The following is a 125,563-nucleotide window of genomic DNA, read 5'->3' on the forward strand; positions in this document are numbered from 1 at the left end:
ATCTTCTGCTGTACTCCATTAATATTACTTCTCTACTTTGAAGGTGTTCACAGGTTCACACAGCAGAATGACATCCACAACATCTGGAGCGCCCCCTGGTGGGAAGTTAAGGCGGCGCTTGACTTTTGAGTTTTCTGTGAGCATTTTAAACGTTGATATCACAGATAATCGTCTCAGTTTAACGATGAACTGAAGCCTCGATCGCAGAGAATATTCCATTAATTGTGCCGCTCTCATCGTGCATTAAAACAAAGGAATCATCCAACATGTTCCAAGAGTCTACAGGTGTTCCCAAAAACTGAGGCTCTACTGCTAAATTCATTCAACTATTCATATTTTATCCTCTCCTCTCTCCTCTCCTCTCTCCTCCTCTCTCCTCTCCTCTCCTCTCTCCTCTCTCCTCTCCTCTCTCCTCCTCTCTCCTCTCCTCTCTCCTCTCCTCTCCTCCTCTCTTCCTCTCTCCTCTCCTCTCCTCTCCTCTCTCCTCCTCTCTCCTCTCTCCTCTCCTCTCCTCTCTCCTCTCTCCTCTCTCCTCTCCTCTCCTCTCTCCTCTCTCCTCTCTCCTCTCCTCTCTCCTCTCTCCTCTCCTCTCTCCTCTCCTCTCCTCTCTCCTCTCTCCTCTCTCCTCTCCTCTCTCCTCTCCTCTCCTCTCTCCTCTCTCCTCTCCTCTCTCCTCCTCTCTCCTCTCCTCTCCTCTCTCCTCTCTCCTCTCCTCTCCTCTCTCCTCTCTCCTCTCCTCTCCTCTCTCCTCCTCTCTCCTCTCTCCTCTCCTCTCTCCTCTCCTCTCCTCTCTCCTCTCCTCTCCTCTCTCCTCTCTCCTCTCCTCTCTCCTCCTCTCTCCTCTCCTCTCCTCTCTCCTCTCTCCTCTCCTCTCCTCTCTCCTCTCTCCTCTCTCCTCTCCTCTCCTCTCTCCTCCTCTCTCCTCTCTCCTCTCCTCTCCTCTCCTCCTCCTTGTTGCACATATTTAGTTAAATATCATAAATGTGTCTTTCAGAGCGTGAAAACTTGAAAGGAAAGTTGTGATCATCACAAACTAACGAAGGAAAGTTTCAGTTCATTAGTTTCAAAGTAAAAGCTGCTAAAGGAACAGAGGATGATGATGATGATGAAGAGCGCGTCCACAGAGAACGTCGTGGTGAAGTGAACCCGTTCTCCATCGAGGATGCTGCAACTTGTTTTTGATTCACTGAGTAAATGATGTCAAACATGAGTCTCTGAGGACATATTAATAACCCTCATGATAAAACAACAAGTGGTTGCTTTGACCTTCACTGATTGCTTTGACCTTTACTGATGAGACGCTCTGCAGCTCCTCTGAGGATTCATGATGTCACGAGGTCCCTCACGGCGCTACAGCAACTTCACTCACTTTTAGTTTGACAGACAAATAGTTCCAGGAAGGATAAAACTAAATGTTTTATTAGAGTCATTAGAATCTTCTTAACACCACAGTCATCTTCATCCTCTTCATCTTCATCAGGTCTGGATGTTAAAGGACTCGATGTCAGCTGATCTACAAGTAAACATCACAGAGCAGAAACCAAACATTGAAGCAAATCCAACGAGCTTTAGTTTGTGTTCAAATGTTACCATACTGTTACATATATATACATATATATATATATATATATATATATATATATATATATATATATATATATATATATATATATATACACTACCGTTCAAAGGTTTGGGGTCACCCAGACAACTTCGTGTAAATTTTCAGTTTCTTCACAATGTCTCTCATGGAATAGCTTCATTTCTAAGAACAAGAACAGACGGCGAGTTTCACATGAAAGTTCTCTTTTTCTGGCCATGTTGAGTAGAATCCAACCCACACATGTGATGCTCCAGATACTCTGATGTAGATATTTCATTAAAAACCAGACGTTTCCACCTAGAACAGTCATGAACACATGGACATATGAACACATGGACATATGAACACATGGACATATGAACACATGGACATATGAACACATGAACACATGAACATATGAACACATGGACATATGAACACATGGACATATGAACACATGAACACATGGACATATGAACACATGAACACATGAACATATGAACACATGGACATATGAACACATGAACACATGGACATATGAACACATGGACATATGAACACATGGACATATGAACACATGGACATATGAACATATGAACACATGGACATATGAACACATGGACATATGAACACATGGACATATGAACACATGGACATATGAACACATGGACATATGAACACATGAACACATGAACATATGAACACATGGACATATGAACACATGGACATATGAACACATGAACACATGGACATATGAACACATGAACACATGAACATATGAACACATGGACATATGAACACATGGACATATGAACACATGGACATATGAACACATGGACATATGAACATATGAACACATGGACATATGAACACATGGACATATGAACACATGGACATATGAACACATGGACATATGAACACATGAACACATGAACACATGAACACATGGACATATGAACACATGAACATATGAACACATGGACATATGAACACATGAACACATGAACATATGAACATATGAACACATGGACATATGAACACATGAACATATGAACACATGGACATATGAACACATGGACATATGAACACATGAACACATGAACATATGAACATATGAACACATGGACATATGAACACATGAACACATGAACATATGAACATATGAACATATGAACACATGGACATATGAACACATGAACACATGCACACATGAACACATGAACATATGAACATATGAACATATGAACACATGGACATATGAACACATGAACATATGAACACATGGACATATGAACACATGGACATATGAACACATGAACACATGAACATATGAACATATGAACATATGAACATATGAACACATGAACACATGCACACATGAACACATGAACATATGAACATATGAACATATGAACACATGGACATATGAACACATGAACATATGAACATATGAACACATGGACATATGAACACATGGACATATGAACACATGAACACATGCACACATGAACACATGAACACATAAACTAAACACAAGAACACAAACATAAACACGAACACATGCACACATGCACACATGAACATATGAACACATGAACACATGAACATATGAACACATGAACACATGCACACATGAACACATGAACACAAACTAAACACAAGAACACAAACATAAACACGAACACATGAACACATGAATGCACACAAACACATGAACACAAACACATGAACACATAAACACTCACATAAACACATGAACACATGAACACAAACACACACACATGAATACATGAACATGAACACATAAACACACACATGAACACATGAACACATGAACAAACACAAAAAACAAAAACATAAACACACAAACATAAACACATGAACACATGAACACACAAACAATAATGTATACATTTATATTTGAACCATTTCTGTTGTGAAATGTTATTTATATTGATACAGAATAAGTCGTTGTATCTGTGAACATAATATCAGATATTAATACGCCGTCAGCCTTTACTTTACTCCAGAGAACATGATTGTGACCCAATAACAAGAGTTCTTCTTTCTAAACGTACGGAATACATTTGATTGGTTTTCCCACATATGATCTCATTGATCACATATGATCACATTGATCACATTGATCTCATTGATCACATTGATCACATTGATCACATTGATCTCATTGATCTCATTGATCACATTGATCTCATTGATTGCATTGATTGCATTGATCACATATGATCACATTGATCACATTGATCACATTGATCTCATTGATCTCATTGATCACATTGATCTCATTGATCACATTGATCACATTGATCACATTGATCACATTGATCACATTGATCTCATTGATCACATATGATCACATTGATCTCATTGATCGCATTGATCACATTGATCTCATTGATCACATTGATCACATTGATCTCATTGATCACATTGATCTCATTGATCGCATTGATCGCATTGATCGCATTGATCACATATGATCACATTGATCACATTGATCTCATTGATCGCATTGATCGCATTGATCGCATTGATCGCATTGATCTCATTGATCGCATTGATCGCATTGATCGCATTGATCTCATTGATCGCCTTGATCGCATTGATCGCATTGATCGCATTGATCGCATTGATCTCATTGATCGCATTGATCGCATTGATCGCATTGACCGCATTGATCTCATTGATCGCATTGATCGCATTGATCTCATTGATCTCATTGATCTTATTGATCGCATTGATCTCATTGATCTCATTGATCGCATTGATCGCATTGATCGCATTGATCGCATTGATCTCATTGATCTCATTGATCGCATTGATCGCATTGATCGCATTGACCGCATTGATCTCATTGATCGCATTGATCTCATTGATCTCATTGATCTCATTGATCGCATTGATCGCATTGACCGCATTGATCTCATTGATCGCATTGATCGCCTTGATCGCATTGATCGCATTGATCGCATTGATCGCATTGATCTCATTGATCTCATTGATCTCATTGATCGCATTGATCGCATTGATCGCATTGATCTCATTGATCTCATTGATCGCATTGATCGCATTGATCTCATTGATCGCATTGATCGCATTGATCGCATTGATCGCATTGATCTCATTGATCTCATTGATCTCATTGATCGCATTGATCGCATTGATCTCATTGATCTCATTGATCTCATTGATCGCATTGATCGCATTGATCTCATTGATCTCATTGATCTCATTGATCGCATTGACCGCATTGATCAGGATTAAATATTCACGCTGGTGGAGGAAACGACTTTGTTAGAAAAGCAACCGGCTCGTGGTCTTGAGCGATACTTTTGGCGTCTGGTTTATATTATGGCCGACAACACACTGAGGATCAATAAACGATATAAATGATGTAATACATTTTGTTATAATAACTATTCTGATAAATGATCGAATATTCATCACATCTCTCTCTTTGCTGCTATAATAGAGTTTCTGTTTGTCCCTGAGGTTTAAATATAACACACACACACACAGACCGACAGACAGACAGTCAGACATACAGACAGACAGGGAGACAGGGAGACAGACAGACAGACAGGGAGACAGACAGGGAGACAGGGAGACAGACAGACAGACAGACAGACAGGGAGACAGACAGGGAGACAGACAAGCTATAGAATCATGATGTGTTTCTCGTCCACGATGTCAAACATGAGATCTCATTTCAGCCAAAAGGCCCAGAAGGTTCCGTCCATCACGGATCTGTTGAGGCTGACCAGACGGAGGTTCTAGGTGGCTCCACATCCATCCACGCCACACAGTACCTCCATCCACAGCCTGACCATGGACCGCTATCATTTACTAGATCCACCATTTGGGCCATCTTGCTCTTAGACGGCTTTATAGACGGCTAAGTGTTGAAGCAGTCAAACGTGGACAGAACCGTCTGTAAAGAACCCAAACAAAGGATAACGGTGACAGGAAAGAAGGAGCTTGCTAATATAATAATAATAATAATAATAATAATGGCTTTATTTATTAATAAACAAAATAAATCTATAAATATAAAATAAATACAAATAATAGTAATAATAACAGCAGCAATAATGCTAGTAATGATTGTAGATATTGGTAAAAAATAATAACGGCGTAAGAGACACGACTTTTAGGAAGTACTTGAGAAGGCATCTGTGGTGCTGAGTCAGCATACTTTAACCTTCTCCACAAAAAAACAGGAAAGTTTGCAGAAGTCAAGGCTTGACTTTCTTTAGTAACATGCAGACAGTGTGAAGTTCAATCAAACAGCTGGTTACACATTTGTGTAATTCCAAACTCGTATATTTACATATCTGAGGGCCCAGCTCACAGATGTCTATCCCAAATTACAGTCACCTACAGGATACCAGTGCAAAGTGCATTTGATGGGGTCATTGAGAACCTGTGTACACTTTCTGCAATGTGGCATCTAAAGGTCAAATAAATAAGAACATGTTTGAACACCTTTAAGCAGTTGAACCACTCAAGTTGTCCATTGTGGTAAATTGTATACACATAGTAAATGTACTAATTGTCTGACACATCTATTCGTCACACACGCAAACAGTGAGGGTGTGTTTCAGGTCAGAAGTCTGCACACACACACACACACACACACACACACACACACACACACACACACACACACACTCAATGAACCTGCTGTATAAATAACTTTCTCTTCCTGAAGCAGAACCTGATTCATCTCCAGATCAGAATCCACCATCTGAGGTCAGTGCTGTTTCCTTTGGTTCACTCGACATCTTCTAATGTCAATTCAAATGAAAAAACTAATCGGAATATATATATATATATATATTAATTTGCAGTTGTTTAACATGATATATGTCATGTCTTTATGTTTTATAATTTGCAGTTGTTTAATATGATATATTTGATGTCTTAACATTGAACAGGTCACTGGGATGCGGACATGAATCTCACAGCAGAGAGCAACGTGACCGGAGCTCTGAGCTACAGGGACTCGTTCGTTATGGCTGTTGGCAAGAATGTGATCGTCGTTGTCTTCGGCATCACCATCAACTACATCAATGCTACGATGGTCCACACGTTCAACAGGCATCATGTGAGTAAAATGTAATTGCCACTACAGAAAAAAGTAATTTCGTTCAGCAGGTAAAGAATGTCAGTGTGAAGCAGTGATGTTCAGCCTGTGACAGCTCATCAGGGCAGCGTGGAGGTGTGAAGTCGTGCTCCTCACGTCGCTGCCCTCTCCCACACCTAGACGTAGATATTCTCATCTTTATGAAAATAAATATCTTAAATATTGTGTTTTTCACGTAGTACCCAAAGTTATTTGCTTTAAGTGTTCTTGAAGTTATTGGTACGATCGAATTATGAAAACACATTTCTACACGGCCTAGGTATGTAACCGTGGTTACCATGGGTCTCCACATGTCCTTTTATGGAAAGCTCCGAGACATGCCTTTAATAAAACATGTGTCAAATATTCCTTCTCTGTGGTGTTGTTATCAGATTTGAACCTGGACAAGTGAAGGCTTCATGCTGAGGTCCCGTTGTGTTTTACAGCTAATGAGTCTCAGCTGTTCTCATCTACAGGAAGTAAAAACCTTCTACTTCAGTGTGTTCAGACTTCTGTTACTCAGTTTGCAGCAGCAGCTCTGCAGTGAGGTGCAGCATGCGCTGTGATTGGTCAGTGGGCTTAACTTGCCAGCAGGGTTTAGTTGGAGGATTAAGAGTTCAAATTAAAAGAAATTATAACATTTTGAGGGTTTTGCTTGGTGTAGTTCCGTGGCTCAGGAACACTGGTGTAAAGTGTGTGAGGTTTGAACAGCTCCCCACTCTTTCCTTTTCATTCTATTTCTTTTATGTCTGCTCTTCTCACAATCAGCTGGTTTAAAAAAGCTATTTAACGGTGTTCTTATTCTGGTTAGTATAACTATTGTTGCATCAACACTTGATTTTCTCGCTCCTGTAACCTTTTCCTCATATCTACTGGTTTTAGTTGCATGTCTACTTCTACAGACTTGAATATCAAAGGCACATTCAGTGGACAGGTAGCTGTGTTACAGCAACACTGAGTCATTATTCAACTTGTTCTATAACAGAGAGACATAGAAAGGTGTTTAGTGGTTGGTTCCTCTTCCAGTGACTGTATAACAGTAATATGACATGATAGTAATACAGCCTTTTCTTTTTCTATTCACATAAACTTTAACTTCACTTTGACAATATGTGAACATCGTGTTCTAACACGATTGATTTAAGCATCACTATCACAGCGATTCAAGATGAATGTGAATGACACATGTGGACTAGTACGAAACCAACACTGATGACAGAACAGATGCTGAAGTTATTAGAAATATTGGGGAAGGTGTCCGGTCGAAATCTGTAATTTACTGCAATCTAACCCCCGATTCTGCTGCTGGATTCAGATCTTCAGGACGAACCCTCGCTTCATCCTCTTCATCCACCTGTTGCTGAACGACATGATCCAGCTGACCACCAGCATTTCCCTCTTCGTCTTCACCTACACCTTCCACACCATCTACGTCTACTTCTGCTGCCTCCTCATCTTGCCGGCAGTCTTCACCACTCAGAACACCCCTCTGAACTTAGCCTTCATGGCAGCAGAGTGCTACGTCGCTGTCTGCATTCCTCTCCGCTATAACTCCATATGCACGGTCAGAAGAACATATATCATCATCGGGATGATCTGGACACTGAGTTCTCTGTCTGTCCTGCCGGATGTCTTCATCCTTTTGGCCACTGAACCTCTGCAGTTCTTAAACTCACGAGTGTTCTGCAGCAGGGACACTGTGTTCAGGAGCACCTACAGTCTAAAGAAGAGGGATGCGTCCCACATCTTGTTTCTGGTGGTGGTTTGGCTCCCTCTCTTCTACACTTACTTCAGAATTTTCTTTGTGGCCAAAGCTGCTAAAGCAGATGCTAAAAAGGCTCAAAACACCATCATGCTTCATGGCTTTCAGGTGCTTTTGTGTATGATGGTTTATGTGCAGCCGATGTTAGCTGAGGTGCTCACATACTTTTTCCCAGGAAGTTTAGCAGCTATAAGCTTTGCTTTCTTTATCATAAACCAAATGCTCCCTCGCTTTGTGAATCCTATTGTCTACGGGTTGCGAGACAAGACTTTCAGGAAGTACATCAGAAGGTATCTGTGTCGAGTGAACTGCCATCCAAATGATGTTTCTCCTCATGTGGTTGGTAAGTGAAGGTCAGACCTTTGTGGTATCCAGATTACTTAAAATACTGGAGTTCTTGGACCCGAGCGAGCCCCATTTGGGGTTAACGAGATTTTTAATCGAAGAGAGCGTTGTAGAAATTAAAGTTCATAAAGAAATTAAAAAAAGAAATTACATTTTTTTTTTTATCGAAAAAGGTCTCCTTAATGTAATCACGTTAACCATTTTACACACTGCAAACACCATTATAAACTATTCTACTAACTAACTAAGAAGATTCGCCACAATATCATGCATTTTACGCCACAGCCGGCAAGACAACAACTCAGAGAATGCTTCGTGAATCTCGGGCATAGCATCTTACCCGGCAAATCACACCGCTAACAACATTAGCATTCCACACAGAGTTCAACGGTAGCTTCCAAATTACTCTCCGTCAAAGCGTTCAGGAGTTACAGCCAACAAGCCACAGAAAGCACAACTCCCACACTGCGAAAATATTATAACTGTATCATACCTTGAGACGGTTTTGAGGGCCAAAACGGTGAAATCCGCAATTATTCCTTATTAGTAATGTGTTCGTCTGCTCAGTAGGTACGTCTGGAACTTAAAATGGAGTTTCTCCGTTCATCTGAGCCAAAATGGTGGTCAGAATGCCGGCGGCGAATCATACAGGGGGCTTGGGGCTTGGGGGCTGACCGCTGCACGGTTTTGGAGTTTTATTGGCTGAAAATTCTGTCAATCACTTCATGAAACACACGAGTGTGTTCGTTTTGAGCACCTGGATCTAATGAGATGTCACATGACAAGATCCGCCCAGCAGAGCCTGAGCAAGGGCTCCAGACAAACAGACAGACATCCAGGAGAGATATGACACGTCAAAATGGGTCAAAATGGGTCAGAATTATGCCAAACAGCTCTGTTATGATAGATTGTACAATATGAGTGACAAATAAAGTGAAATATAGTGAAATATATAATTATAAAGTATATAAAAGTAAAATGGAACAGCTACAAATTCTGGTTCGAAAATGAGAATTTGGCATGTTTTTTTTTAGATAAACACCTATATTTGGGGTTTGCTTCACTTTATTTACACAAAATCTTTTTGTGAGGCACCTGCACCCTTTGTGCTATGAATTGGGAATGTTTTTAGGCTAGCCAGGCCTCATTTAATAAATTACAGTGCTTTTTCTTCAGACGAACTTGGGAATTTTCCTTGTTTGCTGTGTTTGCTGTGTTCAGCTACTATTAACCGGTAACATATACACAATATTTACTCATCTCATCAAATCTCACAATCCCTAGTGTTATTCAAGCATCAACATTTTTAAAATAGACCTTGTAGTTACAGAATTGTAGTCTCTTTTGTATGGGTTACAATTTTCGAGAAAAGGCCTAAAAAAAGGCTTAGGGTCCAAAAGGACAAGTTTCTTCCTTTTTAGGTAAATTTGTGTTTTGTGATATTAACGAATGAACCACTATTTGTTCTGGATATCCCAGATACTTCAGAAACGCAAACAACCTTGTGATTACATCATTCAAACGCATTTAAAGCTAGCAAGCTGCATGTCGGCTGAATAAATCTGGTTAACTACGAACCCAAAATAAATATACGTTGCTGTGATTTAATTGCAATAAACTGATCAAAAGGATATCTTAGAAACTACACGATGTCTGAATCCATTCCTCTGTCGGGTCCGTCCACACGACGACACACAAACCACTTTCAAAATGCTTGTTTTCTGAACGGAGCTCGGCTCCATCAGGACCGGACGATGCTAACGGTGGAGCGGCTCCATCAGGACCGGACGATGCTAACGGTGGAGCTGCTCCATCAGGACCGGACGATGCTAACGGTGGAGCTGCTCCATCAGGACCGGACGATGCTAACGGTGGAGCTGCTCCATCAGGACCGGACGATGCTAACGGTGGAGCTGCTCCATCAGGACCGGACGATGCTAATGGTGGAGCGGCTCCATCAGTATTCTATCTGAATACGGCAGTGATGCTGTGGTTTGTTTGTGATTGTTCTGGCACCATCAACTACATCAGTGGTTCCCTGATTCACACCTTCAGAAAGCACTAAGGCAAACCCCTTTATTGTAGTATTCTTATCATAATCAGTCTTATCATAACCTTGCATATGTTATAATAAACAATATTCATACTTCGCCCCGGTGCCACAGAGATCAGGTTCAGACGCCGTTGAGGCTCCATACACGCAGGAAGCAGCGCTGAATATAAATCTTTATTAGTGCCACAGTATAAATGTGTTAAATAGTAACTGCTTGGTGAGCAGGAGGAGCTCACGGACTACGTGCCAGGAGAGCAAAAACTAACGATTAAACCAAAGCAAAAGAAATAAAACTCCCAAAGCAGCGACAAGATCACAATTTACCCCGTGAGGCCCACCTCATACTACTCATGTTATATACATATATCTGTGTGTATACATTATATATATATGAATATACTGCATATTTCTCATGTGTCACTCTTTCAAAGAGTAAAGTCCCGACACTGAATAAACGATCTGAAAACGATATATTTGAGACTAAAAGAAAACCTTTTTTAATATTTCAAGTTTAATATACAGAAGTAGGAAGTACTCAGGTAATAGTAGTAATACTACAGTAAAATACTCAAGTCAAAGTCACGCATAACAGTTTTTATTAGCATCAAAATATACTGAAAGTACCTGAAATAAAGGTCACAATGATCTGTGTTCTATTATATTGTTGGATTGTAAACATTGAAGCGTTCATGTGTTCATCATGAACGTGTTGGAGTTACTCTGAAAGTAATAACCTGTAATAATAAATCATGATTCATATAAACAAGCGTATAAAGTAGAAAGTTGAATGTAAAACGACTTTAGTAAATGTACTTTGTTACATTCCACTATTGTTAACATGAAGACATTTAACAACCGAATACTAATACACACTTTTAAAATTCATGTTCAAAGATAGAAACGTGTACGTAGAATATAAACGAGGTGCCAGAGCGCATCAGAAAGCATAAACATAGAGCTGCTGCTGAAAACAGCAGCTGGATGAAGTCATTGAGGTTCCAGCAGCTCCATGACGCTGCTGCATAAGAGATGAAGCCGCTTCACACGCATCTCTTCATCACTTCATCACTTCATCACTTCATCTCTTCATCTCTTCATCTCTTCATCACTTCATCACTGCTGAAGGTGGAATCTAGAGCTCACTATCAGAGGTAGGAACGTCTCTGATGCTCTCATTCTGTGTTAGCGTCGTCTTCACTCTGTGTGTTTCGAACAGTGCTTCATCTTCACCTCTATGGAATTATTATTATTATTATTATTATTATTATTATTATTATTATTATGCTCAACTTCTACTTTTCTACTCACAGTCTAATAACGAGAAGGTAAAACGTGTTTCAGTTCATCTCAAAACAGAAGAAACAGGAATCATTCTTTTTAAACGATCATTCAACATAAACATTTCATTCATGATTTATACATTCTTCTTTTGAAGTTGTGAAAAAAATGCATTTTAATGAAGCAAATAAGATTTTCATTTTCACATAAAAGGAGCTGTTCTATGTGGGGGAAGTGGGACAGTCTCATTCTGAAATGAGCCATCTATTATATATATATATATATGTATATATGTATATATATATGTATATATAAGTATATATATATATATATATACATATATATATATATGTATATATATATATCCCTTTCTTTATCCCTTTCTTTAATGTGACTGCTGGTATTAAAGTAAAATATGCTCCAGATGTTGTGAAACCTTTCATGCAGTCCAGCCGTGAGGTTTGTGGTTTTCCTGCAGAGAGGACGAGGACGAGCGGAGCGTCTGTAGATCTAATGACTCTCTTCAGTTGTTCACCAGGTATTGCTGCTGTGGTTGGAAATGTGTTTGATGAGATGAACACAATCTGAAATATGTTTGAAATGTTCATGAGAGGTTTGCAGGATCCTCAGATCAGCTCGATGAATTCATCGTCTTCTGGCTTTAACGCGTCGACTGCGACTCATCGAGACTCCTTCAGCTCAGTCGTAGCTAAAAATGTGATCGTCGTGACTCTCGGCCTCGTCATCAACTACATCAACGGCTCCTTGATCCACACCTTCAGGAAGCACCAGGTCAGATGTGTGTTACACTGTTAATATGTCATTCTGTTGTATTATATCATATGTATATTATCTCTATATAGTAATACGGACAGATGCTGATTATCACATTATAAATGAGTCTGATTCCTCCTGAATGATTTCATGATGACTGGACTTCTTATTTTATTGTTATATTTCTCTTATTGTTTATTCTGATTAATCATCTGTATTTATATATCAATAAAGGCTTATCTTATACGTTATTATCAATACTATTCATGTTTGAGTGTCTGATGTATGAAGACGTTGAGCTGTTTGAACTGATTCTTCTTCAGGTGTTCTATGTGAATCCTCGTTACATCCTCTTCATCCACCTGGTGGTGAACGACATGATCCAGCTGACGACGTCCATCAGCCTGTTTGTCTTCAGTTACATCTTCTACAGAATCAATGTTTCCTTGTGTTTGCTCATTATTGTCTTTACCGTCTTCACCAACATCAACACTCCGTTGAATCTGGCCGTCATGGCGGTGGAGTGTTACGTCGCCGTGTGTCTGCCGCTGCGCCACGCTGAGCTCTGCACCATCAGGAGGACTCACCTTCTCATTGCTTTGATTTGGGCCGTGAGTGCAGTTTCAACGCTGCCGGATGTCTTTATTTTACTGGCTACAGAGCCTGTGGAGTTATTTTATTCCACTATCTTTTGTCATAATGATAATCTGTTCCGTCACCCGATCCACCTGAAGAAGAAGGAGGCTTCGCACACAGTCTACCTGGTTGTTGTTTGGCTCACGCTGCTCTACGCTTACATCAAGATCATCTTAGCTGCTAAAACAGCTAAAGCATCCAAATCAGCTAAAGGAGACACGAAGAAAGCCAGGAACACCATCCTGCTGCACGGCTTCCAGCTGCTGCTGTGTATGCTCACCTACGTAGCCCATCTGATCAGGAAGGCTCTGGCCTACAGCTTCCCTGAACACACTCTGAATATAGTCTTTGCCTCGTACATCATCGTCCAGATGCTCCCCAGGCTGGTCAGTCCTATTGTGTACGGGCTGCGAGACAATACGTTCAGACAGCATCTAAAGAAGTATCTGCTGTGTACAAAGAGACCGAGCATCAAACCATGGAGCTCCCTGAACATCATGCTGCTGTACTAGACCATGAGTATATATAAGAGTTATCTGTCAGTCATAACCTTTTTATTTGTGGATAAATGTTATTAATGATACATTATTAAAAGGGTTTCAGAATGATTTGTTCAGACGAAGGCTGTGATGTGTGTGACTCTTCTGACGTTTTGTCTTTAAGGTCAAAATGACGTGAAATTGTAAAGTTTGAAGCATAAAAACCTTCACAATGCAGCTATTACGTTTCATCGCGTTCTTTCTGTATGTGTGTGTGGACTCATTGAAATGATTGGGGTTGACTTAATGTGTGTGTGGTTGCTATACGACTACACGGTGGGTTCATCTTCTCTCTGTGAGCTCGTCTTTGTATTCAGAGACAATATCTTGATTTTTGTTTCATCATTATTTTGTATGTGTCTCATTCTGCACATTAGATTTTTACTCTAAAATGAAACAACGTTGTTACATCTGAGTCCTCTGACTGACGAGTGAAACAGGTTTCAGGTCTTTTATTGAACAAATGTCACGTCGCCTACTTTAAAGCGTTGCTCCAAAACAAAGTCGTTTTTGGAGCCAAGGAGGAACGATTCAAAGTCAACGCTGAGTTTTCATCAACTTCAATGTTAAAAATCATGAACCAAGCCAGATATCTAGCTGCTCCAGTCCAGACCACGTCAGTCCAGTCCTCATTAAGACCACGTCAGTCCAGTTCTCAGGTCTTTATGTACATTGAAATAATGTACATAAAGATACATCATCCATAGAACGCTTTTGGACCCTCATCTTGCTGTGAGCTACAGAGCCACTTTCAACTAGATCAGAGGTCTTCAACAGGGAGCGAGCCCTCGGGGGTCTAAACATGAATGTAGGGCTGCAACTAACGATTATTTTAATAATCGATTAATCTTTCGATTATTTGTTCGATTAATCGATGAATCGGATACAAAAAACAAAAAAGCATTGATTTCCAACCCTTTTATCACAAACAGAGCCTCAGTGCACATTCACAGAGCAACACATCTTCACAAAGTGCACAAACAGGTTGAACATCCCTGAGCTGTTAAAGTCATTATTTAAAAAAATAAGTGGACTAATATCAGGAGTGGGGTTCAGCGGGTTTACCCACGCCTCTCAGTGAAGGGCAGACACGCGCTGATCCATCAGTGAACGGCTTTCAGGCCGATAAGCCCCGCCCCCTCTCCGGCACGATGCACGCGATGCACGCGGATGAACACAAATACCGGAGATACCGGCCGCGTTCATCGCGTTTGGTGTTCACACACAAACGCGGTGAAGAGGTCCCTGGCGATCGCGACCAAACGCGAGGTCCCCGACGGCGGCGGCGCGAATGACGCGAAAATAATACAAATCGCGTAAATCAACTTCCGGTGTTGTCATGGCAACGTTTAAACGCCGGTCAGCGTCAGCTACAGAACCGGAGTCCTGTTCCGTTATTCACTCAAACATCTCCGCCACTTATTGAGAGGCGTAATAATCACCGACACAACGAATCGATAATGAAATTCGTTGCCAACTCTTTTAATAATCAATTTTATCGATTTTATCGATTCGTTGTTGCAGCTCTACATGAATGTGTCCATTATTGTAATAGTTCAGTATTGTTTGCATGATAACAGGTGTGTGTGTGTGGCAGTGGCACTAATAGAACATCACTCACTTTCATTTCCACATTTATGTTTAAAATAAAAACGTCTGTTTGAACAGCTCGTATGATTATCATGCAATTGACAGAATGTTGATGATGTCACTGGTGTCAGTGATGAGGTGTGTTTATTAATGTCAGTGGCACCGCCCCCCCACTCACTGTACCTCCACATGTTTAAACAACATGAACACATCAACCTGTGTGTTACTTGAATAGCTCAGTATTGAATGAAGAGGTGTGTGTATACATGGCACATGTTCAATATAAAACACAATCTTATACAACATACAGAGTCGGGGGTCCCTGCTCCATCTGATAGATGATTAAAATAACTGGATGGAGGATCAGTTCAGGACTGAACTCCTGTTACTGAAGGACGACTCTTTGCAATGTGCTGGATTAAGTCTGTTATCTGATCCTGGATGAATAAATGTTTAATCAAATAAAGATTCCTCGTAAATATGATTTTTTTTAAATGTATTTCTTCCTTTATATAGTTAAGTCTAATTTATTGTTTACATTCTATTGTATTTGAAATGTTTTGAACATCTGTTCATTGTGCAACCCTCTATTGTAAAATTGCGTAACAGCAAGGTCTCTTGTCATTTCCTGTTGAGGTTACAGGTTGGTCTGATATATAATATAAATTATGTTTATCATATCCATCAGTTAAAGTCCTCCACATTCCAGTTCAGTCTTCTTTGTTTCGTGTTTTCAGTCATCATTGAAATCTGATCTCTTTGTTATCGGAGCTCTGACTGAATACAGGAAGTATTAGCACAGCAGCATCAGACGCAAAGTCAGAAAATGAAAAAACAGCAAATGATCAACTTTAAAATGCAAAAAAAAGGAATAAAGATGCTTGTAAACTAATAGATGCCTCCTGCTGACGAGCGATCTCCTAAACTTGTGAAAACCTGAAGAGGTGAAATCTAGCGTTCATGTTCACTCATGTGCAGATAAGCCCTGCTTGTATTACTGCTGTTACTGCTGTTACTGCTGTTATTCCTGTTACTGCTGTTATTCCTGTTACTGCTGTTATTCCTGTTACTGCTGTTACTCCTGTTACTCCTGTTACTGCTGTTATTCCTGTTACTGCTGTTACTGCTGTTATTCCTGTTACTGCTGTTATTCCTGTTACTGCTGTTACTGCTGTTATTCCTGTTACTGCTGTTACTCCTGTTACTCCTGTTACTGCTGTTATTCCTGTTACTGCTGTTATTCCTGTTACTGCTATTCCTGTTACTGCTGTTACTGCTGTTACTGCTGTTACTCCTGTTACTGCTGTTATTCCTGTTACTGCTCTTACTGCTGTTACTCCTGTTACTGCTGTTACTCCTGTTACTGCTGTTACTGCTGTTACTCCTGTTACTGCTGTTACTGCTGTTACTTCTGTTACTGCTGTTACTGCTGTTACTCCTGTTACTGCTGTTACTGCTGTTACTCCTGTTACTGCTGTTACTGCTGTTACTCCTGTTACTGCTGTTACTGCTGTTACTCCTGTTACTGCTGTTACTCCTGTTACTGCTGTTACTGCTGTTACTTATGTTACTGCTGTTACTGCTGTTACTCCTGTTACTCCTGTTACTCCTGTTACTCCTGTTACTGCCGTCCTCCCTCAGTGTCTGTGAAACATGAACGCTGTGTGTTGAACAACTGACACAGACGGAATCCATCTGCTGGACTTTTCCACCTGATAAGAGACACTTTTGTTTGGGATTTTCATTCTGCTCGTTCACACTTGATCAGCGGACAGTGAAAGGTTTTTAGGATAAAAAAATCTTGTAAAAAAATCTTGAAACAAAGAAAGAAAATTAGCTTATTTTACAAATTGTGGAACTATTTGTGTAAGAGGCCACACATGCAACACTCTCTCTCTCTCTGTCACTCACTCTCACACACACACACACACACACACACACACACACACACACACACACACACACACACACACACACACACACACTATGGACCAGTATGATCCCACATGTTCCATCAACGTATATAAACTGCTTGCATCAGCTCAACTGGTTCTGTGCGACGTCCTGCTGGGTGAGTCGAGTCCAGCTCTCTGCTTTTACATGTCACTGATTCTGTTTGGACTGTAGATGATTCTATTATTGTTGTGCATATGATTATGTCTTAGTAGCTGTAAATACTATTATACATCGTATATTTGTTCTGTGATTTAGAAGTTTATTTTCCAGGGATGGAAATCAGCAGCAGATGATCACCAAATGCTCATATAATCAGCAAGTGGTTGCTATTTGCTTCACTCACCAGCCAAAAAAACAAATGGCTGGTCAAATGTTCACTAGACATTTGCATGTGGGGAAAAAAGTGAATTTTGCACCCTGTGTATGTGTGCTGTGTGTGTGGTGTGTGTGTGTGTGTGTGGTGTGTGTATGAGATATGTGTATTTTCCTAAAGAGTATTATTTATATTATGAAATGTCCACCTGGTATTTTCTGAAATATTCAGTCGTATGAGGGATATTTGGCCAGCTGTGGTGGCTCCTCAACGGGGTTTTTGCTCAACTTTCCCCTCAGACAGAGAAGCCCTGCATGGGTCCGTGTGAACCTTCTGCTCTGAAGGTTTCAGAATAAGTAGAATGGTTTGGAACGGAGCCAGAAGGAACTCCACAGAGAGGCAGGAAATTGTGTTTTGAAAAGAAACTAAGGTTTAGAGGAGAAATACTTCAGTGCGTCAAAAACGAACTATGAAACATACAAACAAAACAAACAAATATGAACTAGAACATGTTGGTGCTTGTTTCAGACAGAAAGGATTTTGCTGATTTCAGAGATGAATTTTTCATCCGTCAACGACACGTCAGCAGTAACCGGGAACCAGCGGGACCACTTCACCAGAGCGGTGACCAACAATGTGATCATCACGGCTCTCTGCATCGCCATCAACTCCATCAACAGCACTCTGGTCCACACCTTCAGGAAGCACCAGGTCTCACGTTCACCGTCGTTTTTACACATTTAGGTCCTGATCCTCTATGTGAACCACTCTCAGTGTAGTCCTGATCCTCTATATGAACCCGTCTCAGTGTAGTCCTGATCCTCTATGTGAACCACTCTCAGTGTAGTCCTGATCCTCTATATGAACCAGTCTCAGTGTAGTCCTGATCCTCTATGTGAACCACTCTCAGTGTAGTCCTGATCCTCTATGTGAACCAGTCTCAGTGTAGTCCTGATCCTCTATGTGAACCACTCTCAGGGTAGTCCTGATCCTCTATGTGAACCAGTCTCAGTGTAGTCCTGATCCTCTATATGAACCAGTCTCAGTGTAGTCCTGATCCTCTATATGAACCAGTCTCAGTGTAGTCCTGATCCTCTATGTGAACCAGTCTCAGTGTAGTCCTGATCCTCTATGCGAACCAGTCTCAGTGTAGTCCTGATCCTCCATGTGAACCACTCAGTGTAGTCCTGATCCTCTATGTGAACCAGACTCAGTGTAGTCCTGATCCTCTATGTCAGGGGTGGCCAACCAGTCAGAGACCAAGAGCCACATTTTTACACACACACACACACACACACACACACACACACACACACACACACACACACACACACACACACACACACACACACACACACACACACACACGTCATTTTCAACAATGAACATTGTGTGCACTGTCTCACACAGACAAACTCTCAGTTCAACCAAGTCCACAAACAAAAATATAATAATTTACAATAGTGTTTTTCTTTTACTATGCATGTTACTTAGTGGGACTTCTGGCATTCCTTGCCTTGAACAATCCTCTTCAAATCTGGCTTGTATTCCGTTGTTGCCACTCGAAGCAATTCTTTCACATGGGTGTCAGTCAGAACAGATCGATGCTTTGATTTCACGTGTTTCAGGGTAGAAAACAGACTCGCAGACGTATGTTGACCCAAACATTGACAGTATCTTAAGCGCAGCCCGTTTGACATTGGGGTATTTTTTCATTGGCACACTTTTCCAGAACTCAATGGTCCCGTCCCTTAAAGCAGGTTTGAGTTGGTCCTCCTCACAAAGATCGATCATCTCTAACTCAGCCGCAGCCTCATCTGTGACTAGCGGGGCTTTCAAACAGTCCGTCTCGGCGTTAAATGGGTCGACGAGGAACGTAATCTGTGGCCGCACATGCGCGTTTGACGAAAATACCGTATTTAACTCAAGCGAAACGAAAATTAAAAAAACACAAATACAAACTTCGATATGAACGTAAGAGCCGCATGAAACCGGGCAAAGAGCCGCATGCGGCTCGGGAGCCGCGGGTTGGCCACCCCTGCTCTATGTGAACCACTCTCAGTGTAGTCCTGATCCTCTATGTGAACCACTCTCAGTGTAGTCCTGATCCTCTATGTGAACCACTCTCAGTGTAGTCCTGATCCTCTATATGAACCAGACTCAGTTTAGTCCTGATCCTCTATGTGAACCAGTCTCAGTTTAGTCCTGATCCTCTACATGAACCACTCTCAGTGTAGTCCTGATCCTCTATGTGAACCAGTCTCAGTTTAGTCCTGATCCTCTATGTGAACCAGTCTCAGTTTAGTCCTGATCCTCTACGTGAACCACTCTCAGTGTAGTCCTGATCCTTTATGTGAACCAGTCTCAGTGTAGTCCTGATCCTCTATGTGAACCAGTCTCAGTGTAGTCCTGATCCTCTATGTGAACGATATTATTGTCATTTTAAGACCCTTTTTTTATGCTGCTGCTATTATAAGAATATAAGTTCACCCTGTAAAGGAGTAATGAACCTAATTCTTAAGAATATTCAGACATTGGAATATTCTAAATAAATAAAAAATGTATTAATTTAAACCACACAACCAAAAGTATGAATAAATCGTACGTCTATAAATGGAAGAACACGGCGCTGCTGTTTAGTCCGGTGACAAACTCATGTAAACACAAACAGACAAAATCACGGTTTAGGTTACACCATATATTATTCAGTCAGTTGATATCGTGATTATCGGGCTTAATAGAGACACAAGGTCTTACTAATTATCAGTTATTAACATTTATTATCACTTATTATCACTTATTAACACTTATTAACACGTATTAACACGTGTTAACACTTATAATCACTTATTAACACTTAATAACACGTATTAACACGTGTTAACACTTATTATCACTTATTAACACTTATTAACACGTATTAACACGTGTTAACACTTATTATCACTTATTAACACTTATTAACACGTATTAACACGTATTAACACTTGTTCATCGGGTTTGAGTCCCAGCTTCTAGTGTTCATATGCTTCCTATTTGTATGCATCATTCAGACATATTACTCTGAGACGCAGCTTTCATTTGTTGCTCATTGATTTTTGATAAATTTACTCAAAATCATTCATAAGTCATTGAACTATTTTGTGAGTCATTGCCGACGACATCGTCTGCTTTCTATGTCTCGTAGTGCAAAGAAAAGAAAATGAAAATAGCTGCATATGAGTTTGATAAATCAGTGATTCTCCTCCATCTTCCTCCAGATGTTCAACACGAACCCTCGTTACATCCTGTTCATCCACCTGGTGATCAACGACATGATGCAGCTCATCCTGTCCACTCTGCTCCACATCCTCAGCTACGCCCTCCACACCATCAACGTCTCCTTATGCCTCCTCCTGCTCCTCCTCGCCATCCTCTCCACCCTCAACACCCCTCTGAACCTGGCCGGCATGGCGGTCGAGTGCCATGTGGCCATCTGCCTGCCGCTGCGTCACGGACGCATCTGCACGGTGAGGAACACCTGGATCCTGATCGGCCTCATCTGGGCGGCGAGCGCGTTCTCCATCCTGCCGGACCTCTTCATCCTCTTGGCCACAGAGCCGCTGCACTTCTTCCACTCTAAAGTTTTCTGTTCCAGAGACTTTGTGTTCCGGAGCTCGTACAGCCTGAAGAAGAGGGACGCCTCGCACATCGTCTGTCTGGTCCTTGTGTGGCTCACGCTCCTCTACGCTTACTTCAGGATCCTGTTTGCAGCCAAGGGAGCGACGGCAGACAATAAAAAAGCCAGAAACACCATCGTGCTGCACGGCTTTCAGCTGCTGCTGTGCATGCTGGCGTACGTGAGGCCCATGTTCGAACAAGGTCTGCACTACCTGTTTCCCGGTCGGTTCCCGGATGTACGCTTCGCCTGCTACATCTTCGTCCAGATCCTGCCCCGGTTCCTCAGTCCCATCGTCTACGGACTGAGAGACCAGACCTTCAGGAGACACATGAGAAGCTTCCTGCTGTGTAGAGTGAGGATGAGCGACCAGAAAACGTCCTGGTGGAAGTGAAGCGAGTCGTCTCAAACAAACGACTCTACTTTGTAACGTGGTCGTTGGTGTTTCACATGATTGTGTTTTACTTCTGTTTGATGTCGAAGTAGTTCAAATAGATAATACATTGAATTTACAAATACATACTAAAGCTCAAATGATAAGGGTGAGAATAGAGTAAAACATTTAACTTCAGATTATTACTGACATTAATCTGAACATTGGATGAAGCCAGGTTGAACATTCTTGTTTCATTTTTTGGACATATTAGAGTGATAATCAGAACATGATGATGTCTCTTTGTTTCACTCCATAAATCAGAAAATACTGTCAATGATCAGAAAACGTCTGTTTCCTCCATGTTTCTATTAATAAATGTATAAATGAGTGTGTGAGTGATGTGTGAACCTTCAGCACATAGAGAGGAGTGAACGTGTGAAGGTTGGTGTCCTTTAAAGAGATGTTTGAAGAAAGTTTGATCTCAACTCATCATCATCATCATCATCATCATCATCGTGGTTTTATTTTCTCTTCTCTGACAAATGATGTTACTGCCGTTACTCCTGTTACTGCTGTTACTGCTGTTACTCCTGTTACTCCTGTTACTGCTGTTCCTCCTGTTACTGCTGTCCCTGCTGTTACTCCTGTTACTCCTGTTACTGCTGTTACTCCTGTTACTCCTGTTACTGCTGTTACTCCTGTTACTGCTGTTACTCCTGTTACTGCTGTCCCTGCTGTTACTCCTGTTACTGCTGTCCCTGCTGTTACTCCTGTTACTCCTGTTACTGCTGTTCCTCCTGTTACTGCTGTCCCTGCTGTTACTCCTGTTACTCCTGTTACTGCTGTTACTCCTGTTACTCCTGTTACTGCTGTTACTCCTGTTACTGCTGTTACTCCTGTTACTGCTGTCCCTGCTGTTACTCCTGTTACTGCTGTTACTCCTGTTACTCCTGTTACTGCTGTTACTCCTGTTACTCCTGTTACTGCTGTTACTGCTGTTACTCCTGTTACTGCTGTTACTCCTGTTACTCCTGTTACTGCTGTTACTCCTGTTACTCCTGTTACTGCTGTTACTCCTGTTACTGCTGTTACTCCTGTTACTGCTGTTACTGCTGTTACTACTGTTACTCCTGTTACTGCTGTTACTCCTGTTACTGCTGTTACTGCTGTTACTACTGTTACTCCTGTTACTGCTGTTACTCCTGTTACTGCTGTTACTCCTGTTACTGCTGTTACTCCGGTTACTCCTGTTACTGCTGTCCCTGCTGTTACTGCTGTTACTGCTGTTACTCCTGTTACTCCTGTTACTGCTGTTACTCCTGTTACTGCTGTTACTCCTGTTACTGCTGTTACTCCTGTTACTCCTGTTACTGCTGTTACTGCTGTCCCTGCTGTTACTGCTGTTACTCCTGTTACTCCTGTTACTGCTGTTACTGCTGTTACTGCTGTTACTCCTGTCCCTGCTGTTACTCCTGTTACTGCTGTTACTCCTGTTACTGCTGTTACTGCTGTTACTCCTGTTACTCCTGTTACTGCTGTTACTCCTGTTACTGCTGTTACTCCTGTTACTGCTGTTACTCCTGTTACTGCTGTTACTCCTGTTACTCCTGATACTCCTGTTACTGCTGTTACTCCTGTTACTGCTGTTACTCCTGTTACTGCTGTTACTGCTGTTACTCCTGTTACTCCTGTTACTGCTGTTACTGCTGTTACTCCTGTTACTGCTGTTACTGCTGTTACTCCTGTTACTGCTGTTACTCCTGTTACTCCTGTTACTGCTGTTACTGCTGTTACTCCTGTTACTCCTGTTACTCCTGTTACTGCTGTTACTCCTGTTACTCCTGTTACTGCCGTCCTCCCTCAGCGTCTGTGAAACATGAACGCTGTGTGTTGAAAAACTGACACAGACGGAATCCATCTGCTGGACTTTTCCACCTGATAAGAGACACTTTTGTTTGGGATTTTCATTCTGCTCGTTCACACTTGATCAGCGGACAGTGAAAGGTTTTTAGGATAAAAAAATCTTGAAACAAAGAAAGAAAATTAGCTTATTTTACAAATTGTGGAACTATTTGTGTAAGAGGCCACACATGCAACACTCTCTCTCTCTCTGTCACTCACTCTCACACTCACACACACACACACACACACACACACACACTATGGACCAGTATGATCCCACATGTTCCATCAACGTATATAAACTGCTTGCATCAGCTCAACCGGTTCTGTGCGACGTCCTGCTGGGTGAGTCGAGTCCAGCTCTCTGCTTTTACATGTCACTGATTCTGTTTGCTGTAGATGATTCTATTATTGTTGTGCATATGATTATGTCTTAGTAGCTGTAAATACTATTATACATCGTATATTTGTTCTGTGATTTAGAAGTTTATTTTCCAGGGATGGAAATCAGCAGCAGATGATCACCAAATGCTCATATAATCAGCAAGTGGTTGCTATTTGCTTCACTCACCAGCCAAAAAAACAAATGGCTGGTCAAATGTTCACTAGACATTTGCATGTGGGGAAAAAAGTGAATTTTGCACCCTGTGTATGTGTGCTGTGTGTGTGGTGTGTGTGTGTGTGTGTGGTGTGTGTATGAGATATGTGTATTTTCCTAAAGAGTATTATTTATATTATGAAATGTCCACCTGGTATTTTCTGAAATATTCAGTCGTATGAGGGATATTTGGCCAGCTGTGGTGGCTCCTCAACGGGGTTTTTGCTCAACTTTCCCCTCAGACAGAGAAGCCCTGCATGGGTCCGTGTGAACCTTCTGCTCTGAAGGTTTCAGAATAAGTAGAATGGTTTGGAACGGAGCCAGAAGGAACTCCACAGAGAGGCAGGAAATTGTGTTTTGAAAAGAAACTAAGGTTTAGAGGAGAAATACTTCAGTGCGTCAAAAACGAACTATGAAACATACAAACAAAACAAACAAATATGAACTAGAACATGTTGGTGCTTGTTTCAGACAGAAAGGATTTTGCTGATTTCAGAGATGAATTTTTCATCCGTCAACGACACGTCAGCAGTAACCGGGAACCAGCGGGACCACTTCACCAGAGCGGTGACCAACAATGTGATCATCACGGCTCTCTGCATCGCCATCAACTCCATCAACAGCACTCTGGTCCACACCTTCAGGAAGCACCAGGTCTCACGTTCACCGTCGTTTTTACACATTTAGGTCCTGATCCTCTATGTGAACCAGTCTCAGTGTAGTCCTGATCCTCTATGTGAACCACTCTCAGTGTAGTCCTGATCCTCTATGTGAACCAGTCTCAGTGTAGTCCTGATCCTCTATGTGAACCAGTCTCAGTGTAGTCCTGATCCTCTATATGAACCAGTCTCAGTGTAGTCCTGATCCTCTATGTGAACCAGTCTCAGTGTAGTCCTGATCCTCTATATGAACCAGTCTCAGTGTAGTCCTGATCCTCTATATGAACCAGTCTCAGTGTAGTCCTGATCCTCCATGTGAACCACTCAGTGTAGTCCTGATCCTCTATGTGAACCAGACTCAGTGTAGTCCTGATCCTCTATGTGAACCACTCTCAGTGTAGTCCTGATCCTCTATGTGAACCACTCTCAGTGTAGTCCTGATCCTCTATATGAACCAGACTCAGTGTAGTCCTGATCCTCTATGTGAACCAGTCTCAGTTTAGTCCTGATCCTCTACGTGAACCACTCTGTGTAGTCCTGATCCTCTATGTGAACCAGTCTCAGTTTAGTCCTGATCCTCTACGTGAACCACTCTGTGCAGTCCTGATCCTCTATGTGAACCAGTCTCAGTTTAGTCCTGATCCTCTACGTGAACCACTCTCAGTGTAGTCCTGATCCTCTATGTGAACCAGTCTCAGTGTAGTCCTGATCCTCTATGTGAACGATATTATTGTCATTTTAAGACCCTTTTTTTATGCTGCTGCTATTATAAGAATATAAGTTCACCCTGTAAAGGAGTAATGAACCTAATTCTTAAGAATATTCAGACATTGGAATATTCTAAATAAATAGAAAATGTATTAATTTAAACCACACAACCAAAAGTATGAATAAATCGTACGTCTATAAATGGAAGAACACGGCGCTGCTGTTTAGTCCGGTGACAAACTCATGTAAACACAAACAGACAAAATCACGGTTTAGGTTACACCATATATTATTCAGTCAGTTGATATCGTGATTATCGGGCTTAATAGAGACACAAGGTCTTACTTATTATCAGTTATTAACATTTATTATCACTTATTATCACTTATTAACACTTATTAACACTTATTATCACTTATTAACACGTATTAACACGTATTAACACTTATTATCACTTATTAACACTTATTAACACTTATTAACACTTACTAACACTTATTAACACTTATTAACACGTATTAACATGTGTTAACACTTATTAACACTTATTAACATGTATTAACACGTATTAACACTTGTTCATCGGGTTTGAGTCCCAGCTTCTAGTGTTCATATGCTTCCTATTTGTATGCATCATTCAGACATATTACTCTGAGACGCAGCTTTCATTTGTTGCTCATTGATTTTTGATAAATTTACTCAAAATCATTCATAAGTCATTGAACTATTTTGTGAGTCATTGCCGACGACATCGTCTGCTTTCTATGTCTCGTAGTGCAAAGAAAAGAAAATGAAAATAGCTGCATATGAGTTTGATAAATCAGTGATTCTCCTCCATCTTCCTCCAGATGTTCAACACGAACCCTCGTTACATCCTGTTCATCCACCTGGTGATCAACGACATGATGCAGCTCATCCTGTCCACTCTGCTCCACATCCTCAGCTACGCCCTCCACACCATCAACGTCTCCTTATGCCTCCTCCTGCTCCTCCTCGCCATCCTCTCCACCCTCAACACCCCTCTGAACCTGGCCGGCATGGCGGTCGAGTGCTACGTCGCCATCTGCCTGCCGCTGCGTCACGGACGCATCTGCACGGTGAGGAACACCTGGATCCTGATCGGCCTCATCTGGGCGGCGAGCGCGTTCTCCATCCTGCCGGACCTCTTCATCCTCTTGGCCACAGAGCCGCTGCACTTCTTCCACTCTAAAGTTTTCTGTTCCAGAGACTTTGTGTTCCGGAGCTCGTACAGCCTGAAGAAGAGGGACGCCTCGCACATCGTCTGTCTGGTCCTTGTGTGGCTCACGCTCCTCTACGCTTACTTCAGGATCCTGTTTGCAGCCAAGGGAGCGACGGCAGACAATAAAAAAGCCAGAAACACCATCGTGCTGCACGGCTTTCAGCTGCTGCTGTGCATGCTGGCGTACGTGAGGCCCATGTTCGAACAAGGTCTGCACTACCTGTTTCCCGGTCGGTTCCTGGACGTACACTTCGCCTGCTACATCTTCGTCCAGATCCTGCCCCGGTTCCTCAGTCCCATCGTCTACGGACTGAGAGACCAGACCTTCAGGAGACACATGAGAAGCTTCCTGCTGTGTAGAGTGAGGATGAGCGACCAGAAAACGTCCTGGTGGAAGTGAAGCGAGTCGTCTCAAACAAACGACTCTACTTTGTAACGTGGTCGTTGGTGTTTCACATGATTGTGTTTTACTTCTGTTTGATGTCGAAGTAGTTCAAATAGATAATACATTGAATTTACAAATACATACTAAAGCTCAAATGATAAGGGTGAGAATAGAGTAAAACATTTAACTTCAGTTTATTACTGACATTAATCTGAACATTGGATGAAGCCAGGTTGAACATTCTTGTTTCATTTTTTGGACATATTAGAGTGATAATCAGAACATGATGATGTCTCTTTGTTTCACTCCATAAATCAGAAAATACTGTCAATGATCATAAAACGTCTGTTTCCTCCATGTTTCTATTAATAAATGTATAAATGAGTGTGTGAGTGATGTGTGAACCTTCAGCACATAGAGAGGAGTGAACGTGTGAAGGTTGGTGTCCTTTAAAGAGATGTTTGAAGAAAGTTTGATCTCAACTCATCATCATCATCATCATCATCATCATCATCGTGGTTTTATTTTCTCTTCTCTGACAAATGATGAAATCAAAGAAGTGGGTGTGTTTCATTGTTTACGGAGACGGTGTGTGTGTCATTGTTTATAGAGATGTGTGTGTGTCCTCTGTGTCTCACCTGGACTCAGGCAGGTGAGGACGTCTTGTTGGCAGTTATATATTTACAATTGAAATATATTGAAATGTTTAAAATGTAACTGAAACATTGTGTTTGAGCAGATGTTTGGAGGAATAAACTAAACTAATGTTATAATATAATAAATAATGTTATAATATAATAAATGTTATAAATATAATAAATAATGTTATAATATAATAAGATAATGTTATAATATAATAAATAATGTTATAAATATAATAAATAATGTTATAATATAATAATGTTTTAATATTATAAATAATGTTATAATATTATAAATAATGTTATAATATAATAAATAATGTTATAAATATAATAAATAATGTTATAATATAATAAATAATGTTATAATATAATAAATAATGTTATAAATATAATAAATAATGTTATAATATAATAAATAATGTTATAATATTATAAATAATGTTATAAATATAATAAATAATGTTATAATATACTGCACGTGTCACTTTTCTGCTGCCGGTTTCTCGTTGTGATCGTTTGTGATTAATTTACTTTTTCTTTCCTGAAACACAAACATTAAAGTTTTAGATCAAGCTTTGCTAAAGTTGAGTTGTATAATAAATATAAAGATAAATAATGCTGTTTGATGCACCAGTTGTGTTCAAATGAATGAATAGTTCACATTGTTTGAGCTTTAAGGTGAAAAGAGATGAAATGTTAAAGTATACTTCATTTAAGTAGGAAATTGAAACGTTGTGGTTTATAACATCTGAGCAAAGTATTAAGAAAATGTTTTGATGTATTTTTAAGCACAGGAATCAGAATCAGGACGTTTTATCAGACAAAGGACTTGTTTCAAAAAGAATATTTCTAAAAGACAACTTTAGTGTCAGATCCTCAAAGCACCGTCAGGTCTCTGCTGCAGGGATCGGTTTGTAGGTTTGCGCACACACACACACACACACACACACACACACACACACACACACACACACACACACACACACACACACACGGGATGTGTCTTTGTGCGCGACAATAAACACGATGCAAAGCAAAAGACAGGTTGAAGGAGCCAGAAGCTGCCGCGGTGACTCTTAACTCGTCTTACGTGCTGTTGATGCGCGTGACATCGGGAACATCATCCACAGACGAGCTTTGTTGATTGAGAGTCTGCGTGGAACAAGATAAAACCAGTCCATTTATTGCCGCCGACATTAAACGCACCATTTACAGACCGTTACCGTAAAGCGGACAAAACCCGACAAACACCGACAAACACGGTGAATTCAGGACCTGTAGACCTGAGCCAGGACCACCCAACGTATCCACAGAGAAATACAGTATTTACACCACCACATGTGGCTCTAACAGATTAAACAATAGAACATATTAAAGTGACAGTAGAATAAACAGAGAAACAGATGAAGTTCTGAACGTGTCGTAGAACTGGACCAATGCTCTAATGAAATGAGAACATCGTGTTGTTTCTACTAATGTATTTCTTTGGTTTGTAAAGTGTCTCAATTACTCAAAATATAAGGTGACTATATATACATATATATGCTGTCAAAGCCATTTCTGTTTATTTAACATTTAAAAGCATATTTTAAGTTCACAGTAAAAAACAAAGTATTAACAGATAAATACTTGTTCTCATTTGAATGGTAATTGAGATTATTATTATTATTATTATGCAAGGGTTACAGTTGAGCTGTTAAATGTGGTCAAAGTGGTGATTATGCATCATAAAAGTACTGTTTTAATACTTTGGACTGATGTAAATGCAGTACTGTGTCTCTCTCTCAGGTCTGAGTGAAGGATGAGTTCATCAGCGGGCCCTGAAGGCAACATGACGCAGCAGGTTTTACAATCTTTACATCAGAGCAAATATAAACGAATTCTGGACTTCTTCTGTTGTTTTGCTAATTTAGTTTCTAGGTCACTATTTCAGTGTAAATGTGCAATTATTAAAAAAAAGCTAGTTTCTAAAACAAGTTTGTCACCATGATTTTATTAATAACTGTGTTTTTAATTTAATAAAAAAGAAACCTTGAAAACATTAACAAATACTTGTTAATGTCCCACATGTGAGCGAGAGGAGGAGGCGTGTTAGTGGACATCACGGTTACCACATGTTAATATGATCAGCGTGTGATGTCATTAAGTGAGCGTGTGATGTCATTAAGTGAATGGTTTCTCTTTGGATCAGTTCACACTCGTCAGAGACACTTTCAGCACTGCGTTCGTCAAGAACCTGATCGTGGTTCTGGTCTGGATCATCCTCAGTTACATCAACGGCAGCATGGTGGTCACCTTCTTCAGACACCAGGTACACACACACACACACACACACACACACACACACACACACACACACACACACACACACACACACACACACACACACACACACACACACACACACACACACACACACACACACACACTTGCTTTCATATAAACATTTATTATTAAACATGTAATAATTCCCTCCAGGACTCCACACGTCCTCTAACTGCATCTCCTTCTTCTCCTTCTTCTCCCTCCAGATGTTTTATGAAGACCCTCGCTACATCCTCTTCATCCACATGGTGATCAATGACGCCGTCCAGCTGACCGTCAGCGTCACGCTCTTCGTCCTCAGCTACATCTTCTACAGGATCAACGTGTCGTTGTGCTGCTTCTTCATCCTGGTGGCGGTCTTCACCACCAGGAACACCCCGGTCAGCTTGGCCAGCATGGCCATCGAGCGCTACGTCGCCATCTGCTGGCCTCTCCGATACCACCAGCTCTGCACCGTGAGGAGGACCTATGTGGTGATCGGGTTGGTCTGGTTGGTATGCGTGGCTCCGGGCATCACCGATCTGTTTGTGACGCTGGCGAAGGAGTCCCTGAGCTTCTTCCACGAGTCGGTGTTCTGCTTGAGGCCGAACGTGTTCAAAGACCTGATCCTGGCCCGCCAACGTCTCGCCTTTGACATCATCTACTTCTCCTGCGTGTTCCTCACGCTGGTCTTCACCTACTTGCAGATCCTGTTCGCGGCCCGGGCCCTCTCCACGGAGAAGGTGTCGGCCCAGAGGGCCAGGAACACCATCCTGATCCACGGGGCCCAGCTGGCCATGTGCATGCTCTCCTACGTCTCTCCTAGCGTGGAGATCGTCCTGCGTCTGATCTTCCCCGGACGAGTCCTAAAAATCAGTTTCGCCAACTACCTGATCGTCTACATCCTGCCGCGCTTCCTGAGCCCGATCGTCTACGGAGTCAGAGACAAACAGTTCAGGAAGTACCTGAAGATGCACCTGAAGAGGAACAGGTGCCGGGTCCAGCTGCTCAAAGAGGACCCGTCTAGACTAAGCACAGCAGGTTCTAGCTCATAGTTCCTGTATGAGATGAGGTCTGACGGGGACTATATCCTCGTCCTTTATTTCTGATTCTACGTCCGTGATGAAGGACGAGAATCTCAACTCTACGGACTCTTCGTCACACAAAGTTCTCGCTCGAGTTGACATTTTTACGATGTTGTAAAAAATATATAAATTATTATTGAATTCATGCAGTCACAATAAAGGCTATGAATATGGTAACAATAGCTTTCATGTTCATGTGTTTGTGACAATAAAGAAAGTAAAACTGTCGTGTCAGCAGAAACAGATTAAATCATCCAGTTTGTGAATTAGAAAATAAACTTTAAGTTTAGCTGAAGGCACTAAAACAAATGTTTATGTTAAAATAAAGATTAAAGATTAAGATTGTTGACTCACTCTGATTATAACTAATATTAGATCAAAGAGACAATTAAAAACAGCTGATTCATCCCAAATATCAGAGCCGCATCATTAATCACAATATTATGCCGACTGTCATCTGAACATGTTTAATGTTTTAAATGGAGTCATATTTGTTAAAGTTGAAATACTATTTTAAATTAGAAATCATATTAAAAAAACAAATCAGCAAAAGAATCACAAGATGATGAGTTTAATGTTTATCAACAATAACAAACATCATAAAGTGATGTTTATCAACAATCAGATATCTGTTTCTAAACACTTCAACTCTGAATCACATGAAGACAAAGAGGAGAGAGGAAGAAGAGGAGAGAGGAAGAAGAGGAGAGAGGAAGAAGAGGAGAGAGGAAGAAGAGAGGAAGAGGAAGAAGAGAGAGGAAGAAGAGGAGGAGAAGAGAACCACCTGGTGGCTCAAACCAAAGCTGCACATAACTTGATATTTATCATCAATAACTCATCTAATAATCATTGAAGTGATGAAGACGCTGAGATCCTCTTCATCACTGGCTAACAACATCTTCAACACGAATAAATTAAATTCAATGAATGTTATGTTCAACTCAAACAATATTAATGATAATTAACATAAGCTGTGACATCATGAGCCGTCTCTACGGTGACCGGATCAATACACACACACATCAATACAAACCCTCACGTGTGTGTACATACACATACATGTACACACACACACACACACACACACACACACACACACACACACACACACACACACACACACACACTGTGTATATATACATGAGACATCTGCTGCAGGAGTCAGAGGCTCAGGTGAGAGGAGCTCCGTCACCTCTTCATAGATCATATTATCATATTATTATCATATATTATGATTATGATAAATATTATTATTATGATAAATATTATTAATATTATGATAAATATTATTGTTATGATAAATATTATTAATATTATGATAAATATTATTGTTATGATACCGCTGATATGAAAATGTGTTTCTTTCTACTTCGTTCTTAAAAAGAAAAGCTTTTATGAATCTTTTTAAAAGTAGAATAGTTTTGCTGTTATGTAATTTATCTGCTTTGTTTATATTGTTTTTAACATGTAAAGTACCTTAAAGTACCTTTTACATTATTATTAATATTGTTATTATTATGATTATTATCATGATGTCATATTATGGTCTAACGCATTTCTCACTTTCTTCACAGAACTCAGTGAACATCAATGAGCTGCTGAAGACGGTTTGTATAAAATGTATTAATATACATGTTTGTAGTATTTGGAATACTCTCCGTAGTACTGAGTCCCACAGCGTCGCCGTGTTAACGTCTTTATGATAATAAATAAACATAGATTCAGTTTCACGATGAGGAACCCCAAACTAAAGTGTTCTTCACCAAGAACTCCGATAACGTTCTTCACATTAACGTTCTTCACGATAACGTTCTTCACGATAATGTTCACGATAACGTTCTTCACGATAACATTCTTCACATTAACGTTCTTCACGATAACGTTCACGATAACATTCTTCACGTTAACGTTCTTCACGCTAACGTTCTTCACGTTAACGTTCTTCACGTTAACGTTCTTCACGATAATGTTCACGATAACGTTCTTCACGATAACATTCTTCACATTAACGTTCTTCACGATAACATTCTTCACATTAACGTTCTTCACGATAAAGTTCACGATAACATTCTTCACATTAACGTTCTTCACGATAACGTTCTTCACGATAATGTTCACGATAACGTTCTTCACGATAACATTCTTCACATTAACGTTCTTCACGATAAAGTTCACGATAACATTCTTCACGATAACGTTCTTCGAGAAGAACTCTGAATGTGTTCTGTCTCTGAGGTTCAGGTGTAAATAGAAATGGATCTGAGCCGTTCTCTCATGTCTCCACTGACTGTTAATCATTTTGAATCATTATTTCATGTTCTCTATATTCAGGATGAACCTGTCTCCATGAAGTCAAACTCTTCATGCTCAACATGATGGTTGTGTGTCTGATGTGTGTGTTCAGGTTGAGAGGAGGATGCTGAACTCTTCCTCCTCCTCCTCCTCCTCTTCCTCCTCTCTGGAGCTGCTGATGAGTAACACCAGCTCCTCGCTGCCGGCCGGCTCTAAAGACAGCTTCTCCAACGCTCTCACCAAGAACACCGTGGCCATGCTGGTGTGGCTGACGCTCAGCGTCATCAACGGCAGCATGGTGCTCACCTTCCTACGACACAGGTACACACACACACACACACACACACACACTCACATGATGACTGGTCATGTTTTCAGTCATGTGACGGGCGACATTTTCGTGTCATGCACACGAGGTGCCCGACCCTCGTGGGTTCCTGAGACACCACGAGCTGCAGACACACATGAATACAAAGTCATCACTGAAGTCTGAAAGCCAAACGTTCTGCACAGCAGACGGGATCTGCTGCAGAGGAAGAGGTTCATCTTCCTGGAGCACAACTCGTGTCCTCGAGCTCACACACACACACACACACACACACACACACACACACACACACACACACACACACACACACACACACACACACACACACACACACACACACACACAGATCCTCTGAGAGGACCTGGAGCCGCCGGTCTCTGGGGCTGGAGGAGCTTCATGATCCAGGTCTTTGTCTCATGTTTAACTTCTGCTTCACACACAGTTACTGAAGACAACCAGCTCAGAACCTGTTTACACCAAATATCACCAGAACATGTTTCTCAGACGCATGAGGAAGAGTATACATATATACAGGTCCTGTATATATTATATGTATTAATACTACATGAGCAGCGTCTCCTCCTCATGGTGCAGAAGCTCAATATGTGTAATTGATTCCTCTGAGAAACCATTTCACTGAAACGTTTGATCTGTGATTTGATTTCATTTATTTCTTAGTGTCTTTGGATCAGATCGACTGTCTCGCTGCTCTGTTAGACTTTGTAAACTCTATTTTTAAAGGTGCTGTATAAATAAAGTTATTATTATTAAATAAGAGAAAAAGAAACGTGTAATTCTGAAAACAGTCCAAAGGTCAAAATGCTCTTTAACTGAAACCACAAACCGTCTCAGTGCTCCTGTGATTTTTACACTTATTTAAAATCCGTATATATGCAGATATATGCAAATATATGCAAATAAGCCTGGTTGTAAAACAACAACAAAGATGAGCTCTGATAGAAAGAGTCATAGTTAAATGTAAAATTGCAGTTTACTATCTCACCATCTTCAATAGAAACTATAAAACATGTGATACATGAATCAATAAGCCGACCAATCGGTGACCGGGATGCTGTGCCTCTGTGGTTGTTCTCCGGCTCCAGTCGGTTCTACGAGAACCCGCGGTACATCATGTTCATCTACATGGTGATCAACGACGCTCTGCAGCTCAGCCTGGTCACAGCTCTCTACGTGGTCAGCTACATCTTCAGGAAGATCCACGCCTCCGTCTGCTGCTTCCTGGTGAGTCCTCACCTGTCCTCACATGTCCTCACATGTCCTCACCTGTCCTCACATGTCCTCACATGTCCTCACATGTCCTCACATGTCCTCACCTGTCCTCACATGTCCTCAACATGTCCTCACTGGTGTTAGAATGACTTCTTAAACACTTTATATTCCTAATTCTTTGATTTACTTTCTCTATTTTAGTAGATTTGTGACTTTATTGATTTACACACTTTAATTGTTATTCTTTTGTTGTAATCTTTGATCAAACTCTGGCACAAGAATTTCCTTTGAGATTAATAAAAATAAAAATCTTATTTTATTAATACAAAATATATTAAATCAACGAATAAAGTGATTAAAATGAGCTCCACCTTTAAAAGCTGCAACACATTAATGCATCAATAATAATACAATAATATAATGTATATTATGCTCCATAATGAGTACTTTGATGCTGATACCGTTGTAGTTTGACGTGTACTTGTAACAGAGTACTTGTACACTGTAGTACTACTCCCCCGGTTCCCCTCAGATCATGACGGCGGTGCTCACCACCCGCTCCACCCCTCTCATCCTGGCCGGCATGGCGCTGGAGCGCTACATCTCCATCTGCTTCCCTCTGCACTACGGCCACATGTGCACCGTCCCTCGCACCTTCCTCCTCGTCTTCATCATCCTCATCCTCACCGCCGCCCCGCCCGTCACCGACCTCCTCATCACCGCCGTCCACCGGCCTCTGAGCTTCTTCCACACGGATATCTTCTGCGACCACCCGCTTCTCTTCCGCCACCGGTCCGTTTACTACAAGAACTGCGTGTTTGACGGCGTGTACCTGTCCTTCGTGGCTCTGACGCTGCTCTACACCTACTGCCGGATCATGGCGACGGCACAGGCCGCCTCCACCGGCCTGGCGTCGGTGAAGAGAGCCAGAAACACGGTGCTGCTTCACGGGGTGCAGGTCGGTACTTTACCACGAGTAGTGACGGGCATCGTCATCGTACTCCTATCGATACTCTTATCGGTTCTTCTGATAATAATAATAATAAATAGTTAGAGAAGAATATACTTCTGATCAGACTCTGTCGGCATCGCTAACGTCACATAAAGCCATAAAGTGTCTTCATGTCTGTCCACAAACCAGATTTTCAGTTTACAATATTGTTGAAAAAAACTGAGAAAAATTAGCAAATCCTCATAGTTATATATTCATATCAATCAGCTGTTGGCCTTCTAATCAAGCTGCTATGATTAAAGGGACAGTGTGTAGGATTTGGCATCCATACCATAATATCACTACTTCAGGAGCAACGGATGTCAAACATGGTTATGAATATTACATTATATTTCTGCTAACAGAGCTCTGGCCCTTTAAGGGTGCTAGATGGATGGCTCGTGTGGTTCCAGTGATGCTGGGTGTAAATGTTGCTCTTTACTCAGAATAACATCCATATTTTCCCTCCTGCTGTTACAGCTGCTGCTGTGCATGCTGACCTTCGTGGTTCCTTCCCTTCAGGCTGCTCTCATCTCCTTGTTCCCTCGCTTCAGTCTGGAGATTCGTTACATCTTCTTCTTGCTCGTCTACATCATCCCCCGTTTCATGAGCCCCATCATCTATGGATTTCGTGACGAGCTGTTCAGAAAGTACTGGACCCGGAACCTGGCTTGTCGGGGCCAAAGTACCGTCAGGGTCAGACCGGTGTTACTGAAAGTGAACCAGGAGGTGAAATAACAGGAGACAACCTCCGGTTCTTTAGAGCGAAGCCAAAGCTTCATGTGTTAAAGCTGCATTCTCTCTAGTGTCCACCAGGGGGCGACTCCTCTGGTTGTATAGAAGTCTATGAGAAAATGACTCTACTTCTCTCTTGATTTATTACCTCAGTAAACATTGTAAACATGAGTTTATGGTCTCAATCTCTAGTTTCAAGTCTTCTTCAATACAGCATGATGTTCATTTAGTAAATGATGGTCCATTTAGAGTCAAACAGACCATAAAGCAGGGGACGCTTTAGGGGCGGGGCTACACAGTGATTGAAAGTTATCATATATAAAAATGATGAAACAAAAAAAATTTATTATAAATGTATTTCTGATGCACACACAAATATTTCTTCTTTTAAATAAACGTAATAGAAATTCATGAATATATGTATTTAAAAAGGATTTATAATATTCATCAAAAACATTTGGAAGTTGTTATATTTGTATATAAAAAGTTGAACCTGCTTATACAAACTGCTGGTCGCGTTGACGTTGCTCCATTCAGTACTTCATCGTTTCAACAGTAAATGATCCAATGAGCCAATCAGAAGCCTTCGTGAGGGTACATCTGACTATTGACATCAGCCAAGTTAGCATTGTAGCTAACTTACCTACGCGGTGAACGAACTTACATTACTACAGCCCATCGAGCCTCAAACCACCGTACAATACATGTTAGCATTCACCCATTCACCCATTCATCTTGGTTCATACTAGATTTACCTCTGAGATGTAGTATACTAAAAAGTACAATATTTACCTTCTTTACCTAAAAAGTACTTAGTGGAAATACTTGAGTAAAGTATCTCAGATTTGTACTTATTCACATTCCACCACTGATAATAAATACTGTTGTACATGCATTACGTCATGCTATGCTAAGTTAGCTAGCGCACACAGGAAACACTTACAGTCGTGGAGTGAAGCTGCTCCTCTGGGTCTCAGTGTGGAGAGGAACTCCTTTAGGAAACAGTCTTCATGGTCTTCATGGTCTTCATGGTCTTCAGAACCGCCGGAGAAGTTAACGGCGAACTTTGTCGGCGACGTAGCGAACTGCCCGCGAACACGACGAACTCAAACTCCTCCCACACCGCGAACAGAGCCGCCGGCTGACGAACATAGAGGAACAACGTCTACGTCACTATATCCTACACACAGCCTCGAGCTGGCTAGCTGGCTAGCTGGTTAGCTTAATATATATTCGGTAGCATTAGCGTGTCAGCTGTTCGCAAACACTGCGGATGGTTCAAAAATGGTGGGCGTGGTCTATCGTCCATCTTTACTGCGGAAGGTGCGTTAGATTTAAGAACCAGTGAGTAAAGAAAACCTAAATAAATGAGAGGAGATAGAAGGAGATCATATTTATAGTTGATTGATTGCCAGAAAAAATATCTGCAACTATTTAAAAAATGTATGTATTTGTTTGTTTTTTATTTGTTATCAGAATCAGCTTTATTGGTCATTTATGCGCACGCGTACAAGGAACTGGACTCCGAGTTTTCGTTGCTCTCCACGTTCATACACAGAATTAACAAGTAAACAGGAAAAAAAAAAAAAATATATATATATATATATATATATATAGGACAACAAAAAACTAAAAAGTAGAACAGATGTAAGCATAAACATTTAACGACTATGTACAGTATACATATAAATATATATACAAAAAGTACATATATATACAGTATATATGAACATAACCCTACACAATAATACAACAGTGACAATGTTATTATGGAGATGCAGTTTGTCTGATTACTTGTTCATCAGAGTGACGTCAGAGAGAAGCTGGTCCTGGTCTGGTGGTTTTGGTGTACAGAGCTCTGTAGCTCCTCCAGAGGGGAGGAGATGAACAGCTTGTGTCCAGGGTGTGAAGGTCTGCAGTGATCTTTCAGCCCGTTTCCTGACTCTGGAGGTGAACAAGTCCAGGATGGGGGGCAGGCTGGAACCAATGATCCTCTCTGCAGACCTGACGGTCCGTTGTAGTCTGTTCCGGTCCTGTTTGGTGGCCGATCCAAACCAGACCGTGATGGAGGAGCAGAGAACAGACTCAGTAGAACAGGACCAGCAGCTCCTGAGGCAGGTTGAACTTCCTGAGCTGGAGCAGGAAGTTCAACCTCTGCTGGGCCTTTTTCCTGAGGGTGTTGAAGTTGGGGGCCCACTTCAGGTCCTGGGAGATTGTGGATCCCAGAAACCTGAAGGTCTCCACAGCGGACACAGTGCTGTTGGGTATAGTGAGGGGGGGCAGTGTTGGGGGGCTCCTCCTGCAGTCCACTGTCATCTCCACAGTGTTGAGCTGGTTCAGCTCCAGGTTGTTCTGACCAGAGGACCAGCTGTTCAGCCTCCGTCTGTAGCAGACTCATCACCGTCTGAGAACTTCAGGAGTCTAACAGACGGGTCCTCTGAGGGGCAGACGCTGGTGTAGAGGGAGGAGAGCAGTGAGGAGAGACCACATCCCTGGGGGTCCAGTGCTGATGGTCTGGGTGCTTGACCACATCATCATTATTACAATGTATTTATTTACACACAGTTATTCATGAATAAATAAATATATGACACACTTTCATAGATTCACACAAACACTTAGAAACGTTCAAACCTCAACTTACTTACCCATGAGTGACGTCATATGTTGACAGACCATGTTGTGGCCACTAGATGGAGCCACCGTCACATCTATGGAGAAGTCTACGCCCTCCCAGCATGAGATATGAAGCAATAAACAATGATTTTAACAAAATACTGCTGTGTTTATTGTTGTTCACAAAAACCCAGTTTGTGGTTTATACAAATAAAAACTCATTCATTTGATTGTTTATTCTCTGAATGAAGAAGTGCTGCTAGTGAGGAAGATTACATCATCACAATAATAACACTGAGGTTCATTTAATGATTCCACAACGTCTCATTACACACACACACACACACACACACACACACACACACACACGCACACACACGCACACACACACGCACACACACGCACACACACACACACACACAAACACTCACACGCACACACACACACACGCGCACGCATACATGCACACACACACACGAGCACGCATACATGCACACGCGCACGCATACATGCACACGCACACACACACACACACACACACACACACACACACACATACACATACAGAGACAGCCGGAATATTACCGTAAGTGGTAGGAGATATAAAACAACACAACACAGACTTATTTATATAGCTATTTATTTATATATTGATCTAAATTATAATAACTCATCATAGAAACCAACGGGCAGCTTCAGTGTTTGAAGGTGTTTCTAGTTCGGGGACGCGATCGTGTTCCGGAATGTGACGGAAGAAGCCGAAGCCTGGGCTCGAGGAGACACCAGCAGCGCATCAGTCCTGTGGTCCAGCAGCAGCAGGACGGACCTCTCACTGCTTCAGACCAACGCAACACTCAACACTCCATTCTTCTTCTCTTGTTCTCGGCATCACATTCGTTTTCTGGTCGGTTCGCACGCGACATGTTTGTTCCTCTTCAGACGGGAAAGTGTGAAAGTTAAAAACGCATCATGGGGTGAGTGAGACCTGTGAGGAAGATGCTGGTCCGGTGATGAAGGAGCGTCGTGATCAAACTCACAGGTAAGTCCGAAATGAACATCAGTATGTTCCATAATAATAATAATAATAATAATAAAGTAATGATTCCTGTTTCTTCTCGTTGTCTCTGTGTTTGTTGTTGATGGAGCTGATTTTTCTCCACCGCTGTGATCCTGAATTATAGATCAACTTTATTTACGTGCAGCACGCGCCCCTGAGCTCAGCACGCGGCCCTGAGCTCAGCACGCGCCCCTGAGCTCAGCACGGGTCCTCGTGTCATTATAAACACACAGACTCTCCTCGGGGTTCTTATCTCTTTCATTTGATTGATTATTCACTGAGTCCTTCACATGGATGCAGATCATGATCAATATGTTCTGGAGATGTTTCAGTCTCACTGATCAAAGACTAGATTTAGGACAAACTTTTAACTTTGTTAAAAGTTAAAAGTTTGGAGTTTTCATCCTAAAGAAATAATTGAGTAAAAGCTCAAATGTGAACGTAGCTTTTTAAAATGAATGAAGAATTTATTTATGGGTGAAAGCTCTAGAAGCAAGTAAGTAACCTTTGAGGTTAGGTCGTGTGTCCAAATCCTCTTTTATTCTGTATTTTTTAACGTGCATTGTTTACACCAGCTTCTTCTTCTCCTCGTTTATTGGTGCTTTTTAATGGTGATCTGTGTGGAGACGCATCATGTTACTAAACAGTTAGAGATAAGACACTCTGAACCTTCACCTCCAGCATCCATGATCAGAGAAACCAAACAAGAATCCATCTTCATACAAATAATAATATATAAACAAGCATCTTAAAGCTGCTGCAGATGTAAAAACAAACGCATTTAACTTACCAGAGCTGCTGTTCACTGTTTAAAGACAAAGTCCATCCTCCTTTCTTTGTTAATAAAGAGTTTAATCTCACGTTGTTCAGTTCATCCGTGCGTTTTAGTTCCAGTCAGAAGTTCTTCTGGATTCATGGACGCCAGTGAAGACAGTCGAGCCTCCTCAGTTGTGTTTCTTGAACACGTTTTAATGCGTTTGAGGCTGAACATGTCGCTCCACAGAGGCAGCAGATGTTGGGATCGTCACCGCCCAACATGTCACGCTAGCCCACTGACCAATCACGTAGCTGTAGGCCAGCTAGCAGCTCTGACACGTCAAAGAATACGCCCACCATGTCAAACTAAAGATCTGATTGGTTGAAGACTATGACAATCAACAACATCGTCCCCATTCACTTAACCTGCACATGGATTCACTGGTGAGTCTGCAGACCTGGGGCCTCTCTTCTACCTAGAGACACAGAGGTGAACTCTGATTGGATCAAAGCTCTACTTAAAACAAGCTGCACTGAAGCAGAGCAGCTGAGGAGCACAGTAGCTGTGCTATGAGAACATAAGATAATGGGGAAAATATTTATATAAATTATGATACATGTAGTGTATTTAAGAAAAATTATTATTATTATATTATAATATACTATTATAAAATAGCTCTAACTTTGTGATTCTGTTTAGGCCAGCAGAGAAGGTTTTGCAGGCCCTGACGGCCACCACTGCACTAAACGACTACAAAGACCCACTAAACTATTAAAACGACTCACTAAACGACTACAAAGACCCACTAAACTATTAAAACGACTCACTAAACGACTACAAAGACCCACTAAACTATTAAAACGACTCACTAAACGACTACAAAGACCCACTAAACTATTAAAACGACTCACTAAACGACTACAAAGACCCACTAAACTATTAAAACGACTCACTAAACGACTACAAAGACCCACTAAACTATTAAAACGACTCACTAAACGACTACAAAGACCCACTAAACTATTAAAACGACTCACTAAACGACTACAAAGACCCACTAAACTATTAAAACGACTCACTAAATGACTACAAAGACCCACTAAACTATTAAAATGACTCACTAAATGACTACAAAGACCCACTAAACTATTAAAATGACTCACTAAATGACTACAAAGACCCACTAAACTATTAAAACGACTCACTAAACGACTACAAAGACCCACTAAACTATTAAAACGACTCACTAAACGACTACAAAGACCCACTAAACTATTAAAATGACTCACTAAATGACTACAAAGACCCACTAAACTATTAAAACGACTCACTAAACGACTACAAAGACCCACTAAACTATTAAAATGACTCACTAAATGACTACAAAGACCCACTAAACTATTAAAATGACTCACTAAACGACTACAAAGACCCACTAAACTATTAAAACGACTCACTAAATGACTACAAAGACCCACTAAACTATTAAAACGACTCACTAAACGACTACAAAGACCCACTAAACTATTAAAATGACTCACTAAATGACTACAAAGACCCACTAAACTATTAAAATGACTCACTAAATGACTACAAAGACCCACTAAACTATTAAAATGACTCACTAAATGACTACAAAGACCCACTAAACTATTAAAACGACTCACTAAATGACTACAAAGACCCACTAAACTATTAAAACGACTCACTAAATGGCTACAAAGACCCACTAAACTATTAAAACGACTCACTAAATGACTACAAAGAGGAGGAAAACGACTGCAAAGCGCTGCAAAACAACCAGGAGGAGACCCAAACTAAAAGTTAGTCAGAGGTGAAGGTACTCTGAAGTAAAAGTACTATATATATGTACTATATATATTATTAGTATATTATTACTAAGCTGACTAACTGGTTTATAGTTTGGTCTTTAACATTTGTGTCTGTAATATCCTTTTGTTTAAGTTAATAATATGTATTATACAGACATTTTGATCTCTTTGGAGACAGATCTGTGCTCAGGAAGAAAGATTCAGAGATTCAGATTCAGGTGCTTCAAACAGCATTAAGTCCACATTAGGTTAACAGCGTTTCCTCTTCTCTCGCTAACATAATTACATGACGTTACAGCTACACTTTACTGCAGCGGGGCACTTCCTGCTGCTGGTGTTTGGCCTTCTTCCACCACGAGGACTCGCTCTGATCAGAGTCTCCACTGCTTCCTGAGACATTTTAAATCAACATTTGCCAACTGAAGTATGTTTCCTGGCACTAATATCAACATTGTGCAGAAATAAAGAAATATTTCAGGAGAAGTAGAGACAGCAAAGACTTCACATGATACTCTTCACAGTTTCAGAGTTTGAAGTCAGTGATTAATGTGTCTGCTGAGTGATTTCATGGTGTTTTATGGTGAAACACCGTGTTTGTGTTTGCAGAGAGAAGATGAGCAGCAGTGGGAGTTACTTTCTGTTTAGTTTTTAACTTGATCACATGGAGACACTTTGATAGGAAGTAGGTCAGTGTTTAAGTGTCCTCCTTCCTCCGTCCTCCGTCTCCCATCTCCCGTCTTCAGTCTCCCGTCTTCAGTCTCCCGTCTTCTGTCTTCTGTTTTCCGTCCTCCGTCCTCTGGACTCCAGTAAAAGCCTGCTGGCTCTCAGCCAATGCACTTTGTATCTCGTAGTCCACATCAGAAGGTCTCGTACACATTAGTGTCTGTTCGTCTGGTCTCAGAGGTGCATTTAGTAGATTAGATGGACTCAGAGAACCTTCGTCCCAAAAGAGAAGCTCAAAGAATAAAAACTCAAGGCTTCTTTTTGCCCAAAAGTCCTGAAGTTTTCTCTTTTGTTGCTGTTGTTGTTGCTGCTGACTCGAGATAAAGAAAAGATCGGAGCGACGTAACCTCCTGACTTCAGTTCGGTGTCAAATACTCGACATCTGCAGGACAAAGGACGAGGTCACTCGTGTCTCCGCTGTGTCTCCAGCAGGTAACCATGGTGAAGGAGCGTCTGCCCAGCTGGGTCCAGCATCAGGACTCTGGTGAAGGTCTGGTCCACGTGAACGTTGGCGGTCTGAAGAGGAGCCTCTGCTCCAGCACGCTGAGGAAATTCCCAGACACCCGACTGGGGAAACTGCTGTCATGTGACTCGGAGGAGGACATTCTGCAGGTGGGTCGAGACTGGAGACCTGTATTCACATGTCCTCTTCCTTCTGGCTCTTTGAAACGCTTCCTCCTCCTTCTCTCCCTGCAGGTGTGTGACGACTACGACGTGCAGCAGAAGGAGTTTTATTTTGATAGGAACCCGGGTCTGTTTCCTTACGTCCTCCACTTCTACCAGACGGGTAAACTCCACATCATGGAGGAGCTGTGTGTCTTCTCCTTCAGGTCCGTCTCATGTTAAACCTCTTCCTGCCTCACTTTTCCATCATTTAAAAGCCCCATCAGGCTGCAACCTGTGTGCAAAGTGCACTCTGTCCTCTGTCCTCTGTCTTCTGTCCTCTTTCTTCTGTCCTCTATCTTCTGTCCTCTGTCCTCTGTCCTCTGTCTTCTATCTTCTGTCCTCTGTCTTCTGTCCTCTTTCTTCTGTCCTCTATCTTCTGTCCTCTGTCCTCTGTCCTCTGTCTTCTATCTTCTGTCTTCTATCTTCTGTCTTCTATCTTCTGTCTTCTGTCATCTGTCCTCTGTCCTCTATCTTCTGTCCTCTGTCCTCTGTCCTCTGTCCTCTGTCCTCTGTCTTCTATCTTCTGTCTTCTGTCTTCTGTCATCTGTCCTCTGTCCTCTGTCCTCTGTCCTCTGTCCTCTGTCCTCTGTCTTCTATCTTCTGTCTTCTGTCTTCTGTCATCTGTCCTCTTTCCTCTTTCTTCTGTCCTCTATCTTCTGTCCTCTGTCCTCTGTCTTCTATCTTCTGTCTTCTGTCCTCTGTCATCTGTCCTCTTTCCTCTGTCTGATGGATGTGTCCCCCCCTTCAGTCAGGAGATAGAGTACTGGGGCATCAACGAGTTCTTCCTGGACAGTTGTTGTAGTTTCCGTTACCACGACCGTAAGCTGGAGAGCAGCCGCCATCGCAGCTGGGACGACGAGAGCGACGTCAGCAGTGTCGACATGTCGGTGGACGAGATCTCGGACCTGAACAGGTAAAAAACATGTTCGTCCTTCATGTCTCTGTCTCATGTCTCATGTCTCTGTCTCATGTCTCATGTCTCTGTCTCATGTCTCATGTCTCTGTCTGATGTCTGATGTCTCTGTCTGATGTCTGATGTCTCTGTCTCATGTCTGATGTCTCTGTCTCATGTCTCTGTCTGATGTCTGATGTCTCTGTCTCATGTCTCATGTCTCATGTCTCTGTCTCTGTCTCATGTCTCATGTCTCTGTCTCTGACTCTGTCTGATGTCTCTGTCTCATGTCTCTGTCTGATGTCTGATGTCTGTCTCTGTCTCATGTCTGATGTCTCTGTCTGTCTCTGTCTCATGTCTCTGTCTCATGTCTCATGTCTCATGTCTCTGTCTCATGTCTGATGTCTCTGTCTCATGTTTCATGTCTCTGTCTCATGTCTGATGTCTCTGTCTCATGTTTCATGTCTCTGTCTCATGTCTTTGTCTCTGTCTCATGTCTCATGTCTGATGTCTCTGTCTCATGTCTCATGTCTCATGTCTCTGCCTCATGTCTGATGTCTCTGTCTCATGTCTCTGTCTCATGTCTTTGTCTCTGTCTCATGTCTCATGTCTCATGTCTCTGTCTCATGTCTCTGTCTCATGTCTCATGTCTCTGTCTCATGTCTCATGTCTTTGTCTCTTGTCTGTCTCATGTCTCTGTCTCATGTCTGTCTCATGTCTTTGTCTCATGTCTGATGTCTCTGTCTCATGTCTTTGTCTCTGTCTCATGTCTCATGTCTGATGTCTCTGTCTCATGTCTCTGTCTCATGTCTCATGTGTCATGTGTCGTGTCTCATGTCCCATGTCTCTGTCTCTTGTCTCATGTCTCTGTCTCAATTCTCTGTCTCATGTCTCATGTCTGTCTGATGTCTGATGTCTGATGTCTCTGTCTCATGTCTTTGTCTCTTGTCTCTGTCTCATGTCTCTGTCTCTGTCTCAATTCTCTGTCTCATGTCTCATGTCTGTCTGATGTCTGATGTCTCTGTCTCTTGTCTCATGTCTCATATCTGATGTCTCTGTCTCATGTCTCATGTCTCATGTCTCTGTCTCATGTCTCTGTCTCATGTCTCTGTCTCATGTCTCATGTCTTTGTCTCTTGTCTCTTGTCTGTCTCACGTCTCTGTCTCATGTCTGATGTCTGTCTCATGTCTTTGTCTCATGTCCCATGTCTCTGTCTCTTGTCTCATGTCTCTGTCTCAATTCTCTGTCTCATGTCTCATGTCTGTCTGATGTCTGATGTCTGATGTCTCTGTCTCATGTCTTTTGTCTCTGTCTCATGTCTCTGTCTCTGTCTCAATTCTCTGTCTCATGTCTCATGTCTCATGTCTCATGTCTGTTTGATGTCTGATGTCTCTGTCTCATGTCTTTTGTCTCTGTCTCATGTCTCTGTCTCTGTCTCATGTCTCATGTCTCTGTCTGATGTCTCTGTCTCATGTCTTTGTCTCTGTCTCATGTCTCATGTCTCTGTCTCATGTCTCATGTCTCTGTCTGATGTCTCTGTCTGATGTCTGATGTCTCTGTCTCATGTCTCTGTCTCTTGTCTCATGTCTCTGTCTCATGTCTCATGTCTCTGTCTCATGTCTGATGTCTCTGTCTGATGTCTCTGTCTCTTGTCTCTGTCTCATGTCTCTGTCTCATGTCTCTTGTCTCATGTCTGATGTCTCTGTCTGATGTCTCTGTCTCTTGTCTCATGTCTCTTGTCTCTGTCTCATGTCTCTTGTCTCTGTCTCATGTCTGATGTCTCTGTCTCTTGTCTCATGTCTCATGTCTCTGTCTCTGTCTCATGTCTCTGTCTCTGTCTGATGTCTCTGTCTGATGTCTCTGTCTCTGTCTCTGTCTGATGTCTCTGTCTCATGTCTGATGTCTCTGTCTCTTGTCTGATGTCTCTGTCTCTTGTCTCTGTCTCATGTCTCTGTCTCATGTCTCTTGTCTCTGTCTCATGTCTGATGTCTCTGTCTGATGTCTCTGTCTGATGTCTCTGTCTCATGTCTCATGTCTCATGTCTCATGTCTCTGTTAACGGGTCTACTGCGTCCACTCACCTGCGTCTTCCGTCCTCACAGAGACATGCTACATTTCCAGGAGGTGCGTTACGGGAGCATCAGGAAGTGTCTGTGGCTGACTCTGGAGAACCCTGGGTACTCCATCCCCAGCAAGATCTTCAGCCTGGTCTCCATCGGGGTGGTGCTCACCTCCATCTCCATCATGTGCGTCAACAGCATCCCGGAGTACCAGGTCGGTACGGAGACACCGTTAAGACCAGCAGAGATTGTTTTATGGTCTTCTGAAGAGACATTGTCTCTGATGTCCATCGATGTCCAACTTCCATAAAATCCACTTAGATATCAGAAAAGAAAAGATTTCTTTTTGGTTGCAGAAGTTGTCTGAGAATCTTTACGTTTCAAAGTTTTCTTCAGAGCCACAATAATCCTCATCATCAGTATCTTCTGTCCTCCGTCTTCTCTCTTCTTTCCTCTGTCGTCTGTCCTTTGTCCTCTGTCCTTTGTCTTTTGTATTCTGTCCTCTGTCCTCTCAGATGTTTGACGATGAAGGGAAAGTGATGGAGGAACCCATCATGCAGGCTCTGGAGGTCTTCTGCACCTGCTGGTTCACCTTCGAGGTGAGATGATATGTACTGGTGGTACTGCTGGTACTGGTCATATTGGTGGTACTGGTGATACTTGTGGTACTGGTACTACTGGTGGTACTGGTGATACTTGTGGTACTGGTACTACTGGTGGTACTGGTGATACTGAGTACTGTCTGTGTGTCTGAGGTGGTGTCTCGGCTGCTGCTCGCTCCGAACAAGAGGAAGTTCTTCCATCACCCTCTGAACATCATCGACTTGGTCTCTGTGGCTCCGATCTACATCACTCTGCTGTTTGAAGTCACTGTGGGATCAGAGTCTGAACTGGGAGAACTGGGACGACTCATACAGGTTCTGAACCTTCTATTGCGCGTCACTTAAATGTTCTTTAAGTTAGTTTGTTGTTTAATATCACAGAAACATTTGATCTCAACAGTGAAATAAAAAGAAAACACAGTACACACAGTACTCTGAAGTCACAGTACTCAGAGCTAAATATATCCCACAATGCACCTCAATATGAAGAAGTTCATGACATGTTGAATGAAATCATTAATGTCCAAACTACAAAGTTCTGTTCTTCTGAATGAGGCTGGATTTAAAAAATGAATATCATATCATGTCTCATTCTTCATGTCTGTCTCATGTCTGTCTCAATCTCTATCTCTGTCTCATGTCTCTGTCTCATGTCTCAATCTCTATCTCTGTCTCTGTCTCATGTCTCTGTCTCATGTCTCATGTCTCAATCTCTGTCTCTTGTCTCATGTCTCATGTCTCAATCTCTATCTCTGTCTCTGTCTCATGTCTCTGTCTCTTGTCTCATGTCTCATGTCTCAATCTCTATCTCTGTCTCATGTCTCTGTCTCATGTCTCAATCTCTATCTCTGTCTCATGTCTCTGTCTCATGTCTCATGTCTCAATCTCTGTCTCTTGTCTCATGTCTCATGTCTCAATCTCTATCTCTGTCTCATGTCTCATGTCTCAATCTCTATCTCTGTCTCTTGTCTCATGTCTCATGTCTCAATCTCTATCTCTGTCTCATGTCTCTGTCTCATGTCTCAATCTCTATCTCTGTCTCTGTCTCATGTCTCTGTCTCATGTCTCATGTCTCAATCTCTATCTCTGTCTCATGTCTCTATCTCTGTCTCATGTCTCTGTCTCATGTCTCATGTCTCAATCTCTATCTCTGTCTCATGTCTCTGTCTCATGTCTCATGTCTCATGTCTCAATCTCTATCTCTGTCTCTTGTCTCATGTCAATGTCTCATGTCTCTGTCTCATGTCTCTATCTCTGTCTCATGTCTCTATCTCTGTCTCATGTCTCATGTCTCATGTCTCTGTCTCATGTCTCTGTCTCATGTCTCATGTCTCATGTCCTCATGTCTCATGTCTCAATCTCTATCTCTGTCTCTGTCTCATGTCTCTATCTCTCTCATGTCTCTGTCTCATGTCTCATGTCTCAATCTCTATCTCTGTCTCATGTCTCTGTCTCATGTCTCATGTCTCATGTCTCATGTCTCATGTCTCAATCTCTATCTCTGTCTCTTGTCTCATGTCAATGTCTCATGTCTCATGTCTCATGTCTCATGTCTCTGTCTCATGTCTCATGTCTCATGTCTCATGTCTCATGTCTCTGTCTCATGTCTCATGTCTCATGTCTCTGTCTCATGTCTCTGTCTCATGTCTCATGTCTCATGTCTCAATCTCTATCTCTGTCTCTTGTCTCATGTCAATGTCTCATGTCTCATGTCTCATGTCTCTGTCTCATGTCTCATGTCTCATGTCTCATGTCTCATGTCTCGTTCATCTCTCAGGTGTTCAGGTTGATGAGGATCTTCAGGGTTTTGAAGTTGGCCCGACACTCTACAGGTCTCCGGTCTCTGGGAGCGACTCTCCGGGTGAGTCGAGAAATAAAAAAACGAAACAATAAGAGTTTTATTTTCTGCTGTCCTTCTGTTGACGAGTCTGAAACATGGATCGTGTCCAGATGTTGTCTTTTGGTTTTTGGAGGACCTGGTTCTGAGCTTCAGGGACCAAAACCAAAGTCCTGATGTGATTCTAGTCACACGACACGACGTCTCTCATGTAACCTTGTTACTGTGAACGATCCTCATGAGGAGTGGATCAGTGAGACCAGCAGAGAACCTGAGAGTCACGTTACAGACTCATCCATCACCACAGAGGAGGAGGAGGAGGAGGAAGAGGAGGAGGAGGAGGAGGAGGAGGAGGAGGAGGAGGAAGAGGAGGAGGAGGAGGAGGAGCTCCAGCTGTAACTGCATCTGGATTCATTATATTTACATTCAGACTGAAGCAGCACTTTAATAAAAGCTGCTGATTCATGAAGAGAAACTTTGAGAGCTTTTTAAAAACAGTTCAGAGACGATGAAGCAGTACTGTGTCTGTACTAGTAAAGATAGTAAAGTACTAGTAAAGTACTAGTAAAGATAGTAAAGTACTAGTAAAGTACTAGTAAAGATAGTAAAGATAGTAAAGTACTAGTAAAGTACTAGTAAAGATAGTAAAGTACTAGTAAAGTACTAGTAAAGATAGTAAAGTACTAGTAAAGTACTAGTAAAGATCATCCGTCATCCTTAATGTTCCAAGTCTAAATATTACTACAGCAGACGTTTAGGCACAAATATTATTCATGTGATGTCACAACAGTAAACATGTTGATGGTTGTGTTACCTTATTAATAATAATAATAATAATAATAATAATAATAATCTGTCCTCGGTGGTTGTTGCGTTATTAATAATAATAATAATAATAATCTGTCCTCGGTGGTTGTTACGTTATTAATAATAATAATAATAATAATCTGTCCTCGGTGGTTGTTACGTTATTAATAATAATAATAATAATAATCTGTCCTCGGTGGTTGTTACGTTATTAATAATAATAATAATAATAATAATCTGTCTTCGGTGGTTGTTACGTTATTAATAATAATAATAATAATAATCTGTCCTCGGTGGTTGTTACGTTATTAATAATAATAATAATAATAATCTGTCCTCGGTGGTTGTTACGTTATTAATAATAATAATAATAATAATCTGTCCTCGGTGGTTGTTACGTTATTAATAATAATAATAATAATAATAATCTGTCCTCGGTGGTTGTTACGTTATTAATAATAATAATAATAATAATCTGTCCTCGGTGGTTGTTACGTTATTAATAATAATAATAATAATAATAATCTGTCCTCGGTGGTTGTTACGTTATTAATAATAATAATAATAATAATCTGTCCTCGGTGGTTGTTACGTTATTAATAATAATAATAATAATAATAATCTGTCCTCGGTGGTTGTTACGTTATTAATAATAATAATAATAATAATAATCTGTCCTCGGTGGTTGTTACGTTATTAATCATAATAATAATAATAATCTGTCCTCGGTGGTTGTTACGTTATTAATAATAATAATAATAATAATCTGTCCTCGGTGGTTGTTACGTTATTAATAATAATAATAATAATAATCTGTCCTCGGTGGTTGTTACGTTATTAATAATAATAATAATAATAATCTGTCCTCGGTGGTTGTTACGTTATTAATAATAATAATAATAATAATCTGTCCTCGGTGGTTGTTACGTTATTAATAATAATAATAATAATAATCTGTCCTCGGTGGTTGTTACGTTATTAATCATAATAATCTTTGTGCTTCTGCAGCACAGCTACAGGGAAGTCGGGATTCTTCTTCTCTATCTCGGCGTCGGAGTTTCCGTCTTCTCTGGAATCGCGTACACGGCCGAATACGAAGAGGTAACGTTTCACCTGTAAAAACACGAGTACATTGATATGAAGTAATAATACTCATATTATAGTAGCTATGATGTATTTAATATTTTAAACAGAGGAAGTAAAACATGTAAATCTGTTGTTCATCATTTTGTGTTTGTAACCATAATTTAGAAATTTACAAAGAGAATTTAGTTTTTAATTCATTTTATTTTAAGGTCAACAAATTAATATAATTGATATTAATAATAGTAGTAATTATAATAATAACAATAGTAATTAAAGCTGCACCGTTGCGTACGTCAGGTTACCATCGGACAACGCGACCACGAGTTACGCAGGTTTTTCTCACTTTGCCTCGAGTGTCATCACTCCGGAGGTCGATCAGCTGGACGAGCACAGCAGCTCTTTCCGCTCGCTGAGCAGATTCACGTTTACATTTCTGAGCTGCAAAGTCGGCAAATCGCAGAGTGAACTCTGAGCCGAGTGCTGCTCGCCTTTCCAACTTCTAGGCGGCGCTAGCGAGCAATGTTGTGATGCTCGAGCATTGGACCCATAAAATATCTCGTTTTCCCGCCGTCCTGAAACGCTCGAATAATAGAAATAATGTTTCTGTTACAAGATACAAGATACAAGATACATTACTGCTGATCCTTCTGGTTCATGAAGTCTGTTCTACAGATTTCTAGTTATTATATATTGAGACCTTTATTTAAATTCAAACGTGTCTGTCTCGCTGTCCTCTGTCTGTCCTCTGCCTGTCTGTCCTCCAGGGCGTTGGTCTGGACACCATCCCGGCCTGCTGGTGGTGGGGGACGGTCAGCATGACCACGGTCGGCTACGGGGACGTGGTGCCCGTCACGGTGGCCGGGAAGCTGGCGGCCAGCGGCTGCATTCTGGGCGGAACCCTGGTGGTGGCGCTGCCCATCACCATCATCTTCAACAAGTTCTCACACTTCTACCGGAGACAGAAAGCTCTGGAGGCGTCGGTGAGGAACAACCACCGCAGGAAGATGAGGATGAGCTGCGACAACGAGCCCGAGGAGGACGAGGAGGACGAGGAGGACGAGGAGACGGACGACATGGAGGACGACATCGACTACGAGGACGACGGAGGAGTGATCAACTACAGCTACGTGGAGCATCCGTCCTCCTCCTCCATCCTGAGGAGGAAGGAGCTGCTGGAGTCATTGAAAGTTATATCTGACATAAACGGAGGAGGAACTGTGGATTATTAATCACTGAAGAACTGATCAGATGCTTCCAGAAGAGAGTCGGAGGTTGTGACATCACTTCCTGTTTGTCCTCCGTTACAAGAAACGTGAGCGATGAAAACTGAACCGGAAGTGAAATCTGATGCACGAAATAAAGTATGAAGACGTTTAAAATGCTAACACCACGACGATGCTAATAACAAAGTACATGTACTCAATAGCTCAGTACTGTTTTGAGGTACTTGTACTTTACTTGTGTATTTACATTTTCTGTAAATATTATACTTTTCTTTCTCCACAAGATTATTAATAATAATAAATGTAGTTACTTTGCAGATTCAGATTAATAATAAGATGTTAAAGCATATTCTGCTGTGATATGTTATCTGTAATATGCAGGACTTGTACTTGTACCGGAGTATTTTAACGCTGTAGTATTACTATTTTACTTCAGTAAAGGATCGGAGTTCTTCTTCTCTGTGGTCGGTCAAAGAAAAGAGAAAATACAAGAAGTCACCAAACGAACAAACAAACCTCTGTTGTTGTTGTTATTGTTGTTGTTATTGTTGTTGTTGTTATTGAACTTTTAAACTTTTGTTCTGAAAGACGAGAAAAAACAAAAACACATTTGAGACTTTAAGATGTTTCACATGACGGATGATCATGTTTCCTTCTTCACTGAGACGTTACACAGGAGAAGATATATGGTGTATATATATATATATATATATATATAATACAGTAGTATTACTACTCTGAAGTACAGGATGTGAATACTTCTTGTTTCGATGTGGCAGCATATAAAAAACTAAATGCAGATTTTCATCCATTAAATCCATAAAACTCACAGAAAATTAATTCAATTTAAAAACAAACATTTTTGACTGTAAAAGTAAAAACAAACAAGCGATTTAAATTTCCTCAGTTTTTTATTTATTTCTTTATTCAACAAGCAAAACCAGAACAAACAAACCAAATATCAGCGATCAGAAACTTCACTGAATTCTTTACGGCAAAATATAAACTTCAGAAACAGGAAGTGTGCAAATAAAAGACGAGTCAGCAGAAAAACTTTTCTCTTTATCTGAATAACGAAGAAGTAAAAATGTTCTTTTCTTTGTTTCCAGACGTCACAGTTCATATGAAGTCAATGACAGATTTAATAAATGAATCTGTTTCAGCAGGATTTAGACATTAAACTAAAGAAGAAGTAACTAAAACACAAAGTAATCCAGATGTGTTCCATGTTTTAATAATTGTTCTCTTCGTACGAAACAAAGAACAGAAACAGTGAAAAGGCAGATTAAAAAAAACAACAGTTTCATTTCCAGTGATTACGACTTTCATTTCCAAACATGCATCATGTTTCACACTTTGTAATATTTTCCCTTTTGAAATCCTCTCGTCTGAGATCGATGTTCAGAAACATCGACAGTCAAAAAGATTTTTGTTTCGTTTGTAGCAAACAAGAAAACATGAAAAATGAAATTGTGCTCATGAGTTTAAACAGCATCTTGATTTATTGACTCGATAACTGCTAAATATTTTAATATAACTTAATGAAAAGCATCTCGTTTCGTAATCAGAATATACAAATAGAGCCGGATGAGCTCATATATTTACAGTCTTTAACGATCTACGATGACTCAGCACGTTTCTGTTTTTACACCCTGAACAGTTTCATGACCTGAGAAGTTTAACTTCCGAACCTACGTAGAAAAATAAACCTGTTTCTGTGCTGATGGAGAGAAATGAAGCTTCAGACCGCAGCAGCTTCAGACCTGCAGCAGCTTCAGACCTGCAGCAGCTTCAGACTGCAGCAGCTTCAGACTGCAGCAGCTTCAGACCTGCAGCAGCTTCAGACCTGCAGCAGCTTCAGACTGCAGCAGCTTCAGACTGCAGCAGCTTCAGACCTGCAGCAGCTTCAGACCTGCAGCAGCTTCAGACCTGCAGCAGCTTCAGACCTGCAGCAGCTTCAGACCTGCAGCAGCTTCAGACCTGCAGCAGCTTCAGACCTGCAGCAGCTTCAGACTGCAGCAGCTTCAGACCTGCAGCAGCTTCAGACCTGCAGCAGCTTCAGACCTGCAGCAGCTTCAGACTGCAGCAGCTTCAGACCTGCAGCAGCTTCAGACTGCAGCAGCTTCAGACCTGCAGCAGCTTCAGACTGCAGCAGCTTCAGACTGCAGCAGCTTCAGACCTGCAGCAGCTTCAGACCGCAGCAGCTTCAGACTGCAGCGTCCTGACTCTTTTTTTGGAGAGTAATCTCATTCAAACTAATAAATCCACTTTGTTGAATCGATGCCATAAATCTGACAACTCAGTTCTTTTGTTTTTTAGTTTACTAAAGAAAAGAAATAGACGCTGGACTCCGAAATAAAAGAATAAAATGAAGAACACTGCAGGTTAAACAGTCAAGAAATCTGTCCAACAGATATTTTTCTGAGCAGAAAATAAAAACATGATGAATTGTGAAAAAATAGAAACATGTACCGAATAAAGAAATGTAGTTTTTCATAATCAAGTTTAAAGTTGAGAGAGAATCATCTCCTTCTAGCCGTTCATCGTGATAGAAAACACCAGTTTGGTTTCTCATTTTTTATCATTCGGGTCAAGAGGCCGTCGAACATTTTCTGATTTTATATTTTACGAACTTTTTGTAGACGTTCAGAGTCCAGAGATGAGACTCTGATTCTAGAGATGAGACTCTGAGTCCAGAGATGAGACTCTGAGTCCAGAGATGAGACTCTGAGTCCAGAGATGAGACTCTGAGTCCAGAGATGAGACTCTGAGTCCAGAGATGAGACTCTGAGTCCAGAGATGAGACTCTGAGTCCAGAGATGAGACTCTGATTCTAGAGATGAGACTCTGATTCTAGAGATGAGACTCTGAGTCCAGAGATGAGACTCTGAGTCTAGAGATGAGACTCTGAGTCTAGAGATGAGACTCTGAGTCTAGAGATGAGACTCTGAGTCCAGAGATGAGACTCTGAGTCCAGAGATGAGACTCTGAGTCCAGAGATGAGACTCTGATTCTAGAGATGAGACTCTGAGTCTAGAGATGAGACTCTGAGTCCAGAGATGAGACTCTGAGTCTAGAGATGAGAGGAAACACCAGAACCTCAGTAACGTAGAGAGATGTCGTACCACGAGATTAAGAAAAACAAAGTCAGTCAAACAGAAGAGTTGGATTTGATGAACCATCGTGTGTTTTAAACAGAAAGTGTAACAAAGAGAAAGAAACTCGAGTCCAGATGAGCTGCTGATGGATTTAGAATCAAACCGTTCTCAGGAAGTTCTTCAGCGGTTTGACCTTCAGAAGTTCTTCTCACCGTTCTCTAAAACGTCTCGCAGAAGAAACATCAGATGTTCTGCTGCCGGCGTTTTTTGGCCTCGATGGCGTCCAGGATGGGCTGCCTCTTGGTCTGGTAGCGCTGCCGGATCTCCTCGATCTCCTGCTCCATCTGAGGGTCCAGAGAGGCCAGACGCAGGCGCAGCTCCTCCACCGACCACGAGTTCACCTGCAAACATCAGCAGCTTCATCTCACCTGGTTCAACATCACACTCACTCAACTAAGTTGATCAACTACATCAATTAGATCTCTAAACACAACATTCCTTATTTCCAGCTTCTCAAAGAGATTTTGTTTTTACAGTTGGTCAAACAAAAACAAGCATTTTGAAATGATAAAAAGAACATTTATAGAGCAAATAATCCATAAAGTGCAGAGAAGTTGAATTGGTTCACGTCACTCGTCCTCCAGCTGAGGGAGGATAATCTTTCATCATCTATTGTTTTAAAAAGGTCAAGAATCAACGTCTCTGCTCAGACAGAAATGTATATTTTAACATCTATAACTCTGAGGATGAAGACCATGTCATGTGATTGAAAGCTTGGACCTTGTTTAGTCAACTGCTTTTCCATCATAAAGAATCAATAATCCTTCCAACCAGCATCTTTCTCCTATATGTATATATTATATCCTATAATATATTATTGTACTAGTACACTATGTGTGTGTATATATATATATATATATATATATATATATATATATATATATATATATACACACACACATATACACACACACACACGTGTCCTCTCACTGGTTCAACCCGCCCCTCCATGTTCTTTCAGTCCACAGATCATTAACGGACACTTTGGAAAATCTTTACCCCAAACTAAAAATAGCCTGAAGCCTGCCAGCGATGATCAAGGTGTTTGATAAGTGCATCTATTCTATCTGTTGACATTCATTCAACCTGGAGGGCTCAGATGGAGGCCTGATGCCCCCCCCCCCCCCCCCCCTTAGCTTTTACCAGCAGCACTTCAGCTATTTATTACCCAGAAATCAATGGAGCTAAAATAACACTGGTGTCCACCGGAGCGACAACCGTGAAGAGAGAAAAGAGAAAAGAAAGACAACTGGAGAAGAACCAGAGCTTGTAGATGATTTTAGACCTGGAGAAAACTTTTATATTATTATATTATTTATATATATATATATATTAAACACGTACGTTAACTGATGGTAACTATTAAACACGTACAGTAACTGATGTTAGCTAGTAAACACGTACAGTAACTGATGTTAGCTAGTAAACACGTACAGTAACTGATGTTAGCTAGTAAACACGTACGGTAACTGATGTTAGCTAGTAAACACGTACGGTAACTGATGGTAACTATTAAACACGTACGGTAACTGATGTTAGCTAGTAAACACGTACGGTAACTGATGTTAGCTAGTAAACACGTACGGTAACTGATGTTAGCTAGTAAACACGTACGGTAACTGATGTTAGCTAGTAAACACGTACGGTAACTGATGTTAGCTAGTAAACACGTACGGTAACTGATGTTAGCTAGTAAACACGTACGGTAACTGATGTTAGCTAGTAAACACGTACGGTAACTGATGTTAGCTAGTAAACACGTACGGTAACTGATGTTAGCTAGTAAACACGTACGGTAACTGATGTTAGCTAGTAAACACGTACGGTAACTGATGTTAGCTAGTAAACATGTACAGTAACTGATGTTAGCTAGTAAACATGTACAGTAACTGATGTTAGCTAGTAAACACGTACGGTAACTGATGTTAGCTAGAAAACATGTACAGTAACTGATGTTAGCTAGTAAACACGTACGGTAACTGATGTTAGCTAGTAACCATGTACAGTAACTGATGTTAGCTAGTAAACACGTACGGTAACTGATGTTAGCTAGAAAACATGTACAGTAACTGATGTTAGCTAGTAAACATGTACAGTAACTGATGTTAGCTAGTAAACACGTACGGTAACTGATGTTAGCTAGAAAACATGTACAGTAACTGATGTTAGCTAGTAAACACGTACGGTAACTGATGTTAGCTAGTAAACACGTACAGTAACTGATGTTAGCTAGTAAACACGTACAGTAACTGATGTTAGCTAGTAAACACGTACAGTAACTGATGTTAGCTAGTAAACACGTACGGTAACTGATGTTAGCTAGTAAACACGTACGGTAACTGATGGTAACTATTAAACACGTACGGTAACTGATGTTAGCTAGTAAACACGTACGGTAACTGATGTTAGCTAGTAAACACGTACGGTAACTGATGTTAGCTAGTAAACACGTACGGTAACTGATGTTAGCTAGTAAACACGTACGGTAACTGATGTTAGCTAGTAAACACGTACGGTAACTGATGTTAGCTAGTAAACACGTACGGTAACTGATGTTAGCTAGTAAACACGTACGGTAACTGATGTTAGCTAGTAAACACGTACGGTAACTGATGTTAGCTAGTAAACACGTACGGTAACTGATGTTAGCTAGTAAACACGTACGGTAACTGATGTTAGCTAGTAAACATGTACAGTAACTGATGTTAGCTAGTAAACATGTACAGTAACTGATGTTAGCTAGTAAACACGTACGGTAACTGATGTTAGCTAGAAAACATGTACAGTAACTGATGTTAGCTAGTAAACACGTGCAGTAACTGATGTTAGCTAGTAAACACGTACAGTAACTGATGTTAGCTAGTAAACACGTACGGTAACTGATGGTGAGTTCATATTCATTGTTGAACCTTTATGTCGGGATCAGTTAAATAAAACTAGGATCTCCTTGAGATGTGTTCAGAGGAGACAGGAAGGATGGAGAGAAGGAGTCAGGAGACAAGAAGACCAACAAGGGAAGAATAAAAATAGACAGAAGGGAACAACTGAAGCAGGTTGTTCTCCGTCTTCCTCTCATGAATAATAGACGGTAGAGCTTCTTCCATCCACGTGTTCTAAGCTGCACTAGAACAGTGAACTGGCTGAAGCACAGATACAAACTAAATATAGACTTACATACAACATAACGCTCAAACACATCTTCATCTCAGGGAGTTTCTACACACATGACCTTTACATGTGAGGAAGAGATGGATAAAGATTTAAATCAGCCAACGAGACACTACTTTAGATTATGACCTAAAAAAAACATCTGGAAGTAAAATACAGAAATAGTCGAGTGGACAGATCTAAAATTAAACCTCAGCATGAAGCCGCTCAACGCGTTTCAGATCTCAGAAGAAACACCTTTTTATCCTCACGTTTCTAACACACACACACACACACACACACACACACACACACACACACACACACACACACACACACACACACACACACACACACACACACACACACACACACACACACACACACACACACACACGTTGTGTTTCACTGTCTTTATTAATTGATCTATAGATATTCATCAGAACGTCTCAGAGCAGTAACTCTTTATGAACTCTTTTTGGTTCCTTCTACAGATATTATAAACATCCTGTAAACAGCAAAAGAGTTTGATTTCAATTCAAACCACATTTCTCTTCAATTCTCATTATCTCCCGAAGATCTTCCTCAGTCAGTGTTTTAGTACATTTTGTAAAAAACATTTGAAGTCAAGATGAAACAGTGAAGTATCGTTTGTATTTTGTACTACTTCTGAAACTTGAAGACGACCAATCACAGAGCGGCGTCACCACAGTGAGAACAACACGAGGCGTTCAGGGGACAAAATAACTCCGGCGTAAATGAGCTTTACTAAATGAACCCAAATCTGTTCACCGAGTGAGACGATCCTCTAACTGTGTGACAGCTACACACCGACTGAAGATGATGTGTGTGTGTGTGTGTGTGTGACAGCCTGCATGTTCACAGTGAGACTAGATATTAAAGATCCAGCAGAACAAGAGTGAAAATCAGGTTCATTCAGCGGTTATCTGTCACTGTGTGTTAGTGTACCAACTTCAAACACACACACACACACACACACACACACACACACACACACACACACACACACACACACACACACACACACACACACACACACACACACACACACACACACACACACACACACACACACACACACACACACGCTCCATCGTACAATTCAATATTTCACTTCTGCTAAATCCTTGACAATAACTGCTGGAAATAATCTTTTTCTTTCTATTTAATAATAACAACAGTAATCAATGAATGTTTGTCTTGTTAGAGAGTGTTTTCTACACAACAATCAGATCTTAGCAGTCAGAAAGGTGAGAACAACTCATTATCACTATTAATATATATATATATATATATATATATATATATATATATATATATATATATATATATATATATATATATATATATATATATATATATATATATATATATATATATATATATTATATCAGCTAAACAGAGAGCAGAAACTAACACCTTTAATAATATCATTTTAATAGAAGGAAACTTTAAATCTAATGTAACTGTTTCAATATGTAACGGTAGTGATGTCATCACTGAAAGTAACGGCAGTGATGTCATCACTGAAAGTAACGGCAGTGATGTCATCACTGAAGGTAACGGCAGTGATGACATCACTGAAGGTAACGGTAGTGATGTCATCACTGAAGGTAACGGCAGTGATGTCATAGTGAGTTTGATCACTAGAACAGGATCATCAATGAAACATAATCACTGAGATCAATGTTTAGATGAGAATGTATTTTAAAGATTTAGGAACTTTTAGTTTTGCTGTTCAAGAAAAAATATTTGTTTACAAACAAGAACAATAAAAAAAGTTGATTATTTTCTTAATTAATTGTCATTTTTTCTCACAAAATAATCAAAAGGAACCAACAGGAGTATTGATAAGAGTACTAGTATCGATAGAATCCTAACGATAACCATCACGACTCGTTTGGGCTTCAGTAGGTTGACTTGCTAATGTTAGCATAGCATGCTGTGGCTAAAGCTAACGCTCAGTCTCCGCGCGCACGTACACACGTTACTCACCACTTCCAGGTCTCCTTCGGTGGGCAGTCTGCGGTTGTCTGCGTTGTTGTCTCCTCTGTCTCCTCTCTCCTTGTGACTGTTGGCCTCCTTCTCTTTCTGCTCAAAGTACTCGAGGAAGGACGGCTTGTTGGCCGGCTGCATCGTCTCGTCTCTCCCTAAAAGACACAAGATCAACATTTACTTACACAGAGTCCTGATAGAAATACATTTAACGGTCTAATGTTTTTAAAAAGACGTTTCATTTTCCTCACTTTTGACGATAATAATTAAACATGATGTCCTGAAACAAACAGTTCTCTAAACTACAGAAGGGATGTTAATATTTAACAGTTTAAAGAAAGATTAAAAACACTTATTGATTGTCACTTAGAGCAGCGGCCCCCAACCACCGGGCCGCGGACCGGTACCGGTACCGGTCTGCGGGTCATCTGGTACCGGTCCGCGCTGTTCATCTGTGGCTCTCGACATGTCAAGATGCTCGTCTCGGTCACGTGATAAGTTACCTCAAAGATTAAGCCCACAAACTAGCAGAAATGAGTAAAACACTTCTGGAGAGCTTCTTTGCAAAGAGGAAAAGGCCACGAAGGAGACAGAAGAAGAGCCGACAACGACCAAGAACAGACAATATCAGGAGTCTAATTAAATATCAGGAGTCTTTCTGACCCGCTCTGCAGAATATGAGGCGACAGATGAAGATCAGCTGCTGGAGATTGTTAATGACGGTGGCTTTAAAAGTATTGAGACAACAGCTCTGCTGGTGTTTTGGATTGAGATCTCCACTAAAGCACTGAACCCTGCTTCCATGTCACACATCCTCTCTGTGAAGCGGGATGTTCTGCAGTGACAGCGATCAAAACTAAAGGAAGTAGTCTGGACCTGAGGAACACTTCGGGTGTCATTGTCTTCATCACCCCCAGACGGGACGTCTCGTTGCAGAGAAACCAGCTCAGGGCTCCACTGATGCAGCGTTATTGTGAGTTGTATTTATTTATGTATTTTATATTTGTTTTCATGCCGATCGTATCATTTTATTTCGTCGTGTTTATCCGCCACACCTTGAAGGCCGGTCCGTGAAAATATTGTCTTACATGAAGCCGGTCCGTGGTGCAAAAAAAGGTTGAGGACCTCTGACTTAGAGGAGAGCAGCTGGTCCACCTTAAAGATCAGTCCACCTTAAGAGATCGAAAGTTGTAGCTAACTTTGGATCTAACGGGACCTAAAGGACCTTAATAACAAATTAGTCGTGTTTTAACTCGTCCGCCATCAAAGATTCTCTTCATCGAGACGTTGATTTAATCTACAGATCTGTAAAACTAAGATTTAAATCTAAAGAGTTCAGTCGTTTCTTCTTCCTGAAAAAAGGCTTAAAGAACGATGAAGTTCACTGTAATAAGTATAAATGCCTCGGTACATCTGTGGAGCTTCAGCATGGTTAATGTTGAACTAGTGATGCGTAGTTTGTGTCTATGTCGGTTAATATTCAGAATCCAGTTCGTTAGTTCATTTAGCATGTTAATGTTAATGTTAATACAGTAAAGATATCACATATTTCTGTTAGACAACAAAACCAACAGTTCAGAGGATCAGTTGCATCATTAAAGCAGCAATAAGAACCAGATCACCGTAAGATATCTGAACTAACTCAATACAATAGATCATCAATAGAGATGATCTCCATCGATCATCTGTCGGCTGAGTGGAGAGCAGGGCCGTCTTTCAATCAGAGGGTTGGCGGTTCAAACCTCCGGCGCCACTGGTTGCATGTCGATGTGTCCTTGAGTAAGACACTTAACCCCAAAATGTCTCCCGTAGCTGTGCCTACGGTGTGATAGCATCTGAATTGTAAGTCGCTTTGGATAACAGCGTCAGCTAAATGACTGTAATGTAATGATGGATAGATGGTCGATAACCAGCGAGTCTGTGAGACTTTTAAAACTCATGAAGAAGAAAGACAACAGAAGCTTATATGTGTAGTCTATGAAACATGGACACAGAGCTTCATCTTCATTATGACTAAAAGAATAAAGTAGAGCCTCGTTAACAGCGACACGCTATTAACGTTATTCATGACGTCATCACAACCATCAGAAAGGTGAGTCTTTTCATTAAAGGCGTTACAACTACAGTCTGCTCCTCTCATCATGAATCATGTTTTAATTCATTTAAAGCACTTCTATTAATAATCATAAGAGGATTCAAATGGATCAAACACGCAGCTCATGTTGAGAAGTGAATGTGTAGAATGTGAGGAACGGCTTTGTTCTCTCCAAACAGACGTGTTCAGTATTTTCAGTTTCAGAAGAGACAGTTTGATTTATAGTCTGTTGTGACCTGTTGCCTTCTGGGAAATTGTTTGAAATGTTCTTTACTTTATTAAATGAAGACACCAAATGTGACCTCAGTCCCATCAGGAGGCGTCTCTTCAACACTTGGACGACATTAAATGAAAAACGCATCGTGATCGTTGCTTTTTGTTTTTTCTGCTCAACCAAACTCTCACCGACCCGCGAGTCCTCAACCAGAACCAATCAACTCAAGTCCATCACAGAGAACCAAACCAGAGATCCAATGAAATAAAGAATGAAGTGAAACGCTGCAGGTAGAGAGTAGGAGGGTAAACAGTGTGTGTGTGTGTGTGTGTGTGTACATGTATACAACCCTAGTAACGCCACAGAGGACGAGTGTGTGGAGTTCTTTAGAGTCCACGTGTTTGATTGATGGCTTTAATAAGCTGCTGGGGGGTCACAGAGGATCTCACTGAGTCTACATGCAAACACATAAAAAGTTATTATGTAATAAAGATTATTCACGTGTACAGGAAACATCTTCTCAGCTTTGTTTTATCGTCATTGTACAACAAAATGCAGATTGTAGTTCCACTTTGCTGCTCAACGAAACACAAACTATAATATGTGTGTATATATATATATATATATATATATATATATATATATATATATATATATATATATATATATATATATATATATGTAATATGTGGACGAGTTCAGAGGTTCAGGTGAGATCAGAGATCAGAACCAGGAGCTGGTTTACTACCATTAAACTGGGGGGTCGGCCTGATCCACAAGGAATTATTTAGACATGTCTCATACTGACATCACTGATAACTGACTTGTGTTCTGAATAAACCTGATTAGGACTCTTTAACTGGTCTGGTCTCCGGTTCCTGTCGCAGCCTCTGGGTGGTGTTTGTAACAGAGCTTCTGTGAGGAGCTGGAGAACCCAACCAGACACAAACACCACGATAACAACAGGAAGCAAACATCTCATCGCTGGAACAGCATGATGGTTATTGTCCTCCACGCTGGACGGAGCTCTGAGGAGTCATCGCTGAAGGAAACCAGCTGCAGGACTTTCCAACATTTTCAGATGAAAAAGAAGCTCCGACTCATAAAGATCCATCATCTCTGTGATTCTGGTGTTTGTTTGTATACGTCTGAATGTCAAACATCTTGGAGAGGACAACTTGCTGCATGTGTTTTAATCAGAGGAGCCGAACGATGCTCCACAAAGTCAGGAAGTTGATTTAAATATTGCGCATCGATTGGTCTCTGAGCGCGTTCTTCTGATTTACTCTCATTCGGGACCTTTTGTCCACATTCTGGCAGCAGATTGAGAGAAAATGACGAGTGTTTTTTACTGGAAGCAACGTCAACAAAATACACGATTCATCGTAATATTAAAGTGCATCAGCACTCACAATGAGAGGCCGACGGCCCGATGCCAACAACACAAACAATAAATAAAGTAATAAAGCTGCTGGGCCACTGACAGGCCCATTAGTTTCTGACCAATCACAGCGGTTGTCAGTGGACTTGCTAACCTTCCATAAAACAGAATAAAAGGAACTTTTTCAGGTTGAAAATGAGAAGATAGAGACATCTCAAGTAAACCGGCTCTGGGTTTTTATTTGTATTTATTGATGATTTAACGGCGTGGTTAGCTTGAGGCCTCAGTGGGATCAGTAACTCGACTGTCACACAGCCTGTAAACCAGCAACGCTGAAGGTTTCCACAGTCTGAGCTTCGATGAGCGGACTCTAGAGGACAAAATTAATCTTTAACACCGGAACGAGAACAAAGAGCTGAACCCACGACTGAGTCTAAGCAAAGCATTTAAAGGAGAGAGAACATTGTTACGGCTCAGAGATGGAAAAGTACATTTAAACGTAACGCTTCCATGTGAACACACCTCAGACTGCTCGTGGACTCAGAGTCATAAGAGCAGCTACGTTTCACGTGTCCGTGTCTGCAGACACACAAAACACTATAAATAGAACAAGCGTAGCTGCTACCAATGTGTGAAGTGATGTTTTCAAACAGCATTTCACTTTAACCAACAGACTCAAAGTCTGATAAATAAAGAAAAACAGCTCAAAGTCACTGACATTCATCCGACTCAGCAAAGACACGAGACACGAGGCCTCCGTCAGACACGAGTCCTCCGTCAGAGACACGAGGCCCCCGTCAGAGACACGAGGCCTCCGTCAGACACGAGTCCTCCGTCAGAGACACGAGTCCTCCGTCAGACACGAGGCCTCCGTCAGAGACACGAGGCCCCCGTCAGACACGAGGCCTCCGTCAGAGACGAGTCCTCCGTCAGACACGAGTCCTCCGTCAGAGACACGAGGCCTCCGTCAGAGACACGAGTCCTCCGTCAGAGACACGAGTCCTCCGTCAGACACGAGTCCTCCGTCAGACACGAGTCCTCCGTCAGACACACGAGTCCTCCGTCAGACACGAGGCCTCCGTCAGAGACACGAGGCCTCCGTCAGACACGAGTCCTCCGTCAGAGACACGAGTCCTCCGTCAGACACGAGTCCTCCGTCAGACACGAGTCCTCCGTCAGAGACACGAGTCCTCCGTCAGACACGAGTCCTCCGTCAGACACGAGTCCTCCGTCAGACACACGAGTCCTCCGTCAGACACGAGGCCTCCGTCAGAGACACGAGGCCTCCGTCAGACACGAGGCCTCCGTCAGAGACATGAGTCCTCCGTCAGACACGAGGCCTCCGTCAGAGACACGAGTCCTCCGTCAGACACGAGGCCTCCGTCAGACACGAGTCCTCCGTCAGACACACGAGTCCTCCGTCAGAGACACGAGGCCTCCGTCAGACACACGAGTCCTCCGTCAGAGACACGAGTCCTCCGTCAGAGACACGAGGCCTCCGTCAGACACGAGTCCTCCGTCAGACACACGAGGCCTCCGTCAGAGACACGAGGCCTCCGTCAGAGACACGAGGCCTCCGTCAGAGACACGAGTCCTCCGTCAGACACACGAGTCCTCCGTCAGAGACACGAGTCCTCCGTCAGAGACACGAGGCCTCCGTCAGAGACACGAGGCCTCCGTCAGAGACACGAGGCCTCCGTCAGAGACACGAGTCCTCCGTCAGAGACACGAGGCCTCCGGTTTTAAATCCAGCTCAGTGTCAAACTAGACTCGTAGGAAACCTTCTAGAAGGCTGGACCTGAGGAGACCAGGTGGACAAGAAAATAAACAAGGTGAGGTTCAACATGTAGGAGATGGTTGAAGGCCTTAAAGTCACGATGTAATATGAGGATATTTAATTATATGAAGGATTTCATGATTGATAACCAGAATAGTTTGAATAGAGATGAACTAATATATTTATTATTACTATCATCAACTATTTCCTTTTACTTGAAGTCATCTATGTATAGGAGTGATTTAAATAAAAACACGATTCAAATGATTAGGAAATAAAAGCTTCTAATTTAATGATAAACAAATCTATAATAATGTTCTTAGAGCTCGTTAGAAGGTAAACAGCTCATCATTCATCTCTAATATCTGTTTTATATTAAGGTGAAAACATCTCCTTCAAACTACTGGATTCAGTGAGTACTCATGTTCACCGAGCAGAGCCTGAAGGCATCATGATGTCACTGAATGAACCTCGTACCAACATTGGTGATGTAAACATGTAAAAACGTAAACTGTGACATGAGACAAAGAACCTCCTGATGTTCAGAGGGTTCACGGTGAACACGGCTGTGATGTCATAACTCACCAACATGAACTCTGATCACGATGAATGAAAAGGCTTTTTATTATTCAGCTCCATTAGTGACGATCAATATCTGATCAGGATCCACACACACACACACACACACACACACACACACACACACACACACACTAATGTGATTATAAAGTCTGAATGTTCGTGTGTTAATGCTGTTAGAACTGCCAGCAGTGGAGATCCATCCTAACTCAATACTAGGACATCAGACAGGAGACTGTGTCTGTGTGTGTGTGTGTGTGTGTGTGTGTGTGTGTGTGTGTGTGTGTGTGTGACAGCAGTGTGTGTGTGTGTGTGACAGCAGTGTGTGTGTGTGGAGGAAAATGAATGCATTTCATATTCATGTGTTCACTCTTCTTTCTGCTCTTTTCCTTCATACATTTTCTCTCAATAAGTTTATTTTTGTGAACAAACCTTCCTGCCAGTGAACCTGATCCAGGCTGTGTTAGGGAGGGCAATGCATGCTGGGAAAATGACCCCACTCACCATCCAGAAGCTGCTATCAGCTGAAGGCTCATAAACACAACGCTCTGTGGACGTCGTGTCGGAGGTTTAATATCGTCACGTTAAACTCAACGTCACAGAGGAGCAAACGTGATCTAAACTCAGCGCGTCGTCTTCTCACTGAGGTTCATTCTTTACAAACACATGAAACAGAGTCCAACGACTCCCACACTGCAACAAAGAGTCCAGGCAGCTCCAGCAACCCTCCATCATCATCATCATCATCGTTTCCCCGACCATGTTATTGGGGGCCCCCCCCTGAAGGACGAGTACATTTTGCTTAATTTATTTACACGCCGGCATGTCACGTCTGTCACTACATGGTCGCGCGTTTCCAAATCCACTGCTCACACACGGCGGCGTTCCACACACACACACACACACACACACACACACACACACACACACACACACACACACACACACACACACACACACACACACACACACACACACACACACACACACACACACACACACACACACACACAGTGTGACGGTCACACAGCACCCTCTAGTGGATGAAACTCAAGCTGAGGATCCTGAAGAGGAACCAAACGTTTTACCGTTTTGGACTCTTTGGTTAAAGAGGATCAGCCTGAACTCACTGAACCTTTGGATCTGTGCTCAGCAGCTGCAGCACAGGATCAGAACCAGAACTCTGACACGTCGTCATGTCACACTTTGGCTTTCAAACGACGACAGATGAAGAGACGTAGCTTTAGAAATAGTTCCTCATCAGCTGTTCCTCTTACTCTCTTTTCAGTAATGGGTTAAACGCTTCCCGGTGGTTCTGTGTTCCTCATCTCTACACAGGATTCACTAATCTTACTTTTCATAGTTCCAGCTTCTTCCTCGTCCTCGTCATCAGAGTTGATGACCATGGTTCCCAGCTGTGACCTCATGGTTCCCGTGTCCTCGTCGTCGTCGTCGTGTGAGATCATCGTCCGAGCCGTCCCGCTGAGGGAACCGGCCAACGAGCCGGCGGCCCGGATGGTTCCGGAGTCTTTGGTTCCTGCTCTCACCATCGTGCCCTGGTCCACCTCGTCTTCATCCTGGAACAAGAAAATAAGAAAATAAGCAACGACATCACGTCAAAGAGTCTGTAAAAATGCGTTTTAAGTAGTGATTTACATACTTTTAAAGATCCCCGATCACATATAACACTCATTCCTGATCATTGATCCTTATTGACGATAGGTTTTGTTGTTTTGTTACATCAGCTGGTCAACAAGCTCTTTTTAGCATCACAGTCCTAAAACAACATTTCAACTGCTCTGATGTCACAGTAGACATTAAACATTTTACTTTGTTATTGTCGTCTATAGTAACACACAATTAAAATGATCATGAAATTAAAAAAAATCATTTTCATTATTATCTTTACTGATGTATAATAATGTTCTTAGAGCTCGTGTTAGAAGTTAAACATAATTCATCTCTAATATCTATTTTATATTAACGTGTAAACATCTCCTTCAAACTACTGGATTTATTCTAGTTCATCACCAAAACTACATTTTACAGATTACATGTGAACACATCATGATAACGTTATAATGTAGCTTCAGCCAGTACTCATGTTCACTGAGCAGAGCCTGAAGGCATCATGATGTCACTGAAGTGAACCTCGTTGGTTAGCCGTTAGCGGCTAACGTTACTAGCTCTCCTCCTGTTGGTTTAAACACTGATTGGTTCTTTACAATGAAACATGATCAGAGATCAGCAAACTGCAACTGAATATCGGCCGATAGATCTGATTATTTTCTAGAGGTGCAGCGGATCACAGCCTCACGGTTCGGATCATTTTTCGGAGTCAAATATAACTTTGCTTTCTATTTATTAATTAAAGAACTTCAAGAACACTTAAAGCAAAGAACTTTGGGCCTATCCGTTACACCACTATTATTTTCGGATTCTTACATGTTTTTTTAGATTAATTGATTTTGTGTGATTGTAAATACGTTTGTGGAGGTTAAAGGAGATCTAAATGTAGAATAAATAAGCGAGCGGTTACGGTTTAACTTTACCGAGTTGTCTTCGTCGTCCTGCTCTCTTTGCTCCGCCTCCTCTTGTCTCTTCAGTTTGATCTCCATGGCGTCTGTGATCAGAGCTCTGAGGATGGAGCTGGGTTTAGCTGACTTGATGAAGGGATGCTGAAGGAAAGAGAGAATATATCAAACATATCTTCCTGCCCAATGAGTATTAACATGCCACAACCTGAGGGACAGTGAGTGACCCTCACACACACAGTGTGTGTGTGCATATATATATATATATATATATATATATTATAATTAATAATCAATCTAGATGTTATATTAATGTTATTGTGTATTCATATTATTGTGCGTTTAATTTTTTGGATGCTTTGGCAATACTGTTTCTAAACGTTCATGCCAATAAAGCAAAATTCAACAGAGACAGAGGTATATAAAAGGAGTAGCTGGTTATTACTTCCTCTGTAGGGATTTTTCTATGGTGTTACTTGTTATAACCCTTACCTCTTATAACCTTTACCTGTAATAACCTTTTCTTGTAATAACCTTTACCTGTAATAAATCTTGCCTGTAATAACTCTTGCCTGTAATAACCCATACCTGTAATAACTCTTGCCTGTAATAACCCATACCTGTAATAACTCTTGCCTGTAATAACCCTTGCCTGTAATAACTCTTGCCTGTAATAACTCTTGCCTGTAATAACTCTTGCCTGTAATAACCCATACCTGTAATAACTCTTGCCTGTAATAACTCTTGCCTGTAATAACCCTTGCCTGTAATAACTCTTGCCTGTAATAACCCATACCTGTAATAACTCTTGCCTGTAATAACCCATACCTGTAATAACTCCTGCCTGTAATAACCCATACCTGTAATAAGTCTTGCCTGTAATAACACTTGCCTGTAATAACTCTTGCCTGTAATAACTCTTGCCTGTAATAACCCATACCTGTAATAACTCTTGCCTGTAATAACACTTGCCTGTAATAACACTTGCCTGTAATAACTCTTGCCTGTAATAACCCATACCTGTAATAACTCTTGCCTGTAATAACACTTGCCTGTAATAACACTTGCCTGTAATAACTCTTGCCTGTAATAACACTTGCCTATAATAACTCTTGCCTGTAATAACCCTTGCCTGTAATAAATCGTGCCTGTAATAAATCTTGCCTGTAATAACCCATACCTGTAATAACTCTTGCCTGTAATAACGCTTGCCTGTAATAAATCTTGCCTGTAATAACCCATACCTGTAATAACTCTTGCCTGTAATAACTCTTGCCTGTAATAACTGTGTGGCCGTCGCTCTGTTTTCTGGGTTCTTCACCAAACACTGGCTGACAAAGTCTTGGAAGGACAGAGACCACAGATCTGGGGTCCTGAACGTTGGAGGAGGATTGGTGGGAATCATGAAGATGGCCTGGAAAAGGAGACAAGATTCAGTAGAGGAAGAAGGAAGAGACGACGAGATTCAGTAGAGCAGAAGAAGAACAAGTGCATGCAGAGAGAAATACTCAACAATTCTCTTGATCCAAACGTTTCCTCCTCAAAATTCCACGTCAGCTCGTGTCCGTGTGAGAATAACTGAGGCTCAACATCTCTACACACAGACTAATGTGCAGTACTTCCTCTTTACAAACACTTTAAAACCCAAACAGAAAGTCTTCCTCTCTCTCACCCTCATGGGATGGATGTCGGCGTAGGGCGGCTTCCCCTCAGCCATCTCTATGGCCGTGATCCCCAGAGACCAGATGTCGGCCACGCAGTTGTACCCGATCTCCTGGATGACCTCCGGAGCCATCCAGAACGGCGTGCCGATGACCGTGTTCCTCTTCGCCATGGTGTCCTAAAGGGAGAGATGGTGCAGAACGTTGTGAGATGTAAAAGAGTTCTCCAACAGCACAAAGACAGGGAACCCGTTTATAGATTGTCTCAAAGTCACCTGACTTCTGACGGTTGTTGTCGCCGCCATGTTGGGTACAGATGTTACACGTGTAGCGGCACAATGCTAACGCTCTTCACCAGCATTGTCACTCATTTACTAGAAGGTAGTATACTCTCAAAGTATTTTCCAGCCACTGATATCGTCAGAGACTGGCTGACTTTACTCTTCATGTACATATTATATCGACTTGGTAAAACCCTACAGTGTAGCCGATGCATCGGACCGGTGCCTTTAGGATGAGTGCAGTACCACCATTCATCCACCAGATGGTGATCAGAACTTCTGATCACCGAGCAGCAAAGGTATAAAGTGAAGTTTATTGGTTCAGTGCGTTTGTCTTGGAGTGATCAGTTGGTATCTGTGGAGTCACATCGTCTGTATATTTAGCATGAAGTAGAAAAATCGCTAGCACAACTAATCATGCATGTGGCGTTTTTAACTAAGTGAGCATTTAGTTGCTTGGTTGGCGTTCTTTTAGGTAAAAAGTTCTTCCCGTTGTGTCTTTAATAAGAGCATCTTCATCTACACTGATTCAGAGTCAGATCTGTTTAAATCCGAAAAGTTAAAAATACAAAACGATAACAATCTCATTCGTTAAGATTCCTGCTTCGTTACTCGTGTTGTAAAAGTTACATCTGGTTTTATTAATTCTGTTGACATGTATCTATATTTAAACCAAACAAACATTCAGTACACATGATGTCATTCTTTAACGCGTCCTCACCGTGAGTTGTCCGGCTACTCCGAAGTCGGCCAGCTTGGCCTGACCCTCCGAGTTCAGCAGGATGTTTCCTGCTTTGATGTCTCTGTGGATTTTCCTCATGAAGTGGAGATACTCCAAACCCTTCAGGGTGGACTGTAGGATGGTGGCGATCTCCTCCTCTGTTATCTACACACACACACACACACACACACACACACACACACACACACACACACACACACACACACACACACACACACACACACACACACACACACACACACACACACACACACACACACACACACACAGTAAATATCAAAGTATCGTCAAACGCCAAAGTACTCAAAATTAGTGCCTACCTCCCTCTTTTTCTATGCAGACAAATAAGACTTACACACACACATGTTCTCTATACAAACTACGTCCGTCTGTCTGTGTGTGTGAGAGTGTGTGTGTCTGTCTGTCTGTGTGTGTGAGAGTGTGTGTGTCTGTCTGTCTGTGTGTGTGTGTGTGAGTGTGTGTGTCTGTCTGTCTGTGTGTGTGTGTGTGTGAGAGTGTGTGTGTCTGTCTGTCTGTGTGTGTGTGTGAGAGTGTGTGTGTCTGTCTGTCTGTCTGTGTGTGTGTGAGAGTGTGTGTGTCTGTCTGTCTGTGTGTGTGTGAGAGTGTGTGTGTCTGTCTGTCTGTGTGTGTGTTACCGTCTTGTTTCGTATCCTGATGATGTCAGACACTGATCCTGCTCCACAGTACTCCATAACGATCCACAGGTCACTGTTCTTGAAGTAGCTGCCGTAGTATCGAACCACATGAGGACTGAACACAGAGACGTGAGAAGAAAAAGACAAAACAAGAAGATATAAAATCCTTACAATACATTCTGAAAAAAACTGATAAGAGACGTCTCATTGTCATATTTATATATAAGTTACTTTGGACCACAGCGTCTGCCAGATGAAAGTTGTAAAGTGTAGATTAATAATATATTTAAAATAAGAGTCCTCAGCTCTCTCACAGCTGATTCATAGATGTTTTATTCAGTCTGAGGTGAACCACAGAAGAAGAGAACTCACTTCCTGTCACACTAAACAACGTGTACCTGTTGCACTGCTGCATGATGGAGATCTCCTTGATGATCTCCTGGAGGTCCGACTCTACAGGAACCTGTTTGATGGCCACGATCTCACCCGTCTCCTTATAGTGGGCCTTAAACACACAGCCATACGACCTGCAGGGGAACACGATGGAGAGATCACATGAAGGAGAGAGATCACACGAAGGAGAGAGATCACACGATGGAGAGAGATCACACGAAGGAGAGAGATCACACGATGGAGAGATCACACGAAGGAGAGAGATCACACGATGGAGAGAGATCACACGAAGGAGAGAGATCACACGAAGGAGAGATCACACGAAGGAGAGATCACACGAAGGAGAGATCACACGAAGGAGAGATCACACGAAGGAGAGATCACACGAAGGAGAGAGATCACACGATGGAGAGAGATCACACGATGGAGAGATCACACGATGGAGAGAACACACGATGGAGAGATCACACGATGGAGAGAGATCACACGAAGGAGAGATCACACGAAGGAGAGAGATCACACGAAGGAGAGATCACACGAAGGAGAGATCACACGAAGGAGAGAGATCACACGATGGAGAGATCACACGATGGAGAGAACACACGATGGAGAGATCACACGATGGAGAGAGATCACACGAAGGAGAGATCACACGAAGGAGAGATCACACGAAGGAGAGAGATCACACGATGGAGAGATCACACGATGGAGAGAACACACGATGGAGAGAGATCACACGATGGAGAGAGATCACACGAAGGAGAGATCACACGAAGGAGAGAGATCACACGATGGAGAGATCACACGATGGAGAGAACACACGATGGAGAGAGATCACACGAAGGAGAGAGATCACACGATGGAGAGAACACACGATGGAGAGAGATCACACGATGGAGAGAGATCACACGAAGGAGAGATCACACGAAGGAGAGAGATCACACGAAGGAGAGATCACACGATGGAGAGAGATCACACGATGGAGAGATCACACGAAGGAGAGATCACACGAAGGAGAGAGATCACACGAAGGAGAGAGATCACACGATGGAGAGATCACACGATGGAGAGAACAGACGATGGAGAGAGATCACACGATGGAGAGAGATCACACGAAGGAGAGATCACACGAAGGAGAGAGATCACACGAAGGAGAGATCACACGATGGAGAGAGATCACACGATGGAGAGATCACACGAAGGAGAGAGATCACACGAAGGAGAGAGATCACACGATGGAGAGATCACACGATGGAGAGAACACACGATGGAGAGAGATCACACGGAGAGATCACACGAAGGAGTAAACAGGATGATCATTGATATCTCTATAATGGTCCTTCACTCGAAGAGGAACATCTATTTAATGTTTAACTAAAGAAGATAATTTAGCTTTTTTACATTTAACTCTCTCACTATATTTAAAGCTCAACTGTAAAGTAGAAAATATATTCATATATTATATCAACTCCTTACTGTTTACATTCTGCTGAACTGCATATTGTTGTATAACGATATTATAAACAATAAAGTTTAAAGTGTTTGATAGAGTCGATGTGAACTTCTATACGACGTCACAAAACTCTACATTTAATTTAATGAAGAAATGTTTCAAAATGATGTCTTTTTTCTTTTCATATGAGGACGTTCCATAAAAACATGAGACAGCAGGAGCAGCCTCTCTGTGGTTCGTTGGTCCAGTTTAACCGGCTGGAGCTTCTCAACAGATCACTTCCTGGTGAGTGACTGAGTCTGAAACCCTAACCGTCCCACAGGAGACAGAGCTGTGCTCATGTGGGTTTGAAATGCTGCTGTGGTGTTTGCTTTTAATAGAGACGAGGACTTCCTGTTGCTGTCACAGAGAAACTCTCATTCTATATCTTCCTCTCAGAACACAATACTGACTAATGACAAACTACTTAATCATGAGGAACATCTGTCAACATCTCACACACAGAGAGAGAGAGAGAACAGGAAGTGCGTTGAGAAACAGGATGTGAAGAGGCGATGATGTTTATGTTGATGAGCAACAGAGACGGAGGAGGTGAACAGGAGAGGACGAGAGACAGACGGAGAGACGTCCTCACCCTTCACCAAGCTTCTCCAGGACGTCAAAGACTTCTTCTGGCTGCTTGGTGAGACTGTCCTCACTCAGCTTCTTCAGCTGTCTGTGGGGGGGGGGGGAGAGAGAGAGGGAGAGAGAGAGAGAGAGAGAGAGAGAGAGAGAGAGAGAGAGAGAGAGAGAGAGAGAGAGAGAGAGAGAGAGAGAGAGAGAGAGAGAGAGAGAGAGAGAGAGAGAGAGAGAGAGAGAGAGAGAGAGAGAGAGAGAGAGAGAGAGAGAGAGAGAGAGAGAGAGAGAGAGGTTGGTTAACTGTTTATCGTCTCCATTGATTCGTTCGGTTAATAAAATAGTTTCTTTCTCTGTTGTTGCACTAAAACATTACACGTCTTCTGATTATTTGTTTCTCTTTAATATTCTTCAGATGTTATTAAACTTGTAGCGTTTAAAAACCTAAATCAATAACGTATCAGCTGAAATGATTGATTGGGGGAATATTCAGAAACACGTCTCATCGTCATAACTTTATTGATACAGCACCTTCAAAGACAATGACAGACGAGTATCAGCAGCTGTTCGTCACGTGAACATGAAACCAGACTGAACAGCTGATCCGTCCTCCTTCTGTTTGAGCAGAACTACAGAACTCCTCCAGACGTTTGAGAAGTGAAGACCAGATAAAAATAGTCTCCGTATACGAACTAAAATAGATCCAAACACGTCTGGAGACAGAAGTCCACCGGCACTAGCTGAACATCAGTGGATCTACTGAACAGATCTGAGAGGAAGTGTCGACACAATAAGAGCTTTTATTCCCGTTAAGCAGCTTGTGTGTTCATCCAGCATGAACAGGAAGAAACAAACGACGAGTAAAGAAAGCAGCGGATCAGTGACGAGGGAGCAGCTCCAGAGGAGCATTTGATTGACTCTAACGGCTCTCAACATGTCACAGCTAACAGTGCTAACAGAGCTAGCATTGTTTACCTACATCTTTACACAGAAGATAGTTGATAAAATAATAATCTGAATGTTAAATACAGCTCCTTTAATCAGCTGTTAAAGTAAATAAGATATTCAGAAAAACGAATCACAAGTAAATTATCTTTGAGTCATAAATGAGATAAAACTGCAGAAACTCAGACAGTTTAAACCAGCTCAGTGCTTCCTCGACATGAGGACTAGATGATGTCATGAGGAAACAGTGGACGAGTGAGTGGACGAGATAACCAGAAACCAACATCCTCCTGATTACTGGACACACACGAGCAGACACACAATATCGACTATAATCTACATATTATAATATAAACTGAATATCCACTTTGTTCTCATGTGGAACAGAGAAAAGCAGCAACGCTTGAGAATTATTGCCAAATTATGAATCTGACAATGAATCAACTTATTGTTGTTGAAACAAACTGACAGAATTTTACAGGATTTAAATCAGCTCTCTCTTGGCTGAACTCTTTCCTGTGGCCTGAGGAACACGAACACATGAACACATGAGGAACATGAACACATGAACACATGAGGAACATGAACACATGAACACATGAAGAACACGAACACATGAGGAACACGAACACATGAAAAACACGAACACATGAGGAACACGAACACATGAGGAACACGAACACATGAACACATGAAGAACACGAACACATGAAGAACACGAACACATGAAGAACACGAACACATGAAGAACACGAACACATGAAAAACACGAACACATGAGGAACACGAACACATGAACACATGAAGAACACGAACACATGAAGAACACGAACACATGAAGAACACGAACACATGAACACATGAAGAACACGAACACATGAACACATGAAGAACACGAACACATGAGGAACACAAACACATGAAGAACACGAACACATGAACACATGAAGAACACGAACACATGAACACATGAAGAACACGAACACATGAACACATGAGGAACACAAACACATGAAGAACACGAACACATGAACACATGAACACATGAACACATGAAGAACACAAACACATGAAGAACACGAACACATGAAGAACACAAACACATGAGGAACACAAACACATGAAGAACACGAACACATGAGGAACACAAACACATGAGGAACACGAACACATGAGGAACACAAACACATGAAGAACACAAACACATGAGGAACACAAACACATGAAGAACACGAACACATGAAGAACACAAACACATGAAGAACACAAACACATGAAGAACACAAACACATGAGGAACACAAACACATGAGGAACACAAACACATGAAGAACACGAACACATGAGGAACACAAACACATGAAGAACACAAACACATGAGGAACACAAACACATGAAGAACACGAACACATGAAGAACACAAACACATGAGGAACACGAACACATGAGGAACACAAACACATGAAGAACACGAACACATGAGGAACACAAACACATGAAGAACACAAACACATGAGGAACACAAACACATGAAGAACACGAACACATGAGGAACACGAACACATGAGGAACACGAACACATGAACACATGAAGAACACGAACACATGAAGAACACAAACACATGAGGAACACGAACACATGAAGAACACAAACACATGAGGAACACGAACACATGAGGAACACAAACACATGAAGAACACGAACACATGAGGAACACGAACACATGAGGAACACAAACACATGAAGAACACGAACACATGAGGAACACGAACACATGAGGAACACAAACACATGAAGAACACGAACACATGAGGAACACGAACACATGAGGAACACGAACACATGAACACATGAAGAACACGAACACATGAAGAACACAAACACATGAAGAACACGAACACATGAAGAACACAAACACATGAGGAACACGAACACATGAGGAACACAAACACATGAAGAACACGAACACATGAGGAACACAAACACATGAAGAACACAAACACATGAGGAACACAAACACATGAAGAACACGAACACATGAAGAACACGAACACATGAGGAACATGAACACATGAACACATGAGGAACATGAACACATGAACACATGAAGAACACAAACACATGAGGAACACGAACACATGAAGAACACGAACACATGAAGAACACGAACACATGAGGAACACGAACACATGAACACATGAAGAACACGAACACATGAGGAACACGAACACATGAACACATGAAGAACACGAACAGAACACATGAGGAACACGAACACATGAGGAACACGAACACATGAGGAACACGAACACATGAGGAACATGAACACATGAACACATGAAGAACACAAACACATGAAGAACACGAACACATGAAGAACACAAACACATGAAGAACACAAACACATGAGGAACACGAACACATGAAGAACACAAACACATGAAGAACACGAACACATGAGGAACACAAACACATGAAGAACACGAACACATGAAGAACACGAACACATGAAGAACACAAACACATGAAGAACACGAACACATGAGGAACACGAACACATGAGGAACACGAACACATGAGGAACACAAACACATGAAGAACACAAACACATGAAGAACACGAACACATGAAGAACACAAACACATGAAGAACACGAACACATGAGGAACACGAACACATGAGGAACACGAACACATGAAGAACACGAACACATGAGGAACATGAACACATGAACACATGAGGAACATGAACACATGAACACATGAAGAACACGAACACATGAGGAACACGAACACATGAAGAACACGAACACATGAAGAACACGAACACATGAGGAACACGAACACATGAACACATGAAGAACACGAACACATGAGGAACACGAACACATGAACACATGATGAACACGAACACATGAAGAACACGAACACATGAAGAACACGAACACATGAGGAACACGAACACATGAGGAACACGAACACATGAAGAACACGAACACATGAAGAACACGAACACATGAGGAACACGAACACATGAACACATGAAGAACACGAACACATGAGGAACACGAACACATGAACACATGATGAACACGAACACATGAAGAACACGAACACATGAAGAACACGAACACATGAGGAACACGAACACATGAGGAACACGAACACATGAGGAACACGAACACATGAAGAACACGAACACCTGAAGAACACAAACACATGAGGAACACGAACACATGAGGAACACGAACACATGAGGAACACGAACACATGAGGAACACGAACACATGAAGAACACGAACACATGAAGAACACGAACACATGAACACATGAGGAACATGAACACATGAAGAACACGAACACATGAAGAACACGAACACATGAGGAACACGAACACATGAGGAACACGAACACATGAGGAACACGAACACATGAGGAACACGAACACATGAAGAACACGAACACATGAAGAACACGAACACATGAAGAACACGAACACATGAAGAACACGAACACCTGAAGAACACGAACACATGAAGAACACGAACACATGAGGAACACGAACACATGAGGAACACGAACACATGAGGAACACGAACACATGAAGAACACGAACACATGAACACATGAGGAACACGAACACATGAGGAACATGAACATATTTTATATGAACACATTAAATATTGACATATTAGTTTATTTATATATATAATAATTATGATCTGCTCAGTAACTGAAGCGATCAGATAAAGAGTATAAAGTGTAATATTTAAATAGTCAAAGTATAACGTAACAGACAATGTGAATACTCAAGTAAAAGTACCTTTAAAGTTGTATTTAAGTACAGTAATGTTACTTGCACTAAGTGACAGTTGCCACACACACACACACACACACACACACACACACACACACACACACACACACACACACACACACACACACACACACACACACACACACACACACACACACACACACACACACACACACACACAATAACTTCTCATCAGTTACCTGCGCGGATGGATCCTCATCTGAACTTTGTCCTTGTTCTCCATGGTGTCCTTCCGCTGGAGCTGTGTCCTCTTCTCAGTCCTCTCACTAGAACCTCAACAAGCTAACTCTGATAGGAACGTGTGCTAGCTCGCTAGCTAACGTAGCTAGCAGTAGCAGCTAGCTAGCCTCCAGTCCTGTTGTTACCGCAGCGTCAACAAAACGCGACGTTTTAACAGCGAACAGACTTCACAACGCGATCGGAGCCTCGTCTCTGAGTTCATCCTCCTCCTCCTCCTCCTCCTTCTTCTTCTGCTCCTTCTTCTCCTCCTCCACCAGACTCTCGACAACTTTGGACTTGTTTGACAAGACCGCTCTGCGGCCGTTTGAAACGCACCAGGAAGTGATAAGAGAGACGGAGGAGGGAGGCGGTCCTGCACACAATGATGCAGTACAACGGCGTCAACGGCAGGGCGGCGCTAAAGAGCCAGGGAGACGATACAGAGGCCTGCTGAGATACCAACGAAGAAGTCAACACGTGAGTCAGGAAGCTACAGAAGTTAAAGTTTCTTTGAACTAATAAATAACTTTATATACTTTATTTACTGATTATTAACGGTGTGTATAATATGTAAATATATTATATACATTATGTATGTATGCAATAAGTAATTAATTTTAAATATATGTAAATATATATATTTACATCAGTGGTGGGCCGTCAAACATTGTATTTCCCACAATTTAAGCTTCTGCATTTTCCAAATGCACTAGTATTATTCAAACGTATTGTTCGGTTCATAAGCCTCGTACCGAACGGTTTAATACGAATACGTGTATAGAAACAAATACCGTAGCTCAGTAGGGCAGCACAGAAAGCCCAGGTATGAAATGCACGGCCCACCACTGTTTATATATATATATATATATATATATATATATATATATATATATATATATATATATATATATATATATATATATATAACAGTACTGTCAGTACTTTTACTAAAAAATACCATCAGTTTGAACTGTTCTATACAATATATCTGCCTGATGTAACAGTGATATTTGACATTATAAATAGTTTATCTCATATATAATCGGTAATAACTTATGTTTCCAAAGAGACGAGCGATTTACATTAATAGAATATTTTATTTAGAGGAACCAAACAGCACAGCGATGTTCACGTCTAAACCGGTAAATAACATCCAAGAGAAGGAGCTTCATCTTCAGACCAGGAACGAAGGACGGGGACCAAGAGCTGGAGGAAGACCACAAATACAGACTGTTAGATACAGACGACGACAAATACAGACTGTTAGATACAGACAACGACAAATACAGACTGTTAGATACAGACAACGACAAATACAGACTGTTAGATACAGACAACGACAAATACAGACTGTTAGATACAGACAACGACAAATACAGACTGTTAGATACAGACAACGACAAATACAGACTGTTAGATACAGACGACGACAAATACAGACTGTTAGATACAGACAACGACAAATACAGACTGTTAGATACAGACGACAACAAATAGACTGTTAGATACAGACGGATGTGGACAATGTCGGACTCACTGTGACAAGCTTGTGTATTTCTAATGGTACTTAAAGTTTATTGAAATCACAATACATTTAAACTTTATTACAACATCAGTAATTCAAAATGGTCCATAGTGTTTGTCTGTATCAATATAGATGTATAGATGTATAGATATATGTCCAACAGAGAGACTTATGTTCCATAACCACTCACAGAGCTTCTACTCTCCAGACGGCTGAACGCTCTCAAACACTCCGGCCTCCTTCATGGAGTTGAACTCTTTGACGGCGTCGTACTGCTTGTAGAAGTCGGCGTAGGCTTGTTTCCTCGGCTCCGTCACCCCGTACTGAAGGAAACAACACACCGCGCTTTAATTCAACACTGACAACAAGAGGACTGTCTAAAGAGAACGTGTTAGAATGAATCTTTATATTCTGCCTTAAATAACGAGCAGCTTTATGTTCCGTTCCATTCAGAACATGAAGCTGCTGGTCTCAGGATCTCCTGCAGTCCGCTGAGCACATACAGGAAGTGGAACAGATTATGGTGTCAGAGTAACGTGTGGATGAGATCAAAGAGTTTTTACAATTGAAAATGTTTTATCAACCGAGTGCAACCCTGTAAACACACAAAGAAAAAGTTACATTTATTCATGCTGAACTTGCACAAATAAACATTTCACTACAAAGTTTTATTTATAAAAATGTCTCGTTTCCATTTATTCCTGTCGCTCCTTTAAAGCGTCAGAGGACGATGAGCAGCTGATTCCTCCACATTTATAATGTGAATACAAATAAACGTTTCCTCACCGTCACGATATTCAACGAACATATCACAACATTTAAAGAGTGTTTCCTGTTTAGAAGTACGACTCCTCTGTACAGCGATCTGCAGCTCACAGCTGATTGGACGAGGTTGGTTTACATGATGCAACGCTTAGCTGTCAGCACCGTCTCTGACATCATCGCCCGGTGCGTCTCTGACATCATCGCCCGGTGCGTCTCTGACATCATCGCCCGGTGCGTCTCTGACGTCAAGTGAAAGCATTTGCCAAGAATGTTTTCATTAATCAAGAACGAAAGTCGGAGGTTCGAAGACGATCAGATACCGTCGTAGTTCCGACCATAAACGATGCCAACTAGCGACCCGGCGGCGTTACCATGACCCGCCGGGCAGCGTCCGGGAAACCAAAGTCTTTGGGTTCCGGGGGGAGTACGGTGGCAAAGCTGAAACTTAAAGGAATTGACAAAACACGGGAAACCTCCCCCGGCCCGGACCCGGAGAGGATTGACAGGTTGATGCTCTCTCTCCATGCTGTGGGTGGTGGTTCATGGCCGTTCTTAGTCGGTGGAGCGGTTTGTCTGGTTCATTCCGATAACGAACGAGACTCCGGCATGCTGACTAGTGACGCGGCCTCGTGCGGTCGGCGTCCAGCTTCTCAGAGGGACGAGTGGCGTTCAGCCGCACGAGATTGAGCAACAACAGGTCTGTGATGCCTTTAGATGTCCGGGGCTGCAGCGCCACACTGATGGATCAGTGTGAGTCTACCCTTCACTGAGAGGCGTGGGGAACCCGCTGAACCCCACTCCTGATATTAGTTTATTAAATGATTACTGTAACAGCTCAGGGATGTTCAAGGAGCAACCTGTTTGTGCACTTTCTGAAGATTCTTTGCTCTGTTTTTGAATAAAGGGTTAGAAATTAATGCTTTTTAGTTTTTTTATCCGATTCATCAAACAAATAATCGACCGATTAATCGATTATTAAAATAATCGTTAGTTGCAGCGCTAGTTGAGTCGATTCAGAACCTTGATTCTCACATAAATAAACCAAACGCGCTACATCTTTAGACCAAACGCTCTATATCTATATCTATATCTATATAGATATAGATATAGATATAGCGCAGGTTAGATATATTGTAATGTTCTGGACCTGTAGTAATTGAACTCCCTGCTGTGAACTGAAGGTGGCGCTCTCACCTTGAAGGCGACGGCCGCCACCAGAGACAGAGCGAAAGCGATCGGCAGATGAAGCCTCAGACGCTTCCCCAGCAGACCTCTCATCACCGGCTTGGGCAGAGACATGACGACCACCTGGAGGAGAGAAACACAGGATTCAAACACAACGCTGGCTTCACGGAGCCATCTGTGCAGACGTGACGACGCAACACACCGTAGAAACCCAACGACACACCGTAGAAACCCAACGACACACCGCATCTAGTCTGAATGAAGACGCAGTGAAATGAATGTAAAGGTGAAGAGAGATTTAAACGTCCTTTAATATCTGGAGGCTTTAACCTGATAACAGATGAGCCGATAGTATTTTATTGTACGCTCTTCACCGTCATGAGTACAATAACTACAGTGAAGATCTCAGGCTCCCTCAAACAGCTCATTAAAGATGTATAAGCAAATAAAGATGAACAAGAGATAATGACAGGTAAGTAGAACCTGAGACATAAAATAGAGCAGCTTTTAAACGTTAGTAAATATGAATATTAAAACGTGATGTGTGAGGTAAACAGGTGGAGCCAGAGAGCAGCACAAGTATTCATATTTAATATCTACGTGGAGGAAAAGATGTGAAACGAGATCTCATCTCAAATGACTTAAATAATGTAATAAAATGTATTAAGTTACTGAAAGAGACGTGAGCTGAACAAAATAAACCTGTTAATCCTGATTAACAAGAGATGAAGACGATGAAATCAACTCTTAATTCCTTTAATTGACTTTAGTCTTAAAATGTCCTAATGTCTGTATATAATGTCTCCAGTAAGACATTGTACTATACGATATATACACACATAAATATGATATATATATATAAAAAGTTCATACTGTATTAGCATATTCATTAACAGTCTTATTACTGTCATCACTGCTCATTCTGTAGACATCTAGCTTATTCATATAGATCTGTTCATTCTATGTATTAATACCATGAGATGTTTGTACTTTACTTCCGGTTCGCTGCTGATGCACGTCTTTGTCTCAGTGTTTGATCTCAATAAAGTTTAATCTAAAGAGCAACCTGCAGCACATTCTGATGAACCATCAGCTTCACACATATGATCATAATAACTTTATTTATTACTAGTATTCATGATGAGACACACTTATCGTTCTATCATCACTACTCATGACTTTAAACTGATTATCATTATACAACATATTACTGATATGATGACTTGATACTGAAGACAATGACGTCAGAGGACAGTGTGAGGACCACCACGTCCCTCACGTCCTCCATCCGCCGCTGACCGTGGAGTCTGTCAGTGTTCCACACTTTATGTTCCTGCTGATTAAGTTAGCTGAGCTCAGTGTAATGCTAACAGATGTAGCATAGTTAGGGTCAAAGCAGGACGAAGTATGTCAATAAAGAGCTTCTTATCCCTGTATTATTACATGTTTACGCTTTAACAAACAACAAAGAGACAACACAACTAACATCAATAATGTCTAAAGAAGAAGAAAGAGATTAGCTTTCTGTTAGCATTTAGCTAAGGATGAGCTAACGTTAGCTCGATACAGCTACGTTTCCAGAGGAAATCAGCATAATTACAGATAAATGGTTAAATACAGGACTCATCATATGTTATATGTTGATGTGTGAATACAACGCACACCGTTAAATAGTTTAATCTGATATATAGCATATATAGAATAAATACTCACAGGTTTGGACTCTCGACCTTCACAGAAGAAGCTAACTGCTGTTTCTCAACCGGAGGAGCTTCTCTACTGGAGCCACGAAGGGACAAAATTAAACCCCGCGGGTGAAAAAAGCGAAATCAAGAGCACGTGAGGTCATGGAAACCGAAGAAGAGACGAGATTCAAATCAACAAGTTACTGAAATTAAAATATGAATATTCAGAGTAACACGAACAGATTAGATGGAGAATATATATATATATATATATATATATATATATATATATATATGGAATAAAACACAATCATCCAAATAACTGTTTTTCAGAGGTGGAGCTGATTTTAATTAATTTATAGACTAAACTGCCAAGAAACTCGTGGATTTCCCAAAGAAATCAATAATGTGTTAATTATATTAATTCTATTAATCTGCAAAGTAACTGAACTGGAGTAGAATTATAAAGTAGCATGAAATGTAAATAGTCAAGTACAGTGAAAGTGCTGTACACCACATTATATTACACACACACACACACACACGCGCGCGCGCACACACACACACACGCACAGTTTTTCTGTGGTGAAAATAAGGCGCTGCTGTCAAACAGATGAACGAGGCTGTAATAACATATTCTGACCACAAGAGGGAGGCAGAGCAACACTGAGCTTGTATTTACATGTCGGATAAAACACTATTTATATGTATTTATATTAGTTCTATATGATGAAAGAGATCAAACCGGAACAGATCACTCTCATTACTTTTATTAATACAACATTTATACTTTTTTATTCATAGCATTGTGTACATAATCTACTTATTATTTCCCCTCAGGGACCAATGCAGTTTTATACTCAGATTCTGTATTTCTATATTTCTATATTATCACCTGGAAACAAATTATTCTTTATTTATTACTTTTCCTTTTTTTTTAAACAAATTTAAAGTTTATGACTTCAAATTGTGACCAATTGTATTGTACATATATAGAAAGTAGATTACAAATTTCTATTTCATATTTATGATTCTAGACTTTTGCAGAACTTGTTTTTCCTTTTTTATTTATTATTCTGATATTTATCAGACACCATTAATGATAAAGTGACATCATCCGCATTAGTCTCTCTCTGCTGGGTTAGTTTGAATAAGTGATTTAAACACCTTAAGATCCAGAGTTTCTTTATTAATATACTTTGTTTTTTAATCACATTGATTCAAAATGATGTAAATAAACCTCAACAAGAACTCATTACTTCCAAAGAACTTTATAAAACAGATGAATCCTCTTATACAGAATTATGACACATAATAAAAACACTAAATACCATCAGTGAGCATTCATGACATGATTTGAGTAAAGATCGACTTTATGAACAGATTTTACTGAACAAAACTCTGCAGACGGTTCCAGCTGAGTGGACAATACTGAGGAAATAAAAGCACAGAACAAACAAACAAACAGAGAAACAAACAAACAAACAGAGAAACAAACAAACAAACAAACAAACAGAGAAACAAACAAACGAACAAACGAACAAACAAACAGAGAAAGGAACAAACAAACAAACGGAGAAACAAACAAACAAACAAACAAACAGAGAAAGGAACAAACAAACAGAGCAAAGATGAAGCTCCGTCCTCACCTTCACCACCTTCTGTTCATAAAGTGCATTTTAATCCGGAGGAGCTTGAACTTCTTCTTCGTCTTTCGGCTCCACAGAACGTTTCTCTCACGCTGAATGTTTCGTTGTTACCGACGGTCGGTCGTCACTAAATCCTCTGTGAGACGGATCGTCGTGAGTCTTTGCGCAGACATTCGTGCTCCTCAGAGGATGAGCCTTCTGGTTATTGAGGGAAACATCTGGACGTTTATGAGACGACGATCCTTTAATCAGGTCAACGTTGAATGTTCCCATCAACCCCGGCTGGACTTTGTGTTTCCTGTTAGCAAACGCTTAGCGAGCCAGATGGTTACGTTACACCTAAAGCACTGATTCTCAACGGGTGGGCCGCGACTTCAGTGGGTCGCTCCATCTTCTCATTAAAGCTTGTGAGAAGTTGAACATTCGGGTCATTGAGGGGTGATGGTGGGTCCCTCAGCCAGACCAGTTAGAGCCGCTGTGCTAAAGCATGTTAGCATTGTCACTGTGAGTGTGTTAGCATGCGGATGCTAACATTTAGCTGATGTAGAATATTTGATACAAAAGGAGAGAACAGAAGAACAGAAGAACAGAAGAACAGAAGAACAGGAGAACAGGAGAACAGGAGAACAGAAGAACAGAAGAACAGGAGAACAGAAGAACAGAAGAACAGGAGAACAGAAGAACAGAAGAACAGGAGAACAGAAGAACAGAAGAACAGAAGAACAGGAGAACAGGAGAACAGAAGAACAGGAGAACAGGAGAACAGAAGAACAGGAGAACAGGAGAACAGAAGAACAGGAGAACAGGAGAACAGAAGAACAGGAGAACAGGAGAACAGAAGAACAGGAGAACAGAAGAACAGGAGAACAGGAGAACAGGAGAACAGGAGAACAGGAGAACAGAAGAACAGGAGAACAGAAGAACAGAAGAACAGAAGAACAGGAGAACAGAAGAACAGAAGAACAGGAGAACAGAAGAACAGAAGAACAGAAGAACAGGAGAACAGAAGAACAGAAGAACAGGAGAACAGGAGAACAGAAGAACAGAAGAACAGGAGAACAGGAGAACAGGAGAACAGAAGAACAGGAGAACAGGAGAACAGAAGAACAGGAGAACAGGAGAACAGGAGAACAGGAGAACAGGAGAACAGGAGAACAGAAGAACAGAAGAACAGAAGAACAGGAGAACAGAAGAACAGAAGAACAGGAGAACAGGAGAACAGGAGAACAGAAGAACAGGAGAACAGGAGAACAGAAGAACAGAAGAACAGAAGAACAGGAGAACAGAAGAACAGAAGAACAGAAGAACAGGAGAACAGGAGAACAGAAGAACAGAAGAACAGAAGAACAGGAGAACAGAAGAACAGAAGAACAGAAGAACAGGAGAACAGGAGAACAGGAGAACAGAAGAACAGAAGAACAGGAGAACAGAAGAACAGAAGAACAGGAGAACAGAAGAACACAGTTCAGACGATCTTCAATCATCAGCTTTCTGAACAGAAAGATAATTCAACTTTAAACTTTTCTCACACAAACATTCATTCTTTCTTTCTTTGCTCATTATTCAGACTTTCTATCCGACCGTTTCTTTTCTCTTGAAGTGTTGTCGTGTCCAAATATGATTATTGATCCACAGAAACAAAGTCAGTCTGCTTCTCGTGAACAATAATTAAAGCCACAATGTCCAAAGTCTCATCGTATCGTCCTTCAATCCTTCATCACTTTCTCTTCATTACGTACAAATCTGTTTCATCAGAGCAGCTGCAGTTTGAGTCAAACATCCATAAATAACAAACATGTTGTTCTCCAGAAGAAGACGTCTCATCGACCCTCAGTGAGGTTCACCTTCCACTGAGTAACGATGTTGATTAAAAAGCTTCAGTTCAAAATACAGTTACAAGTCATAGGGTCGTACCATCGTGGAGGTGGAGGGGTGTTGTTAGAAGTCATAGGGTCGTACCATCATGGAGGTGGAGGGGTGTTGTTAGAAGACATAGGGTCGTACCATCGTGGAGGTGGAGGGGTGTTGTTAGAAGACATAGGGTCGTACCATCGTGGAGGTGGAGGGGTGTTGTTAGAAGTCATAGGGTCGTACCATCATGGAGGTGGAGGGGAGTAGTTAGAAGTCATAGGGTCGTACCATCGTGGAGGTGGAGGGGTGTTGTTAGAAGTCATAGGGTCGTACCATCATGGAGGTGGAGGGGTGTTGTTAGAAGACATAGGGTCGTACCATCGTGGAGGTGGAGGGGTGTTGTTAGAAGTCATAGGGTCGTACCATCATGGAGGTGGAGGGGAGTAGTTAGAAGTCATAGGGTCGTACCATCATGGAGGTGGAGGGGTGTTGTTAGAAGACATAGGGTCGTACCATCATGGAGGTGGAGGGGTGTTGTTAGAAGACATAGGGTCGTACCATCGTGGAGGTGGAGGGGTGTTGTTAGAAGTCATAGGGTCGTACCATCATGGAGGTGGAGGGGAGTAGTTAGAAGTCATAGGGTCGTACCATCGTGGAGGTGGAGGGGTGTTGTTAGAAGTCATAGGGTCGTACCATCGTGGAGGTGGAGGGGTGTTGTTAGAAGGCATAGGGTCGTACCATCATGGAGGTGGAGGGGTGTTGTTAGAAGACATAGGGTCGTACCATCGTGGAGGTGGAGGGGTGTTGTTAGAAGTCATAGGGTCATACCATCGTGGAGGTGGAGGGGTGTTGTTAGAAGGCATAGGGTCGTACCATCATGGAGGTGGAGGGGTGTTGTTAGAAGTCATAGGGTCGTACCATCATGGAGGTGGAGCGTAGGGAGTAGCTGGGGCCTCTGAAGTGGTGCCATTTGATGCCGTTGAGCTTCCTGATGTTGTGGCCGACGGTGTAATAAATACCGTTCAGGTTGGAGAAACCACAGGCGTCAAACCACCAACCTGATGGAGAGACGTTTCATTACAGACGACCACAGAGACCTGTCAATCACCGTGTAGCCCCGCCCTAAAGCATCTGTGTGACTCTAAATGGACCATCAGTTACTAAATGAACATCATGCTGTATTGAAGAAGACTTGAAACTAGAGATTGAGACCATAAACTCATGTTTACAATGTTTACTGAGGTAATAAATCAAGAGAGAAGTAGAGTCATTTTCTCATAGACTTCTATACAACCAGAGGAGTCGCCCCCTGGTGGACACTAGAGAGAATGCAGCTTTAACACGTGAAGCTTTGGAGTCTCCTTTCAGTGATGGAGGTTGTCTCCTGGGTGAAACCCACAGACCTCAGAGGAGAGAAGAGGAGACAGAAGAAGAGGAGGAGAGGAGAGGAGAGGAGAGGAGACACGTTACCTCCAGTGAGCATCAGAGCGCACTTGCAGTGGTCACAGTTGTCGTTGTCTTGGTCTCTGGTGCTGAACCCGGCCCCGTGTGTTGACAGGCTGCTCTGCCTCCCTGCTGTTCCACTGTGACCTCTGAGATACAACCTGAGGGAAGGAGACAAGGTGACGTCACCTCCTGCAGGTAAAACACTGAGATACAACCTGAGGGAAGGAGACACGGTGACGTCACCTGGGATGGGAAACCATGTGTTCTTTAAAAAAATCACCAAAACTACACTGGAGAGGAGAGGAGGAGAGAGGAGAGAGGAGAGGAGGAGAGAGGAGAGGGGAGAGGAGAGGAGAGGAGGAGAGAGGAGAGAGGAGAGGAGGAGAGGAGGAGAGGAGGAGAGGAGGAGGAGAGAGGAGAGAGGAGAGAGGAGAGGAGGCAGAGGAGAGGAGGAGGAGAGAGGAGAGAGGAGAGGAGAGGAGAGGGGAGAGGAGGAGAGGAGAGGAGGAGGGGAGGAGGAGGGGAGGAGGAGAGGAGGAGGAGAGAGGAGAGGAGGAGGAGAGAGGAGAGGAGGAGAGAGGAGAGGGGAGGGGAGGAGGAGAGAGGAGAGAGGAGAGGAGGAGAGGAGAGGCTGGTACCTGTACTGCTGCCTCTCACTGGTCAGGGTGAAGCGGTCGTACTGGGAGTGGGCGTGGTTTCCCTCCCAGTCCCGGAGCTCCACTCTCAGAGAGTACTGCCCTCTACTGGTGAGACGGTGCATCAGCTCGTTACCCAGCCAGTGTTCACCAAACACATCACCAAAGCCCTGCAGGAGGTCAGGAGGTCAGGAGGTCAGGAGGTCAGGAGGTCAGAGATGAACAGATTCATCCACTTCTGTTATTCTTTATCCTGAGATCAGCTCACCATCTTGTATTCTCTCCAGCTCCTCTGGAAGTCTACGCTGCCGTTCAACCGCCTCTGGATCACAGTCCAGCCTCCACCACTCGTCTCCATGTCACAGAACACCTGGAGGAGCAGGAGGAGCAGGAGGAGCAGGAGGAGCAGGAGGAGGAGGAGGAGCAGGAGGAGGAGCAGGAGGAAGATATATATAAAGATATAAAAATATAAAAATATAAAAATATAAAAAATATAAAGATATAAAAATATAAAAATATAAAAATATAAAGATATAAAGTGAAATAATCATGTGTTACCTGAACAGGTTCGGTGTTGTTGACGATGTAGATGTTAAACAAACCGCTGACTGAGTGACCAGCTTTGTACACATCTGCACAGTCTCTCCACATCTGGTCCCTGGGAGGAGACCCTGTACACACACACACACACACACACACAGTCACACAGTCACACACACACAGTCACACACACAGTCACACACACACACACACAGACTATGCTAATGAGTGTGTTTAAGTACCTGTAGTACTAGCCACCATGCTAATGAGTGTGTTTAAGTACCTGTAGTACTAGCCACCATGCTAATGAGTGTGTGTACCTGTCGTACTAGCCACCATGCTAATGAGTGTGTGTGTACCTGTAGTACTAGCCACCATGCTAATGAGTGTGTATGTACCTGTAGTACTAGCCACCATGCTAATGAGTGTGTATGTACCTGTAGTACTAGCCACCATGCTAATGAGTGTGTGTACCTGTCGTACTAGCCACCATGCTAATGAGTGTGTATGTACCTGTAGTACTAGCCACCATGCTAATGAGTGTGTGTACCTGTCGTACTAGCCACCATGCTAATGAGTGTGTATGTACCTGTAGTACTAGCCACCATGCTAATGAGTGTGTGTACCTGTAGTACTAGCCACCATGCTAATGAGTGTGTGTACCTGTAGTACCAGCCACCATGCTAATGTGTGTGTGTACCTGTAGTACTAGCCACCATGCTAATGTGTGTGTGTACCTGTAGTACTAGCCACCATGCTAATGAGTGTGTGTGTGTACCTGTAGTACTAGCCACCATGCTAATGAGTGTGTGTACCTGTAGTACTAGCCACCATGCTAATGAGTGTGTGTGTGTACCTGTAGTACTAGCCACCATGCTAATGAGTGTGTGCACAGACTCCATGAGCTGAGCTTGTTGTCTCTGCAGAGCCGTGTTGTTGCTGCTGGCGACTCTCAGCTGCTTCTCTAAAGACTCGATCGCTGCCATCTGAGTCCTGACGACAGACTGGAACAAAAACATTAAAAACATGATGTACTTTTCTGTTTAGATTTCTTTCTTATGGATTGAACTTTTCATGTTTTGTGCGTTCTTTCTCAACATCTCTACATGTATACGTAACTCTAATGTACTCAGTTCACTGTGTAACTTTGTATTTATTGCTTTTGTGTCGTTCTTGTAGTTTTACTCCTATACTAGCTCTATAGAGCTCTTACTCTATTTATATCTTTGTGCTGCTGCAACAGCTTGTTTGATTGATATTTGTATGTTTCTGCAGACTTCAGACATTTCAATGAGCAGAAACAAAAATAAATCTTTTGCACATTTTGATCATTATAATTTAAATCTATGAGGTCAGACACCTTCATCTCTACACTGAAATCTTTGGCTCATAAATGCTGAAGTATTCCTTACCATATTTACTATCTATTTAAAATACATATTACACAGTTAGTACCTGCTGGTGACACTGAATCCTTTTTACTGTACCTGCAGTCTGTCCTTCTCCTCCTTCATGTCCTCCTGCTCTCCTTTCTGCTGAGACTCCAGCCTCTGAACTTTACTCTCCAGACGACTGAGAGAAGAAGAAGAAGAGAGGAAAGTCTCTCTGTGGTTCTCGGTATTACAGAAGATAACAACACGAGGTGAGACGTTTCCTAACGAGCTGCAGCGGAGTTTGATGTGATAACAGCAACACGTTCTAGATGTACTGTAGACGTCAACAGAGCAACACAAAGGTTAGAGTTCAACCTTTCTGATGTCACATAATAAAACTGATAGATGTGTTGGTGTACTGGTCATGTTGAGAATAAACATCGCTCCAGTGATGTCACGGTGTACTCCAGGACACCGTGACATCACTGTGAAGCTTCTGAGCTACACGTACGTCCACTAAATATCCTGTTAGCTTCCTCCTCCTCCTCCGAAGACAATGTTCCTACAAAGCTAATGGAAATGAATATTCCACTAATATTCCCGTTTACGTGCAGCCGTTCACTCTCTGATGACCGTTCAGCGACAACATGACGGCGTTGATGTTTAACGTTTGAGTGTTTCTGTGGATCATCAACAGATCTGATTAAAGACGCAGGCTGCAAATGTGAACAGTGGAATATTATTAATTATTCTACTATTATTAAGAATATGACAATAATATATTCAGATTTTGGGTCACGTAAACAGTTTAGTAGAAATATGAATTATTACACAAAGATATTCTGCGATGTGCCGACAAAGACGGCGAAGAAGAAGAAGCTAGATTTAATTTTAATGATTTAATGATCAGCTTTACAGATGTTTGTTGAGGGAAATGCATTCTGGGGGATTTGATTTGACTTTCGCTTGACATTTCTGTCACTGTGATGTTAGAACGTCTTGAAGATCGACAGATTATTGATTTGATGTGCTGACATTTATCTGTGTCAATGATCTAAGCTACATGCTATCAAGCACGATGCTACACTACATGGTCACATTTAAATAACATATTTTAAATGTGATAACACAGAAACAACCAACAGGAGGGAACTTTACAACAGCTGCTTGGGTGTGTCAGTGTACGAGGTACACCTGAATGCACCACGAAGTCTGAATAAAACAGATTTTAGTTTCAGTCCTTCAGAAGAAAAGAGAAACGTCTGATGTTCAACCATCATTCAGGCAGAAATGAAAAACGATATAAGAGGCAGAGATACTTTGACCCACATGCAAACATACAGCTTCAACAGACTTTACTGTATAAAGGCATTCTGGGAAATGTAGGAAGTAAGAAGATGAAGAGGGACTGGAGGAGTCGTGGAACGTGTCACATCAACATCAGGCCGGTTAACAGCTCGTGTGTAACGGACTAAAGCTGCCGAGTCACTCCCTGCTGCTAAACAAGCAGTAAAACGGTGACGTGAAGATTAATAACCCGGCCGTCGTTCAGACCGCAGCGCTCGTTATCTCTGCAGCTGAACCAGCAGTCCGGCTGCTGGAAATAGAGTTAGATCAACAGGAGAGCAGCCAGATGAATGAAACGTGATGAGGGAGCGGCAGCACACATTCAGAGATATGTGGGACTGAACCTGAACTTTGGGGGGGTCTTCTTCTCCAACGCTTCCCACAATAACTCACGATCTGTGTGTTTGATACTGTATGTGTGTGTGTGTGTAGAATCAGAAACCTACTTCTGGTCACAAAAGACTTTGGAAAACAGCATTTTGAGGCTAAAACATAAGTAACTTTGAGCAGAACTAGAATAAGGAACACCAGCGGGAAGCTACAGAATGATGGAGGAACATGAAGTAATGGACCCGCCCTTTAAAAAGTGTTCACAGACTTCACTGAGATGAACGGAGCTCGTTCAGAGCCTCCTTACCCGTTCTTGTCTCGTAGCCGGCTGATCTCGGAGGTCTGCAGCAGCAGCTCCTTCTCCAGCTTGTTGGTGGACAGAGAATTCTCCAGAAGCTGGATCTCTATTCGAGACGTGTGGTTCAGCACCTGGCGGGACAAGACGGTCGGCATCAAACTCCGCTCTCCAAGGTCAACGAGAGCGGCGGAGCGGCGACTCCTCACCTTGGCTTCCACCACGTTGAGTTTGCGAGTCTGCTCCGCTGTGTGCGTGAGGAGGTTGGTCCCGATCTCCAGCATGGCCGCCGTGTGGTCGCGGATGGCGTGCGGCGGCGTGTCGGCGACGTTCGGCTTCACGCTCCTCTGAATGACGTTCTCCAGCTGACGAAGACAAATACAACAGGAAGTAAAACAAGATGTTATGATGTCAGTGATTTGACCCTTTGTTGGTGAATCAGACTTTGACGTGTGTGAAGTCTCATTGACGTCCTCAGACGCTCACCATTGAGTTCAACTGTGAGCACTAACACCACCCACTCAGAGCATCAAGTTCACCGAAGCAAGCACGTCCAGAGGTCTGGGATATAAAGACGCAGGTCTCTCCATCTCTGGGAAACATCGGGCGATGCCAACTCGCACTGCCACGCTGTGACCTTTGACCCCGGCTGAATAAATAATCCGTCCATCTCTTCCATCCCTCTGACTCCACGTCTTCAGGGCATCAGGGCCACTGATAAATATACCACCGCACCAACAAACAGACTGGCCCCAGTGGGAACGGCCAGTTCACCAGTGAGTCACCGGGAGGAGTTCAGTCTGGATCACTTTACATGAATCCCAGTGTGGAGCACCATGAAGGAGACGATCAATGAATACTACAGGTTAGAACGCATCAGCTGACAGATCTCTTGATGTGAGAAGACGCTTCACTCTGAACGCGTTTCTGTCAACATGAGGTCACAGCAAGACTTTCAAATAGCACCACATTCATGCATGTCATCATGATGCATTTTAGGTTTTTCGTGTGTCTTGGAGTTTTGAAGCCTTGAGTTCGGCTGTTTGGTCGTCGCCATCTTGACAGGAAGTGACCGTATCTGGACTGAGGAGGAGTGACATATTCCCATTTTGGTTGAAGTCCAGTTTGTTTGACCCGTCCACCATAACTAGTCTCTCTCACGTGTTATACTACAGCAGATATTCATACAGATACAGTTCGTACAGACGGCATGGTGAGACCTCTTCTCTCATTCATATCAAATCAATAATTGAATAAACATCAATAAATGTAATGTTTATGAACCAGGACCTCCAGGAAAATACATATTTAATCAACATAAGCATTGGATCTAGGGCTGCAATTAACGATTATTTTAATAATCGATTAATCTTTCGATTATTTGTTCGATTAATCGATGAATCGGATACAAAAAACAAAAAAGCATTAATTTCCAACCCTTTAATCACAAACAGAGCCTCAGTGCACATTCACAGAGCAACACATCTTCACAAAGTGCACAAACAGGTTGAACATCCCTGAGCTGTTAACGTCATTATTTAAAACAATAAGTGGACTAATATCAGGAGTGGGGTTCAGCGGGTTTACCCACGCCTCTCAGTGAAGGGCAGACACGCGCTGATCCATCAGTGAACGGCTTTCAGGCCGATAAGCCACGCCCCCTCTACGGCGCGTCCAGCGCGATGCACGCGGATGAACACAAATAGTCCCCGGAGATACCGGCCCCGGCGATCGCGACCAAACGCGATCACCGGCGCGAATGACGCGAAAATAATATAAATCGCGTAAATCAACTTCCGGTGTGGTCATGGCAACGTTTATACGCCGGTCAGCGTCAGCTACAGAACCGGAGTCCTGTTCCGTTATTCACTCAAACATCTCCGCCACTTATTGAGAGGCGTAATAATCACAGACACAACGAATCGATAATGAAATTCGTTGCCAACTCTTTTAATAATCGATTTTTATCGATTTTATCGATTCGTTGTTGCAGCCCTAGTCTGATCAGACTCAGGATCAGGATCAGGATCAGGATCAGACTCAGGATCAGACTCAGGATCAGGATCAGGATCAGGATCAGACTCAGGATCAGGATCACGTGAGAAGGTTTTAATCTCCTCAAAACGTTTGTTGCTCACTAACTGAGACTTTGATTATGATCACAGAACGTTCATAAAATGATCATCTGCACGAGAAGAAGAGTCACATTTCTTTCAGACACGTTTCATGTGAAAATAAACAAACAGACTCAGAAATAAAAACCTGAGTTTAAAGAAGTCTGTTTCAGTTTGAATGTGTTTGTTATGACGGCTGAAGTGCTGACCAGCGTGTTTTATCATCGATGCTGATCGACTTTATCATATTCATCATTCCTCAAGTTTTCACAACTCCATCACACTCAAGTGTTTTAATGTTTAGTCTGCTTCACTGAAGGATTCCACCGTTCCTATCGCAGCCGTCCCTAATCCAAGCGGCCGTGTGGACGTTTTAAGTGCGAGTCAGTAAAGTGGAGCCTGGACCACGGAGGCAAAACCACATCAGATGTTGAGATGCAGCAGGAAGTTCATCAGATAATCAAACGAGGAGAAACGAGCTGCTTCGTCTGTGCCTCCAGAGGAGCTGATAGACTGTGACGAAGGACGAGACGTCCACCTGGGAGGCACCGAGGAGCTGCAGGAGTACATGCAGTATTACATGCAGTATTACATGCAGTATTACATGCAGTATTACATGCAGTATTACTCTGAATGTACAGAAACACGTGGTCGGTGTGAGAGAGAATTCAGAATAACTAAAGTCAACAAGAACAGTTCAGCAGGTTCTTTTTTTTTGGTGGAGTCTCTGGAGACACAATGTGCTGACTCTTTAATTGACCCTCACTTCCTGCTGTAGGGTTACACACACACACACACACACACACACACACACACACACACTATGAAACGTCCTCACACAGAGACTGGCATACATTCATACACACACACACACACACACACACACACACACACACACACACACAATTACAAACTCCACAAGCCGGCCGCTGAGCTCTGGGACGACGTATGGAGGACTTGTTCCTCAGATGCTAACTCAAACCACATGTTGGCTTCGCTGTGATCTGGCCCTCTGGGTGACTCCGGGGGGGGGGGGGGGGTCACCATGCAGCCCAGATAACAAGGCTGACGCACGGGCAAGTAGCAGCGATAGAGATCAGCGGTAACAAGTGCACCGCCGGTCTCTGAGTGAGTCGGGGTCTGAAGAAGGTTCAGTACTGGTGTTCAGGTGGGTTTACACCAACAAGGACCAGGATTCAGGTTCACTTTCTTTAACCCATTTCACCATCTTTTCACTCTTTGTCCCTCTTTACATTCACACATTTAAACTACAAACATGTTCTTGGAACGTTGTTAGCACTGTTAGCACTGTTAGCACTGTTAGCACTGTTAGCACTGTTAGCCGTTGACTTCAAACATTCTTCTACCTCGTCAAACCTGCTGCCTACATGACCCACAATGCAATGTTATCAATGTCTGTGTGTCTGAGGTGAGACGCAGACAGGAATCCCTGAAGGGAGTCTAAACATTTCATTTCCTTAAAGAGTAAAAACAATAATACGCTGAATGTTTTATGTTCAGATTAAGACTGAGTGGGGGGGCGAAGCAATTACTTCAAGACAACAACACAAAGAACACTGATGTCGACCAAAAGCAAACCGTCTTCACTGAGCAAACCCCCACGCTGCAATATTCAACGACGAGCCACAGACCATGAACACGTGTTCATAAATCATTCTGTGACTCATTAGGAGCATTTTAAAGGCGCATGATCTCTGGCTCTCATCATGGTGGCGGTGAACCAGCAGCTCTCAGCTAACAGCTAACAGTGCTAACAACAGCTAACAGAGCTAACAATGATAACAGTGCTAACAGAGCTAACAGTGTTAACAACAGCTACCAGTGCTAACAGTGTTAACAACAGCTACCAGTGCTAACAGAGCTCAGTGTTAACAACAGCTAACAGTGCTAACAGTGTTAACAACAGCTACCAGTGCTAACAGAGCTACCAGTGCTAACAGAGCTAGCAGCGTTTACCTGATAGGGAACGGGGGGGGGGGGGGGGGGTGCTACGTTTCCATGATGGCGTTAACCCCGTCCTCCTGTGTCTTGTAGTCTGACTCGTCTCTCGTGTCTTTATTGTCTTCTGTCTGCTGGTTGTATTAGTTTTGTTTATCTCGGTGAACCTGATCCGGTTTTATTTGTCTTGCTGCTCGTTTCTGGACTTTGGATTTTCATTTTTTATGTATTTTTTGGTAGTTTGTGGACTTTTAGTTTCATTGTTTCATTTGTGGTTCTTGTGTCTGCTTTCTTGCTCACCGGCCTCGTCTCCTATGTCAGTTTTGTTTGAACTTTTCTTTCTTAAAATCACCTTTAATCATCCTGCTGCTTGTTTTTCTCAGGTAGAGACTGTCTGATGAGATATTGATGATCTGAATGTGGTATAAAGATCCTTTAAGTACTTTATAATTGGCTGATGGGCCAGTTAGATTGTAGGAGAGAAGATGTTGTAACACAGAAGACTGGATTCAATCCTAACAGTCTTATTTGTGTTTGGCCTCGTCTGATGCAGAGTCCTCATGCAGGCGTCCGGTGGGAACCAGATCCAGAATAACAGGACTAACTCGAGTCCTCTGCACCACTTTCCCACTCCTACCTCTTTCACAAATAAAGCTTTCCCATGAAGAGTTACTGAAAGAAGAGAAAGTGACGGTTAACATCACATCTGGTTCTAGTTTCATTCTCCTCTCTACAAGCTGGAAATGAACTTTCTGCTCCAACAGAATTAAATGTGCATTTTTAATGAAGACAATAAAACGATGTGATCTGTTTACGTGCTGCAGAACAGGAAGTGGCTGTTTAACCGATTCAGGACCGGTTTAAATGTAACACGTGTGATGATACTTTAGTCATTTTATGACTAAAGTATCATCACACATAAAATGAAATACATGAGAAAATAAAGACACAATCAGCCCTGATGTATAAAAACAGAGATCACCTGTCAGTAGTGTGGTGGGTCAGTACGGAGGATGTTCAGACTGAGAGGTAGGGACCTGCCTGTCTTTGATTCTATGAATGCTGGGAGATATCTTTGTGAGATTTCCTTTAAGCCTTAAAGGAAACTGTGAGGCCTCAGATTCAGACTCAGCAGCATGAAGTTCCTCTTTAAAGGTCTCTCTCTAATAGAATGTGAGCGTCTGTGGTGGCGGACCCCGACAGCACTGAAACCATGATGCTGTCATCTTATATTCCCCCGAGGACTCGTGTTAAAGCTGATGAGGCAGCGTAGGAGGAAGTATGATGCAAGACACTGTGACAGGTGAACAAACACAACGATGATCAGCATCTCATCTGTTTATTTATATGTGTTTAGGAGCTGAAACAACATGAAAGTCTGTCGTGAGTCTGAAGGTTTATAAATATATATATATATATATATATATATATATATATATATGCACCAGTGCTGGGCAAATTAACGTGTTATTATCGCGTTAACGCATTCATTCATTAACGCCGACAATTATTTTATCGCGCGTTAACGCAGTTTTTTTTAAATTATTAAGCGACATTATTAACACAAGAACCGGCCGACCAGTCAGTGAACAGCTGTTTGTGGCGTTTCTTCCGTCTCTTCCTGTTTCCTTCCCCTACATTCCCCTGGGTCCTAAGTCCCTCCATGTACAGCTTCTTATCACCCTCTATGTACCAACGTACATTTATAACAAACACCACACACATTAAAACATGACGTATCAAGATGTATATTTAAATTCATCTCTGACACACATGAAGATAAAGTTGTGAACACCGGCTGAATATCTATGATCAGAATCATTATAACTGTGTTATAACTGCTGCTGTGTGAAGAGAATCCTGCTGTTAACAAGAACCTGATGAGTTTAACGTGTTTAAACCAAATGTTGACCTTTAGTTCATAGAGCAGCACTTTAACATAAAAGAGCTCAACACACTACTTTAGATTCATTGTTCATTCATTATTATGATCCTTCAGAGCTAATTATTTAACCCCTTCAGGCCATTCAACCTGCTGTGTTTCTGTCTGTTTGTCATTTACGGAGGAAAATCATCTCTCGCTCACTTTTCTCAGGAGTGAATAAAGTCTCAGTTTGAATCATCAAAACTGCTTTTAAAAGACATTTTAGTGACGACTGCAAGAGACAAATAATTGTTTTATAATTTTAGAGACCCTTTTGCAATCGAGTCTTTCAGGGGGTCTGAAGTGTCAGAGACCCCCAGAGACCCCCAGAGACCCCCAGAGACCCCCCATATGTCACACCCCGGTCTTAACAGAGTGAAGGAGACTTTCACACGTCCGATTACAGCTTTTACTAGCCGACGACCGCAGAAGAGCCGAAGAACGAGACGGAACAAATCACTCGTTTAGGACCGAAGAACAGAAAACGTTTGAGCCAGGGTGTGTGTGTGTGTGTGTGTGTGTGTGTGTGTGTGTGTGTGTGTGTGTGTGTGTGACACACACACACACACACACCAGCTGATAACAGTCTGTCTGCTCTGATAACTGATTGGTGGCCGTTTGAACAGAAGATAAATCTCACTTACAGTCTCTCTCGGCTGTTTGTCCTCTGATGACTCGGGTCTCAAACTCTGGTTCGAGGCCCCAAAAGCAGCTCCCAGAGTCACTGAAGTGAGGCCCTGATTCAGACTAGAGATGCATGTGGACGGAGCAGCTCACGCTTTAGTCAGAGAAGTACAGTTCTTCTTCTGTGTCTCCTAAAACACATCCAACCTGAACGCGGTTAGTTCAGAGTCAGGCTTTGCATTGACTCTGTACGTCGTCGCATTAACTTGTCTTTGTGTTTGGGTGTGAACACATGAGCATTGAGACTGAGGATGCTCTTTGACTTCTGGGCTGCTGCACATAGTTTGACCCGTCGGTCCTCCGTTTACAGTCGGAGATCCCCACGAGGTCAGAGGGGAGGTGTCCTCTAGTCTGGGTGAACTGAGCCTTTAAGCCTGCAGAGAACAGTGAGGGAGGCTGAACATCCACCTGATACTGACGTCACCAAACGCTCCTCATTACAGACCAACCAACCAACCAACTGAGCCTCCTGCAATACTCCCCCCCCCCCCCCCCAACACACTTCATACTCTCTGTCCTTAACTTGTAATCACATGGAGGTGAAGGGTTAAAGCTACACTTGACTGCGCCAGCAGATTCCAGACGATTCATTATGTGTTATCGTAAAAACTGGGACTGAGCCTGAAGTGGACTTTATGTTTTCTTTACAGTTCAGATGGAGCTGGATTCCCCCAAACTGAGCCTGGAGTGGTTTGACCCGCCGGCTCCGAGGGAACGAGATTCCTCTGAGGCTCACGTCAACAAACACGAGGCTCTGGAGTACTACAGTACACAGAGTACTGAGAGGTACTACCTCCTCAGTATAACCACGAGGCTCTGGAGTACTACAGTACACAGAGTACTGAGAGGTACTACCTCCTCAGTATAACTACGAGGCTCTGGAGTACTACAGTACACAGATTACTGAGAGGTACTACCTCCTCAGTATAACCACGAGGCTCTGGAGTACTACAGTACACAGAGTACTGAGAGGTACTACCTCCTCAGTATAACCACGAGGCTCTGGAGTACTACAGTACACAGAGTACTGAGAGGTACTACCTCCTCAGTATAACCACGAGGCTCTGGAGTACTACAGTACACAGAGTACTGAGAGGTACTACCTCCTCAGTATAACTACGAGGCTCTGGAGTACTACAGTACACAGAGTACTGAGAGGTACTACCTTCCTCCGGTGACCCTCAGGTGGAGGCTCGTCACTCGCCGCTCTGCTGACGGACCGCAGGAGGAAGAATCATCTCATTACGTTGTGTTTTACTCCACCAACACAAACACTCTGCAGACGTCACTGATGAGACATCAGCCTCCATCTTCAGACTGTGTGTTTGTGATCATGAACTCTCTGACGGACTTGTTTAACTTGGAAACCCGCGTTGGCAGCAGAGAGATTCTGTTTCCAGTTAGAAATGAAAGTTCAGCTCAAACGATTCAAACGAGCTCGTTTAGGTCCTGAAGGAGCTGAACGGGTTAAACCATCAGAAGCACGTTGATTAGAGGAGAGGCTCACACCGATGATGCTGACTGCAGCGTTTCTCTAACGCTGATAAATGAACTATCAGCTGATCGGAGTCCCATTAATAACACAGCAGCTGATTAGTACAGCAGTGTGTGTGTGTGTGTGTGTGTGTGTGTGTGTGTGTGATTACGTAACATATCTCAGAATCAGAGTTTACTTAAATGTTATTCTAAAAGGTCTAAACGATTTTGGAAAAATCAGTGAGATGGAAAACAGCTGCAGAGAAATGAACCCACTGTGTTCAACTACACACACACACACACACACACACACACACACACACACACACACACACACACACACACACAGCAATATTGTTAGTTTTTCTGTGTGAAATCTACAAATTAAACATAACAGGTAACTACACATAACTTTGTACCTTAAAGAAACTTCATTAAACATATTTTATATATCCCTCTATATCCTCCCTCTATCCTCCCTCTATATCCTCCCTCTATCCTCCGTCTATCCTCCCTCTATCCTCCCTCTATCCTCCGTCTATCCTCCCTCTATCCTCCCTCTATCCTCCGTCTATCCTCCCTCTATCCTCCCTCTATCCTCCCTCTATCCTCCCTCTATCCTCCCTCTATCCTCCCTCTATCCGCCATCTATCCTCCCTCTATCCTCCCTCTATCCCTCTATCCTCCGTCTATCCTCCCTCTATCCTCCCTCTATCCTCCATCTATCCTCCCTCTATCCTCCCTCTATCCCTCTATCCTCCGTCTATCCTCCCTCTATCCTCCCTCTATCCCTCTATCCTCCCTCTATCCTCCCTCTATCCTCCCTCTATCCCTCTATCCTCCCTCTATCCTCCATCTATCCTCCCTCTATCCTCCCTCTATCCTCCCTCTATCCTCCATCTATCCTCCCTCTATCCTCCGTCTATCCTCCCTCTATCCTCCCTCTATCCTCCATCTATCCTCCCTCTATCCTCCCTCTATCCTCCATCTATCCTCCCTCTATCCTCCGTCTATCCTCCCTCTATCCTCCCTCTATCCTCCCTCTATCCTCCCTCTATCCCTCTATCCTCCGTCTATCCTCCCTCTATCCTCCCTCTATCCCTCTATCCTCCGTCTATCCTCCCTCTATCCCTCTATCCTCCCTCTATCCTCCCTCTATCCCTCTATCCTCCGTCTATCCTCCCTCTATCCTCCCTCTATCCCTCTATCCTCCGTCTATCCTCCCTCTATCCCTCTATCCTCCCTCTATCCTCCCTCTATCCCTCTATCCTCCCTCTATCCTCCCTCTATCCCTCTATCCTCCATCTATCCTCCCTCTATCCTCCCTCTATCCCTCTATCCTCCCTCTATCCTCCCTCTATCCCTCTATCCTCCCTCTATCCTCCCTCTATCCCTCTATCCTCCCTCTATCCTCCCTCTATCCTCCGTCTATCCTCCCTCTATCCTCCATCTATCCTCCCTCTATCCTCCGTCTATCCTCCCTCTATCCTCCATCTATCCTCCCTCTATCCTCCCTCTATCCTCCCTCTATCCTCCGTCTATCCTCCCTCTATCCTCCATCTATCCTCCCTCTATCCTCCCTCTATCCTCCGTCTATCCTCCCTCTATCCTCTGTCTCTCCGTCTCCTCCTCCTCACCCTTTATCTCATCAAAACTGTTTTAAATAATAATATCCACTCGATATAATTAGTCCCACATGATAGAAACGGTGTCTAAGGTGTGTAACGAGCATCCCCTTAAGGTGTATATTTGTATATATTTATATAATCATGTATACACTCTGAAACACAGAAACACACGCTTCCCCTGTGATTCCTCTCTCTCTCTCTCTCTCTCTCTCTCTCTCTCTCTCTCTCTCTCTCTCTCTCTCTCTCTCTCTCTCTCTCTCTCTCTCTCTCTCTCTGGTCCATTTGATGTCAGTAATTTGGTACTAAGAACTAAACTCACTCACTTGCTGCTGTTTACAGGAAACCAGAATACGACTGAAACGTTTCACTTTGAACTGATGTCGACAGACAGGTTGTGTTTTAGTTCATGTTGATAATGAAGAACTGATCACACTTCCTGTCACAGAAGTCCTGAAACAATGTAAATAACCACGTTATTGTTTCATCATGTTCATGATCCCCAGAGGATGAACCCTGACTGACATGTCATCATGAGGTCAACATGTTAATGTGTCCAACACTTTGGTTTATGATGTTCAAACATCCTCAGCTGGTGTTTACTGATCGTTAGCTAACGTTAGCATGCTAACATGCTAAGCTAAGGCAGTAACCATAATTTAATATCAGCATGTTGTTACTGGTCTTTAGGACCACAGCTGTCAAGTATTTTAGTAATCGCGTTTTCTACGAATTATTTCATCGATTAAAAAATACTTTCGCTTCGTGAAAATAGTTTTGTAGCGATTTAAAAAATGTAATAAAATCTGTCAAAACTACATTTAGTTCATTTCAGTGACATATTCTGGATTTCAAGGCTCCAGACTCACTATTCTTTTAATTTTCACGAGTAAATAAGTTGTTGTGTTTATATCTATTTGCTTTGATTAAACGTGTTTTGGGGCATTACTGATTCTAGTTTTGTGAGCTGCTTAGAGTCTAATATCTGATTTATGAAGAAAACATCTTCAAACAACTGGATTCATTCAAGCTTCTCACCAAAAACTTTTACAAGATTACATTTGAACACATCACGATAGCGTTTACCGAGCAGGACTCAAACGCATCATCACGATGGAAACCTCATTAACATTAGCCTGCTAACAACTAGCATGGCTAAAAGCTGTGATTGAGCTTCACATCGTCTCTCAGTCCCAGAAACCACGAGACAGAAGCTCTGCGATGTGATTTGTGACTTCCTGAGCTGTGAGGAGGAACATCTGACCGCATGAGAAACAAATAAGTCCTGAGATGGTTCACTGCAGACACCACACAGCTGAGCTTCTCTTTGTGGTTTCAAAACTGTGCAGAAGCCTCGGTTCAGAGCGGAGCGGAGCTGAAACGGTTAATTGGTTGATTGATTGATGATTCTACTTTAATCCACAGGATTTTTCACAGTGTTATAACATTTAAAACACAAAAGAGTGAAGTTAATGGAGAAAATAATCATCAGAACCATCGATAATAAAGTAATTATGAGCTCTGATGAAGACCCACTCAGATCGCTGCGTTCGTGCCTAATGAGTCTCAGCTACACTCATCTGCAGGAAGTAAAAACCTTCTCCTTCAGTGTGTTCAAACTTCTACTACTCAATGCCAGCAGCACCTACAGAGATTCTGACTGTTGGGGAAGAAACTTCAGAGTGTTTCCTTTCAAAAGAGACCAGAACCATGCATGTAGTCCACATGGTTGAAGAGCAGCTCTCAGGTTACTCTGGGTACGCCTTGGAGAGGCTCCAGCTCCTTCTATATTTATCAACGTAGAAAACTCATTTCAAAAAGAGAACCAGTTGTTCTTCATCCTCACGGTTCTCCAGATGTTCTGGAAACACAAACAAGAACATTCAAAAAGGGACTTCAGGTTCCTAGTTTGGTTCCTGAGATGAGTTCCTCTGGTTCCTTCTTCATAAAACATGAACACAACGTGTTCTTCTCACGTTGTGAGGACACCACGCTGACACGGGAGGACACACGTCACACAGCTGAAAGGGTTAACGAGGAACAGAGGAACCAGCAAACCGTCTGTGGTACTCGCTATCGCTTCAGACCTTCATCCTTTCACTAGAATAAGAACGTCCTGCAGAACTTCTGCAGGATCGATGTGAGGTCACGAGGTCACGAGGTCACGAGGTCACAGCTCTAATGAAACCACAGACGGATGAATTATAGTTTGAGGAACGACAGATTTAAACCAGTTGAGACTCATTCAGAGCCACACACACACGCACACACACACACACACACACACACACACACACACACACACACACACACACACACACACACACACACACACACACACACACACAGTGGTTCTCCTACCTTCTGTAACCACAGTGTGTTGTTCTCCATCGTGTTCTCCAGGAGCTGCAGTTTGTGAGCCGACCGCTCGCCGTCCATCGTTGGCGGCGAGTCTCTCTGCACGATGCTCTGTGACGACGCTCCTCCTCCTCCTCCTCCTCCTCCTCCTCCTCCTCCTCCTCCTCCTCCCCGGCAACCGTCCAGCTCCGGCAGGATGAAGGTGTAGCTGCACTGGCCGTATTGGATGCGATGAAGCTTCCTTCTCTTCGCTTCTCCACCTCCTCCTCGTCCTCCTCCTCCTCCACCTCCTCCTCCACCTCCTCCTCCACCTCCTCCTCCTGCTCTTCTTCTTCCAGCTCCTCCTCGCTCTGCGACACCGGCTCCATCAACGGAGACCGCCAGAGTCCAGAGCAGCAGCAGAATCCCCGCGCTGAGATTCAAACCTTCCATGACGCTCTCTCCTCAGATGTTTCACGTGTTTGGTCTCTGGAGAAGCTCGTTCACGTTGATCTGTGGACAGGAAGTCTGCAGCGATGCTCCATGAGGTCTGAGTCTGCAGCGGCTTCTGCTCAGCTTCTCAAACACCTGTGTCCTCCTCACTAGTGGTGAAGATACCCGAGGTCCATTTCCTCCTCGTGGTCCGATGAAGACAGCATGGATGGAGAGAATAGGTGTGAAGGAAGAGATGAAGGATGGAGGACAGAGAGTGAAACAGATGAAGGAGAAAACATCCTCCTCCGGTGGCTCCGGCTCCAGAAGTGGTCGAAGAGAAATTCTTCTGCTCTCTTTTCTTATCTGGAGCCGGCTGAGAGGAGGAGGAACGAGTGAGGGAGGAGGAGGAGGAGGAGGAGGAGGAGGAGGAGACCTGAGGGAGGTCTACTAGAGAACCCTCTCTATAGGCTGAGAAGAAAAGACAAAAAGAAGAAAGATTAAGGGATTGAAAAAGAGGAGAGGAAGAAATAAAAGACTTGAGATAAATAGACAAACAGTGAGAAGGAGAGTAAAGTCATCTCAACACCTTTTATGGTCAATAAGGATTCACGGCCGTGCCCTGGTGCATCATGGGAGATCAGGGGCCCGAAGCAAACCACGAAGGTTTGGTTTAAAATGTGTCCGGATGCATCTTCTCCAACATCGGTGCTGCTGCTCGTCGCTCTGCACACAGAGCTTCACACGGAGCTGAGATGAACGCTGAGTCGTATGAAATCATAAATCATCTTTTAGAAGAAGCGGATGTTCACCGGCTCGGCTCACGTTAAAGTTAACGTTAACACCTATAAAGTTATCAGAGGTTTGCCTCATTTAAAATGTGAATTAACGGTTAAAACAGACTTTTCACAGATCTTCTGATTTAAACAACAGGACTCTCAATTTAAGTTATTCGTTATACATGTTTCGAGGTGTCAAACAGTGACATCTCACTGGCTTATTTAACTTCACAGAAGAGCAGTTAAAGTTAAATATCAGCCACAGACAGTGAGACGGTAATAAAAGCAGAGCGGTAAGAGACTACAGAAGATGAACATCTGGACTTTAAGGTTCCAGGTGTTGCACCATCCTCTGCTGGTGGAGATAAACAGCTGTTCATCTATTTAATACACTCCTATATATTTAACTATATGAGCTGAGACTCATAGAGCTGAGACTCATAGAGCTGAGACACATAGAGCCGAGACACATAGAGCCGAGAGACATAGAGCCGAGAGACATAGAGCCGAGACACATAGAGCCGAGACTCATAGAGCCGAGACACATAGAGCCGAGAGACATAGAGCCGAGACTCATAGAGCCGAGACACATAGAGCCGAGACACATAGAGCCGAGACACATAGAGCCGAGACACATAGAGCCGAGACTCATAGAGCCGAGACACATAGAGCCGAGACACATAGAGCCGAGACACATAGAGCCGAGACACATAGAGCCGAGACACATAGAGCCGAGACACATAGAGCCGAGACTCATAGAGCCGAGAGACATAGAGCCGAGACACCTCCTTCTGTGGGAACGGACGTCTCTTTAGTTGAGTCCCTTTCTGAAGCTCATTTTACCAAATGATTTTTTGGTAGTTTGGTCGTCTGACTATTAATAATTCACCTTTTTAAAATAATGACAACACAGTTACAAAAATAAACAGAATTATAAACCTGATGTCTGCAGCACTAGCATGTTGAATTAACTCAGTAAAAATGATATTATTATTAAAAATGAACATGTATTGAAGCTCCCGAACGTGAACTTATATTTTAACGCTGAAGCAGAAAGTTTTGACCAGATTTGGTCCAAAAGTAGTTTTGTCTCAGTGTTTGTTTATGTTGTGAAATCAAAGTCTGTCATCACTCAGAGTTTGAGCATTTATATCTTCCTCCTCTCCTGAATATCAGCAGAGAACAGACTGAACACCAGCTGGAGAATCAATCAACCAGAATCCAATGCAGTCAAAGACAGTTTACATGATAAAGGTACAGCACGTCTCATTTAACAACAGGAAAGAGGAGACATCTCAAATATATACTGCATGAGTTCACTGAACATCACAAAGAGATGTGAATACTTTAAAGAGTGAGGAGCTCTTCTACATGTTCTGGCTCAAAGCGTGTTTCATGAGGAGATAATGATGTCACAGTTTACACACAGTAGCATGTTCACTCGTCTCCTTGTCGAGTGTTTGTGTCGAGGAAAAGAAAAAGGAGGCAGGAATGCTCTGAGGGAGTAAAAACACATCATTACTTTATCACTTCTGTTCCATCTGCAGAGAGGAGCTGGTGTTAACGGAGGCAGCGTTCCCACCATTAGTGAGGACGGTGTTTATGCTTCATTATCGGCTTCATTCTCACTCTATCACACAGTAATTCAACGTCTGATAAAGCGGCTGTACGAGGATGAAACGAGGTGAACTAACGGTATTAAATGATCCCACTTTAGTGAGAACATCGACGTGAGTCACATCACAGGATTATTTATTCTAAGAAGACGGATCACATTGTTAATCAGAGGAGCAGCATCGGTCCTATCAGGAGCAAAGGAGGAGACCCTCAAGTAAACAAGTCTCCCCTCATCAATCAGGAAGTTTGTTCACAGTGTGTTCACAGGATCCTGACACCAGAGTTTGGTCCAGTAAACCTGAGTCAGAGCTTCAAGTGTTAAAGCTGCATTCTCTCTAATGTCCACCAGGGGGCGACTCCTCTGGTTGTATAGAAGTCTATGAGAAAATGACTCTACTTCTCTCTTGATTTATTACCTCAGTAAACATTGTAAACATGAGTTTATGGTCTCAATCTCTAGTTTCAAGTCTTCTTCAATACAGCATGATGTTCATTTAGTACATGATGGTCCATTTAGAGTCACACAGACCATAAAGCAGGGTACGCTGTTGTTTTTTGAATGTGATTGGCGTTTAAGGTTCTCTAGATGTGTTGCAAACAACAGGAAAGAGCAACGTCACTTTTTAGTTCCTGAGAATCTACAGGACAGGCTGTGTTCAGAGGTTATGAAGCAGGGAGACAGAAAGTCTCACTATCGCCTCTCCTGGTTACAAGCGGAGTTACAGGACAGGACGGGCCGCGGCTAACTGGTTAGCATTTCCTCTGTCTTTGACCAAACGTCAACACTGTGACCTCTTCACATTGTGGTGATGACGGAAGTTCATTTATTGAATGTTTTAAACTCAAAGCCAGGACACGTTTGACTCAATGTGTTTCATGGTGATTGATCTTAGTTACATCAGAACGTGGCACACTAAAGAGTTTCTAAGATAAGGTATAAGATGCCTTCATGTACAAATGAAATCTAACAAAATCCACCAAACAACACAAATAAATCCCCAACAATCACGTGAGAGGTTACTCTGCTCTCTACAGTTCATCACTCGAGCCGAGACTTCAGCTTCTTCACCAGCAGGTTGTAAATAACTAATAAATCATCATGAATCACAGCCTCCACACACACCAATCAACTCTGCATGTGTGTGTTTGAGCAAACCTATAAAATCTCTCTTATCTGTGTTTTCTTTCCTGATTGGCCGACAGTCACACACACACACACACACACACACACACACACACACACACACACACGCACACACTCATAAACCATGAACACACACTCGTCCATTGTTCCATGTTTCACTTGGAGCACACAACAGAACCTCATCAGACCCACGGCACCGGCCAAAACACACCAGGGTTCAGTGAAACGAGTCGGCGGTCCGTCCCGGGTCCACGAGGGCCAAGATACCCAGAGAGGAACCGTCAGGACCGACGACGCGTTATCGGTGGTGAGAGAAGGTTTCAACACAGTCTGACGGGGTGTGTGTGGAGGTCAGAGGTCAGGGAGAGGAGAGTCTGTAAGGAACTTACATGTGGTGTTAGTTCTGGCGCCTCCTGTGGACTACAGTGGTAGTGTCTCTGAGCACCAGACATGTGAAAGTATGAAGAGAGGAGGACAGAAGAGAGAGGAGGAGGAGGAGATGGAGCCTTTATAGTCCTGTTATCTGTTCGTTTGTGCACTTTATTCTATATCTCTCTGTACATTTTAACATGTTTCTACTGGCACTGATTGTTGTTGAATGTTCTGCTCCTCCCGTCAGGTCTCATTCCTCGTATGTTCAACATTCCATCGCAATAAACGTTCAAACACAAACACTGAACCTCTGCTTCACTTCTAAAACAGACAGAAACACAAACTATGTCAACTAAAGAAAGGTCCTGCAGCACAGAACAGGAGGCCTCCACCATCCAACCAGACCACAGATCCAGCTGTGGTCCAGCAGAGACCAGTGATCCAGCTGTGGTCCAGCAGAGACCAGTGATCCAGCTGTGGTCCAGCAGAGACCCAGCTGTGGTCCAGCAGAGACCCCTGCTGGACTGAGCCTCTCTGAAGGAGCTAGATGTTTGCTTGATGAAGTGTTTCCGTGTTTAATGTGTTGATCGTTGACAGTGAAGCTCCTCGAGCTGCTCACAGGATATCAAACTATTCACAAACTCCTCACAACTATTTCAAGTTAGTGACGTGACATTCTGAAAAAAAAACACTTCAAGAGTGTTTGTGACACTTTTCAGACGTTTCTTTTCTGATGATTTCTTTTTGCAACACACGTGTGGCAACAACGTCAAAACCCCTCAAGACAGAGTTCTGGTTCAGACCTTTAACCACAACAGCCCTGTTAGGACCACAGCACCCCACCAGGCAAGAGAGGACACATTACACCAATTACACCACTCCAGTTTAAATACCATTCATTCTAATGAGACGGTGAGGCAGTGACTCTTTCAGAGTCCACATTACAATATGAACCAATAGAGCAGCTTAAACCACCATTCAACTGTCAGCTTGCACATTGAATACTGGTTGTATTTCATATCAGCATTCTTTACACACACACACACACACACACACACACACACACACACACACACACACACACACACACACACACACACACACACACACACACACACACACACACACACACACACACAACACACACACACACACACCGTCTGCTCCACCGACCTGTGCTTCAGAAGCGGAGCGCTCGCGGGCGCCACCCGCGAAAAGCTGCGTCAGAACTACAGATTTATAGACAACACAAACACATTAAAGGTTACTTTACCGGTCCGACGGTGAGTTGCTGTTGATTTGCTCATATTTCCCTGTTTTTTGAGAATTGTTCAAGTTTAGATATTTAATCTTCAATGTTTGCGGTCAAAGCAAAATATAAGGAGAAGAAGAAGAAGTGTAGAAGAAGAGTAACGGAACTACAAGCATGAACCGACCCGTGGGCTCTCGCGCCCCCTTCAGTGAGGCAGCGGTACTGTTCGCTCCTCTGAGCTTCTTCACTGAGGTTTAATGTCAGATCAGCGAGACTGAATATGTTCTACACACACGTGAAATACAATAAATGAGCTATTCTATGAAATAAAGGACTTATAATACAAGCGTCTACAAATGTTACAGTGGTGACAAACAATGAGAGAGCAACAGGCACGCGCTCAACCCAGATTGCGCAATCTGAGATGAGGCGCAGCTCGCGTGTCTCTGTTTGAACAGGACACGCGCTAATTCAGAGATTTTGCTTAAAATGATTGAAATCATACAGAAATTACATTTATAGCACAGATCAGTAGATAAATATTATTTATTTTATTTTGTCATTATTTGTTTTTTACTTGTCATGATGTCGGGTGAGGCTCTGCCCACACGTCCCTGGTGAGATAAGAAAAGCTATTCAAAGCAGTGGCAGAATGATTTAATGCAAACACATTAAGGTATCAAACACGCATTACTACTTTACAGTTAAATATTTAACATTTATTCCAACACGAAAACAAGAAATAACACTTTGATAAACACGTCAGGACGTCTTTCACCCTCACAGGGAATTCAGTATTATATATATATATACACACAGTATAATATAACACACATACATATATAGATAAGCTATGATGAGTTTTCACTGTGAATTCATCATCTCTATTAAATGTTGATGCCTCCATGAACGAGTGAAGAAGAGACTGAAGAACTATGAAGAAGAACAGATGTTCACTTTGTCTAATATGTTGCTTACAGAGTTCCTCATGTGTGCCCTGGTGTTCTCATGTTTCCTTACCTCCTCCTCCCTCACTCCCTACCCTGGTGTTCTCATGTTTCCTTACCTCCTCCTCCCTCACTCCCTACCCTGGTGTTCTCATGTTTCCTTACCTCCTCCTCCCTCACTCCCTACCCTGGTGTTCTCATGTCTCCTTACCTCCTCCTCCCTCACTCCCTACCCTGGTGTTCTCATGTCTCCTTACCTCCTCCTCCCTCACTCCCTACCCTGGTGTTCTCATGTTTCCTTACCTCCTCCTCCCTCACTCCCTACCTGCTGGATCTGTCCTCGTTGTTTTAAAGATAAATAAGTTGTTAGCATGACATCATCCAGCTAGCCAAACCTGTGTGGTGCAGCTAGTAGAGAAGCTTCACGTGCTGCTTCTCTTTCCCGCTAGTCTGCTGTCTGATTGTGAGCTCAGGCTGATCTGGGATCAGATCTTTCACTGAAGTTTCTCCTCAAACTTCTCAAACGGGTCTTGGAGGAGTAGTGCTCGTGCTCGCGCTCGCGCTCACGCTCACCTGTAGAGACTTCTCCTGACGGGAACGCGCAGCTTGAATCTATTTGAGGACGCTGATTGGCTAAATTGTATGTCAGTCATTTATATCTTTAATCAGCGATTGGCTAAACTGCTTCAATAATCAGGATGTAATACTGTGTTTGTGTTCCATAACATGCAGAGGACCCATCTGTACTAAACATCTCACTAATGAGTCTGATTAATATATTAACTCAATAACCAAAGTGAAATGATCATGTTTGAGAGTGGAAGGAGCTGAGGTCCACGGGATTTAGAGGAGTTCACGTTCCAGCCACAGGCTCCTCCCACTCCCTCAGGAGATCAGGTGTGGGAGGAGTCACAGCTGGAGCTGATCTCCTCCTCAGGGAGGTGAATGAAGGTGAAGCTGATCGGAGAGAACAGAAATCAATATTCGACCTTCAGCCCGATTCTTCATCAAAACACGACAAATGATGATGCTCCTCAGGAATGATGAACTTTATTTAATATCTCAGCTTTTACTCATGATTATTATTGATAATTCATCTCTTTCTCTCCTCCGGTTGGCTCTTCTTCTCTAATATCTTATTCATTATGAATATCTGTGTGTTTGTTTACGCGGTGGTGGAAGAAGTATCTCGTCTCATCAAAGTAGAATGTAGAAGTACTCTGATGCAAGATGTTACTTTAGTAAAAGTACAAAAGTATCAGCATCAAAGAACTCATTATGCAGCATATCAGAATAATATATATTTCATCGTAATTATTCATGCATTAATGGTTCATTGTTGTGTTTTATTTATGAGCTGATATTACCTCTGAGATGCAGTGAGGGACAAGTAGAACATGGAAATACTCACAATATACTTATACAAGTATATTTTAAAAAATCACATTTATCAAAATGCTATACTTTGATATAATTACAGGACTTTTATTGATAATGGAATATTTTCATGTAGTACTTTTTCTACTTTTTCAAAGTACAGCTTTGAATACTCGTCAATCACTCAGTTTTGTTCCTATAAACGAATAAACTACATAAATTCATCTCATTTAAACTCACTGATCTGATCACAATACTTCCTTTGATCTTCTGATCTTCTTCTCTCAGAAACATCGTCTTCATTTCTTTGCTGACGACACTTCGCTCTAACCTGTTGTTATATTTTATAATAATTTAATCACACGGCAACAACTTATTGATGTTGAATTCTGGGTTTTGGAGATAAATGTGTTAAAAAGTATTTTCTTGTTTGATTCCATATTTATATATAAATAAAAACCTATTTGTTGACTTATATTGCTGATGTGTGTTATTACAGCTGTTGGTACATTGTTTGCTTTTTATCCTTTTATTTGTGTAACTTTCCCTCAATGCTGAATATACAAAATAAATGTGTAACGCAGTGAATTAGTCATCATCAACATGTCGATTAGTATGACGTCATCATTCTTTAGACTCAAAAGCAGAATATAAAATGTAATAAAACGTGTTTTAGCTCAAATGTATTTCATAATTTAATTTGACAAACTTAAACGAGGGCTTTTTTAAAACTATCGATGTTAAATCAGTCAAAGCGTCGAAGCCCCTGAGCGACGCCCACGTTTCCTCCCTGAGTGAAGATGAAGATGTTCGTGTTCATGTGTTCATCAGATGAAGATGTTCGTGTTCATGTGTTCATCAGATGAAGATGTTCGTGTTCATGTGTTCATCAGATGAAGATGTTCGTGTTCATGTGTTCATCAGATGAAGATGTTCGTGTTCATGTGTTCATCAGATGAAGATGTTCGTGTTCATGTGTTCATCAGATGGAAAGAGACACAAACTGCTCTGAGACGTTTCAAAGTGTTGCTCACTTTATTTGAACTAAAGAACCCGGTTCAGTCCGGGAAGAACACGACATGGACAAGAAGTCCACGGTGTCCTTAAGGGGACAGGGTGTAGGATTCAGTGCTGTTTGTCCCCTCTGGGCTCCTGTAAGAGCCGGCAGAGTAAAGCCCCATAAATGCTTCACACTGCAGCTTTATTTGCATTTTTTGCCAAAGAGTAAATTCAAACTAACAGCCCAGTTTTCAAACCACAAAAGCTTTTTACTGTCTAGAAAGCTTCTAGCTGAGGTCCATGCTCTCCGCGGGGCCCGGGGCCCCTCCCTCCCCCCCCCCCCTGGACGCTCTGGTAGATGGACGCCATGTCGGCGTTGGTTCTGATCTGGTTGGCGAAGTCGGCCATGCTGGGGCTGCGCTCCACCTCCGGCACGGCCAGCAGGGCGGCGACGGCGCGCATCGCCGAGCGCCTCAGCTCCTCCTGCTTCTCAAACTCCTGCTTCACGGAGCCGGCCTTCACCTGCAGCGGAGCGTCAGACTCAGTTTGTGTTTTTAAATATGAACATGAGAACATTTCATCTGTTCGCATCGATGCCACACAGCAGATTCAAGATGGAGTGTTTACATGAATCATGTGTGAACGTGGAGGAGTGACCCCTACAGGCCGTACCTTGGTGGTGCAGGTAGCTTTAAGAGGCTCGATGAGTCGGTCCAGTCTCTGGAGGACCGCTGCAGGACTCAGAGAGGCCAGTCTGGCTAACATCAGGAAGGTTAGCATCTACACACACACACACACACACACACACACACACACACACACACACACAAACATACATATTCATATACTTTAATTATTGCTAAGTTTGACAGTTTCTTTGTTTTAATGTGATGAAGATGAAGACGTGAGCTGCTCATATCTGGTATTGTGTGTTTTAGACCCACCCTGATGTCGTAGTGGTCTTTGAGTCCCTCCTCCACGTGGTCCAGGAACTGAAGGACGTCCAGACCCTCCAGACAACCGTCCAGCAGAGTGTACATACACTCAAAGGCTGCTTTACGGACATCCAGACCATCGTCTACTGTGTGTTTAAAGGGCCCCATCTCCACCTGTAGTACACACACACACAAACACACACACAATCATTGATATATGACCCCTCACACACCATCGTCCTCTGGTCTCAGGATTCGGACCGCCCACCTCTCTGATGAGGTCCTTCCTGATCCGGGTCTCCCTGTACAGGTGAGGCAGCACCGCCGGCAGGAGGCCTCGGATCAGAGACGGCTTGTTGTGAGCGGCGGAGTTGAACATCACCAGAGAGACGCGGCGCACGTTGATGTCCTCGTCCTGCAGCGGCTTCAGGAAGTCTCCTGTTGAACGCAGACGGGACGGAGAGGGTTCAGTCTGTGTGTGTGTGTGTGTGTGTGTGTGTGTGTGTGTGTGTGTGTACCTATACACTCCCTCAGCAGAGCGTCTACAGCAGCAGGCTGGTCTACGATGGTGAACTTGACGGCCGTCACCACGGTGCTGCGGGTCAGAGGAGAACCTGAGAGGATCAAACGTTAACGTTAACTCAGAAACCACTTCAGTCAGTTTTAATGACGTTGAGACAGAGAGAGAGAGAGAGAGAGAGAGAGAGAGACAGACAGAGAGAGAGACAGAGAGACAGACAGACAGACAGAGAGACAGACAGACAGACAGAGAGAGAGACAGAGAGAGAGAGAGAGAGAGAGACAGACAGAGAGACAGACAGACAGACAGAGAGACAGACAGAGAGACAGACAGACAGACAGAGAGAGAGACAGAGAGAGAGACAGACAGACAGACAGACAGACAGACAGACAGACAGACAGAGAGACAGACAGACAGACAGACAGACAGACAGACGGTCTACCTGCTCTGAGCTGCTGCTTCAGTCGAGGTAACAGCTGACCAGCGTTCACCAGCGTCAGCTTCCCGAGACATTCAGCCACCAGGTTCCTGGTCCCCTCCTCCTCACACTCACAGTTCTGGACCAGCAGAGTCCAGATGGACTCCACATGGGGAGAGAGACTAGAGGCTGGACAGGCACTGGAGAGAGAGAGAGAGAGAGAGATAGAGAGAGAGGGAGGGAGAGAGAGAGAGAGACAGAGAGAGAGAGAGAGAGAGACAGAGAGAGAGAGAGAGAGAGAGAGAGAGAGAGAGAGAGAGAGAGAGAGAGAGAGAGAGAGAGAGGGTTTTATCAAACTTTAAATGGAGTCTGGTTAAAGATGCACTTTGAGAGATTTAGATCTGTTTCACCAGCTTCAATTAAAAAGTGAGACTTTAGTTCACAAGAAACACAACTTTAAAAAAGAAGAAGCTGTAAAATTATACTCTGGTTCAAAAACTGGACTGAAAGTTACTACGAGGAGCTTTCACTGTGTGTTGGTTCTATCGCCCCCTGTGGTCTAAAGCGGTAGTGTCTCTGAGCGCCAGACTCATTCTACTGCAACAGGTCTGACAGTCTGCTCCTTTCAGTCCTGGTTCTGGTTCTCCCGTGCCTCGCTTCCCTCCAGCGGGTCCAGCAATACGTCCTGGGTCTCCAGCAGAGAGGAGAAGCTCTGCTCCTGGAGGAGGAGGAGGAAGAGGAGGAGAAGGAGACGCTGCTGCTGCTGCTGCCGGGAGCTGAGCTCTCCTCCTCCCTCCGGAGCTCCGGATCTGGGTCTGTCCACGGTGGACCGGTCTCTGCTGGAGGATCTGGGTCTGTCCACGGTGGACCGGTCCCTGCTAGAGGATCTGGGTCTGACCATGGTGGACCGGTCTCTGCTGGAGGATCTGGGTCTGTCCACGGTGGACCGGTCTCTGCTGGACTCTGAGCTGAAGGAGGTTCTGGTGAACCTGCATGAGTTCATCTGGTTTCACCAGAATCCGACCCGGTGGCTCCGATGACGAGCATCAAGAATAACTCTATAGAAACAGACCATCTTCTCTCTGATGGTCTCTTTACTGATGGAGGTCTGATAGAGGATCAGGACTACACTGAGACCGGTTCAGGACCAGTTAAAGGTTCCTCAGTGACAGGGCAATGCAGTAACAGGATATAGATTTTTGATCAGTGCTGCCTTCAACTGTTTGATCTGAGTTTCATGAGCCTGCTGTCATCGTTATGCAGCTTAAGATCCACCAGATGGTCAGTGAACTCACCACAAGGTACCAGGAGACAACCTGTCTTAAAGCTGCATTCTCTCTAGTGACCACCAGGGGGCGACTCCTCTGGTTGTATAGAAGTCTATGAGAAAATGACTCTACTTCTCTCTTGATTTATTACCTCAGTAAACATTGTAAACATGAGTTTATGGTCTCAATCTCTAGTTTCAAGTCTTCTTCAATACAGCATGATGTTCATTTAGTAAATTATGGTCCATTTAGAGTCACATAGACCATAAAGCAGGGGATGCTTTAGGGGCGGGGCTACACAGTGATTGACAGGTCTCTACGTCACTCCTCCTCAGTCCAGATATGGTCACTTCCTGTTCACTGGTTGCAAAAAAACAAGATGGCGATGGCGAAATCACCGAACTCGATTGAGACGTCACGACGACTACGTCCACTTCTTTTAAACGGACTAATTTCACCTTCCTGAAGACGGAAGACGTGAGGAGATAAAGAAGGAGAACACACCTGATGACCTCCTTGAGGGAGTGCAGCAGGAGGTACTGTCTCCTCGGCTGGGAGGAGATCTCCTTCAGCAGGAAGGGCAGGTAGTCGTTCAGGCTGCCGACCGCCATGCTGCCTAACGCGCAGGACGCCGCCGTCTTCACCTGAAACCACAAAGTGTTCACGGTTCACCTTCAACCGATGAGCACTCACCAGGGCAGAGAGCACCGTCACCTGTCAGAGCCATGTGCATGTCTCACCTCCTCGTTGGTGGAGGAGATGGCCTCCAGGAGGACTCCCTGCACCTCCTTACTTCCTCCCAGGCTGCCGCTCCTCCCCACCTCCCCCAGACACAACAGAGCCAGGACTCGAGCGGACTCAGGAGAAGCAGGATTCTTCACCTGAGGAGAGGAGGAGAGGAGGAGAGGAGGAGAGGAGGAGAGAGGAGAGAGGAGATACAGTGAAACTCATACAGGTGGTGTTGTCCATCACCTGTCAACAAACTCCTGCTCACCTCCTGCAGGAGTCCGGCAACCGTGGCCGGTGTCTCTGAGGGGCAGGAGGAGGACAGAGCCGCTACACAACGAGCTACAGACTGGTACGACTGTCTGTGGATCAGGGAGGACTGGGAGCTGTGGAATGGGTCTGTGAGGGACTTCAGCAACTGACTGAGAGGAGAGGAGGAGGGGAGGAGAGGAGGAGGAGAGGAGGGGAGGAGGGGGGAGGGGGAGGAGGGGAGGGGAGGAGGAGAGGAGAGGAGGAGGGGAGAGAGGAGAGGAGAGAGGAGAGGAGAGAGGAGAGGAGAGAGGAGGAGGAGGAGAGGAGAGGAGGAGGAGAGAGGAGAGGAGAGAGGAGAGGAGAGAGGAGGAAGACAGGAGGAGAGGAGAGGAGGGGAGGAGGAGAGGAGAGGAGGAGAGAGGAGAGGAGAGGAGGAGGAGAGAGGAGAGGAGAGATGTTCTGCATGAAATCAGTCAAAACTCTTTAAATATGAAAAAACAAATAACTTTGTGAAATACGAGTTGATGGACCTGGTCTAGTTGATGGACCTGGTCTAGTTGATGGACCTGGTCTAGTTGATGGACCTAGTCTAGTTGATGGACCTGGTCTAGTTGATGGACCTGGTCTAGTTGATGGACCTAGTCTAGTTGATGGACCTGGTCTAGTTGATGGACCTAGTCTAGTTGATGGACCTGATCTAGTTGATGGACCTGGTCTAGTTGATGGACCTGGTCTAGTTGATGGACCTAGTCTAATTGATGGACCTGGTCTAGTTGATGGACCTGGTCTAATTGATGGACCTGGTCTAGTTGATGGACCTGGTCTGACCCACATGTCTCACCTGTAGCCCAGGTTACTGGTTTTGGACAGAACCAGAGCCTGAAGGAGGTCCAGTATGGCTGCCAGAGCTCCTCCCTGAAGGAGAGGAGAGTGGACCAGTCTGAAGACGCACGGCAGCACGGAGGAGCTGATCTTAGCGAGGGAGGAGGAGCAGGCCCTGGACAAGGAGGTCAGCAAGGAGACGGACACCTAGGAGACACATGTTAGAGGAGGAGAGGAGGAGAAAGACGTTTGATACCACGTCCTCTGAATGTCCTGAAGCTGGATTATCGTGTCATCTGTAACACATAGATTCAGACCTGTGATACGTGCATGTCGCTCTCGTCCACCAGAGCAGGGAGCTCGCTCAGGACGGGCTCCAGCGCCGCGGGTTTGATGCCGGCGGCGTGGTGCGTGACCAGAGCGGTCAGACAGGCCAGCGTGGCGAGCTTCAGGGCTCGCTGGTTCTTCCTCAAGAAAGACCCCAAAACAGACAGAGTCTCCGGGAGGATGGACGACAAGTCGACCTGGATGAGAGGAGGAAGTACTCACATCCTTTACTGCAAGTACAAGTACTAATACCACCCTGTGGAAATACTACACGACTAGTAATACTCAAATACTGATGGACCAGAGAGACGGGTCCTGAACCTTCAGCGGTGAAGCAGAGATGAGCGTGATGCTCCGGACCGCTGTGAGTCTCGTGATCTCATTCTTCAGCCTCTCCAGGAAGATCGACAGCACGCCCTGAAGCTCCGCCCCCAGGTGGTCACCCAGGTGACACACCAGGTGACCCATACAGGAAATGGCCCTCTCCTTCACTTCCTGGTCGATGTCGGTGGCTTTCAGCCTCTTCAGGGTGACGGGAAACACCTGGAGGGGGGAACGACACCGTGTGACTTCTTCTCTGGGACAGTTCATCATCACTCTGCTGTCATATTAATGAAGCATGAAGCCAGTTAAACACAGATCAGAGATCAGGAGCCTCACACCTCCCTGACGAACGGTCTGGGGTCGAATCCCGCCGCGGTGGCGCTCTGTCCCGGCGGCCTCATCACTCTGACCAGCTGCTGGGTGACGAGCAGAGCCTCCGAGGTGATCTTATAGAAGGAGTCCTCCACACAGGCCACCACCGGGGGCAGCAGAACCTGCAGAGACCACGAGGAAGAGAAGTCAGAACAGATTCAAAGGCTCCGTGACGGACAGCTGCTACTTCACTTTAACGAGACTTTATGCTTCTACTCCACCACATGAGGTAATAAAGTTACTTTACAGAGTCAGAGGATCAGTCAACTAACACATGATGAGGTCTCATCACAGAGGAAACTACCAGCAGGATATAAAGTGACTCCATCTTCAAAGTGATGAACACATTAATGCAACAATAACTATAATACTATAACATCATATATATATCATATATATATATTCAAGTACTACTTTAACTTTTGGTGCTTTAACTATATTTTCATGCTAATACTTTGACTTAAGTAACGTTTCGAATGATGGACTAGACAGACAGGTAGACAGACAGACAGACAGGTAGACAGACAGACAGGTAGACAGACAGGTAGACAGACAGACAGGTAGACAGACAGACAGGCAGACAGACAGACAGGTAGACAGACAGACAGGTAGACAGACAGGTAGACAGACAGGTAGACAGACAGACAGGTAGACAGACAGACAGACAGACAGACAGACAGACAGACAGACAGGTAGACAGACAGGTAGAGGTATAAATCAGATGGCTGTGGTGAACGGTGAGCCGTCAGTGGACCAGTGTTGACTTAGAGTCACATGACGCCTTAAAGAACCTGCATGTGTGACTGAAAGGCTTGAGGAGGGTGAGAGAGGAGGAGCACATGGAAGAAGGAGAGAGCATCGATCCTCATGGTGGAGGAGGTGGACCGGTCTGTCAGGGAGAAGACGATGCCTGGAGGAGGGAGGGAGGAGGAGAGAGGGAGGGAGGGAGAGGGAGGAGAGAGGGAGGGAGAGAGAGGGAGGGGGGAGAGAGGGAGGAGAGAGGAGAGAGGCAGGGAGAGAGAGGGAGGAGGGAGGAGAGAGGAGAGAGGCAGGGTGAGAGATTGAGGAGGGAGGAAGGAAGGAAGGAGGGAGGTGGGAGGAGAGAGGAGGAAGGAGGTAGCAGGGACAAGGCAGAAGGGAGGGAGGAGATAAGAGAAGAGCGACAAGAAAATGCAGCAACTGTGTGTGTGTGTGTGTGTGTGTGTGTGTGTGTGTGTGTGTGTGTGTGTGTGTGTGTGTGTGTGTGTGTGTGTGTGTGTGAGTGTGTACCAGGTATCAGAGCAGGGATGTGCGCCTCCAGAGCTCCAGGAACAGTGTGACTCAGTTCAGTGAGCAGACTGAAGCAGCCCTGTCGGGATTTGATGCTCTTCTCCTTCAGCTGTCTGTGGAGAGCCTTCACTATCACAGGTACCTGCACACACACACACACACACACACACACTAGTTTCTATTGTACTTATCATTGACTTTATACACAGTATATATATATACTTCACCTGTACTTGTAGTAAAACCCTCCTGTACCTGTTTCTTCAGCATGATGACTCCTGGCTCCTCCTCCTCGTCTTCCTCTCTGCTCGCCGTTGACTCCGAGGACGCCATGAGGCCCCGGCGGCTCGACCCCGCCTGCGTTTGTCTCAGCAGCGCCGAGAAGGCGGCGAAGACGTCGGCCCTCACGTTCTCCTCGCGCTCCTTGAACCGGGCGAGCAGAGCCGGACAGATGGAGGAGTAGAAGGAGAGGAGGAGGTCACGGCGGGTGTTGATCAGCGTCTCCAGACACTTGATGGAGGAGCGCCGCACCTTCCAGCTCATATCATCATCATCACTGTACTCTTCATCGGATTCTGAGAGGAACCGAGTACATTCATTTACACAAGTACTGTCCTAAAGTAGTAGTACCTGTTAGTATCTCCATGTTCTGCTACTTCCTGCTTCTCCTCCACTACATCTCAGAGGTACATGTAGTACTTTATACTGTACTACATCTCAGAGGTACATATAGTACTTTATACTGTACTACATCTCAGAGGTACATGTAGTACTTTATACTGTACTACATCTCAGAGGTACATGTAGTACTTTATACTGTACTACATCTCAGAGGTACATGTAGTACTTTATACTGTACTACATCTCAGAGGTACATATAGTACTTTTAACTCCACTACATCATTTTACTACAACGGTAGTATTTGCAAAGGAAGAGCAGAAGCATAAAAGAAACCAAAGAAGAAGACGAACCTTCCTCCAGCTCTTCCTCTACGTCCATGCTGTTTTCTTCCTCCTCCTCATCATCATAGTTGTAGTTCGGGTCAAATGTCATGAACTTAAGACAAAGCTGTGTTACCGTGGCAATATGGGGGGACATCTCCTTTGGACACCTGTCAATCAATGGACACAACATGAAGGACAGTGTGTGTGTGTGTGTGTGTGTGTGTGTGTGTGTGTGTGTGTGTGTGTGTGTGTGTGTACGTACCTGCGTATGAAGGCGTCAAAGGCCTGGAAACAATACTCTCTCAGCTCGTCGTCTTCCACACCAATAAACTTCACCACCATCGGGATCAGCTTCTCTAAATGTTCTCCTACACACACACACACACACACACACACACACACACACACACACACACACACACACACACACACACATTAAAAAATAAATTAACTGAATGTACAGTTAGTATGTACATCTGCCAACAGAGTACCTGAACAGGTAGAGAACAGAGTACCTGAACAGGTAGTATACAGAGTACCTGAACAGGTAGAGAACAGAGTACCTGAACAGGTAGAGAACAGAGTACCTGAACAGGTAGTGAACAGAGTACCTGAACAGGTAGTGAACAGAGTACCTGAACAGGTAGTGAACAGAGTACCTGAACAGGTAGAGAACAGAGTACCTGAACAGGTAGAGAACAGAGTACCTGAGCAGGTAGAGAACAGAGTACCTGAACAGGTAGAGAACAGAG

General features: G+C 42.8%; 7 protein-coding genes across 8 annotated transcripts in view; 3 read left to right on the top strand and 4 right to left on the bottom strand.

The window, feature by feature from the left end:
• Window positions 1-6,557: 6,557 nt before the first annotated feature.
• On the top strand, window positions 6,558-22,026 carry LOC306693948 (uncharacterized protein; the record flags this gene model as incomplete). Its single annotated transcript, XM_079156635.1, has 7 exons — window positions 6,558-6,710; window positions 8,044-8,833; window positions 10,581-10,778; window positions 12,855-12,958; window positions 13,264-14,029; window positions 18,561-18,685; window positions 21,235-22,026. 7 exons carry the CDS (start codon window positions 6,558-6,560, stop codon window positions 22,024-22,026), a joined length of 2,928 nt encoding a protein of 975 aa, XP_079012761.1.
• Window positions 22,027-25,006: 2,980 nt separating this feature from the next.
• Window positions 25,007-37,112, top strand: LOC306693949 (uncharacterized protein; the record flags this gene model as incomplete). Its single annotated transcript, XM_079156636.1, has 8 exons — window positions 25,007-25,162; window positions 26,724-27,476; window positions 30,336-30,455; window positions 30,676-31,446; window positions 33,938-34,146; window positions 35,257-35,395; window positions 35,916-36,341; window positions 36,855-37,112. The coding sequence occupies 8 exons, from the start codon at window positions 25,007-25,009 to the stop codon at window positions 37,110-37,112; spliced, it is 2,832 nt and encodes a 943-aa protein (XP_079012762.1).
• Window positions 37,113-44,532: 7,420 nt separating this feature from the next.
• LOC306694018 (delayed-rectifier potassium channel regulatory subunit KCNS2) lies at window positions 44,533-53,285 on the top strand (the record flags this gene model as incomplete). The annotated part of the gene is made up of 9 exons (XM_079156717.1): window positions 44,533-44,706; window positions 44,791-44,924; window positions 45,509-45,673; window positions 47,754-47,925; window positions 48,227-48,310; window positions 48,467-48,628; window positions 50,091-50,174; window positions 51,966-52,058; window positions 52,808-53,285. The coding sequence occupies 9 exons, from the start codon at window positions 44,533-44,535 to the stop codon at window positions 53,270-53,272; spliced, it is 1,533 nt and encodes a 510-aa protein (XP_079012843.1). The 3' UTR covers window positions 53,273-53,285.
• Window positions 53,286-54,158: 873 nt separating this feature from the next.
• LOC306694016 (serine/threonine-protein kinase 4-like) lies at window positions 54,159-81,251 on the bottom strand. Of its 2 annotated transcripts, XR_013767034.1 has the most exons (12): window positions 80,930-81,251; window positions 75,988-76,068; window positions 73,906-74,034; window positions 73,508-73,622; window positions 72,831-72,995; window positions 71,840-72,007; window positions 71,444-71,581; window positions 70,186-70,311; window positions 68,988-69,210; window positions 61,588-61,742; window positions 55,479-56,765; window positions 54,159-55,330 (listed from the first exon to the last, which is right to left on the bottom strand). XR_013767034.1 is itself a non-coding variant. In XM_079156715.1 (11 exons), the coding sequence occupies exons 1-11, from the start codon at window positions 80,971-80,973 to the stop codon at window positions 56,607-56,609; spliced, it is 1,503 nt and encodes a 500-aa protein (XP_079012841.1). In that variant the 5' UTR covers window positions 80,974-81,251; the 3' UTR covers window positions 55,344-56,606. The 2 variants fall into 2 exon arrangements, 1 of the variants encoding a protein (XP_079012841.1); XM_079156715.1 differs by lacking the exon at window positions 54,159-55,330 and having other exon boundaries at window positions 55,344-56,765.
• Window positions 81,252-82,046: 795 nt separating this feature from the next.
• Window positions 82,047-86,233, bottom strand: cox6c (cytochrome c oxidase subunit 6C). The gene is made up of 4 exons (XM_079156731.1): window positions 86,158-86,233; window positions 84,454-84,567; window positions 82,685-82,817; window positions 82,047-82,175 (listed from the first exon to the last, which is right to left on the bottom strand). The coding sequence occupies exons 2-3, from the start codon at window positions 84,556-84,558 to the stop codon at window positions 82,692-82,694; spliced, it is 231 nt and encodes a 76-aa protein (XP_079012857.1). The 5' UTR covers window positions 84,559-84,567; window positions 86,158-86,233; the 3' UTR covers window positions 82,047-82,175; window positions 82,685-82,691.
• Window positions 86,234-90,526: 4,293 nt separating this feature from the next.
• Window positions 90,527-108,167, bottom strand: angpt4 (angiopoietin 4; the record flags this gene model as incomplete). Its single annotated transcript, XM_079156716.1, has 10 exons — window positions 90,527-90,687; window positions 91,100-91,233; window positions 91,714-91,880; window positions 91,979-92,080; window positions 92,269-92,381; window positions 93,107-93,254; window positions 93,738-93,822; window positions 95,608-95,729; window positions 95,805-95,960; window positions 107,739-108,167. The coding sequence occupies 10 exons, from the start codon at window positions 108,165-108,167 to the stop codon at window positions 90,527-90,529; spliced, it is 1,617 nt and encodes a 538-aa protein (XP_079012842.1).
• Window positions 108,168-116,920: 8,753 nt separating this feature from the next.
• LOC306694010 (cullin-associated NEDD8-dissociated protein 1-like) overlaps window positions 116,921-125,563 on the bottom strand; it is a gene marked incomplete at its 3' end in the record, with an annotated part of 13,387 nt that continues 4,744 nt past the window's right edge. Inside the window, 19 exon segments of the mRNA XM_079156704.1 lie at window positions 116,921-116,962; window positions 116,964-117,155; window positions 117,306-117,413; window positions 117,578-117,742; window positions 117,837-118,006; window positions 118,087-118,182; window positions 118,531-118,706; window positions 120,279-120,418; window positions 120,515-120,655; window positions 120,769-120,922; window positions 121,594-121,781; window positions 121,892-122,098; window positions 122,223-122,444; window positions 122,564-122,719; window positions 123,389-123,507; window positions 123,867-124,008; window positions 124,122-124,441; window positions 124,839-124,978; window positions 125,074-125,179. Of these exon segments, the coding sequence (XP_079012830.1) occupies window positions 116,921-116,962; window positions 116,964-117,155; window positions 117,306-117,413; window positions 117,578-117,742; window positions 117,837-118,006; window positions 118,087-118,182; window positions 118,531-118,706; window positions 120,279-120,418; window positions 120,515-120,655; window positions 120,769-120,922; window positions 121,594-121,781; window positions 121,892-122,098; window positions 122,223-122,444; window positions 122,564-122,719; window positions 123,389-123,507; window positions 123,867-124,008; window positions 124,122-124,441; window positions 124,839-124,978; window positions 125,074-125,179 (2,984 nt within the window).

Source organism: Pholis gunnellus (assembly GCF_910591455.1).
Source record: "Pholis gunnellus genome assembly, chromosome: 3".
NCBI lineage: Eukaryota > Metazoa > Chordata > Actinopteri > Perciformes > Pholidae > Pholis > Pholis gunnellus.

Excerpts from the sequence above, each read along its gene's own strand:
- LOC306694016 (XM_079156715.1), bottom strand. The coding sequence starts at position 80,973 with ATGGAGAACAAGGACAAAGTTCAGATGAGGATCCATCCGCGCAG. Across the intron at positions 76,069-80,929 it reads ATGAGGATCCATCCGCGCAG|ACAGCTGAAGAAGCTGAGTG; the intron begins GTAACTGATGAG and ends CCCCCCCCACAG. Across the intron at positions 74,035-75,987 it reads CTGGAGAAGCTTGGTGAAGG|GTCGTATGGCTGTGTGTTTA; the intron begins GTGAGGACGTCT and ends GTTCCCCTGCAG.
- cox6c (XM_079156731.1), bottom strand. The coding sequence starts at position 84,558 with ATGTCTCTGCCCAAGCCGGTGATGAGAGGTCTGCTGGGGAAGCGTCTG. Across the intron at positions 82,818-84,453 it reads TGGCGGCCGTCGCCTTCAAG|TACGGGGTGACGGAGCCGAG; the intron begins GTGAGAGCGCCA and ends TGTTTCCTTCAG.